General features: G+C 38.3%; 9 protein-coding genes and 1 non-coding gene across 10 annotated transcripts; 3 read left to right on the forward strand and 7 right to left on the reverse strand.

The window, feature by feature from the left end:
* Positions 1–24,090: 24,090 nt before the first annotated feature.
* Positions 24,091–25,661, reverse strand: LOC131953312 (putative uncharacterized protein DDB_G0291608). Its single transcript, XM_059316451.1, has 2 exons — positions 25,649–25,661; positions 24,091–25,007 (listed from the first exon to the last, which is right to left on the reverse strand). The coding sequence occupies exons 1-2, from the start codon at positions 25,659–25,661 to the stop codon at positions 24,091–24,093; spliced, it is 930 nt and encodes a 309-aa protein (XP_059172434.1).
* A 3,183-nt stretch (positions 25,662–28,844) lies between these two features.
* LOC131953313 (uncharacterized) lies at positions 28,845–31,301 on the forward strand. The gene is made up of 3 exons (XM_059316452.1): positions 28,845–28,891; positions 30,358–30,581; positions 30,652–31,301. Exons 1-3 carry the CDS (start codon positions 28,845–28,847, stop codon positions 31,299–31,301), a joined length of 921 nt encoding a protein of 306 aa, XP_059172435.1.
* A 24,991-nt stretch (positions 31,302–56,292) lies between these two features.
* LOC131953314 (FMRFamide receptor-like) lies at positions 56,293–57,162 on the reverse strand. Its single transcript, XM_059316453.1, has one exon. It carries the CDS (start codon positions 57,160–57,162, stop codon positions 56,293–56,295), a length of 870 nt encoding a protein of 289 aa, XP_059172436.1.
* A 3,057-nt stretch (positions 57,163–60,219) lies between these two features.
* Positions 60,220–61,197, reverse strand: LOC131953316 (FMRFamide peptide receptor frpr-18-like). Its single transcript, XM_059316454.1, has one exon. The coding sequence runs from the start codon at positions 61,195–61,197 to the stop codon at positions 60,220–60,222; it is 978 nt and encodes a 325-aa protein (XP_059172437.1).
* A 4,207-nt stretch (positions 61,198–65,404) lies between these two features.
* Positions 65,405–66,442, reverse strand: LOC131953317 (FMRFamide receptor-like). The gene has a single exon (XM_059316455.1). The coding sequence runs from the start codon at positions 66,440–66,442 to the stop codon at positions 65,405–65,407; it is 1,038 nt and encodes a 345-aa protein (XP_059172438.1).
* A 5,155-nt stretch (positions 66,443–71,597) lies between these two features.
* LOC131953318 (uncharacterized) lies at positions 71,598–72,311 on the reverse strand. The gene has a single exon (XM_059316456.1). The coding sequence runs from the start codon at positions 72,309–72,311 to the stop codon at positions 71,598–71,600; it is 714 nt and encodes a 237-aa protein (XP_059172439.1).
* Positions 72,312–81,983: 9,672 nt separating this feature from the next.
* Trnap-ugg (transfer RNA proline (anticodon UGG)) lies at positions 81,984–82,055 on the forward strand. Its single transcript has one exon. It is a non-coding gene; the product is annotated as a tRNA-Pro (tRNA).
* Positions 82,056–91,599: 9,544 nt separating this feature from the next.
* On the forward strand, positions 91,600–93,201 carry LOC131953319 (mucin-5AC-like). The gene has a single exon (XM_059316458.1). The coding sequence runs from the start codon at positions 91,600–91,602 to the stop codon at positions 93,199–93,201; it is 1,602 nt and encodes a 533-aa protein (XP_059172441.1).
* A 4,110-nt stretch (positions 93,202–97,311) lies between these two features.
* Positions 97,312–106,430, reverse strand: LOC131953320 (cadherin-like and PC-esterase domain-containing protein 1). The gene is made up of 17 exons (XM_059316459.1): positions 106,360–106,430; positions 105,966–106,137; positions 104,915–105,060; positions 104,607–104,682; positions 104,134–104,301; positions 103,888–103,992; positions 103,443–103,636; positions 102,779–102,834; positions 102,408–102,597; positions 101,876–102,059; positions 101,503–101,626; positions 100,697–100,833; positions 99,757–99,977; positions 99,369–99,461; positions 98,958–99,045; positions 98,178–98,324; positions 97,312–97,603 (listed from the first exon to the last, which is right to left on the reverse strand). The coding sequence occupies exons 1-17, from the start codon at positions 106,428–106,430 to the stop codon at positions 97,448–97,450; spliced, it is 2,328 nt and encodes a 775-aa protein (XP_059172442.1). The 3' UTR covers positions 97,312–97,447.
* Positions 106,431–114,877: 8,447 nt separating this feature from the next.
* Positions 114,878–128,023, reverse strand: LOC131953321 (uncharacterized). The gene is made up of 4 exons (XM_059316460.1): positions 127,849–128,023; positions 125,641–125,799; positions 123,241–123,666; positions 114,878–114,997 (listed from the first exon to the last, which is right to left on the reverse strand). The coding sequence occupies exons 2-4, from the start codon at positions 125,779–125,781 to the stop codon at positions 114,878–114,880; spliced, it is 687 nt and encodes a 228-aa protein (XP_059172443.1). The 5' UTR covers positions 125,782–125,799; positions 127,849–128,023.
* Positions 128,024–133,445: the final 5,422 nt, after the last annotated feature.

Consider the following 133,445-nt stretch of genomic DNA (forward strand, 5'->3'; position numbering starts at 1 on the left):
CGATAATGGCACGCTTTCTTTTTTTGTAATTGTAACCATAAGCTGTATTGTTTTTTCAAACTATTAATGTAGGCCCCCTATGTGTTTAGAAGTGACAAAATATAAAAAACACTGTGTTAAAATAGTCCATATTGCGCCGGTATAGAAATAAAATGAAATTTAAAATTGGTTCTAACTTCAATTAAACATAAAGTTATCATAAATGATAGGAATTATTTTTGTATAAAGATATTTCGGTTGAAACTGTGTTCTTTCCCCTGCAAATGTATTACGAAATCTTTCAAGGACGGCTATGAACACTAATCTGCTTTTATCAAAAGCTTTTCCATGACAAAACTGGTGTCAATATCTAGATATTAATCTCGATGTCCGAATATGTTTTGACGAACAACGGATCTAATGCCTGCTCATTATTATGACAATCACACAGGAAGGTTCGCAGTAGAATCGTGTAAACTAATTTTCAATGCCCGTTTTTTTTTTGTAACCGCTTGTCGTATTTTTGCTTGTCGTATTGTTATGATATACCATATTTCTAGAACTTTTGTTTATTGGACTTGTTTTTATGGTGCATGGTGGGGAGTCTTCCCTGTGGTTAGAACACAATTCTGCGGGAGCTAAGATAGTATGGCTATTGATCGACCACCGTATCCCTTCATACTCTTTATAGTACTCTTTCGTGCGTATTTTTCTGTCGTTTTTTATGTGCGCTTTTTTAGAAGTATACAACTAATTCTTAACATACTGATACATAAAGAATAAAATACGTATGTATTTATTTATTTGCATACAGGACTATATGTGTAAATACTAATTGTAATGTATCTATACATTCAATATATTTTTAAATTAGATCAGTTACGTTGACCCTGAGCTCCTTAAAGCAGCCTTCACAAACCTTTGCAGTCTCTCCCCCACATCCAACCCCACCACCCAACCAGCAGAAAGTTCTAGACCACTATACCATGGTTTTAGTAGACTCCAATTAAATATTTTAATTAAATCTCATATTTCGCTCATCGTTAAAAAAAATCAATAGTTCCCAGTGCATCATTACCCTCACATTCAGCGTGTTATGTTGTTTTCAATCACCTGTAGCCCGCATTGATGTCTATCTGGTTGGTTACAGTGCTACCCGCGTCGGTTATTTCTTTACATCAAAGTACTTCTCTTGTCCAAGTTTCCTTCGTTACTTTCTGTTGACGTCTGACGTATGTGCTACTTCGGACGTGACATCTCTGTTTCCGGTTTCTGGACGTTTAATATCTCATCTAATGACCCAGTAACGGATAGTTATCACCCAGTTGAACTTAACGTACGCAGCTTGTAAACTATTAGTCTTGGTAACCATAGCTACAAGCACCTTATCTATTCAGTTTGTGTTACAGATGTGTTAATATTGCCATAGAGTCCTCACGTAACCCCAACAAAATGGCCTTGTTAAAAAGGCTCCCGTTGACATATTTCTGTCATAAACGAATGTCAAGTAGAAATTTTAAAAATACTAAGTTGAAAATATTTTGTTTTTTATATTATACATATATATTATTACTAAAAATGTAAGTGTTATTCATTTTATATGCTAGTTATTTTTATTTTATTTTTATATTAGATTCCAATCGATTGAGAAAATGACAGATTTAAGTTTTAACGAAACTGTGACTCAGACTAGTGTACAAACAGGGGATGAGATTTCCTATAACCCAATGTTAATGGTCGACGCGCGGTGGAGTTATCTGTTCCTGCTCATTAACATTTCAATCCTCGGGATATCCTTCGCCCTCATCGGCGTCTTCATCAACATCGTCAACGTCATCATCTTCGCGAGGAACGGGTTCAAGGACACGGTCAACGTCTGCCTGTTTTTCCTGTCCGTGACCGACATCGGCGCCCTGGTGCCGTACTTCGTCAGCGGGGCGCTCAACAGCCCGGCGGTGTACGAGGCGGGGGTGCCCGTCATCCCCCAGGAGGTGTGTTTCCTCATCTCGGATTGGCCTCACCTGCTGTTTGCGCGCGCCACCGGCTGGATCACGGCCTTCATCATGTTCCAGCGCTGCCTCTGTCTGGTGTTTCCGCTGCAGGTCAAGGTCATGGTCACGCACGTCAGGGTCAAGGTCATCATCGCCCTCATCTACGCGGTTCACATCCTGGGGCTAATTCCGGAATACGCGACGACTCATTTAGCCTGGAGGTACGTACCGTCCTTAAACCGGACCATGCTCGGGTACACGTACTCACCCGACAGCATCCATTTCACATCAGTCACCGAGTTCTGCTACAACGTTATCTCCCCTTTCTTATCCTTCGCCATCATCATCGTCTGCGTCTGTTTCATCGTCAAGAAAATCAACGAGAAAAGTCTCTGGCGACGAACGACGACGAACCTGGACCAGACCAAAGAACTCTTCACCAGAAAAGACCGCAACGTCATCAAACTCGTCACCACCATCGCCACCATCTACATCGCCTGCAACATCCCGACCATCATCGGTTTTGTCTTCACGACAGTGGAGCCCCAGATTGGGGTAACGGGGAAATACCGGAACCTGCTCACCCTCATGTTCACCTTCATCTTCATGTGCGAGACCATCCACCCCATCACCAACGGCCTTGTGTACTACAACATGAACTCGAAGTACCGGAGAGAATTTCTGAAAATATTTAGTCGAGGTGAAACCCCAACCTCATGTCGGTGCTTCGGAACTCAATCTTGATTGGTTAAGGTACACATGATTGAATAATTCATACCTGATTGAATAAGTCAAACTTGAAAAATGTTGTGTTTACTTTATAAGTAGGTAACGTCATTTAAGAGGAAAGTTCTATTATAAAACATCATAATTAATTTTAGCTACCCTAAGACGCAGTTTTTTTACAAAACATAATTTTTTTTAAAAATTAGTTACGATTTAATTCCTGAAAATAGCTTCAATAGTTGTTTTTTTTTTACAATATAAATTGTCACTCAATTCTTGAGTTGTTTTTAAAAAAATGTTTTTTTTTTTTTACGAAAACGTTTTTTATTAACCCATATTATCCCAAGGTCTCAAATTTTTATAATTTTTTGATATGGTTTAGCTTTTGGGCACTGAATGAAGGAATGGCTATGGATTTTTTTTTAAAATCAATACTTTTTTAAATATCGATTTTTTAAAAAACGTCCCATAAATGGGACGCTAGCAACGAACGGCCCCATGTACATTTATTGAAAAATAAAATCATTTTTCACGAAATATGGCTAATCACGCGAAAATTAAACTGTGTACTGATTTTGTATTGTTAGACCAATTATTTAATTGTTTAGGACAGCTAAAAATACTGATAATGATCAATTGGGTTAGCCATACCATGGTCTAAAATGCAGAAATTATGTTTAAAAGTCTAGTTTTCTTTCAATCTAGCATTCATCAAAGTGAACAACACTTGGAAATAAGTAAAGCTGTGACTAGTACATCTAATTAGACACACATGATCACAAATATTGTTATTATTAATCGAAACTGTAATATAATTAAATATAAATAATTGATTTTTTTGGGGGGCGTACTTGAAATTTTCAGGGGTGGGGACTTAAATTTCAGGGGAAGGGTGGACATTGGTAAAAGTATGTTTTGTATATAAATTCCATTTTCTTCTGGGGTCAGAGCCCCCCCCCCCCTCCTCCGAAATGATGCCTGAAAGAAACTCTGCCCTTAGTGAATTTGCAAAAGATGTTCCGGTCCAGTCCCAGATGTCATCCAGCCATCTTCGCTTTTGTTACCCTCGCTATCCCCCCCCCCCCCCCCCACAGGCGTACATTAGGACATCAGACATCTTATTTCTAGGGCACGGATCCGTCTCTGGGGGCTTGTATTGAGTGTTCATGGCTCTCATCCATGTATGCACCTCACTATGCGAACAGCTCCCAATCTAACACCAGGAATCTCCTTAAAAAGTTAACAAAGTAAAGCTGGTATCGGTAACCTTTGGAGGGGGATATTATTGGGGCATGACAACTGTACACAGCTAATTCACATTTCTGCTATATGTAGCTTAAGCCCTCTTATATGAAGAGAGTTAACCAACCCCCATGACTGAATCATTTCACCTAAATCGTGGCCATTGTTATTATTCTGGTTTGTTATAATTTTAATATCACGCGCTAGTAAATTTACAGCAATACTAAATTAGTTTGTATTCAATGGTATTAAATACTTCAGTAAGTGTAATTCTGAAAACTTAAAAATAAAATGTAATTTTTTCAATATTTGCAATTTTCTAATACAATAATATATAAGAAAATATAGCTCAAGGTCATAATTAAATATCTATAAATACTACTTAACACCCCAAAGTCAACAGTTAACAAAGTCAACAATTGTTTCACCATAAATAACCATTTAACATAAATATTTGCATCTGTGTTTCACGCTAGTGTCCAATAAATGTGACGTTTGTGTAACAATCTGCATAAATATAGGTCAAGGTCATAATTAAATATCTATACATACTACTTAACACCCCAAATTCAGCAGATAACAAAGTCAACAATTGTTTCACCATAAATAACCATTTAACATAAACATTTGCATCTTTGTTTCTCGCTAGTGTCCAATAAATGTGACGTTTGTGTAACAATCTACAAGGGGCCATTCGTTGCTAGCGTCCCACTTATGGGACGCTTGTTGTACACTTGATATAACGAAGTAGTAAAAAAAAAATTTTATTTTTAAATTTTTATCAGATAGAAATATGGTGCTGCTACAAGTTTCAAATGTATTTTGCACTTAAAATGTTAATATTTTAGAAGATATGCATTATCCTGTGCGCATGTTTTCTTTTTTCCGCCATTTTGAAAAGTCCTGCAAATCCGGCACTATAACATTTTTCTAAATTAATTTTTTTCACAAAACACACACAAATTCAATAGTTTAGCCATTTTCAAATACAATGAAACATAATTTGTGTTTTAACTAGTATTTAATAAATTTTAGCAATTTTTTTACCAAGCGTCCCATAAGTGGGACGCTAGCAGAATATGGGTTAAGTGAGATTAAATAGATATACCGCAAACACATCTATTCTTAGGAGAGGAAATTTATCGATGAAAAAAAACATATATATTATAGCCAATATTATAGCCAATAAGCAATCACTTATTTCTTAGATATAGCACGTGCCTCAGACCTAGATGGTGTTACTAATCAAATATTCGTACCTATTTCTTTACTGTTTTTTACTGTATATTTACAAACTGTCTAGACATATTTTACTGTATATTTACAAACTGTCTAGACATATTTTACTGTATATTTACAAACTGTGTCTAGACATCTTTTACTGTATATTTACAAAATGTGTCTTGTAATGGTTTCTGTTTTTCATAACAACTACTCCAGTATGTGAGACATAATGGTACTAAATAACCGAATACTTATCTAAATACTACCTAAGTGCAGTGATTTATAAAAACCAAGTCTGAGTTCGCTTATGTATAAGTAATAAACCAAATTCACGGTAGAATGTACATTTAGGTTTAATACAATCAAATCGTACAGTATGTTTAGTTTAAGTATTAGGGAAATTGCAAAAATAATACGCAATTTGGTTTTGATCCATTTCAATAAAAACGGTAAATCTAGCGAGCTGTATAGCGATATAGTCTGTAGTTAATTAAATTATATTACACATAAAATGATATAAATGAATATTTAATTTATAATAACATCGACGTGTTTTTAACGGGGAGTTCTCGTTTCACAAGACGAAAAATTAATTAGCGCAATAAAAATAAATTTAACATTTTTGTTTAAATTTAAAATTTAAATGTGGTGTTGGGTTAGAATCAAGAAGAGATAGATAGCGAATAATGTACTGGTTCTGGGATATGACATTAATTACTTGGTTAGCTGTGCCATTACTACCTTTATACACCCCACCCGCCACATAGCAAAAGGACAGAGTAACCTCTTAGAACGAAGATCTCGTAAAAAAAAACTTGCCAATACGGGATACCGTTCGTTTAACGAAGCATCACGTTATACAGACAAACGTTAAATACACAGTAAACAAATGTATAATCGTAACACTAAAGGCACGGTGTGAGAGATTGTTAGTACCCCCCCCCCCTTACATCTACATCAACACCCATTCCTGTCTTGACCTCTAACAGATATAGTTTGACGTGTTTAAGCTACGGGCTGAAATTTTTAAAATGTTATCTCCCCTTGTTGCCCTTGTTATACACGTTCTATAATTGTGTGCATTGTAAGGGAGATAATCTAAAAGGAAAAGCTCTACTGATTTTATTTACCCTCCATATGCTAATAAGAACGAGCATCTGACACGCCTTTAGTTAAATAAATATCCAAAGGGGCAAAGATGATGTTTCCTAATTAAAACCCGGTAAAAATCTAAGCTCAATTTTAAAAACAATTTAAAATATTTTCCCTATTAATTGTTTGTCTCCCCTTGTTTATAATGTTAGAGCTACCAGATGACACGTCATAACATAGTGATGTTTTGGGAGTTTAGTAGGAGCTTAAGTAAAAGTTAGGACGATCAATTTTCATCACAAAGTAGGAGTTTAGGTGGGGGATTAAATACACAAATAAACAAACTATTTTCATCGCAAAGTGCCACCCATACGCCCAATCAGCAAGATAAAATTATGGGATAGATTTCTCTTAACACCTACAGAACCACACTATCACACGTTTCAGAAACTAATACTCTCCTCTAATTTTTCTTTGTCTTTAAAAAAATAGAAAATTAAACAACTCGAGGAGGGGGGGGGGGTGTCGGGGCAGTTAAAAATACTTTATACGTTTTGCTGGATAATTGAGTCTACGGTATATAGATACCAATTAGGTTGTGTCAGATAAAATTGCAATCTTGTAACTGAAGTATTCGGGGCACGTGTAATGCTCACGAAGTAGATGATCTAATGGTTATAAAAGCTACTGCACATTTCCCCACCCACCCCACAGACATCCTAACCCACCTCACACACTCCCCCCACCAACCTCACACTCCCCCACCAACCTCACATACATCCTAACCCACCTCACACACTCCCCCACCCACCTCACTCACAAACTCCCCCACCCACCTCACACACTCTCCACCCACCTCACACACTCCTCCACCCACCTCACACACTCACCACCCACTTCACACTCCCCCACCAACCTCACACACCCCCCACACACCTCACACTCCCCCATCAACCTCACACACCCCACCCACCTTACACACACCCCACCCTCTTCACACTCCCCCACCAACCTCACACACACCCCACCCACCTCAAACACACCCCACCCACCTCACACTCCCCCACCAACCTCACACACCCCCACCCACCTCACACTCCCCCACCAACCTCACCCACACCCCACCCACCTCACACTCCCCCACCAACCTCACACACACCCCACCCACCTCACACTCCCCCACCAACCTCACACACCCCCAACCACCTCACACTCCCCCACAACCTCACCCACACCCCACCCACCTCACACTCCCCCACCAACCTCACACACACCTCACCCACCTCACACACACCCCACCCTCTTCACACTCCCCCACCAACCTCACACACACCCCACCCACCTCACACTCCCCCACCAACCTCACACTCCCCCACCAACCTCACACACACCCCACCAACCTCACACACACCCCACCCACCTCACATACTACCCCAACCACCTCACACACTCCCCCACCCACCTCACACACTCCTTCATCCAACGGACTCAACCACCCCCACCTCCCAGAATCCTCCACCATTTCCACACGACATCCACTCTAATCCACTATCCCCTCACCCAAATATTCCTGCCACCTTCTACTACAACCACCATCCACCACACGCCATCAATCTCCCACAAACCTCACCCACACAACTACCACTTCAATTGACTCACACACAAATGCCCCATCTCTTTGAGCCATTACACCCAATCGTATATTTATGAGAGAGTCCAGTCTCCCACCCTACTCCCATGTTGTTGTTTTTTTCTAGTCCGTTTTTATTTCAAACACAATTCTTCATGCAATATAATTTTGTTTTCTTAAACTATCACTTACAATTTTTTAGTTTCAACCTTTTCAGAGTTTACTTTGGTCAATGTACTAAATATAGGATGGGGTTTAATCATTTTTAAACTATCATGAAAACTATTCGTGATTTTTTTTTTGTTAAGTTGAAACAAAATACGTATACATTCCTTCATTCTATCCTCATCAGCTATCAATAGAGTGTAACTTTAACCGTAGTGGTGTATCTTTATCTAACGATCGTCCATTAGAGTAACTAAAACAAAACAAAACTGATCTTGTATACCACGCGAAAGCTAAAATAAAACATTAATCGTTCTTGTTTACCACGCGGAAGCTAAATATAGTGTTCTGTTTAGACTAGAGGCGTGTATTGGTAAGACTTGTACAACACCGTCTGTTGACTTGCTTGTTCCAGCAATACTTTATACAGGTTTTCAGCAAGATTAAGTTTGTGCATTCTAATGTAATGTTTAAAACGAATGTCTTCATTCTTTTAAATTTAACACCGGTGTTGTGTTACAACATTTTAAACGAATATGAGACAACATCACACTGAAGTGTTTAGTTTAATAACGTGTGTTCTTTTCTTGTGATCTTGTCCTTTGTTTTTTAGATAAACCCGCCTACGTTTTGTGGAGCTTTGTCTACTCGGTGTCTAGCATTGCCTCGTTGCCTACAGAAGTTTTGTCTACTCGGTGTCTAGCATTGCCTCGTTGACTACAGAAGTTTTGTCTACTCGGTGTCTAGCATTGCCTCGTTGACTACGTGAAATTTTGTCTACTCGGTGTCTAGCATTGCCTCGTTGACTACGTGAAGTTTTGTCTACTCTGTGTCTAGCATTGCCTCGTTGACTACGTGAAGCTTTGTCTACTAGATGTCTAGCATTGCCTCGTTGACTACGTGAAGCTTTGTCTACTAGATGTCTAGCATTGGCTCGTTGCCTACATGAAGCTTTGCCTACTAGTTGTCTAGCATTGCCTCAAGTTGCCTACGTGAAGTTTAGTCTACTCTGTGTCTAGCATTGTTTCCAAAAACACTAAATATACTGTCCAATAAAGCCTATATTGTTTCCAAAACTTTCTACATTTTTTCCAAAACTTACTACGTCCAATGCTGTCTGCGTTCTGTCTAATACTGCCTACATTGTTCCCAAAACTGTTTATATGCTCTCCAATACTGCCTACGTGCTAGCTGTCCAAATCTATCTAGGCGCTGCCCAGTTTTGTTTACGTACTGTCCAATACTGCCTATGTACTGTCAAATACTGTCTCTATGCTGTCTAGAGACTCACTTCGTTCGTCCCCGAGTCGACACTAAACGGACAACGTTGGAGCAAAATTTTAAGTCAGCTTTAAAACCACTGACTGCAGTCCTCTTAGCCCCCCCCCCTCCCCCCCCCCCCAATCTTCTACTGATAACCCAAGATTCCAATGATTAGGGCCCCCTTTCCTTACAGAAATCATCGAAGAAAAATGACCGCCGATGCATTAGCCGTTCTTGTTTTAAGAGTTAATTTATTCTTTTTATTTTTCGATCACCAAAAAAAACGCGGGCAGGCAATTTGTCTTCCAAACGTCGTGCCAGCCTCCATACTTGTGTGAGTTAATTAATTAACCAGATAATTTGATTACTAGAAATTTTTTAAAGTTATTTTAATTAAACTAATACACATAACAGTTTATTTGTATAACCATACGTTAACATTTTTTAATATTGATTTTTGTTAATTAATGATGTATGTAAATAAGTGCGTTGGTTTTTATAACCACGATACCTCGTTGATGCCGGGATATTTTAACCTAGTTTTTAGCTGGGATTAAATTACCAACTTTCAATTTGTGATTAACTTTTTAACAAGCCGTCATTCTTCATCCGTCCTGTGAAAATATTTCTTCTTTAAAACTACCGTAGCTTTGGCTATTCATCTTGTGAAAACTCTCTATCGTAACAGAATACTTTACAGTCGTAAGTATAAGGAGTTGGGCCTTTTAAAATCTCCACAGTAATAGAATACTGTAAAGTCGTATAAAGAGTTGGGCCTTTTAAAATCTCTACAGTAATAGAATATTTACAGTCGTAAGTATAAGGAGTTGGGCCTTTTAAAATCTCTACAGAATACTTTACAGTCGTAATTAATAAGGAGTTGGGCCTTTTAAAATCTCTACAGTAACAGAGTACTTTAAAGTCGTATAAGGAGTTGGGCCTTTTAAAATCTCTACAGTAATAGAATACTTTAAAGTCGTATAAGGAGTTGGGCCTTTTAAAATCTCTACAGTAATAGAATACTGTAAAGTCGTATAAGGAGTTGGGCCTTTTAAAATCTCTACAGTAATAGAATACTGTAAAGTCATATAAGGAGTTGGGCCTTTTAAAATCTCTACAGTAATAGAATACTTTAAAGTCGTATAAGGAGTTGGGCCTTTTAAAATCTCTACAGTAATAGAATACTGTAAAGTCGTATAAGGAGTTGGGCCTTTTAAAATCTCTACAGTAATAGAATACTGTAAAGTCGTATAAAGAGTTGGGCCTTTTAAAATCTCTACAGTTATAGAATACTGTAAAGTCGTATAAGGAGTTGGGCCTTTTAAAAACGGTGTACGCGATTAACATGTGACAACTATATTGAATCAACAGGCACGTGATTTAAGAGAACATCTTTCTGTTTTTTCAATGATTTAAATAATCAGTTGTCAAGCAGCCAAAGTGTCAAGGACTCAATTTGGAGGAACAGCCAAAATGTCAAGGACTCAATTTGGAGGAACAGCTAAAATGTCAAGGGCTCAATTTGGAGGAACAGCTAAAATGTCAAGGACTCAATTTGGAGGAACAGCCAAAATGTCAAGGACTCAATTTGGAGGAACAGCTAAAATGTCAAGGACTCAATTTGGAGGAACAGCTAAAATGTCAAGGACTCAATTTGGAGGAACAGCCAAAATGTCAAGGACTCAATTTGGAGGAACAGCTAAAATGAAACGAGTACGATGGAATTGTGGGGGCATTACTATGCTTCAGAATGGATGTAGATAAGTGATAATAATAACGACAATGATGATAACGATTATGGTGGCGGAGATCGAAGTGATGGTAGTAATGATGATAATGATGATGACAATAGTGATGTTTTTGTATTTAATCATGGTGATGATGTTGGTGGTGGTGGTGATAATGATGATATTGATGTGATTATAGTGGTAGTGGTGGTGGTGATGATGGTGGTGGTGATGATGATGACGATTTCGATAATAATAATGATGACTTTTTAATCATAATCTGGGATCCTCATGATGCTCAGTAGAACCCCTCTACGGGATACTTGTAGCGCCCCTCTTGACAAACGTTAAACGCGGAAGATCTCAGAATACAAAAATTACTATACTAATATATATATCTATTACAGTAAGTATTATAAAATAAGAATGACACCCATAGTCACGCTGTTTAGTTTGTTAGTTACCTCAATCCTGTTTAAGTTTTTATTGTTTATTAGATCGGGATATCAAAACCATCTTTCCTGAATACCGACATTTCGACCGTAAATTAGATTACATTTTATTATCAAGCGATGTTTTCTACAATACTGTTAAAAGTGTTTTTACATTTTGGAAATCATCTTTTACGATATGAATCGCTTAGAATAATTGGAAACTAAAAAAGTTGAATAGATTAAATTAAATTTTTCAGCGAGACAATTTATTGATATTAACATAATTAGCATAGCTCTTTAATCTTGCGGGTTTAAAAATTATCCAACTCATGTGTTATTCATACAGATGGGAAAAAAACTCACTAAATTTTGGAGTTTCTTTGGTTTTGAAAGTTAATTTATGCTAATTTATTGATTGATCTTTATTTCGCAATATTTTCGAACGGACGATCTCATTTATTGAAGTCATGTGTCAGATAAATATTTTGATATACCTATCTTGGTGATGTGTATTATAAAGTTTAAAAACGGTCACAAGTTGTCGTGTCTTGTAAGCAGGTCTAAACAGGTAGGTCAAACACGCTCCAGGACCAGGGCAGTAGCAGTCGATGAGCATAAAATATGGTGACCTTTTGGTCCTACAAGTCTTTAATCTTACAAGTTGTTGGCTTGTCTTTGAACCTGCAAGTCTTTAATACTGCAAGTTGTAGGCTTGAAGTCTTTGGCTTGTCTTTGAACCTGCAAGTTGTTGGCTGCAAGTTGAAGTCATTGACCGTGCACGTCTATGGTCTTTAACCCTACAAGCCTTTCACCCTGCTTATCTATAATCCTGCATGTCTTTAACCCTATAAGTTTTTGACCTGAAACTCAGTAGCCATGTAAGATGTTGGCCTACGCCAGATATTTGTTACATTAGATGGAGGCTATTCTTCCGGGTTCCATACCACAAATACAATTGAATGTAAGATGTACAAAAAGCAACCCACCGCGAACTGAACTGTTTGGAGTTGTGACAGTGTGATAACGCTGTACGATCGCCTTTTACCCTCTCACCCACCTCCCAAACTCTCCACCCCCCCCCCCTCCCCCAATATTTCTAACTTACATTTTTATTGATTTACCCTAATAATTCCCTCATAATTCCCCCCATCCACCTTCAATTCCGGGAGAAAACAAAAAAAACATGTGTAAAGCTAATCATTAGAGTTCAGCATCACAGAATCCGTTCTTAGCTACTCTTCCGAAAAATATCTTATTAAAAAAAAATACCGATCATAAAGCTGGTGTCCCAAGGGGAATAAACTCATCTATTCTAGCAATATAAACACAACTATAAACATACCAGTAAAAACCGAATATAATAATTGCTAAATTAAAAAATAGATTTCGATAACTAGTGTTTTACAGTTATCTAAATTATACGAAAATTGTTTTCTTTTTTAACACGTTTTTATTAACTCAGCTTCGCGTGTGTTTGTTGTTAAAATTGACATCGAAAATTAACCCACTTCTGATTGCTCAATAGATCTGAAATTTGGCATGTAGGCTACTTTCGCCTAACAATTTCAGATGCAATCATAAAAACTAGCAATTAGAGACGGTAATTAGCTTAATTTAATTACGCCCCAAGGACCATAAAATTGAGGACATGATTTCTAAAGATACCGACAAGACTGGAGGCTTATAGACACAGTTACTTCGGCCCCAATCGATGTGAGCGCGCTGGCCGTGATCGTATAGTGGTTAGTACTTCGCGTTGTGGCCGCGACAACCCAGGTTCGAATCCTGGTCGCTCAAGATTTTTTTAGTCCGTGTATTTATAAACACTTAGTCAATTCATACTTAATCAAGTCATTAGATAAAGTAGAAAATAAACTATATAAAAAACTTTTTTAAAAACCACGTTTTTCATGTGTAGCAACGGACTAAAAAGGAGAAAATAAAATACTTAAAAAAAACTTTTTAAAAAACCACGTTTTTCTTGTGGACTAAAAAGTAGAAAATAACTATTTACATACATTTGATGACAAAAAACGTGGGTCGGGCAGATGGGTCGGGAAATTTGATGGTGAACGTACCCACGTTTTTTGTCATCAAATGTATGTAAATAGTTATTTTCTACTTTTTAGTCCACAAGAAAAACGTGGTTTTTTAAAAAGTTTTTTTTAAGTATTTTATTATATATCTTATTCGCTTATTTCTACCTTGAAACTCATTTTATACGTTAAGCCAACATCATCCGCAAGCGGTCTCTAACATAAAATTATCTCCCTTGGAATCTCCCGATCTCAATAGAACCTAATCAAGGACGTACTTACTTCCCTTTGAATGTCCACGCCGGTCTTACTAAGCCGGGACTAAATCATGCACTACGTATCCCGGGCCGACAACGCCGGTCACGGCTCCGCGGGACACGCAAGGGACGACGGGACGAGATCTCCTAAGTAAATAAATTTCCCCGTGGAAATAAGGCGAACACGTGACCAGACGGCGGAGGCTCGGACAATGTGCTCAGCTAAATGTGAAACCAGCACCAACGGGTGTAGTAATATCATTTCCGGTGAGCCGTTAGTAGCGGTGTGGTTAATTTAAGGGTGGGGGGTGGGGGGTCGGAGATAACGGCGGAAATGAGGGGGAAACATTCACGTCACATTCTGTTAAGAGAAGGTTGTAATTTAAAGTTAACCAGGCGAATTACGATTGGAATTATTGTGTGTGTGAAGTGGAAGGGGAGGAGGGGGGGGGGGGGGGTAATGTTGTGGTTTTCAGATGAAGTTTAATGGGAAAATATGACGGGGATGAATAGGGGAGGGGCATAGTGTGACGTAACACGGTGATAGTATCACATAATGTGACAAAACCACTGTTTCATAAGACTGTTAAGACTCGATAATTAAATCAGGCCCTATACAGTTATAGCACGTTGTGGTCGGGTGGTAGAGCACTCGACTGCTAACCCGAAAGTCTCGAGTTTGAATCCGGGGTTCATGCCAGTAGAACGCCATTTAGTCCACCCAGTTATGATTGGGTACCTAACTCATGTTAGGGAAGCAAATGAGGCTGGGCACAGTGGTGATCGCCAAATTCTTTTCACTGATGTAGTTGAGCTCTTTTTCACCTACAGGGTACTTTTTTTGGTAATCCATCTATTTGCACTGTTAAGCCCCGTACCTAAGTAACGTTACGTAAAACGTCAAAGTAAACTATCCTAAACTAACTTCTATTATTTTTTAGATATCAAATTGTATTATACATGTAAAAATAGCCAAATTAAAAACCTGCAAGGGTGTTTTTGCGACAAAACATTTACGTTTGTATAAGTTATGCAGCTAATTAAATATATTTTACTGTGCACGGCAAAAATAAAAACGAATACCCCCCCCCCCCCACCCATGTGATCAAGGCGTGATTGACAGCTGATCGTTGACGTGATCGATTCTTGTAGAGATACCCCAACTACGGCCCTCCATGGAGCCACTTTGAGCAATTAGTGCACTTGATGTGTGTGATAGCGGGAACTGGGGTTCTAATCCACGGGAGCCTAATGTAAAAATACAACACTCCTAGGGGAGAAGGACATTACCCCCCTCATAAACCCAATCATATCATTCAATGTATTCCTAACAATAGGGTAATTTGACTTAGGTTTAGTGTGAAGGGATTTTATGTAAGGAATAAGTTTTTTCTACACTTTTGCATTTCCTGAGTTTGAAATTGGATACAATGACTAGGTAAATTACGGAATGGGGTTGGGGTGGGATAAATAGAGGGGTTTGTTATATATATATATATATATATATATATATATATATATATATATATATATATATATATATATATATATATATGTAGAGTTTCTCTCGGCTTATTTCACTAAGACACAGCCAAGGTAAAATAGCATGCGCCTAACCTCAGCCTTGCAATGCCGCCATTCATCTGATTTTTATATTCAATTCCCTCAACATATCAGCTACCCTTTTATGCAATGCCCTCCTTCTTTTCCATCGAATGCCTTTTTTAAAATTAAAGTGCCCTTTCTGCAGTCGTAAAGGCATGTGTTTCCTTGACCTCTGTGTATGAAGGGATTGTGGGGTCATTTGTATGTCCAGTCGACTTTACTTTCCCTAACTTGTAAATCTCCTGTTTAATCCCTATGTAGATAGTATATGGAGCGAGGTTAGACACACGTCTATCCTCTAGGCTCTATTTAATCTCTGTGTCGGCAACATTCCAACCCAATCACTGATAGGTATACGTACTATGCCCGTCTAATATTCAAGTAGAGACCAGTACAGTTCGAATCCCATTAAGTTTTAGTCGCCCACTAAGTATTGAATCAAATAGAAACCAGTACAGTTCGACTCCCATTAAGTTTAGTCAAACACTCAGTATTGAGTTTTACCAGGAAAAATACCCTCCGTATCAAGTCTCAAATTAGCAGTGCCTTGAATGTCACGCTCCACATTAGGAAACACAAGACACCATCTCTCAAGGTCGTTTTGTAACACTACCCACGATCACGATTCAATTGGTGTCACTGTATCACATCTACGGTCGTCACGATTTCTGTCATGTGATCATTTGATCACGCCAACCGTCGTCACGATTCTGTGACCCACGGGTCAACGGTGATCATGTGACAGACTCAAGAAAACCCACGTTGACTGGACGCCACGTGTTCTCTTCTAATTAGAATCAGTCACGTGGTATAGAATGGAAAGCGTTCATTGGATAAAATCCATGACGTAACACATCATGGTGTTCAATGTGTCAACCTTTTCAAAGTCACGTGATAGTTGTTTGATCAAAAGCCAAAATTGATTAAATCCAGTTTTCACTTTGCCGAAAACTGATGTTGCCTAGATGTTTGTATTGTCGTTTAGGTGATGTTATGTTAAATTAATTGCATGGCCGCAATTTGGGAATGATGTTTTTGAAAGGGGAAAACAAATGATGTTTTGGAATGGGAGATAAGAAATGATGTTTTTTGAAAGAGTAATGACAAAAATGATGTTAATAAACATGTAATGTAAAAGAGGACAAATTCAGTTGCCATAGTACCCCCATTTCTTTTATGGTAGATGAAATAGAGTTCTATTCTGGTGTTTTCTTGATAATAAAATATATATAGTTATACTTGGGTGCTAAAAACTACGTCATCAAATCAAGTAAGTCAAGTCAAATCGTAATCTTAATCTCAATAGGGCTTGTAAGTAGGTCACAACTTCTCGTTCTCGTACTTGCCAGCTAGTAGATTTCGAGACCGTAGACTTACAAGCCCTATTTTTAATGATGAACCCCCCCCACCCCCCCCCCCCCCCATGCGCAAACCCCTTCCCACCCGCCAATTGACTGAATTAGACAGAAGACGAGATTATCATACTAATTATCTCTGTCCATTTTCTTCATTGTAAGGAAACAGACACCTAAAAAGCGCGGGAGAAAAAAAAACAACAAATAAGAACTCCCTTACTTGTGGAGGATAATTTTGTCTTTCAGTCTCAACAAAAGAAGAGAAATAACGGAACAAAGCCGATCAATACAACTCGATTTCTCTACGTTAAGTTTGATCTTGTCAGGAATAAAAACACATTGTTGTGCTGTGTGCTAATGTGGATAATAAAATAAGGGGAGGAAAAAACGAATGTAATAACAACAATAGCAATAGCTGTTTCTCAGGGGAGACCACCCGTTAAATATTGCCAGTTTTTAAACGGGATGGGCTGGCGTCCGGTGAGAAAGATATTGAATGTAAGTTTAATTCATTCGTTGAATGATTGATTGCTAATTATGTCGTGTATGAATATGTTTTCGTTTTGGGATGAGCATTCTCTTTTTTAACAGTGTATTTAGATGTGGATATGTGCTGAGTCGACCCAGCACTAATGTGTAACTAGCATTAGATACGGAGAACATCGAGGGTATTACCTACTTAGAAGGTATTGTCACGGAAAAAATAAATAAATATGTCTTGTTTGTTCTGGCGATTCTTAAGCCTCACACATTTAGATGTTTACTTTTATTTTTATCCGGGCACTAAATGCTTCGAATTTTTTACCTTCAACAGAAAAATAAAAACAATGTAGCTAAATATTTAAAAGACACAAAAAAAAAAACAATCATCATACTCTTAATTTAACACTTAAAAATCATTTAAAAAATAAGTTTCGATCTTAAGCCTATGACAGTTTAAATAACGGAAACTATAATACTAGGATTATGGGTATAAATATTACGGAAGTAGAATGTTTATAATACAAAAAATCCAAACGCAATTCCAGGAAGAAAAAAATTAATTCTTTCCATGTCTTCAGCTTTATTTACAGAGTTTCTTCCAGGCATCTCTTATGAATAAAACTTGTATGGAAAATATATACTTTTATCAGTGTCAGCACCCTCAGTGTTTCTTCCAGACTTTTTTCTCGGGGGGTGCACTTGAAATTTTCGGGGGGGGGGGGGGGGGGGGCGGTCAACAATTTTCGGGGGGGGGGGGCGGACACTGTCAAAAGTATATATTTTCTATATAAATTTCATTTCGTTCGGGGGGGGGGGGGCGGTGCCCTCCCGAAGAGATGCCTGGAAGAAACTCTGAGCCCCCCTACGAAAATATCAAGTGCCCTCCCCCGAGAAAAAAGTCTTGAAGAAACAATGTTTATCTATGAACCATAGAACTGAACCCGTAACAGAAGGGTTAAATTCTCGTAGGTTTTCTTTTTCAACACACGTTATATTTCAAACCTCAAGAAATCTCAAATTACAGGGCTTAAATGAAAATGAATTACATTTATTCAACCGACACCAGTGACCTTTTGAGGAAAATGTCGAAATGCAAAGTCACTAGGAAAGATAACCGATCTTTTATCTAATCATTCCAGTGTGAAAGTCGGTAGTAGTGGAGTTACCGCGCTTGACGGAGTTTTTTTTTTCTTTCTAACACTGGAGGCGAAAATGGCCATTGTTTCAGCCCATCGGATGTCAGAAAGTAATCTAGCTGAGTAGCGAGAGGCCTAGGGGTCTCACTTGTCAAGTGGCCGAGTCTCCCACAAAGTGAAATACCTTCCATTACACCCCAGAGCTATACTTTGGCTAAGTGACCATTTCATAAAATACATATTTGATACTTTTTTTGGGAGGGGAGTGGGGGGGGGGGGGGGGTAAGGGAGTGTTACATAGACTTTTTCAAAGAGCTTTTTTTGTAGGGGGGGGGGTACTTGGAGCTTTCGAGTTTTACAGTACCAGTTTACCTCGATTACTTGAAATCGAAGACGTTTTACGTGACCAAATAGATAACAAAAAAATTCCTTTATAGCAGTTTTCGTGTGGATTAATGAGTATAAACAGTGCCGGCGCCAGGTTATTTAGCGCCCTAGGCAAAACTTTTTCCAACCCATTTTGGCGCCCCCCTACGGATAGCCCTAGGCGACCTTCTAGTTCGCCTCATAGGTAGCGCCGACCCTGAGTATAAAGATGCATTACTTGTAAGGGCGTGAAATGGTTTTAGTAGGGATTTTCTTCGTTTAATTTATTGGTAGATATTTCATTTATATTGAGCAAATAGGAGTTAAAGTCTCGAGTTCGAAAGTCATTAGAACGTCCCTGAGTCCACCAAGCTCTGATGGGTACCTAACTCAGGGAAAGTAAAGCGGCTTGGCAAAGTGCTAAAAACACCTTCCCTTTGAATTCCTATGTCAAGAAACATATGAACTCTACTTCATCTCCTTTTTACTGACGACACAGAGATTACAAAAATCTGCCATCAGCAATAAAAACGATTTTTATTTTTCTATTTTTTACCAAGGAATTATTTATGCACTTAAAATAAATGCCTGTAGACGGTTATGTTACTAATTTATGAGCATAAAGTTGATTTCTGTTTTACAAGCATCCATTGAACTTTTTTTACCGCTGGTTGTATAACGATATCGTGTACCGTGAAGCTAATTGTAACATGATCAATATAAGATCGATATCATTGATTGCTGACAAAATTGTAATACCGTTCGCCTAACGACCGGCGTTTATTAAACGTCCTGTTCTGTGTCATTTTTTTTACTGAAATTAATGTAAAAACCCCAACGAAATGAAGGAAATTATCCAACCATGCATTTAGGGCCGTGCATTACTGTAATGTTTGACAATTAGTTTTAGGGCAGTGGTTCTTAATCTGTGTTTAATCGAACCCCAGGGGTTCGGTGTGTCAGTCCCATAGATTCAGCAGAGGTCAAGACACACCCGACTCATATGCTTCACGGGCGGATTTTGACAGTGCAGACGATAGAACTAGTAAGAAGGGTTCAGTAAATGCGCATGTGAAACTGAAGGGACTCGATACTTCATAAAAAGTTAAGAACCACTGTTTTAGGATATTTGAGTTACTTCACTGGATACAACGGCTAAAGTTCTTGATTGTTTCGATTATTTTGTCATTTAGACTTTTCTGATTGCGGTTGTATCATTTATTTATAGTGTACAAACTCTATGCAGCCTAAAAATGTGGACAAAACTACACATACATCATGAAATGTGTACCATGCATGCGCGAACAAATTTTATTTAATAAAAATACCCCCAAATCATAGCGACAGAAGAAACTGAAACTAAGTTTCCATCCACTACCTCTCGGTCCTAACCACAGTGCTGTCAGAAGTTGCATGATCCTGAGCTTCCTATGTCGATTCTCTTGTTATTATTTTTATTTTTTTAAAAGGAAGATAAGGCAGCTAAACTAAAGAGAAGAAAAATTAAAGTAAAATTTACCCTTAACTCTACTTTTCTAAACTTTACTGCCCTTTCCGCACTATCCACATATCTACAAAATAATTTTTTTTTACATACCACGTTTGCAACCAGATATTAAAAATCATTCAAGTTTCATTTAGCTATGTGTAAAATTCTATATTAGCTTTTTTTAAAAAAAAAAAGACGGCATAGACATAAAAATATATTTTGTTTCCCATTTCCTATAACATATTACATTACAAACTTAATTTTATAACATCACATGTTTTTCTCCACATGTGGCCAAGCCCACCCCTCCACCAAACATCTCAAACTCTTCTCCAATAATGGCCGTCAACAATATTTCCCGATTACCTTAAAACGAGGCTCATAGTTCACGCCCTAGTTCAAAACGAGGCTTATAGTCGGCGTACTAACTTAAAACGAGGCTCTGTGAGGGTGGGGATTTTAAGAAGGCGGTAACGAATGAATCCAATAACACACAGTTCAAGTTCAACTATAATTGTTCTTTATTAAAATGATAGATCTATATATGTTCAAGTTTCTACCTAACTGATCTACACTGTACTATTTACTTCTACTACTGACTGTTCATACCACATGCTACCTACTACTACGCACTCCCATGACCAATCCTAACACTAACTGTCCTCTACATTCTACAATCTAACACCTTCTACCTTCGCTAGCTAATCATGATCTCCTAACTATCTACATTCTCGGCCGTCTCTGCCCGCTACCTAACAACTCCTGGCCTATCGCTCTACTGCCCCACGCCTCCGTGGTCAGCTGACCGTCCCACGTGACCGGTCAGCCCTGTGCGCCCATTGGCCTCTCTAACCAACCAACTAGGCCTATAGTCTGTTTCTGCTAACTTATATCTGCTAAACATGTCTGACGTAATCTTGCGTCATCACAGGCTCATAACACTTTAAATGGGATAAATTTCGTTAAGACCCCCGCTCATCGGCCGGGCGGTAGAGACCTCGTACTGCGGCTCTTAAAACGAGGCTCATAAAGCCTTAACTTAAAACGAGGCTCATAACGCCTTAGTTTAAATCGAGGCTCATAACGCCCTAATTTAAACCGATTCTCATAACGTCCTAACTTACACCGAGCCCCATAGTTCACGCCCTAATTGAAAACACGGTTCATAACGCCCTAATTTAAAACGAGGCTCATACCGCCCTAATGTAAACGGATCCTCATAACGCCCTAACTTACACAAAACTCCATATTTTCGGCCTTAAGTTTAAATAAGGCTCATAATTTAAACCGTCCTCATAACGCCCTAATTTAAACCGTCCTCATAACGCCCTAATTTAAACCGTCCTCATAACGCCCTAACTTACACCGACCCCATAGTTCACGCCCTGATTTAAAACGAGGCTCATAACGCCCTAATTCAAACCGTCCTCATAACGCCCTAACTTACAAAGAGCCCCATAGCTCACGCCCTAACTTACAAAGAGCCCCATAGTTCACGCCTTCATATAAACCGAGCTACTTCTCCCCGCCCGTTGTTCAGCACTGCCTCCCTTTGTCAGCTGTTTTCAAAGACCTAACGAGCACTTAATAACCTTGATCACGTGCCCCGGTCCACCACTCCCGACCCCCATTAGATGAATGACAGTACAGGTCGCACGTGCTGCCCTGGCATCAGAAAGACGGTCGCGTGCCGGTAAGGAGGAAAATGTTTTATAAAACACCCGTTCCTCCCGCAAGAAATAAAACAATCAAAATTGAATTGAGGCGCCGCTAATAGGATTTGGCTAATACAGTTTTCGGTTGTTTAGTGTTTTCTTCAAGGCTACGGACAAGCATGTGAAAGTAGGGGGTTGTATGGAGCGGTGAAGTCGACTTTTTAAAATGTGAAGGTATGGAGCGAGGGTCCACTTTTTAAAATGTGAAGATAGGGGGTTGTATGGAGCGGTGGTTGACTTTTTTAACATGTGAAGGTAGGGGGTTGTATGGAGCGGTGAAGTCGACTTTTTTAAATGTTAAGGTAGGGGGTTGTATGGAGCGGTGAAGTCGACTTTTTTTAAAAAATGTGATGGTAGGGGGTTGTATGGAGCGGTGAAGTCGACTTTTTTAAATGTTAAGGTAGGGGGTTGTATGGAGCGGTGAAGTCGACTTTTTTTTTTAAAATGTGATGGTAGGGAGTTGTATGGAGCGGTCGTTGACTTTTTAAAATGTGAAGGTAGGGGGTTGTATGGAGCGGTGAAGTCGACTTTTTTAAAATGAGAAGGTAGGGGGTTGTATGGAGTGGTGAAGTCGACTTTTTAAAATTTGAAGGTAGGGTGTTGTATGGAGCGGTGGTTGACTTTTTTAAATGTGAATGTAGGGTGTTGTATGGAGCGGTGGTTGACTTTTTAAAATGTGAAGGTAGGGGGTTGTATGGAGCGGCGAAGTCGACTTTTTTAAAATGTGAAGGTAGGGTGTTGTATGGAGTGGTGAAGTCGACTTTTTAAAATGTAAAGGTAGGGGGTTGTATGGAGTGGTGAAGTCGACTTTTTAAAATGTGAAGGTAGGGAGTTGTATGGAGCGGTGGTTGACTTTTTTAAATGTGAAGGTTATATGGAGCTGTATATGTTTCACCATATCGAAGTGTACATAAACTGGATATAACATAACAATATGTGCTTTTAAAAGAAATTTTAATTTTTTGAAAAAAAAAGACATTTAAACGGTACTTACTCCGACCAATTTTAACGCAAATATAGTGATTCATTATTTATAACATAAATATGTATGTTTATTATATAAAGTTACATAATTTTAATCCTGTTTTCTACAGCTAGAAAAAGGATTAACTTTGGATTAAAGACCAAGTAAGATTGGTATTGTCAATCAAGCTGACATCCATTGCAGGCTGACACATATACTGTTTATTATGAACAAACGTGTTAACGAGACTCTACTCTTATTTCCTGTTCATCAAAACACATTTTTAAAAATTGTCTACTTTTTGATCATTTGTTTTACAAACTTTGATTTAAAGTACCTCTCATCAAAAAAATAATATTTCTTTAAATAGTGAAGTTCGTATTATAAAACTTTACAATAAGAATCCAAAGATTTAACGATGTACTTATTGTCTTTAATCACAATGTAATCTGAGCTTGCTTTAACTGGCCACAGACTTCAAAGAAATATCTTGATTTACAACTAAAGCTAACATTGTAATAGTAAGTACTTTTGTGGATATTTTTAAAGAATAATTGTCAAAGCTTTTATTTCAGTGAGGTATGGTGTCGGTACTACATTAATAACTAAACTAATAAAAAACACGAAGTAAAGAATTAAAATTAGTTATAAGTTTATACTTATATTTTAACTCTTTAGAATCTAATTTACACATTTTTTTAAATTTACAGTTGTTTTGTCTAAAAGACTCCGTTTCTCCTTGTTATTTGAAATTTAAAATAAAAGTTTAGAAACTTACCAAAAGTGAGAAAGATTATCCACACCGCTAGAACGGCCATGACGAAGGTTTCAGCGACGTCCACTGTCTGCGTGTGGTGTACAGGATGACCACTGGCCCCGCGCTTATGTCTGCTTTGCGGTGCCGCCCACCAATTGAATCCAGACGATTTTATCCGGGGGCTATTAAAATTTATCCCGTTAAAAAAAATTCCGGTGAGAAAAAAAAAATTCCGATTGATTTTACCGAAGGAGTTGCTGTTATTTGTTAAAGGTCTGAGGCAAGTTGCTAATCGCTTGTTACGGGCTTAGAAGCGAGAGTCAAATGCGGGGTCCGTGACGGGCAAACAAGGGCGAATTACTCACGGCCAACACGAGTAAAAGGGAGGCAACCCAGAGCAATCGATGTGCGGCTCGCCGGAGAGCTGGACTTGAGCCAGGTTCGTAAAAAAAGATTACGGCGAGATCGGCTGGAGGCTGGGTGGTCTGGGGGTAGAGCCGTTGACGGCTCGGCGACATGGGGGTAGAGAAAATTGAAAGCGGGGCGTCGTGGTGGTGAGGGCGTCTTGGTGGTGAGGGCGTATAGGTGGTGAGGGCGTCTTGGCGCTGAGGGTGTCTTGGTGGTGAGGGTATCTTGATGGTGAGGGTGTCTTGGTGGTGAGGGCGTCTTGGTGGTGAGGGCGTCTTGGTGGTGAGGGCGTCTTGGTGGTGAGGGCGTCTTGGTGGTGAGGGTGTCTTGGTGGTGAGGGTATCTTGATGGTGAGGGTGTCTTGGTGGTGAGGGCGTCTTGGTGGTGAGGGCGTCTTGGTGGTGAGGGCGTCTTGGTGGTGAGGGCGTCTGGGTGGTGAGGGCGTCTTGGTGGTGAGGACGTCTTGGTGGTGAGGGCTTCTGGGTGGTGAGGGCGTCTTGGTGGCGAGGGCGTTTTGGTGGTGAGGGCGTCTTGGTGGTGAGGGCTTCTGGGTGGTGAGGGCTTCTGGGTGGTTAGGGCGTCTTGGTGGTGAGGGCGTCTTGGTGGTGAGGGCGTCTTGGTTGTGAGGGCGTCTTGGTGACGAGGGCGTCGTGGTGGTGAGGGCGTGTTGGTGCTGTGGGCGTCTTGGTGGTGAGGGCGTGTTGGTGCTGTGGGCGTCCATGTGGTGACGGTGTCTTGGTGGTGAGGGCGTCTTGGTGGTGAGGGCGTCTTGGTGACGAGGGCGTCTTGGTGACGAGGGCGTCTTGGTGACGAGGGCGTCGTGGTGGTGAGGGCGTGTTGGTGCTGTGGGCGTCTTGGTGACGAGGGCGTCTTGGTGACGAGGGCGTCGTGGTGGTGAGGGCGTGTTGGTGCTGTGGGCGTCTTGGTGGTGAGGGCGTCTTGGTGACGAGGGCGTCGTGGTGACTATGGCGTTTTAATGTTAAGGGTTTCTTGACGATAAGGGCGTCTTGAGGGTAAAGGCGTCTTGGTGAAGAGGGGGTCATGGGCGTCTAATAGCAAGAGCGTCTGAGTAAGAGGGCGTTTAAAAGACATACGCGACGTGAAAATAAGGACGTTAAGAAGGTAAGGACGTTGTGAAGATATGGGCGTTAAGAAGGTAAGGACGTTGTGAAGATATGGGCGTTAAGAAGGTAAGGACGTTGTGAAGATATGGGCGTTAAGAAGGTAAGGACGTTGTGAAGATATGGGCGTTAAGAAGGTAAGGACGTTGTGAAGATATGGGCGTTAAGAAGAAAACGGCGTCATGAAGGTAAGGACGTCATGAAGATAAGGGCGTCATGAAGGTAAGGACGTCAGGAAGGTAAGGACGTCATGAAGGTAAGGACGTCATGAACTAAAGGGCGTCATGAAGATAGTGGCGTGGTGAAGAGGATGACATGTAGAAAAGGGCGTCCTAAAGAAAGGACGTCATGAAGATACGGGCTGTTGAATGTTATGGCGACACGAAAGCAGCACTACTAGACAGTAGCGCTATACACATGACAAAGCTGTTGATGCGCATCAACGATAAGAGTTTTTTAACCTCAGTTTTTTTACCAACTCACAGTATTGACGCATTGTTCGGTGTAACAATTTCATCAAGGATTAAACCTAATCCCTCTTTCTTCTTTTATTAATTAAAAAAAAAATAATTAAAATCAAATTCTTTGATGCAATACAGACAACAACAAAAATGTGGTTGTAAAAAAAAGTGTGAGGAAAAAATATTGCGAGTAGGCGGCAACCAATTTTAAATCACCAACAACTTTCTTTTATTTCACTGAAAAAAATGCACCAACGAGATCCAATATACAGTGTGATTACAATGCAGAAATGACGTAACATGTTAATGAATTATAAATACTGGTGTAGTTAATTAATGGTGCAACTGATTGAAACTCTCTGATCCTCTATCGAAAAAAACATTAATTAAAGAAATTTATGTCTTCAATTTGTTGTCTACTTGCAGGCACTTGTGTTTGTTTTACGTGATCTAACTAACCGATAAATACTAATCGATAATAGGGTACTGGAACCATTGGAGGAGAGGGGGGCGAAGATAAAAAAATAGGATATTTTCCATGACTATGTATTTTTGTTCTGTAAGCTGTTACAGATTTGGGACACCAAGTTCAAGGAGGGGTGGGGTGTTTACATCATTAAATAAATTGGATGAAGTCAAGAAATTATTGTCTAATCTTCAGGAACAAACTTGGCTAATGACGTTTTGACACTCGGTATGGAGGTTGTTGACTCAGATGTGTGTGTTGGGATATATGCGTAGTGTGTGGGGGATATGTGTAGTGTGTGGGGGATGTGTGTAGTATGTGGGGGGATGTGTGTAGTGTGTGGGTGTGTGTAGTGTGTGGGGGGATGTGTATAGTATGTGGGGGTTGTGTGTAGTGTGTGGGGGATGTGTGTAGTGTGTGGGGGATATGTGTGTAGTGTGTGGGGAATGTGTATAGTATGTGGGGGTTGTGTGTAGTGTGTGGGGGATGTGTGTAGTGTGTGGGGGATATGTGTGTAGTGTGTGGGGAATGTGTATAGTATGTGGGGGATGTGTGTAGTGTGTGGGGGATGTGTGTAGTGTGTGGGGGATATGTGTGTAGTGTGTGGGGAATGTGTATAGTATGTGGGGGGTTGTGTGTAGTGTGTGGGGGATGTGTGTAGTGTGTGTGGGATGTATGTAGTGTGTGGGTGTGTGTAGTGTGGGAGACATGTGTGTTGTGTGTGGGGGACATGTGTGTTGTGTGTGGGGGACATGTGTGTAGAGTGTTGGGGACATGTGTGTAGAGTGTGGGGGGCATGTGTGTAGTGTGTGGGGGATGTATGTAGTTAGTGGGGGGTGTAGTGTGGTGGACATGTGTGTAGAGTGTTGTGGTTTATAGATACGGTTTAGTTGTGGAGGTGTGACAATGGAAGGCAACTCGTGGGGTCTGTTTCAGATAGTCTAGATGTCGACCTCATGTCCACAAATGTCCATGTCGGTCTTATGCTCTTGTCTGCAAAATGTCCATGTCAGTTTTATGCTCTAGTCTGCAAAATATCCATGTCGGCCGTATGTCCGTGTCGTCGTATGCCTGCATCTGTGCCGATCAGATATTTAGTTCGACAATCTCTAGTTTATCCTTATATCAAATGCGACCCTTTTTTTCTTGGCTTATTATTTCTTGTACATTTTGTGTTTTTCACGATATATTTCACGATATTAGTGAAGAATACATCATCAAGTAGGAATTTTTAACATTATTTCTTCTATATTAAGTTTCATTTCCAAACTTCTTGCATTGCTAGTAAATGTCAATGCTATAAAGTCCGTGTGTTCACATCCATGTGTTCACGTCCATATGTTCACATCCATGTGTTCACGTCTATGTGTCCACACCGACCCAACCACACCCACACCCCAGCCCTATTTAAACTTTCCCACCTTCTCACCACTACCCACCCTGTACATCCCACCCCATCATACCGGTCACAAACAACATCAACTCAAATGATGATTGATATCCCAACATCACCCCTCACTGACCCCCCTTAAGCCAGCCCCCGGGTCGATATCCTATTTATCTGAAGAAATTGAATATCTAAAAACATAAACTTATATTAAGTAAATCTTGACGGAAAGGGGAGACTACCCACCTACTCCGTCAACACACCCTCCCTACAGTAACCCCCCCCCCTCCTCCCATCAACGTGTTTACCCACTTCCTGTCCGATATGTTATTCACCAGGACGCCAATCAATATAGACATCTAACCCCTGACCCCTGTTTCACGCCACTTCTCACTCAAACCCTCGTCATATCTACCCCGTCTGGTGTATGTATATGCCCATCCTACGTCCACATTTATATGTTAGCCTGGCATAAATTTCTCCATCGATTTTTACCATGACCTTTGACCCGACTTTGTATACATTATAAAAGAAAAGAAAAAGTATAAATATTATTTTGTTCAAAAAAAAAAAAAAAAAAAACGTTACCCAACTCATGTAAGTAAAAGATTACGAGCGTTGTGTTTTTGTTGGTCGAAGAATCGACTCGACTGCGCATGTCCGTAAGTTTGTATCCCAGAGGCCCAGGCGGCTTCCTGTAAAGCTGAAGACTGTTCAGATTGCGTTATTTTATTCATGAACATTCTCCTACGCTGGTCTTGTTTGGTAGACGGATTGCCAGATTTTTTTGCTTCCTTCCCGGGGTAAATGGACACGTTTGAAACAATAGAACAGGAGAATGGAATGTATGGATTGGTGATCATCATGTGACTAAATGAATATTAGGCGACTGACCAACAGGTGACTAAGTGACCATTATGTGACTAAATAACCATGATGTGACTAAGTGGCCATCAGGTTTTTTAAATTACCATACAGTGGCTAAGTTACCATAAAGTGACTAAATGACCACCAGACAACTGACCACAATGTGACTAAGTGACCATTAGATAACTAAGGGACCAGAGGGTGACTAAGTGACCATCAGTTGACTAAATTAGATGACTAAGTTACTATCAGTTGACTAAATGACCACCAGACAACTGACCGCCATGTGACTAAGTGACCATTAGATGACTAAGAGACCAGAGGGTGACTAAGTTACTATCAGTTGACTAAATGACCACCAAACAACTGATCATTAGGTGCCTAAGTGACCATCAGGTCACTAAGTTCCCTTCAGATAACTGAAGAACCATCAAGCGACAGACCATTAGGTGACTAAGTTACCATCAAGTTACCATAAACTGACTCAGTGGTCATAAAATGACTAAGTGTTCATCAGACTATAAAGAGAGCACTAGACGAGAAAAGTATTTTAAAATATGGTTAAATTAATGTGTGATCAGCAGAAATAGTTTAATAACCAATATAAATGACTAAGTTACCATCAGGAGACTAACCAATCTAAATGACCAATAAAAATGACAAGTAAAATTATCTAGACACCAGAAGGGGAAGCTAAAAGACAAAACAGCAACTATCAAGTAACCGGAAGTTTCTAAAGATGAAATTTTAAATACTTTGCTCAGGCTCAATTGTTTTGTTTGTTTGTTTGTTATTTTTGTTGTTGTTAATTTACAGCGTCAGCTTGCCTTGCTATATTAGATTTAGATCTAGTATTACAGTTTTCATCATGGGCTTGTGAGGAGTGATACAGATATTCAATAGTAATATTTCTTTCTGACAATATCAGGAAATATTTCTTTCTGGCAATAAGAGAAAATATTTCTTTCTGGCAATAACAGAAAATATTTCTTTCTGGCAATAACAGAAAATATTTCTTCCTGGCAATAACAGAAAATATTTCTTTCTGGCAATAATAGAAAATATTTCTTTCTGACAATATCAGAATGTATTTCTTTCTGGCAATAGAAGAAAATATTTCTTTCAGGCAATAGCAATTAACATCGTGGAATCAGATTTTCTTTTTTTTTCTTTTGACAAAATAAAAAACAATTTCAATTTAATCCGATATAATTCTCTTGTTTACAGTTCAACGCGTTTCTCAAAGAACTAACAACCAAAATCTGGAACTCCGAAAACTTCTATTTAGGTCTAACTGTCAACTATGATTTATTTTTATATCGCAAATCCCAAGCTTCAAAGACTCACTAGCCGAATACTAATACAGAAGTTTATCTACGTAAGGCGCAATGCTTTTGAAGGGAGTTGAAATCTATTACAAAGGGAGACAAAATGTTAAGGCAGAGTTATCCCCTTCTTTTTATTTTACTTGATCTAAATAGTAAAAACGTTCAGTATTTAAATATTAAATAAAACTCAAAGATTAGACAGTTATCCTTTTGTTTTTAATGTATTTGATCTAAAAACATGCAGAATTTAAAGACGAAACGAAACACAATGTAAATGTTTTGTAATCAATCAAACGGGAAAATATTTTATCAAGGGAGGGGAATCCTAGAATAGTTTTCGACATCATATAATATTATTTTAATCTTTTTTTTTTTTTATTTCATTTCATTCTACTTAACATTCTGTAAAACAATATCTAATAACATTGGTAAAAACGGACGCTGTTTTTTTTTATAATTTGGGTAAATATTTAAGCTTGGGAAAAAAAATGAATTGCTAAAATCAAGAAAATATTACATTTGTTTGTTTTAAGTTAGTTCAAATAGTGTGACGTAATATATTGGTACACGGGTGTGTACAATATGCTGGTTGTGTACAACCTAGATAAGCAGGTGAGGGGTCAGGTATGGAGAGTTGAAAGGTAGAACAGCAATAGTAGAGCAGGACAGGAGCAATGGAGTAGGACAGGAGCAGTGGATGAGAAGGACAGGAGGACAGGAGCAGTGGAGAAGGACAGGAGAAGGACAGGAGAAGGACAGGAGAAGGACAGGAGAAGGAAAGGAGCAGTGGATGAGAAGGACAGGAGCAGGATAGGAGCAGGAGGACAGGAGCAGTGGAGAAGGACAGGAGAAGGACAGGAGAAGGACAGGAGAAGGAAAGGAGCAGTGGATGAGAAGGACAGGAGCAGTGGATGAGAAGGACAGGAGCAGGAGAAGGACAGGAGCAGTGGAGTAGGACAGGAGCAGTGGATGAGAAGGACAGGAGGACAGGAGCAGTGGAGAAGGACAGGAGCAGTGGAGAAGGACAGGAGAAGGACAGGAGAAGGACAGGAGAAGGAAAGGAGCAGTGGATGAGAAGGACAGGAGCAGGAGGACAGGAGCAGTGGAGAAGGACAGGAGAAGGACAGGAGAAGGACAGGAGAAGGAAAGGAGAAGGAAAGGAGCAGTGAATGAGAAGGACAGGAGCAGGATAGGAGCAGGAGGACAGGAGCAGTGGAGAAGGACAGGAGAAGGACAGGAGAAGGACAGGAGAAGGAAAGGAGCAGTGGATGAGAAGGACAGGAGCAGGATAGGAGCAGGAGGACAGGAGCCGTGGAGAAGGACAGGAGAAGGACAGGAGAAGGACAGGAGAAGGAAAGGAGCAGTGGATGAGAAGGACAGGAGGACAGGAGCAGTGGAGAAGGACAGGAGCAGTGGAGGAGAAGGACAGGAGGACAGGAGCAGTGGAGAAGGACAGGAGCAGTGGAGGAGAAGGACAGGAGGACAGGAGCAGTGGAGAAGGACAGGAGCAGTGGAGGAGAAGGACAGGAGGACAGGAGCAGTGGAGAAGGACAGGAGCAGTGGAGGAGAAGGACAGGAGGACAGGAGCAGTGGAGAAGGACAGGAGCAGTGGAGGAGAAGGACATGAGCAGGATAGGAGCAGGAGAAGAACAGGAGCAGTGGAGGATAAGGACAGGAGAAGGACAGGAGCAGGATAGGAGCAGGAAAAAGACAGGAGCAGTGGAGGAGAAGGACAGTAGCAGTGGAGGACAGGAGCAGGATAGGAGCAGGAAAAAGACAGGAGCAGGATAGGAGCAGGAAAAAGACAGGAGCAGTGGAGGAGAAGGACAGTAGCAGTGGAGGACAGGAGCAGGATAGGAGCAGGAGGAAGATAGGAGCAGGAGAGGGACAGGAGCAGGAGAAGGACATGAGCAGGATAGGAGCAGGGTGGTAGCAGGAGCAGGATAGGAGCAGGAGAAGGACAGGAGCAGGATAGGAGCAGGAGAAGGACAGGAGCAGGAGAAGGACAGGATAGGAGCAGGAAAAAGACATGAGCAGGATAGGAGCAGGAGAAGGAGAGGAGCAGGATAGGAGCAGGAAAAATACAGGAGCAGGATAGGAGCAGGAGAAGGACAGGAGCAGGAGAAAGACAAATGTAGTGTTGTATTCATTTGTATTGGACCAGTTTTCTTGTACGACCAGCACAAGACAACCACAGACTTGAGCTGCCCAATTGTTGCTAGAAAACTGTTTCAGCTGAGTTTCCACATTGTGAGAAAGTTTCTGATTGTCAATCAAACACCACAGAGGGACTCCCCTACGGCTTTATGTGTCGATTATAGTTTACTGGGCCATTTTTTCGTTATATAAGATGACACGGCAACTTAACTGGGCCATTGTTTTGTTATACAAGATTATACGGCGACTTAACTTGGCGATTGTTTCGTTATATAAACTGATATAACGACTTTAATGGACAGTAACTGAGCCATAGATAAAAGATGCTTGGCCGTTTAAGCCAGCTAGTGCTCTAGTGCCAAATCTTAATATGAACCATGTTTCCGTGAGCTGACGAACACCTTGTACAGGAGCGTCTATTGTATATGTAATTGTCTTTACATTGTGAGGATACTAACACTACATGTTCCATTACCATTTGCTTAAACCTCACTGCAGCTACCATTTATATTTGTTGATTTTTTTTCGTTGTATAAACTACCGAGATAAATGGCCCGCTGAGGGAGAAACACAACGGGCGCTAGGTTAATAGTGATGTCTCTTTTCTCTTGACCGAAACCAAAACCAAAAGCACCGTCTCGACTTCAAATTGAACTGGAAACGAAAAATGTCATTGAAAACGGATTTTATCCAGAATGGGCATTTTTACCGGATTTATGCTCGATCTACACGTAGTTTGTGCACATTGATACTAAATATAGTCGTAGCCATACCCCTAAATCTTGCACCTAATCACAAACATGACAAAAGTCGCATTTAGAGTATCTTTCAGGCGACTCTACTTGGGGGTGGGGAAGCACGTATACCGTGCCCTTCAACGAAATAGAATTTATATAGAAAACATACTCTTACCAGTGTACGCCCACTCCGAAGAAAATTTTGTCCCCCCCCCCCCTTCGGCATAGTCCCCTACCCTACCCAAAGAGATGTATGAAAGAAACTGCACGCAAACAACGTTTAAGATTAGACAAATGAATAAGGAGGTAAGGACAGTGGGGTTTTTTTCTAGGGTATCGATGACGTCATTACTTTTGTGTATTTTTACTTTCTGGTATATACAAAGTATAGAGAAAGTCTTGTAATCGTTCAAAAAAATAAACCGGGAGTGATCTCCCCTAAACTTTCTCGAATATTCTTTTATAACACTACGTGGGATGGCAACTCGGGATATAGATACGATTTTTAATTACTTAATTTTTTTTTAATAGAAAGAGATGTAATATATGTCAATGAATTTTTATTTTTCTGTCTGCGCTTTTTTCTATGTGCGCATTTTTCTGTTTGTGTTTTTGCTGTTTGCGCTTTTTTCTGTGTGCGCTTTTTTCTGCTTGCGCATTTTCCTGTTTGCTTTTTTTTACTGCGTGCGCTTTTTTCAGTTTGCGCTTATTTCTAATTGCGCTTTTTTCTGTTTGCGCTTTTTTTCTGTGTGCGCTTTTTTCTGTTTGCGCTTTTTTTCTGTGTGCGCTTTTTTCTGTTGCGCATCTTTCTGGTCACCATAACAATTATTGTAGTAAAAAAAAAATCAAATACAATTACACACCTTTAAATTCTTGAATAAAACATTTACTGTGTGACAAAATATTGAGTTCAAGTCCTAGTATTTCGTCAAGTAATGAGATCAGTGCCGGCGCCAGCTTATTTAATGCCCTAGGCATAACTTATTAAAACGTCCCCTTTCACACAAATTAATTACTAAAACATATGTATAAGAAAATAATTAATTTAAAGTGACATATTAATTTATACAATTGCATACATGTTATAAGTAGACATCGAAATCAAATTTCAGTTGTCTCCTTGGTCGCAAAAGTTTGTACTAGTTCCTTCAAGTTTGCAAGCGTAATCACATTCTATTGAAATTGTTGTCCACGAGTCTACTTTCTACTTTACGACATAGCCCACTCCTCACCCCCCCCCCCCCTATAGACGCATTTGCACTATCTCATACTGTATGTCTACTAATATTAAGTATTAATCTACAACGGCTACTAATGTATTTGTTTTTTTCAACTTGATAATGCTAAAAAAAAATCTACCAAACTATTTTGTTTAGAACTTCTTCTCTATATAGTTTTTACAATAGCAAACAAAAACTTAAAGATGTATTTATAAGTAATCGGTCAACCTAAGGTGCAGGAATTTGAAATGAATGCAAGTTAAGCAACGAATTATCTCCTATTTGGTAATCCAAATACCAAAATTGCATTCAAGGGAAATAACTTTTACAAGAATAGCTAAATTAACCAAGTTTAACTTAGACATGGTTGAAAACCACAATAAAACGTTCTAACTTTCATTACATAATAATTATACAAAATCTGTCATATTAAAATGTGAACTTGTCAAAACAATATATTTTATTTATTGACTACTTAACTGTAGGTTTTGTTTGAAAGTCAAAACACGGTAGCTTTATTATAACATACTTCAAGTCAATTTTGATGACATTTTACAAATCAACAGATAAAAATTGACAAATAGTAAAAAATTTTGGATCCCTTAAATTAAGGGACACCTTTCAATAATAAACCGAGAGTAGTCTCTTCAAAACTTTCTCCAATATTCTTATATAAAACGACAGGGATTGCAACTCAGGATTTAGATATGATTTGTAATCAATCGTAACGGCACTCAAGTTATTGTGTCTACAGACACACACACACACACACATATACATAGACACACACACACATACATACAGACACACATATACATAGACACACACACAGACATACGGACAAGATTGCAAAACTGTTTTTCCGACTTCAGGAGCTGTAAAACGTCGAGATTTGCAAAAATCTCGATTATAATTTTTTTTTTTTTTTTTATTTTATTTTTTTTATTTGCACGATTACAAGACTGTTTTCTTACTTCGTAGATACGAAAAAGTAAAAATATAATTTGAAAAAAATGTACTGTTAATATATATATATATATATATATATATATATATATATATATATATATATATATATATATATATATATATATATATATATATATCGATGGTCTCGGTCGCAAACCGTCTAACTCCGAAAATGTAAATTTTACAGGAGAGACAAAAAACTGATTTTTTTCCTTCTCGATCGCTCTAATACAAATTTTTTTTAATGATATCTCCGAAGAAACTCTCTACCGACTATACTGTAGCATTTTAAAATGGGTTTTGTTGATATTTACAAAATTATAGCAGGTTTAAAAAGATAGACGGTTTGCTCGGTCTAAAATTCTCGGTGCAAACCGTCTATCTGTGCGCGCGCAGACTTAGCTGTTTTGAGCCGAGAATTTCGGTCTCAGCCGCATTCGTTCGTTTTGTCCAATGAACGTGATTTAGTTATGTTTATGTTTTTAAGTTATAATTAGGCCCCTAACACTTCATAATATTTAGATTATAGTTTTGGGCTCATATTTTAATTAATTGAGTTTATTATACATTATGGGGTCAGTTTAATTTTTAGTAGAGATGTTTTAGTATGGTTTTATCGCTATCGACAGTATTCATTATGTCTGAATTTAGCACTAGACTTGTTAACTGTTGAAGGTCATGCTTTATTTATTACATCTTTCTATTCTAACAGTTTATTTTACTAAATCTGGTGGGTGCTGGGTTTATAGAATGATAATAGTAAAAACAGAAACCTTATTGTCAGATATATTATGAATGAGACATAACACATTAATCACATTAATAATGACTTAATGTTTACTTATTTTACAAAAATGTAACACATAAAAATGTGTTTATTTTTAAAATTTATTCTTTGAATAAACGGCACATAAAGAAAAATTAAAATGGCAACATATTTTTAAAATCAGGGAAATCATCATAAAAAGGTGTGTTTATGACTTGCTTTTAGGTGCTCAAATATGACAGCTTTTATCTTTTTTTTCTGCTCTTGTACAACTTGTCAGGGGCTACAGATGAGATCATAATCTTACGACCCTAGCTTAGCAATTGCAAGCTATCTGCTAATTCACTTTGAAGTAGACAGTAGCATCAGGCTTGTACTGCAGTGCACGAATATCTGTCGCTTTGAATTCTTGATAGGTCTGACTGGTCTTTTGAGATCGGCTGGTCTCTTGTATGGTAAGGCTGGTCTTTTTGAGAGACGTTGGTGTCTAATGTCTGTTATGTGAGGCTGGTCTATTGTATGTTACGACTGATCTGTTGAGAAAGGCTGGTGTCTTGTATGGTAAGACTGGTGTGTTGAGAGAGGCTTGTCTATTGTAGGATAAGACTAATCTTTTGAGAGAGGCTGGTCTCTTGTATGGCAAGAATGGTCTGTTGAGAGAGGCTGGTATCTTGGAGGGTAAGATTAGTCAGTTGAGTGAGATTGGTCTTTTGTATATTACGACTGGTCTGCTGAGAGAGACTGGTCTCTTGTGAGTTACTGGTGCATTAATGTTACGACTGGTCTGTTGAGAGATGCTGGTGTCTTGTATGGTAAGACTGGTCTGTTCAGAGAGACTGATATGTTGAGAGGCTAGTCTGTTGAGAGACGCTGATATGTTGAGAAAGGCTGGTATGTTAAGAGAGCCTGGTCTGTTGAGAGAGGCTGGTCTGTTGAGAGATGCTGGTCTGTTGAGAGAGACTGATATGTTGAGAGAGGCTAGTCTTTTGAGAGAGGCTAATCTGTTGAGAGAGGCTGGTATGTCGAGAGGCTGGTCTGTTGAGAGAGGCTGATCTGTTGAGAGAGGCTGGTCTGTTTAGAGAGGCTGGTCTGTTGAGAGGCTGATATGTTGAGAGGCTGGTCTGTTGAGAGAGGCTGGTCTGTTATGTGGCAAGACTGGTGTGTTGAGAGAGGCTGGTATGTTGAGAGAATCTGGTCTGTTGAGAGAGGCTGGTCTGTTGAGAGAGGCTGGCGTGTTGAGAGAGGCTGGTCTGTTGAGAGAGGCTGATCTGTTAAGAGAGGCTGGTCTGTTGAGAGAGGCTGGTATGTCGAGAGGCTGGTCTGTTGAGAGAGGCTGATCTGTTTAGAGAGGCTGGTCTGTTGAGAGAGGCTGGTCTGTTGAGAGAGGCTGATCTGTTGAGAGAGGCTGGTCTGTTTAGAGAGGCTGATATGTTGAGAGGCTGATATGTTGAGAGGCTGGTCTGTTGAGAGAGGCTGGTCTGTTGAGAGAGGCTGATCTGTTAAGAGAGGCTGGTCTGTTGAGAGAGGCTGGTATGTCGAGAGGCTGGTCTGTTGAGAGAGGCTGATCTGTTTAGAGAGGCTGGTCTGTTGAGAGAGGCTGGTCTGTTGAGAGAGGCTGATCTGTTGAGAGAGGCTGGTCTGTTTAGAGAGGCTGATATGTTGAGAGGCTGATATGTTGAGAGGCTGGTCAGTATTAACTAGGTTGATAGTGTTGTCTTTTTCTCTAAATCGAAAACCAAAACCAAAATCACCACAACAACTTCAAATTTAACCGCAAACAAACAATGCCATTTAAAACGGATTTTTATCCAGAATCGGCATTTTAAATTGATTTAAGCGTAAAAAATAATAATCATTAAAAAAGTTTTACAAAAACCACGTTTTCTGATTGAACTAAAAAGTAGAAAATAAATGTTATACATCACAATAATGCAAGCGATCACTCTACTATAAGCGATGAAAAACGTGGGGCGCCGAAGTAAAAGTTATATTACTATTGATTAGATCATGGGTCTCCAAACTTTTCAGTCCGAGGGCCGCATTAACTATCAAATTTCAGTTTGGGGGCCAGTTTCTTCCAGTAATGTCTTTGATTTTTCTGGACAACGTTCCTCAACGATCACAAAAGTTTCTTCCCGTGGACAAAAAGATCTCCGCGGGCCGGATGAGAGGACCTCGCGGGACGCATCCGGCCCGCGGGCCGTAGTTTGGAGACCCCTGGATTAGATAATACTATTGACTTTTATTCGGGAGCTTGTAGAGAGTCAACAGTATTAGAAACTGTAAGAAAATCACGGCGCCCCACGTTTTTGATCGCTTATAGTAGTGATCGCTTGCATTATTGTGATGTATAACATTTATTTTCTACTTTTTAGTTCAATCAGAAAACGTGGGTTTTTTAAAACTTTTTTAATGATTATTATTTTCTACTTTTTAGTCTTTGTCTGTTTGTTTGCATTGAAATCTTGCTATCGATTTTATCTTTTCACTTTCTTTTGGGTAAACGAAGACAACTCGTAAAAAGACAACTCGTAAAAAACGAGAGACCCTTTCTTCTTCGGTCTCAATCGCAAGTGAATGATTGTCAGAGGTTAGTTGATAGCGGTTAGGACGAGGGCTGGTTACTGACTAGAACACATAGATTTGAACCCGTGTCGAGTGGGATAGCAATCGTGTGCCCAACCACTCGACCATATCGTCTCCCCCAAACTGGCCTACCTCCTGTAAGTTTAAACTCGGTTCAAACTAAATTATCTGCCCCTAAGCCTGTGGCGACGTGGGATCGTTCGCTTCACTGCGCGCGAGGTACGCGTCGCTCGTTTTTTTTCTAATGGCTCGCAGAGGAGAATTATATATATAGATTATATAGCGGTCTAAAATGCTCAATAAAATGTTTCCATTGATCAATTTAGTAATAATAACAATTGAATATTCTATGGTCATCCAAAAGAAAGCTTCCCTGAAAATTTCAGCGCGCTAGCTAACTGGGAAGTGCCAGAAATTTCGATCGCAAGATTTGATTGGAAAAACAAACAAACAAAAAAACAGAGAAAGCAAGTTAAAGAAAACGTGGGAATATACACTTAGTTTCTGCACATTGATACTAAATATAGACTTAGTCATAATTCTAAACCTAACACCTAAGATAAACCATGACGAAAGTCGCATGTAGAGTTTCTTTCAGGCGACTCCACGAGTTTGGGGTGGGGGTGAAGGTAGGGTGTTTGGGGGTCGGGCTCTGCCCACACCACCCAACCCGACACACGTCTACCGCCCACACCACCCTCCCCGAAACACGTCTACCGTCTACCGTCCCTTTCAACGAAATAGAATTTTTAGGAAAATTATACTTTTCTTATTGTCCGACCACTCCCCAGAAAATTTAAACAACCCCCCCCCCCCACTCTAAAATTTCAAGTACCCTCCTCCGAGGAGGAAAAAGTCTGAAAAAAACACTGGTCGCATGTGTATATCATACAGACTAAAGGTAGAGCCTACTTTTATAGTGTAGATTCCTTTCCTATTTTTGGCCGCTAAACCTCAATCATGGAGATAGTGTTTCTTTCAGACTTTTTTCTCCGGGAGAGGGGGGGGGGATCGGATTAAATTCTTGGGGCGGGGGGGGGGGGGCTTAGACATTCTTCCCGGGGGGGGGTGAACTTCGCCCCCCCCCCCCCCCTACCCGAAGAGCTGCATGAATTTTTAAGATTAGACTTCTTCTTCGTTCTTAATTCTAGTGTTGGAAGGGATCCCCCCCCCCCCTCCAACACAACTAAGGATACGTGTCAACTGGTTATGGGCTATTGAGGCCAAAGATTAGACAAAATTGGCTTTTTAATTTATTGTTTACTAGAGAATCAATGACGTCATATTATTGTGTGTACTTTCCCGGCTTTAGAATATTTCATACTCATATTTCATATTCCATGTGACGTCACGTTTGGTTTTTCGTATTACAATGCATGTTTTTACTCTGCGTGTTGTTTCTCTATAGTAAAAGCGTTCCCAACAGGTGGATATATAGATACACAGACAGCGAAACTATTATTATGGATAGATTAGATCTTTACCTTTAATTAAGATATTGTTTCTTAATGTCTGTGGTGTAACGACATTATTTTGGCTCTAGCTTCTTGTGCATCATTCAAAGAAAAGGACTTTACTTTGGCTATCGTTTCTTGTTCTTAATCTAGGAGATGACTTTATATTGCTTTTGGGTTGTGAATTATCAGCTGAGGTGATTAGTTGAGTAATTTTTCTACTGCGCTGGATCAAGTTGCTGCCAAGAGGTCATCAGAATCAAGCTCAATATTTTTTTGTTTCGTTTCGTTTCTTTGTTCAAGCTCGTCTCTTTTCAAACACATTTCTGCGCCCTCCTAAAAACAAAGCCCCCCCCCCCCCACACCACACACACACAAATCTATAATTGCCCATCGCGTTTGTTTGTTCCCTTGATCAGATTTGAAAGAACGCAGAAGCCTCTAGAACAACAGGCATCCTGTTTATCGTATCGATAGATCAATGAAAAATCGCACCGCCCTTAACTTAATACCGCTCGCTGACGACCAGCAAACGGACTGGTGTGTGTGTGGGGGGGGGTGTTAATTAGGACACGGGCCGTAATTGATTAGAGCGGAAACCGCGGGTTGTGGAGGGGGGGGCGTGGAGTTACAACGCCTTTGCTCACCGTTAGAGTTTGGGATTTGTCTCCAGGTTAAGATCTAAGTGGTGTTAAATGTCATGCTTTTGTTTACCTCAGTCACGGTCAGGTGTAATCAATGGTGTGAACACTGACTCACTCCTTTTGGTCAGGTGTAATCAATGCAGGGCTGGTGGAAAGACTGACTCACACCATTTGGTCAGGTGCAATCAGTGGTGGGAAGACTAACTCACACCATTTGGTCAGGTGTAATCAATGGTGGGAAGACTAACTCACACCATTTGGTCAGGTGTAATCAATGGTGGAAAGACTGACTCACACCATTTGGTCAGGTGTAATCAATGGTGGAAAGACTGACTCACACCATTTGGTCAGGTGTAATCAATGGTGGAAAGACTGACTCACACCATTTGGTCAGGTGTAATCAATGGTGGGAAGACTAACTCACACCATTTGGTCAGGTGTAATCAATGGTGGAAAGACTGACTCACACCATTTGGTCAGGTGTAATCAATGGTGGAAAGACTGACTCACACCATTTGGTCAGGTGTAATCAATGGTGGGAAGACTAACTCACACCATTTGGTCAGGTGTAATCAATGGTGGAAAGACTGACTCACACCATCGGGTCAGGTGTAATCAATGGTGGAAAGACTAACTCACACCATTTGGTCAGGTGTAATCAATGGTGGAAAGACTGACTCACACCATTTGGTCAGGTGTAATCAATGGTGGAAAGACTGACTCACACCATTTGGTCAGGTGTAATCAATGGTGGGAAGACTAACTCACACCATTTGGTCAGGTGTAATCAATGGTGGAAAGACTGACTCACACCATTTGGTCAGGTGTAATCAATGGTGGAAAGACTGACTCACACCATTTGGTCAGGTGTAATCAATGGTGGAAAGACTGACTCACACCATTTGGTCAGGTGTAATCAATGGTGGAAAGACTGACTCACACCATTTGGTCAGGTGTAATCAATGGTGGAAAGACTGACTCACACCATTTGGTCAGGTGTAATCAATGGTGGGAAGACTGACTCACACCATTTGGTCAGGTGTAATCAATGGTGGAAAGACTGACTCACACCATTTGGTAAAAAATATGGATGGGTTTAGTAATATTGTTGAAAGAACTGCAATAGTTTGTATTTATTTATTTATATTTATTTAACAATCATAGCTACATTCTACAGTATGCATTTATATGAAGCATTTGGAAAAAAAGCGATTAATACAAATTTGTTTTCGAAAGCCTGGAAAAATACTGTTTTTACAAGCTTTTATTTAACTCACTTCCTCTGTCGTCAGTCGTCAGTCGTCAGTCGTCAGTCTAGACGGAAACGCAGGAGTGAAAATTCGGACAGTTCTACTTGACCGACACGATTCACAGTTGGCATGTGGGTCAAGACATGAAGACAATGCAATCTGAAACTAAATTTGACTTAATTGGATGCCTAATTGATTTTTTATGAATTAATTAAAATTTGGACCGAATTAGTAGGCATGTCTAGCCAACCACACCACACGCGTCATCAATAGCTGCGCCATCACGACCACGTAATGGCTGCGTTCAAAAACCATTGCGCGCCTACTGAACGTGATATTCAGTAGGCGCGCAATGGTTTTTAGTCATGTAACTCTATTGTAGATAAAACATGTAAAGTACTGAAAAAAATTCATAAAAAACGTTTTAATAACAAGCTTTTATGTAATGATGCACTAAAAAGTAGAAAATAAATTATAGACTACTATTTAAATAACTATAAAGAAAAGCGTGGGTGTCTTCCTTAACATTAGTAAAGGTATCCAATAGATACTAAAGTGACCCACGCTTTTCTTTATAGTTATTTAAATAGTAGTCTATAATTTATTTTCTACTTTTTAGTGCATCATTACATAAAAGCTTGTTATTAAAACGTTTTTTATGAATTTTTTTTTATGGTTGTTTGTTTTCTTATTTTGCTTTTTTGTGTTTTTTATCCTTGTTTCTGGTGAATGAAATAACTCTTATGAAATATGCGTTTCTCAAATCTATTAATGTTGTCTTGCGATTTCATTCAAATATTATAGCACTGTGTTTTCAGCTATGTTCGCCAATCTCTCGGTATTGAATTTATCCTGAGTTGACTCAATTACTCTCTGAAAAAGACGTAGAAATCTCCGTTTAAATTGACTTCCCTCGTTCTGTTAATAATTGTGTTAACATTTGAAATACGAAACTACGATGTTTGTTTTGAATAAAATTGTTCCGATTGGCGAGCCCATTTATCTGTTATTAATCACTCGATGTTTTTTTTTGTGTGTAGTCGCATGTTGTTGATCGATTATTTTAATAACGCCCCGATATTCCACCATTATTCCGTGCCGAGGTCTCCTGGCATGTTTGAGGTATGGAGATGTAATCTAAACCACGAAACACAACTCCACCACAGCAAGCCATGTTTGAGGTATGGAGATGTAATCTAAACCACGAAACACAACTCCACCACAGCAAGCCATGTTTGAGGTATGGAGATGTAATCTAAACCACGAAACACAACACCACCACAGCAAGCCATGTTTGAGGTATGGAGATGTAATCTAAACCACGAAACACAACACCACCACAGCAAGCCATGTTTGAGGTATGGAGATGTAATCTAAACCACGAAACACAACTCCACCACAGCAAGCCATGTTTGAGGTATGGAGATGTAATCTAAACCACGAAACACAACTCCACCACAGCAAGCCATGTTTGAGGTATGGAGATGTAATCTAAACCACGAAACACAACTCCACCACAGCAAGCCATGTTTGAGGTATGGAGATGTAATCTAAACCACGAAACACAACACCACCACAGCAAGCCATGTTTGAGGTATGGAGATGTAATCTAAACCACGAAACACAACACCACCACAGCAAGCCATGTTTGAGGTATGGAGATGTAATCTAAACCACGAAACACAACACCACCACAGCAAGCCATGTTTGAGGTATGGAGATGTAATCTAAACCACGAAACACAACACCACCACAGCAAGCCATGTTTGAGGTATGGAGATGTAATCTAAACCACGAAACACAACTCCACCACAGCAAGCCATGTTTGAGGTATGGAGATGTAATCTAAACCACGAAACACAACTCCACCACAGCAAGCCATGTTTGAGGTATGGAGATGTAATCTAAACCACGAAACACAACACCACCACAGCAAGCCATGTTTGAGGTATGGAGATGTAATCTAAACCACGAAACACAACTCCACCACAGCAAGCCATGTTTGAGGTATGGAGATGTAATCTAAACCACGAAACACAACACCACCACAGCAAGCCATGTTTGAGGTATGGAGATGTAATCTAAACCACGAAACACAACACCACCACAGCAAGCCATGTTTGAGGTATGGAGATGTAATCTAAACCACGAAACACAACACCACCACAGCAAGCCATGTTTGAGGTATGGAGATGTAATCTAAACCACGAAACACAACACCACCACAGCAAGCCATGTTTGAGGTATGGAGATGTAATCTAAACCACGAAACACAACACCACCACAGCAAGCCATGTTTGAGGTATGGAGATGTAATCTAAACCACGAAACACAACTCCACCACAGCAAGCCATGTTTGAGGTATGGAGATGTAATCTAAACCACGAAACACAACTCCACCACAGCAAGCCATGTTTGAGGTATGGAGATGTAATCTAAACCACGAAACACAACTCCACCACAGCAAGCCATGTTTGAGGTATGGAGATGTAATCTAAACCACGAAACACAACTCCACCACAGCAAGCCATGTTTGAGGTATGGAGATGTAATCTAAACCACGAAACACAACTCCACCACAGCAAGCCATGTTTGAGGTATGGAGATGTAATCTAAACCACGAAACACAACTCCACCACAGCAAGCCATGTTTGAGGTATGGAGATGTAATCTAAACCACGAAACACAACTCCACCACAGCAAGCCATGTTTGAGGTATGGAGATGTAATCTAAACCACGAAACACAACACCACCACAGCAAGCCATGTTTGAGGTATGGAGATGTAATCTAAACCACGAAACACAACTCCACCACAGCAAGCCATGTTTGAGGTATGGAGATGTAATCTAAACCACGAAACACAACTCCACCACAGCAAGCCATGTTTGAGGTATGGAGATGTAATCTAAACCACGAAACACAACTCCACCACAGCAAGCCATGTTTGAGGTATGGAGATGTAATCTAAACCACGAAACACAACTCCACCACAGCAAGCCATGTTTGAGGTATGGAGATGTAATCTAAACCACGAAACACAACTCCACCACAGCAAGCCATGTTTGAGGTATGGAGATGTAATCTAAACCACGAAACACAACTCCACCACAGCAAGCCATGTTTGAGGTATGGAGATGTAATCTAAACCACGAAACACAACACCACCACAGCAAGCCATGTTTGAGGTATGGAGATGTAATCTAAACCACGAAACACAACTCCACCACAGCAAGCCATGTTTGAGGTATGGAGATGTAATCTAAACCACGAAACACAACACCACCACAGCAAGCCATGTTTGAGGTATGGAGATGTAATCTAAACCACGAAACACAACTCCACCACAGCAAGCCATGTTTGAGGTATGGAGATGTAATCTAAACCACGAAACACAACTCCACCACAGCAAGCCATGTTTGAGGTATGGAGATGTAATCTAAACCACGAAACACAACACCACCACAGCAAGCCATGTTTGAGGTATGGAGATGTAATCTAAACCACGAAACACAACACCACCACAGCAAGCCATGTTTGAGGTATGGAGATGTAATCTAAACCACGAAACACAACTCCACCACAGCAAGCCATGTTTGAGGTATGGAGATGTAATCTAAACCACGAAACACAACTCCACCACAGCAAGCCATGTTTGAGGTATGGAGATGTAATCTAAACCACGAAACACAACTCCACCACAGCAAGCCATGTTTGAGGTATGGAGATGTAATCTAAACCACGAAACACAACTCCACCACAGCAAGCCATGTTTGAGGTATGGAGATGTAATCTAAACCACGAAACACAACACCACCACAGCAAGCCATGTTTGAGGTATGGAGATGTAATCTAAACCACGAAACACAACTCCACCACAGCAAGCCATGGGCGGCTGACAATCAAGCTACGCAAGGGTGGTTTCAGAGGCGCTTCGAGGGGGAGTGTTTGGTATTAGGCGGGGTGTATTCGGGGCTTTTTATAGTATCAGGAGGGGTGTATTTGGTGCTTTTAATAAAATTAGGCGGGATGTATTCGGGGCTTTTGATAATATAAGCAAGGTCTATGCAGGGCTTTCAGTAAAATTAGGCTGGGTGTAATCGTGGTTTTTGGTAGTTTTAGGAGAGCTGTATACGGGTCTTTTTATAGTATTAGCCGGGAGGGTTCGGGTTTCTTTAGAGTATCAGGCGGGGCATTTGATAATATTAGGCATGTGTATTCGAGGCTTTTTGCTAGTATTCTAATTCTACATGACCGTTGACTCATATTCATAGCCTTTTTGAGTTGAAGAATGTTATACAAACGTCGACAAGGCGCTACATCATCGCACCGATGATGTTTTCATGTATTTCTCTTCCTGACGCCATAGTGTCGGTGTTATGACTGACATTAGTATTACTAACCTCACGAAATGCAATCTGACTACGGTTACTACGAGGCCTATAGTTATGTATAGTTATACAGCCAATGCTAGCTTAGCAAAATTAACAGCATCGAATACGGTATGCTGAATATCTAGTAAGTATCGAATAAGAATGGGTATTTTAACAAAGTCTAGCCAAAAAGAAAATGTATTTGTTTTATGTAATGTATTGAAATGAGGATGCTAATTCAAACCGTCTTTATATCCTGTCTGGCGGCGTATTATTATATTATCGGGAGATGGTATAGATTTTTATACATTTGTAAAAATATAGGTTTTTTCATGTTTTATATGCATTATGTATTATTTTATTATGAATATAATTATAAATATATTAGCAATATATATCAATTTTGAATTTTGATGTTTTTTCTAGGTTAATTTAATGTCTTTATGTAATATTTGGAGATAGTGAGTCCAAATTCTACTTAGTTTCAATTTTCGTGTTTTATTAAGGAGTTTTAAACGCATCTTATGATTCTTGATTTCTCTGTTACCTATCCATGTCGCAACACACGTAGACAAAGTGTGTGTGGTGACGCATTCAACTCCAACATACCCACAACACCACACTAATACGACGGGAGTGCCAAGCTTTTAAGCGTTTGTTGTTGTTCCGTTGCTAGGAAACAGTGGGACCGGAAGTGGTTGGTTTTGTGACTTCAGATGTGTCGACCTGTATCTAGCTTGTTAGCATGAGGCAACGTGAAAATTACTTAACCCTATAGCCCCTGATATATGTGGTTACCTTGAACACTTAATCAATGCAAGAGACACTAACTGTAAATTTTTAAAAAATCATGGTTGCCGTTTTGGGCATGATGGTCTAAAGAGTAGTTAAAGTAGAGTTTACACATTTCTGTTTCCTCGGCATGTGAAGGAATAGTGTGGTCACTTTTATATCAATCAGCCCAAAAATGTAATGCATTATAAAATTATATACAGATTTTTAAAGTAAAACTAAAACTTTCATATGACGGTAGATTCGCCGACTTTTACCTTTGTAGAAAACACTACAAAAATAGGCGTTAAAGTGTTAACAAGTCTATATACGTGAAGGCATTAGTCAAATATATATTATTAGAAATATATTACAATTTTTATTAACATATAGTTTTGAAAATCTAATTTATATATTTTTTTTATGAATGAAACCTCTGTCCCGAAACATAGTTTGACGTCACTTTCTATTATAAGTGCGCATGTCTCATCATGGCGTCTCAAATAGAAAACCGACCAATCACGTACCAGGAAGTAAATTCATCCTGACGACTCTCAATTTTCGGCCAAACGGGCCAGAGATTCCAAATGTCAACAACTGGCTTGGAGGGGATTGTGGCTAGGACCAGGACAATTAGGACACGTCAGTAACTTGATTGTCCTCTGACATTACCTTGATAGTCCCAGAATAACGTTAGCTGAGCAGGCCTTGCAGGGGCGTGGGGGTGTGGGAGGGGGGGGGGGGGCAAGATCAGGGTCGTTTTTTGAAGATTATGGTCAATGTTTAACTTGTGAAATGGAAGAAAAACACAAGGGTGTAGTATTTCTGTGGCGGACTGTAGTTTAACTATTCCCGAAAGATTTAGAAAATATAGTGAAAAAAACTTGAGTTCGATTATTCCTTAAAAGAAGGATAAAATGTATTTTTTTTAAAAACACGATCCATGTCAATAGTTCTGTAGTTAGGTACACATATGCTCTACTGGGTACTCACTAAATCCTTTAACGCAGTGTAAATTGGGCTTTTATTCTTACTTAACAGCTGGCTTAATCAATCCAAATATAAAGTAGCTTTACCTTTCGAACCTGACGGTCTATGGGGCAAGTGAGGTTGAGTTCTAATGTTTCTGTGAGGGCTGCATATGACGGGATAGTGTGGTCATCACTGAGCTCAGCCCACTTTACTTTCCCTATATGAGTCAGGTATCCATCAGAGCTGGGTGGACTCTGGGACATTTAACCCGGATTTAATCTCGAGACTTTCAGGTTAACATTCGTATGCTCTACCATTCGAACGTCGTCCCATTTATCGAAATATACATCAGGCTAGCTCTACATGGCGATTGTGTCCTTAATCTCACACCCCAATAGGCTAATTAGGTGACTTATTCAGTAGTAAATTGAAATGATTTTTCCAACGTGATTTTGTTGTTCACTAACACACATTTTATATTTTAGCTCTGTGCAGGACATTTACAACTGGCATTTAACTATTCTATACAACGGGAATTTGATCTCATTGTCCATTGACCAAATATCCAGACTCATTCTGTTCATATTGTTCGCTTGACTATATTTACACTATTGATTATTTTAATAAATATATTTTTCTGAAGTTATAATTACAAATAATGACTATATGAAATTGTAAAGGCTAATTATTTCCCCTGCGGGGAGACAACTGAACTTTACCTAACATCCCAGTCAAGGCTTATGTTGGTCTTACCACGCTTCATGGCTCTATGAAGACGCCACGTTACTGGTTGCGTGATTTTAAAAGACCCGGATGTGCTCGAGAAATAATGCAGGAATGACATTTGAGGAGAGTCAAATAGCGAAGTGGCATTGAATGACATGACGTGAGTGTTGGAGTGGCATTGAATGACATGGCCGGGAGTGTTGGAGTGGCATTGAATGACATGGCCGGGAGTGTTGGAGTGGCATTGAATGACATGGCCTGGAGTGTTGGAGTGGCATTGAATGACATGGCCGGGAGTGTTGGAGTGGCATTGAATGACATGGCCGGGAGTGTTGGAGTGGGACTCTGTGTGTGGGAGTGACGGAGGTGGGGAGTGTCCCTGTGTTAGAGTGAGGTGGGGAGTGTCCGGAACTCTAGTACCGGGATGGTGAGTATTGCGTAGTACCGGAACACTACTAGGGAGATGGTGAGCTTATAGCGTCGTAAAACTCGGGGTAGTTGTAGTGCATCAACAGGGTATGGGTAAGGTCTAAATAGTTAGGCCCACTTTCGCAAGGAGGTTTATAATATGCTATTTGGTATGTCATGCAATACTTGTGTTCATGTTTTAATACAATTGATTTTAAAATAATAATGGCTGTTAATGCTGTGTGCCCATGACGTAATGTCCAGCTGCGTTGTACTAATGTCCAGCTGCGTTGTACTAATGTCCAGCTGCGTTGTACTAATGTCCAGCTGCGTTGTACTAATGTCCCCCTGCGTTGTACTAATGTCCAGCTGCATTGTACTAATGGTCAGCTGCGTTGTACTAATGTCCACCTGCGTTGTACTAATATCCACCTGCGTTGTACTAATGTCCAGCTGCGTTGTACTAATGTCCACCTGCATTGTAGTAATGTCCAGCTGCGTTTTGGTAATGTCCAGCTGCGTTGTACTAATATCCACCTGCGTTGTACTAATGTCCAGCTGCGTTGTACTAATGTCCAGCTGCGTTGTACTAACGTCCAGCTGCGTTGTACTAATGTCCAGCTGCGTTGTACTAATGTCCAGCTTCGTTGTACTAATGTCCAGCTGCGTTGTACTAATGTCCAGCTGCGTTGTACTAATATCCACCTGCGTTGTACTAATGTCCAGCTGCGTTGTACTAATGTCCAGCTGCGTTGTACTAATGTCCAGCTGCGTTGTACTAATGTCCAGCTGCGTTGTACTAATATCCACCTGCGTTGTACTAATGTCCAGCTGCGTTGTACTAATGTCCAGCTGCGTTGTACTAATGTCCAGCTGCGTTGTACTAATGTCCAGCTGCGTTGTACTAGTGTCCAGCTGCGTTGTAGTAATGTCCACCTGCGTTGTACTAATGTCCAGGTGCGTTGTACTAATGTCCAGGTGCGTTGTACTAATGTCCAGGTGCGTTGTACTAATGTCCAGCTGCGTTGTACTAGTGTCCAGCTGCGTTGTACTAATGTCCAGCTGCGTGTCCACCTGCGTTGTGCTAATGTCCAGTTGCGTTGCACTAATGTCCAGCTGCGTTGTGCTAATGTCCACCTGCGTTGTACTAGTGTCCAGCTGCGTTGTACTAATGTCCAACTAACGGTTGACCACTCCGCGTTAGGTCAATTCTCAGAAGTCGTCAAGACATAAGCTACCAGATGCCCACAATTATTAATTCACGTGACATACCAGATTTACTAACGTTTTTTTTTACTTTCTCGTATATACGAAGTATAGAGAAAGTCTTGTAAGGCAAATACCTATCAGAGTTGGGGGGGGGAGGGCGACTTGGAGACGATCTACATACTTGAACCCAGGAATCGAACTTGAGACTTTCAGGTTAGCAGTCGTATGCTCTACTATCCAACCAGGAGACCTCATGTCGTCTTTTTACTTTCTCGTATATACGTAGTATAGAGAAAGTATTGTAATCGTGCAAAAAAAAATCGAGATTTTTACAAATCTCGACGTTTTACGCCTCACTGATACGGAAAAACATAATTTTGCAATCTTGTCCGTATGTCTGTGTGTGTGTGTCTGTGTGTGTGTCTGTCCGTGTGTAAACACGATAACTTGAGTACCGTTACAGCTAGGTTGATGAAATTTCATATATAAGTATTTTATCAAAATCGTAGATCCGTATCAACTTTTGAGCGATTTCCGATAACCGGAAGTGGTACTTTTCCTACTTTGAATTTTTTAAAAGCCTATAACTTGAGTACTATTTCAGATAGATAAATGAAATTTCATATGTAAGTAAAAGATCTAATTCTCTACCTTCTGTAAAATTTTGAGTAATTTCCGTTGACTTGAAGTAGTAATTTACGCTACTTCCGATTTCTCAAAAAACTAATGTAAATTTTAAAAGTACTAATAATATTGCGCACTATTATGCGCTTTTTTTATTTGCGTTCACTTGGTGTGCAATTAATTTGTCTACGAGATTTTATTCTATTTTTAAAACTTTAAGTATTTAAAATGGATTAAAAATCATGTCTATAGCCCGAGTTTCCATCCCCTGTTATTTTATATAAGAATATTCGAGAAAGTTTAGGGGAGATCACTCCCGGTTTATTTTATTAGGATTAGCAGTCGTTTGTTCTACCAAACAGGCTAAGTCGTACCAATAGTAGCTTTTTACTTTGTATCATTACCAAGGTGCATCTTTTGTTTTTACTTTCTCGTATATACGAAGTATAGAGAAAGTATTGTAATCGTGCACAAAAATCACTTGAAATTTTAACAATTTTCACCGTATTACACCTCAGTCCTTCATCACATCCGAAGTATAGAGGACTTATTTTAATCGGGCAAAAATTATCAATCCAGATTTATCAAAATTAAGAGGTTTTATGCGTAATCCAGTCTGAAAAACTGGGCTTTGCAATTCTGTCCGTATGTCTGTGTGTGTGTGTCTGTGTGTGTGTGTGTGTAAACACGATTACTTGAGTACCGTTACAGCTAGGTTGCTGAAATTTCATATATAAGTATTTTATCACAATCGTAGATCCGTATCAACTTTTGAGCGATTTCCGATGACCGGAAGTGGTACTTTTTCTACTTTGAATTTTTCAAAAGCCTATAACTTGAGTACTTTTTCAGATAGATAAATGAAATTTCACGTGTAAGTAAAAGATCTAATTCTCTACCTTCTGTTAAATTTTGAGTAATTTCCGTTGACCGGAAGTAGTAATTTACGCTACTTCCGATTTCTCAAAGAAACTAATGTAAATTTTAAAAGTACTAATAATATTGCGCACTATTATGCGCTTTTTTATTTGGCGTTCACTTGGTGTGCAATTAATTTGTCTACGAGATTTTATTATATTTTTAAAACTTTAAGTATTTAAAATTGATTAAAAATCATGTCTATAGCCCGAGTTCACATCCCCTGTTATTTTATATAAGAATATTCAAGAAAGTTTAGGGGAGATCACTCCCGGTTTATTATACCAGTTAATGAAATTTTTAATCCTGCCAAATCCTTTAATGTAGTCAACAGCATAAAGTCTACTGATGTTAATACACTACGATCAGTGTCTGTTTGTAGTTTCCCCTCTCTACATCCACGCTAGCACACAGCTAAATGTAACTAACACAATGCTAGAGGCTTGAGTTACGAACTTAATGAAACAGCAGTGTAACAATACCTAAGCAAGAGAAAAAAAACATTGACATCTAAAAAATAACACATCGTGTGTCAGGTTTCGCTTCTCGAATAAAAAGGAAAATTCAATTAATTTTTTTTTACTTTTATAATGAATGAGTAGATTTTTTTTTATCTTTCTTCCTGTTTACTGTGTTTGGTTAAATATAGGGTACACAGTAGAACAAGCCCCTAATAGTGTATACTGTTGAACCCGACGAATGAACCCGTTTGAAGGAATGAACCGGATTATTATGGTGATTACAAATTGCCCTCTCTGGAGTTCTTTATCGTGGTTTGTGACAACTTTCAGGTGTTGATGGAGATTATATCATACAGACCTGGTGACATTGGTGACTCAGGCACCGCTAAGTGTGACTCCAGGATTTCCGACTCATGTATGACTCCGCTACGTGTGTTTTAAACTGTCGCTATTATATTCTACACTACGTTGTCTCTCCTGAATTAGACTCATTCAGGCTTTCTATTCACTCAAGACTTGAATTTCTGTGTGATTTGTGACTTCAAGACTTTTATCTGGTATAACGAAAAATTTAGTTCAGCAAACTTCTGGCACAGAGTAAAACAACCCCCACACTAAAATATCACAATTTTAACCGTTTATTATCTTATATAGGACGGCGTGGTATAAGCGGTAGAACGCTAGGCTACTAACCCGAAAGTCTCGAGTTCGAATGTAGGTCCAAGTCAGTAGAACGTCCCTGAGTACACCCAGATTTAATGGGTACCAAACTCATGTTGAGGAAAGTAAAGGCTTCTGGGCAAAGTGCTGACCACACCTTCTTTTCAATTGCCGAGGCCATGAAAGATATAAACTCGACTACATCTGCCCAATGGATAAATACGTCTAAAACAGGTTCTTTACTTTTTACTTTATTGTCTGATTTGTTCCATGCCTCTAATTAATTCAATATGTCAGAAAGCGCCCCACATCTCTTGTTTTAATATTGTTTTTCTAGGCTGTATTTACGCTAGCGAACATCACAGTAAACCACGAGCTTTGAGCTGAATATCAAAACAATCATATTTACTCTTTATTACGCTAAAAAAATCAATACATCGCGCTCATAAATCAATCATCGTGGGAAAGACTAATCGATACAAATCTCAATTATTAAAAAAAAATCTGGCAAGCTGTAGTACACAACTTCTAGGACTTCCTGGCAACCTTCGGCTCGGCTTTACTCGACATTTCCGGTTTCCGGTGCCAGAGACGAGAGACCTACAGCGCCTTTATTCGCCAATAACCGCGCGCTAATCGCTAATGGGAGGGGGAGATAATTAATGCGGGGAGATAATTGCTAGAGGCATATAGCTTTTTTTTTTAACGTTTGGTGAATAAAATGTCTTTTCTAATGGTATTCGAATTTCGCAGCTGTTTTTAGTGATTTAGATATTCTTTAGTGAGTTGTGTGATTGATCATTTAGGGGAGGGGTTTCAGTGTGTGATCAGACGTTGGTGTAGTGTAACGTCAATTTTAACAAAATGTGTCAGGGAACAGGCCTGCGGTAATGAACACTGAATGACTCTACTTCACCTGCTCTTAAAGATAATCCCAACGCTGGTCAGACGGGCACCATAAGTCGGTTATCATTGGTTTACTTACAGATGTTTAGCGGTTCTCTTCTAATCGCTGTCCTAATCTTAACGTGAGCACCTAGCCGTAACCTTAATCCAAACACTAACAGCGAACTAAAATTAAAAAGCAGGAAGTTACATTGTACTTGAAATTGGGGAGGTTTTTACAACAGCCCAAAATACTCTTTGAAGGCTCAATACCTAGCCGTAACTATTACCTTGGCTGTCCCAACAGTCGTCACGTCTCTGAAGCAGAGTTTCTTCCAGGCATCTCTTCGGAGGGGGGCGAAACTTCGCCCCCCCCCCCCCCCCCGAAAAAATTTTACCGCCCCCCCCCCCGAACGAAATGAAATTTATATAATTTATATAGAAAATATATACTTTTAACAGTGTCCGCCCCCCCCCCCCCCCGAAGAAAGTTTACCGCCCCCCCGAAGATTTCAAGTGCCCCCCCCCCGGAGGAAAACGCCTGGAAGAAACACTGCTCTGAAGTATACGTTCAGACCAGAAAGTCCATGTAGCAGAGGAAGTAGAGTGAACCTGTTTTACTGATTACAAGAGTGATTAATTCATACAAAGGGATTGTGTGATCTGCGCGATAACCCGCTTAACTCGATTCAGGTACCCATTAACATTTTCTGGACTCATGGGATCCTACGGATTCGAACCCGTGAACATAACTCAAGGCTACGGGTTACTCATCACAATTGTGTGACTTACCACTCGACAACATGCAATACATTGCTGATGATGAACTAGCAGTGTCGTAAAGACTACATTCTTAAATAATGAACATCACTTCTAATGATGTATGTTGTACTTTTAAGAAAAGACATCCTTAAATAATCATTTTAAAAAATAGAAATTCATGCAATTGTAGAGAAGATATCTAAGCGATCACTTAACTACTACAACAAAAATCACAACTCTTGTTGTGGTTGTTGTTGTTATGATGCTGTTGTTGTTGTGACGTAAAAATAAACTACCGCTCTGAATTACCAGATTTAAAAAAGCACCACTAATTATGCTGTTGCTTGTATTTTAAAAAAACGCCATCCTAAAATCCACTTGGAACAAAAATACTAATTATATTGTTGCTTAGATGTAAAAATCACATTCTTAAAAAACTTCCCTAATTATTAATCATCTTTAATTATGCTTCTCCTATGCAATCTAAAAACCACCGCTAACAACGAAAACGCTACTAATTAAATTGTTGCCCAGATTTAAAAAAAACAGTCCAAAAACCCACCTCTAACAACAAAAACACCATTAATTATGCTGTTGCTGAGATGTAACAACCACCATCCTAAAAACCCACCTCCATCAAAAACACGACTAATTATGTCCTTGCCGTGAGACGTAAAACCTTGTTCAGTTGTTGGTTTTAATCCTCAGTGGCAATTGTACGCGTCTAACCGGCGTTATGACGTGTTTCCGGTACGGCGGTGTCTCCACTCATGCGTGAAGCGATCGATGCCGTCTGTCAGAGGCGGACAAGTTGGGGGGGGGGGGGGGCGACGGTCACGTGACGTGACAGTGGCAGACCCGCCGTTCAGTTGGACTCGCCGAGAAGCGGGCAGCAAAGATACAATAGATGTGTGTATCTGAGCACTCTAGCACTCAATGCATGTTCTAATGTTTACATGAGCGGTTCTAAATGTGTGGTGCAGACAGACACTTGTACGATTTATGTTGAGTTTTCTGTATAGGTGAGCACTCAAACACAATGCATGAACTAATTAATATTTACAAGAGTAATTCTAAAAATAGAGCTCCAATTTATGTTGGGTTGTGTGAGATTCAGAAAATTTTAAATTGTGTTGTCTAGCGTGTAGAGTGTTACATGCTCGTCTCTGAATAGTGATATGATCGGTGGATCTTATGTGTAGACTACCAAATAGACTATACAAAAATAAAAATGGTAGCTTGGAGAGGTGGGTTACGATTGCATACCAAGCCCATTGCACCACACAAATTTTAACAGTTTGATTTTCGCTTCACTCTGGAAAGACGGAATTAGTTGCGGAAAGAGTAAACTACATTTTTCACTTAATTTAGGTTTAGACATTTTCAAACTTTCAAACTATTGACAAGGGGTCGGCGTGGTCGAGTCGGTAAAAGCTCATGGTTGCTAAACCGAAAAGTCTCGAGTTCGAACCCTCGGGCAGATGAGGCTCTTCTAGGATAGACAACTCCAAAATCAAGCAACTGCTGGCTTGTAGTTTGTTCTTGGTTGGACAAAGGCTATGGAAGCAAATCCTAAAAGAAAAGCAGGCTGAAATCGGAGTCAATGGCCTCAGTGGCGCATAACCAGTTGACACGTATCCTTAATTGTGATGAAGGCGTGGTCGAGTCGGCAAAAAGCTCATGGTTGATAAATTCGAAAAAGTCTCGAGTTCAACCCTCTGGCAGATAAGGCTCGATCCCTTCCAACACTAAAAATTAAGAACGAAGAAGAAAAAACAATTGAAAACAAATTCAGATTAAAAAAACAATGTCGACATCTATCAAATTTCGCAGTACATTATTCAATTGTTAAATTTTGCAATATTTTAATTGGAGACGCATTATTCGATTCTTTTATATTAATTACGTTGTTAAACATCAATTTTAGTTTCATTATTCCAATTAGAATAAATGTTAGATTCTGTTTGGTTTGGCCAAGCTTCACTAATAGATGGTCTAATTATATTACACATAGTTGTGAGGGTTTTTAGGAAATGAAAAATAAAAACTTTGAAAAAACTATGAATGTTATATAGCCTTCATCCTACAAGGGTAAAACTGTTGCATCCATTTAGGAACGAAAAGTTGGTGGAACATGGATTTGAACTTGGAGTTCATGGTGTAGTAGACGAAAAAATTGGAACAGGAGTTGACGGCCTCCAGGATGAATGTGATGCTGTAGACGACGTAGAAGATGTTCCGGTACTTTCCCGTCAGGCTGAAGTCCGTGCTCACGTCCGTGAGGATCACGCTGATCACGGACGGCGTGACACTTATCAAGAAGATCACGGAGAGGATGGTGACCATTTTGACTGCTTTCCTGGCTTTCCCGGTGATGTGGTACTGGCCATTTGCCGTGGCGACGCTGTTGCTCTCCCGCCATCTTGCCTTGCGGCTGAGCGTCGTGGCGATGATGACGGTGCAGGCGAGGACGACGGCGAAGGAGCTGATGGCCGAGAGCGGGTTGGTGATGATGTTGGTGACCCTCGTGACGCTGAGCGCGGAGTCGGACAGGCTCAGCCCCAGCATAGTGAGGTTATGGGCGGGGTAGAACCGCCACGCCAGGCCGTGGGTGGTGTAGGTAGGCAGCACGCCGGCCAGGACCACCGCGTACAGCGTAATCAAGACGGCCTTGACCCTCCGCGGGGTGACGACGACCTTGACCTTGAGCGGGAGGGCGACGCAGAAGCAGCGCTCGAGCATGATGTAGGCGGTGAGCCAGCTGGTCAGCCGGGCGAAGATGGTGTGCGGCCAGCTGGCGGTCAAGAACTGCGCCTCCAGCCCCACGTACAGCACGGCCGGACCCCGGAAGTGGGGGTCGCTCATGACCCCCAGCCAGTATAGGGGCAGCAGGGAGCAGAGGTCAGACACGGTCAAGGCCAGCAAGCTTAAGTTCATCGTGTCCTTGAACCCTTGTTTGATGAACAAGACCAGGTTTAGAGAGTTCGTCACGATACCACAGCTCGCGATTACAAACATGATGCAGAAAGCAAAATAAATGTAATCGGCTGTGAAGGTATCGTCTAAAACCAAAATATCCGATTCCACTGAAGGTTCGTATTCGATACGTGTTAGGTTCTCAATGTTACACTGAAATATCGATTCTTCCATTCCCGGAAGAAAAATATGAATTGTGATTACTACGTTCTTTTATAGATTGTGTTGTTGTAAAGCCAGCTTGAATTAAGCTTGGAATTACGAGTTACACCGAGGTTTCATGTTTTATGAATAGTAAATAGGAAACCATTTTATAACGTATAAATAATGCTACAAATTGAAAATTGGTGTTAATTTTCTAATGTAAAAGTATTGTTAGGAATTGTAATTTACCAGCTAAATGACAATCTACTTCACCGTATTGTTTTGTTCTAGTTTTTGAAATGATAAACTAATCAGCTATCGCATGTACGTAGAGGCTCAAAGTTATACTTCATCTACATGTATAGGGTATAGTAGTAGATTTTATTTACACTAATCTCTCTTCCAGTTTATTTCCAAGATTTTTGTTTTTAAAAAAAAAAAATCATTACTTTTATCCGTGACTGAAAAGTTTAATTATGATTCACTTGCCGTTTAAGGTATATAAATATTTTTTTAATTAAACTAAAACTTAAGTAGTAACTTAAAATATGTTAATTAAAATATGCACGGAATGTCTAGAAATTTAGGCAAATATTAAGACTGAAGGATACGCTTTTCCGCTGAATAAAATGACATTTAATAACTCCAAACATTCTTCTGTCATTTTTCTGGTAACAAAATTACCAACATAGCTGAGTCATTCAAATTTTTAAACAAAGAACTCAACACGGAAGTTACCAATTTGTTTAATTTTTGGCTACAGTGTACACACATTTATCTAGCTAGTTTTAAAAACCTCGCCCAAGCAAAAAGCAAACAAATAATTACTCGGTAAGATTAAAGTAAACTTCACGATAAATCTGGCTCTAGATTTGTCCTCGACAACCTTTACTTCTAATTACTTCGTGTTTTTTCTGATTAAACAAAAACTTCGTTTAATTAAAGACAATTAGTAAATCTACTGAGTTTGTTATTTTAGTCAGCAGGAATAAAATCCATCCAGAATTCGCGCATGACTGTTTACAGGTAAACAACTTTGAAGCTGGATATTAAATTATTAAATAGAAAACATTTTGTGTAATATGTAAACAATTATGTTATCGTTGCTTTCATACGAAATGCATGCTATTTTTATAAATGACGTCATAATAATCACTTTGAGGGTATCTTTATATAATGAGCTCTCAGGGCATGTATAAGCACTAAGTTAATTGTCATTAAGGTCTACCAATTTGTTCATTACGGCATGAGTGAATAAAACAAATGCTGATACTTAACAAGTTTTTAGAAGAAAAAAAAACACGTTTTAAAGTTTTAAAATAAATAAGTATCTTTAAAAAGAAATATCCGTAAAATGTCAAAAAATTTGAAATGGAGTTGTCCTTCCCATCCTTTAAGCAACCCCGTCAGTTGAAGTACAGTTCCATGAGGCCGCGATATAAGGGGATCGTGTGGTCAGTTCTATGCCACGTGCCAATTACTTTCCTAAAGTCAATCAGATTCTCATCAGGCCTGAGTCGAATCCGGGATCCGAACTCGAAGATTTTGGGTTAGCTGTCGTGCGCTCTACCGTCCTACCACTGCGTCAATATGTCAATTGTGTTCGTAACAAGATTTCTTCTTCGGTCTTAAAAAGCAAATATTAAATAATACATTTATTATCTTATTAAAATATTTGGAATAAAAAGCAGTACATCTATTAAACTATTGTTGCCATTTATACTTAGTTTGAGTGTAAAATTAATATTGGCTCTGTTTTATCATCAATTCTTTTAGTAATTTATTAACAATAAGTTTAAGAACAAATAACATTCTCAGAGATTAAAATGTTTACTCATTTCAAATGAATCAAGTACTTTATGTGGTAACACTAGATGCTATTTTAAGACATACGACTAGATATTAGATATCCACCCATTGTGGACAATGAGATGAAGATGGAAGATTCAGAAAACAAAATATGTTTAACAAATACATGTTTTATTCAAATAATCACATACAACCACTACTATTGACCGGCGTTTCTCTTTTGTTTTCTAATTGTCGTGGTTATTTTCAAGCAGTAAATTTTCTTTAGCTGTAGTTTAACATTTAATCTGAAAACGTTGCTGTCTATTTTTTTATTAAAAAATACATATATTAAGAGCAGCCAACGCTTTAATTTTACTATTTTTAAAAAGACATCTATGTTTTATTTCTTATTTTAAGTGCATTAAAAAGTGTATAATTGTAAGGTGTTTTAATTTTAATACGTAGATCTATATAATATATTGATTTCCTGACCAGCAAAAAGTGGAAATCAATTATTCAAGTTCTCGTGAAATGTCGTGAAAGAGCGTGTCCACGAGATCATCGGAGCCACGCTTCATTAATTTATTAATTTTCTTGACTAAGAAAATAAAATGTATTTTAGTTTTTAACCATCTGTGTATCTTCACAAGCACAATAATTGACCAACGTTGTAACTTTACCAGCACAATAATTGACTATCGGTGTAAAACTTACCAGCACAATAATTTATCATCGTTGTAACTTTACAAGCACAATAATTGTCTATCGGTGTAAAACTTACCAGCACAATAATTTATCATCGTTGTAACTTTACTAGCACAATAATTGACCATCGTTGTAACTTAACCAGCACAATAATTGACCATCATTGTAACTTTACCAGCACAATAATTGATCATCGTTGTAACTTTACCACCACAATAATTGACTATCGGTGTAAAACTTAAGCAGAACTGTTTAATTAGAGTTTGCCGCATGAAAAACATTAGATTTATTACTTCCCCTAATGAAACGACGCAATGTTTAGACATCCTTATAAACGTCCTAGCCTACTGTAAATGTCATTCACTTGTCATTTACCTGTCATTTAGTACCCACCATCTGCGCCAACGTGCGCCGATATTTGGTGTTCATCGAATAGTAAACAAAGAAGTTTGACCCCGAGTTGATGGCCTCCAACAAAAACGTGACGCAGTACGTGATGAAAAACATGTTCCGGTACTTGCCGGTCAGGCTGAAATCTTCCGTGACGTCCGTGATGATCACGAGGATGATCGACGGCGTGACACTTATCAGGAAGATCACGGCCAACATAGTCACCATCTTAACGGCTTTTCTTTCTTTGCGCGTGACGCTTTTTTTATCGTCTCTTTTGCTGGTCGTCTGTTTCCGCCATTTTGTTTTTTCGTTTAACTTGCAGACGATGACCGCGGTGCAGGATAGGACGACACAGAAGGATGTAATGGCGGATAGGGGATTGGTGAAGATGTTCGAAATTTTCGTGACGTCCCACGCGTTGTCTGTCAAACGTAACCCCAGCATTGTGGTGTTGTAGTTAGGGAAGAACCTCCACGCCAGGCTGTGGGTGGCGTAGGTGGGGATCACGCCAGCCAGGACTAAAATATAAATCACGATCACGGAATACTTCGCTCGGGTTGGGGTGAAGATTAGTTTAACTTTGAGGGGCGTGGCCACACAGACGCACCTCTCCAGGGTGACGTACGCCGTGATCCAGCTAGTCAACCTGGCAAAGATTGTATGTGGCCACCCGGCTGTCAAGAAGTTGATCTCCATCCCCACATACCACACGGGTGGCCCGAAAAACTGGGGCTCGGCCACCAAACCCAGCCATATTAACGGAAGTAGGGAGCAGAGGTCACAGACAGCCAATGAGAACAGGCTGATGTTCATGGTGTCCTTGAACCCTTGCTTGATGAAGACGGCCAGGTTAATCCCGTTGGAGATAATCCCCAGACAGGCCACGGCAATCATCAGGCAGAAAGCGGTGAACACGAAATGGGCGGTCACTTCATCGTCAACGATAAAAACATCAGCAGACATTGCTAATGACTGGTCAGTATATGTGTCATTTACCTTCATTTTGTTTTCTCAGTCCTAGACACACATGGGAAACTAAAATTTGTTTTAGCACAAAAACTATGATTTCTCACATTTAAGATGGGATTTCTCTTATTTTGTTAAATATATAATTTGGTATATCTCAGTTAACACACAACTTGTGATATCCTCTGTAAAAAAAATTGTGGGGAATTCTCCCACATACTTAACATGTAAGTGTTATTTATTATTTGCTGTTTGGTTAATAAATATTAGTGGTGATTTATTCTATGTATTTAACATTTGCGTCATGATTCTTCCATTTTGTTAGCACATATGTTGTGATTTCCCATATTTAGCTAAGACCAACGTTGTGATTTCCCATATTTAGTTAAGACACAAGCTGCCATTTCCCATATTTAGTTAAGATACATGTTGTGATTTCCCATATTTAGCTAAGACAAAACTTGTGAGAACCCTTATTTGCCCATTTCTCACAAAGTTCTGTTAAACGGCATTACATCATACCTGTACTGACAGGAAACTGAATGTAATTTTTTAAACTCCTGCAGGAACTGTGTATCTTAAGACAAACTAAAAACTTGAGCACTTGAAGAAAAACAAAACAAAGTTCTAAAAAAAGTTTCACTCGGCCTATGAAAATACAATGTTTTGAAGGATAACTATATCAAGCTAGAACATTTTTTTAGATACGGAATAAAATCATAAATATTTTATTTGAAGAATAACATTTCAAAATAATCAAGGTTCTACTATGATAACTGTGTCAGTTGTACTCTAAAGTTAAACTAAAAAAAAGGAACAATTTTTGTAATAAGATATATTTTCGTGTTGTTATTCTTATGATTAAAGAAATTAAAGATAAAAGAATAGTTTAAATAATTTTTTTAAAAAAAGACGCTAATGAAATGTGCACTTAACATGAATTATGCCACAGATATCGAGCAAACTCTCTATTTTAACGCGTACAAAAAGAATGAAATCCTCGCCTCAATTATTTAACAAGATAAATAAGGGCACAAATTTTTTTCTTTAATCTTATTTTTTTCTTTAAACTTTTTTTCTTTAAACTTTTTTTTCTTTGAACTTTTTTTCCTTTAAAGTTGGAATCAATAAAGTCATCAAATAATCCCACCAATTATCTACTTAAAGACACACCCCCTGCTGTTCGTAAGTCCATTTCTCTGTTGTCAGCTGAGAAAAGGGGAGATAAATGCCGCTGACGTATTGAATTCTTCCAACTTAATTTTTTAAATTTTAAATTGCAGAAAAAAAATGTGTTTGTTTCGCTTCAGTGATGTAGTTTATTTAAATACGATAATTAGCTAATTAACCACCTTTCTTTTGATTTTATGTTTGACATAATTTTATTTCAGCTTTGTTATTTGTTAGCTTTATTATATTGCTCTAGCCATTTATAAAGTTAATCTAATTATCAAAATTTTAAAACAAAAATGATATTTGAAACAAAAGAAATTGGATCGAAATTGTTTTATTAAACACCGGAAAATATTTTATTAGAGTCAATTCGAAAATTGTTTTATTGTTACCGCTAAAAATGATAAAAGCGTAAAGTGTAGTTTTAAAACTTTTGATAAGTTTTCATTACATAACTTTGTTATAGTGTAACATACATGGAGAGTAAAATTTCAAAACTAAAATTTGAAAAAGTTTTAGAAAACAATGTACAAATTATTTTTTCAGCCAGTAAATACCACAAAAGGTTACATTAATTGTATATTATTTACTTGAAGGTAACGTTTTGTGGTAACGTTGATCATGTACAATTATTTGTAGTAAATTAGGAGATATGCAATGTAGAATAGTTATAAAAACAAATTACGTTTAAATCGTTACATATTTCGTTTTTATTCACGTAAGCTCATTATTGAGGGCTGTAACTGTATAATGTAGATACAATTTTATCTAATGTTATTACCTGGACAGTGAGATATAGCCCTTAAATATATATATATATATATATATATATATATATATATATATATATATATATATATATATGTTGACATAAATAAACGTATCGATTACCATGTGTTTGTCAGATGTAATCTCCAAACATAATACAGAATGAGGTAAACAACAAACGTATCTTAAAGGTTAAAGGTTAAACGGCCACCCGTGCCTAGCGTTTTGATGATTTAATTAACATTATCGTCGTGCATCTCGTCTTCCAGGGGTACCTGCCTTTTGGTTATGCAGACAATGTATCTGTATCCTCTAGGATATCAGCCAACTTTACATCCGTAAGTAAAGTAAACTTTCTAACTTGACGGGCAGTGGGGAACGTATAGTAAAGTTCACCTGTTTTAAGTCAAGTACCCATTAGAGTTGGGAGGGAGGACTCGGAGACTATCTACATACTTGAACCCATGAATCGAACTTGAGACTTTCAGGTTAGCAGTCGTATGCTCTACTATCTAACCAGGAGACCTCATGCCGTCTTTTTTATTTGGATTAGCAGTCGTTTGTTCTACCAACAGACTAAGTCGTTCCAATAGTAGCTTTTTACTTTATGTTCTCATCGTGGTGCATCTTTTGTTTTTTATTTGTGTGTTTACGTTTTTTAAAGCTTTAAACCTAAAAAGTGAATGACCATTTTTTTATCTAGTTATTGTTTAGAGAGCAAGTGAACGGTATTAAAAACCTACGTGAAGAATATCGATTCCATGTTTAAAATTAATGAAGCAATAAATGTAACGTTAGACATAATTATGTCGCCATTTTAGATTGACACGTCTCACGTGCGCTGTCCAGTGTTGGGCGGTACACGTGAACTCACTCTAATCATGTCCTTTACTCTCTCTATCGCTGTCCTTTACTCACTCTATCCCTCACTCTTTCTTCCCTCACGCACTCTCTGTCCTTCATTCACAATATACCTCACTCTTTCTTCCCTCACTCACTCTATCCATCACTCACCCTCCCAGTCCCTCCTTCACATTGTCTTCTATCCCTCACACAGCCTGTTCCTCACTCACTCTATTCCCTACACACTCTATCGCTGTCTCACTTTTTCTTCCCTCCCTCCCCCTTCTTCCCTTCTCTGGTCATTTCTCCCGCCCTCTCTCTCCCTCCCTCCTTCCCCTACCACACTTATCTAACTATTTTTTTTAATTTAATTTGGTTACTGCTTCCTTCCTTAACGTTTCCTTATACACGCACACCTACTTTATAATAACATCCTTGTCTCACTGCACTTATCCACATAACCTCTAATATCTTCTTAAACCTATAATTGAGGAGTCCACTTTCAAAACCTGGTAAAGAATTATTGTTATTCCTAGATTTTTAACTAACGGAAAGCAGACATTGTTAATTTAAACTCAGATTAATTTAAACGATATTAATTTAATTTTATTTACAAGGAAATTTTAACTTTTTATATAATCTCGAAAAAAGAATAAATGTTATCACATGTGCTCTATGAAATGAGCATTGGATAAAGTGCAATGGCTGGTATGTAGATAACTGTCAAGTCTTCCCCACTGTCCAGTTATTATATATACACGCAATGCCTTTCGCCTCTACGGGTCAGAGTTCACGCAACACTTGAGTTCGTTTCTATCGACCACTTGCTGGTCTGTAGATTCTGGTCTGTAGATACATGGTGCAGCCTAGATGGCGACCCCAGCAGTCTAGAAAGCTGACTGGTTAACAAACACGTTTTTTATGATGTCGGTTTCGACAAATATCCGGGCCAGTGAGTACATCGGGTGTTGTAGCTACTCACTCATTGAAGGCTGCGTGTCTGTGCGGAGTAGTTAAATATCTGTTTCCAACGTTTAGTAAGTCATTAGTTATTGAATCCTTGTGTAAACCAACTAGCAACATAGCCAGACAGGCACTAGATTGGAATCCCCAAGGAAAGAGGGAAGTGTGTAGGCTAAAACAAACTTGGAAAAGGTTAGTTGTCAGTGAAGCAGGAGAAGCTGGAATGCCATGGGCCCAACTTGGAGGAATCGCACAGAAGCGAGTAGGATGGAGAGGCGTGGTTTCGTAACTATGCTCTGCAAATGGCCGACACAAAAGATGATGGTGTTGAGTGATATTTAATAAATCATATAGTTTTCTGTACAATGTTATGTATTCGACATTAGTATTCTATGCACCAACCATAGTATAATGAGATGGACTTTATCTTCAACACAACCAATTCAGTTAAAATCAGTTACAATTTGCTGTGAGTTGCTGAAAACATCTGAAGAAAAACTGCTCGAAATTTCCCGTTTAACTTGTAGTAGATGATGAAGTTGGAGCTGGCACTTACAGCTTCCAGAGCGTAGGTCAGGCTGTAGGTCATGTAGAACAGGTGCCGGTACTTCCCGAGTGTGCTGAACTCGAAGTAGAAGGAGGAGACGAACACAATGACCACACTGGGTGCCACACTGACCAGAAAGATAGCGGAGATCAGCGTCACGACCCGAATCGCTCTTTTATCTTTGCTGGAGAAGGAATTACCGTCTACTTTCTTTTTCCCCAACGAGACTTCCGTCCGCCATTTTGACTTCCGGTTGAGCTTGACGACGATGACGCAGGTGCAGACGAAGATGACGCCGAAGGAGCAGACGGCTGAGACGGAGTTGTTCAAGACGTTGGTGACGCTGGTGATGTCGATGGCGTTGGTGGTCAGCGTCAGCCCCAGGAGCGTCGAGTTGGCCTCGGGGTAGAACTTCCACTGCAGGCTGTGCGTGGCGTACATGGGAACGATTCCAGCCAGCACCAAGACGACAATCACCACCAAGCAGGTCACTGTGGTCTGGGGCGTCACGATCATCCTAACCCTCAACGGCAGGGCGACACAAACACATCTCTCAAACATGACATACGCCGTTATCCAACCTGTTATCCGAGTAAAAAACGCATGCGGGCCGCTAGCAGTTAAAAACTGCACCTCCAACCCCACAATCGGGTACTCCGTCTTCAGAAACCTCGGGTCAGCTAAAACCCCGACGCCAATTAACGGTAGAAGAGAACATAGTTCAGATACAGTCAGCGCTAGGAGGCTGATGTTGACGGTGTCCATCAGGCCTTGTCTGATGAAGACGGTAATGTTGAGAACGTTGGTGACGACCCCCAGTGAGCAGACGGCAAATATCAGACAGAAAATGTAGAAGACGAAATCCGCAGACAGAACGGGGTCTACTAGGAACACGTCTCTGATCAGCGCCGTAGTGGTAACAGGGTCTCCAGATATAGAGGCATTCATGGTAGTAAAGCCTAAGGTAAAGTTAAACATTAACAGTGAGTTAACTTTACAAAATCTCAACTTGGGTTTCTCTGCTGGAATACAGGAATAATAAGACAACCTTGGATACTATTATGTGCTATATTTCATAGTTACCTTAAACTAGACTATATAAGAAAAATAATTTCTACGAGCCGGCCCGCGGTGTATCATACGCCGCTATTTAGTTGTTGTTTTTTCTACTTTTCAGTAATTCATAATTTGTGAATTCGACAGTACCAATGCTGCCATTGAAAATATTTGCTTTAAAACACCCACCCCCCCCCCCCCCCCACCCACACACACACGTGAAAGTAGCCTTCTCTTAGTTACCTCCTCTAAGTTTAAAATCGTTTCAAACTAAATTATCTGCCCCTAATAGCCGTCACCAATCCCAGCTCTACGAATGTAAACATTTAGAGTGAACACCGCTCACCAGACCATGTGAGGGGGGGGGGGGGGGGGTAGGGTGGTAGCAATAGAGAGGAAGAGAGGGGACTGCAAGGCGCGCTTTCAGCTTGTTTTCTAACGTCTCCCAGAAGAGAATTATATATATAGATAACGTTTGGTTGATATTTTTTTTTTCAATTTAGTCACAGTTTTCGGATAAAAAAGATAAAAACATCCGAACTTAGGTAAATAAAATCCTAGTGAAAAAAAAGGTTTTTGTTTTTTAGCTAAGGTCACCTTTTAAATACTTTCCCCATAGGAAAACTTTCCGAGCGAATATTAAAATAGCTGTTCATAAAATAAAGATAGAGTTTAAAATCTCTTACACAACTTTAAATATGTGTACTTTAAACTATTTTTAGAATTATAATACAAAGTGTATGTAAGTTTCAGTTAAAACCTGAATTTACGAGAGTATTTATGATGCTAAGAACGTGATTATCTATTTAATTACTGTATAGTTACCTAGTAAAATATAAACTAACATTTCTATTCGTCTGTCTTGTTTCTGTTGATAAGTTGTAATCGCGATACTTAGAGATAGACTACTTGACACCCTTATAAAACAAAATTTTAATATCGTATTTTATTTACGACGATACTTAACTTATAGACTACTAGACCAACATATGAATCAAATCACAAATATCGTATTTCGGGTATCATAAAATGAATATTCCCTTTCAGAAGTAGCAGTAAGATCTAAGGGAATTATTGACATCATCAAACTTTTTACATGTCTTTTTTTTGTATCACATAAATTAACTAACCTTTTTTACAAGTGCTCGACTTATAAAATATTTACCAAGAAAGTCAAATATCTTTAACCTTGTGAAAGAAAGCGTTGGGGCTATTGATATAGAATGTTATCTCTGTTAAAATGAAAACAAAACTTTTAAAAATTATATAAACCAAACTTTATTCTGTATTTAATCCCCAAGTGTAATTCACATCCATCAAAAAGATTATAATCAAATACTCTGATAAAAAAATATATACTTTAATATTTAAAATGAAAAATTAAAATCCCCATAAATATAAAAACAATATTTTAAAATTAGATTCTTGAACACAGTTATTAGAAGCACTCAAGAGAAAGCGGCGACGATTTATGTTTATCTTAAATAATTACTATGATCCCTTGTTTGCCTGTAGTCGTAGAAAGTAAAATTTGAAAGAGTTTTTATGTAAGGCAATTCTTTGTTCTGTTTGTGTAACTTTGGTCACAGCATCTATAATTTTATTTTAATGTTAGTGTTTGTGCTAGATATTTTTTGAAGCGTTTACCTAACGTTTCAAAAAGAAATTCCGAATACAGTTATTATGTATGAGTTGTCGTTCTTTCAATAATGGTGGGCAGTTGTTTTCTTTTTAATTTTATCTTGGAGATTAGTAGCTTGTTAGATTACGATCAAGTGTAGTGGTGTTTTGATCGTAAAGAATTTTTTTTAGCTTTTTAGATTGTGAATTGTTGAAGTATTGTTGTAATCGTACGGATTTGCAACAACTTTTAGAAAGCTAGCTATTGCCGTGTTTTGTTTACTAGAGTAGCTGTTCTTGTCACCAAGGAGATGTGCAGTAAGTGTGTTAGGCAGCAGGGATCGGAGATACAACATTTACCTTTATTGTTTGATAACGGCCATCGTTAGGTGCGGGTTCTATAACCATTAGACCTGTGTTATATACGGATTCTGTAACCCCTAGAATTGTATTACATCAGGGTTCTGTCCCACCCAGTGCGAGGGGTTTATTCCCCCTTTAGTATTGTACAAAGTGAGGGGTTCTGTTATATATATATATATATATATATATATATATATATATATATATATATATATATATATATATATATATATAGCTACCTCTGAGTCCACAGTCTGGATGTACGCCATGATTTCAATCATTGTGCCCGTAGCATCTCGCGGGAAAACATTAGCTAATGTTGCCTTAAATCTACATATTAAGTGACGCATTTCTCTCTCAGGAAATCTACACAAGTATAACTTATACATGTAGCTTAGTTTATGGTCAAGATTTTTTCATATAAATGTACAGTCTTAGTCTATAAGGGAAGTCACTGTGATAAATATATTCAGTGTACTTTACTTTGTTTGCTTGTGAATTCTAGACACTAGTATCTATTTTACGTGTTTTAGACACAATACACACATCTGCTTGATGAGTCGTGACACAATTGTTCCGTCTGGTAGTGTCTAGATTCCAGTGTCCTTTCTACTTAATGTGTCCGTACGCAATACACTCACGACTGCTAGATGTGTCGCGACACACGACAATTTTGTATGCTAGACACAATGGTCCTGTTTGCTAGATGTGTCTAAACACGATACAATCATGTGTGCTAATTCGATATAAATAATAAATAGCTTTAAAGTACTGAATTTAATTAATGAGCTTAAGACAGAAAAACATACCGTTTAATGAATGTGATAGTGGCAATCTTTTGTAGCTAAAGGGAGGCTATTGGCCTACACCGTTTTAACTTGCAATAGATTGATATATCCCAGCTCAGCACTATACTGAGATTCTCTATGATTCATTAAATGCATTAAAGTAATAGCACATGAATTATAAAAGAATTCTGTATAATTCACTTTATACATGTAGTTAAAACCAGGTTAAATCACGTATACAAACACAAATAAAACATTTACGAGCTTATACCTTTGAATTAGAGCACGAAAGCCAATTTAGCAATATATAAAGTGCTTAATGGAATAACAATTTCAATTCTTATCATCTAACGTCAATCATTGAATAAATTCTATATGTCTGAAAAAAAAAAAATATCAAGTCGAATTCAGTATAATGAATATGTTTGGCAGGATTTAGATCATATTTTTTTTAAGTTTTTTTAAATAAACTGTTTTCCTTCAAAAAAAAAAAAAAAAAAAGTCGAATTCAGTATATACAATTTCTTATATATATATTTTCTTTTTTGTTGTAACCCATATTACATCCTATTTTAAGTTAAATTTAGCATTTGAATCTTTCTAATGTATTATATGTATTAAGTTAAACCTTGTTTGCTAAACATATTTACTTATGTCTTCTTTTCTATATAATTATATATACATGCCACATTGTACAAATTATGTATTATATGTTTCTACTGATGTACTTGTTCCTAGGCGTCAATAAAGATTTTAAAAAATAGAAAAAAAAAAAAAAAAAAAAAAAAAAAAAATCATCTAATAAATTCTACACCGCCCCCCCCCCCCCCTCACCCACCACGCCGAGGGAAAAAAAATCCTTTGAATCATCATTTAAGTACACATTTGCATTTTCTTGTTGATTTTTATTTGTTTTTTAATTATTTTTTTTTGTATTTAGACGTTTTGTATTAGATCTATGTATAAGTAAACCATCTCAAATGAATGAAAGTAGGCTACAAGTAAGAAAGAAATATTACTATTGTAAATCTGTATCAGTCCTCACAAGCCGATGATGAAAACTGTAATACTAAAGCGAACACACAACTGACGCTGTAAATTACATGTCTGAGGCAAAAAAACAAAAAAAAAATTAACATAATATTTTAGTCTATTTCTTATGCCATTTTTCTTTCTCCAATTTATTACTATATATACAATCGATGTTAATGTTTTTGAAAATGTGTAAAACTATAAAATAAATTATTATTACCATTTTAAATGTTTAAAATAAATGTATTTAAAAAAAAAAAATCATCTAATAAAGAAAAATTTCTTATCATCTAGATTTCTCTTTACTATTCTATTTACGTAAAGCAGTAATGTAAGCATAAACTCTCGAATATGGATACAGGACGATTGTTTTAATGTTTAAACAATAATAGTCTCAAATAAAGTGAAGGAAAACTCATATTTTAGTCATTTTCAAATGTAATAAGTAACTTGTGTTTGCTTATCTAATGTGTTTTAGAGTGTTTTTGTTCTTCTAATTTAAATTTTTGTTTTCTTTTGCGAGATCAAATGTCAAAAGAAAAAATGACAATTATTTATTTTAATACCATTCATACTATCTGACGATGTTTTGTCAGTAATGATATATATATATATATATATATATATATATATATATATATATATATATATATATATATATATATATATATATATACATATATATATATATATATATATATATATATATATATACATATATATACATATATATATATATACATATATATACATATATATATATATATATATATACATATATATATATATATATATATATATATATATATATATATATATATATATATATATATATATATATATATATATATATATATATATTCCCAAATTCCCAACGGTAGGGGTAAACTTAATTTCCTCCGGCAATCTACTGGCCAGATAATCCCGTAGATTATGTGCGTACAAACACTATAATCTACTCATCTGATGTATAGATCCCCCTGTGTATATCGACGGTTTACCTAACTCATCTCTACACAATTTATATTGTTAGTCGCATCTTTTACTGTTATTGTTATGACTGACTAGATATTGTCGAGTATAAAGAATGTTATAAAATGACTGAAGAGAATCTTTCATTTTAAGTCTTTAACGCTATCGTCATTGAAAAAAATATTATCAGGTAGTATGAATGGCATTAAAATAACTGAGTTTTTTTTAATGCAAAACGGGAAGTAGAGAATGTCTATGAAGCATAGTTTCTTCTACTTGACAGATGTGACTTGGTGGCTTTGGCTGTGACCTTGAACTTCTACATTTGACCCGGCAGGTTTGACCCGACACCCAGCGTGAAGCACACGTCGGCACGTCTGCCGGAAGCGCGAGTTCATGTTGTAGTAGACCGCGATACTGAGGCTGGAGTTGACCGTCTCGAAGGTGAAGGTCACGCAGTAGAAGAGGTAGAACATGTTCCTGTGTTTGCCCGTCAGGCAAAACTCGGCGTCGACTGACGCGATGAAGTCCGTGAGAACTGAAGGCGTGACGCTCGCCAGCAACATGACGGAGATGATCGTCACCATCTTCGTCGCTCTCTTGTCTTTAGAGGTCAGGTTGTTGGGCTGACTTCCGGGCTGTTTAGCAGACGTGGACTGTCGCCATTTTGATTTTTTGTTAAGGTTTGTTATGATGATGGATGTGCATAGGAGAACAATGGTGAAAGACGCCACGGATAAAATCGGGTTGTTGATGATGTTCGGGATTGCTGTGGCGTCGAAATAATTATCAGCGTAGGCTAAACCAAGAAGAGTCGCGTTGTACTCTGGGTAGAATCTCCATTGTATGCTGCTGGTCGCATACGTGGGTATAACTGTCGCTAGTATAACAATAAACATAACAGCTAAACACACAATTGTTTTCTCCTTAGAGACGATGAGTTTGACCTTGAGAGGTAAGGCCACACACAGACACCTCTCCGCCATGATGTACGCGATGACCCACCCGTTGAATCTGGTAAACAAAGCGTGAGGCCACCCAGCGGTTAAAAACTGGACCTCTATCCCAACAAACCACACATCCGTTTTGAAGTAAGTCGGCTCGACTAAAACCACGAACCAAATTAACAGCAGCAAGGATGAGAGTTCGGACAGTGTTAGAATGAACAAGCTGATGTTGACTGTGTCGTTGAGGCCTTGTTTAAGAAAAACAGTCATATTGATGATGCTAGCCAACGCCCCGATTATGGAGATAATGAAGATAGAGATTGAAAAAATGTTCATTAAATTTTCCGTGATTGCTGAGTCAACCACCAAAGGATCGAACTCTTCCCAGTAGACTGTATCGATAACTGATTGATTGGATTGAATTTCTTGGTGAGCTAGGCTTAGAAACGACTCCAGATTCATTGCTTGTATTCGTTTAGCAGTTAGACATGTACACATGTGTTTTAACTAAATACAGTGTAAAATCTTCCTTTGTGATTCCTATATCATAACTCTAAACATAGTATTTACACTGCTTCCAATTCAGATATTTTCTATAAATATTACATACTATCGTGAATATGACAATTATTCCTTTTTCTCTACAAGCTATAAGGCGAAATATGTAAAAGAAAACGGCTCTCATTTGGTGCATTGTGCGATACCTAAACAGTCGGTATCATACGATAAAGGCTACCGCTCATCAAAATCTGAGCTTTTATTTCTGCGTGGAATCCTTTAGATAACGAAAACCTTTTGCCGTATATCGTTTGTTTTCGTATGCCTTATTGTTTGAGTAAAAATGTTAATATTTTATTTTTAAAACAGACTACGTAGTAATTAACTGATTGGCTTTGATGTGGATTTTTGCTCGCATTCCGCCACACAATTAGAGATGACGTTGGTTTCATCCCCCCGAAGCTCATTAAAAATATTGACAAACAAAACATGAGTCACCCATAGGTGTCACATACCCAGCTCGTTATGACACGGTACAGTGTATAATTAAATTGTACTGGTGTATAATTAAATTGTACTGTGGTGTTTTAATGATAGGTGTGGGTGACTCCACAAAAGCCAGGCGTTGTTTCAGATTGTTGGGTTATTTTTGTAGGGTTTTTTTTTTGCCTTTGTATAGTGCTATGTGTTTGATAGATTTAATTGCTAGGTTTATACTTCTCGACTGCAAACTGAATTACAGTTGAAAAAAACTTTGTGATTATTCTCATTAATAGTTTTCTTTGTAAGTGTGTTTGATGTCGCAAAAACAAGTGTAATTAAAAATTAAAAAAAAAACAATCGTTGGAAAATTTAATTGTTAGAATATTCAATCTTTAAAACCTTCTGACTGTTACATTGTGTTTGTGATGTCCTTTAAACATCGCATATGTGTTGTCCTCTATACATTGTCCTCTTTACATTTTGTTTCTGCTGTCCTCTAAACATTTTGTTTGTGATGTCCTCTAAAAATTGTGTTTCTTAACATTGTGTCAGTGTTGTCTTAAGTTAGATTGTGTTTGTGAAGTCCTCTCAACATTGTGTCCTCTATATATTGTCCTATATACATTGCGTTCGTGTTGTCCTCTATACATTGTGTCTGTTCTCTTAAGTCTAGACTCGGCTGTGTCTGTCTGTCCTCTGATCCACATACAGAGAACAGTTTTGTGGACCTACTCGTGTATTTTCCCACATTCATGCCCGGAACAGTTTTAGCTCTATACACTGTCGGCGGTAGATATTATCTTTACTCGATAGAAGTTATTAAACGTTATAAGCACAATGTTTTATTTAGAAAGACCATATGAATTCGAAGTGCTGAAGTCGTTTAAAATTTGATTTTTTATAAAAGAATAAACTCCGCATAATAGTACCTCGACTAAAAGACGTTATATTGTGTGAACCCCGGATTTTGTTGGGACTGAAATTCACAATAAATCGCAAACTGTAGTTTTTTTCATGTGACTTTTTTTCTTGTACATTTTTCCTGTTACTTTTCATCGTGAAGGTTCCTTAATGTTTTTTGTTTTCCTATAAAATACCTCCGTACAATCTGGCATAGCTAGCTAGTACACTGGGTGTTCACTCGTCTCAGACTCTCATTAATGTGTTGTCTCCCTTGACTACGGGACGTACTACTTTAGTCCTTGTGTTCATTGAGTGATTCCCTCACAGTCTGAACTAACCATGTGCTAAAGTTGTGATCATTGAGTGATCTCTTCACAGTCTGAACTAAACATGTACTAAAGTTGTGATCATTGAGTGATCTCTTCACAGTCTGAACTAAACAGGTACTAAAATTGTGATCATTGAGTGATCTTCTTCACAGTCTGAACTAAACATGTACTAAAGTTGTGATCATTGAGTGATCTCTTGACAGTCTGAACTAAACATTTACTGAAGTTGTGATCATTGAGTGATCGCTTCACAGTCTGAGCTACACATGTACTGAAGTTGTGATCATTGAGTGATCTATTGACAGTCTGAACTAAACATTTACTAAAGTTGTGATCATTGAGTGATCTCTTCACATCATGAACTAAACATGTACTGAAGTTGAGATAATTGAGTGATCTCTTCACAGTCTGAACTAAACATGTACTAAAGTTGTGATCATTGAGTGATCTCTTCACAGTCTGAACTAAACATGTACTATAGTTGTGATCATTGAGTGATCTCTTCACAGTCTGAACTAAACATGTACTATAGTTGTGATCATTGAATGATCTCCTCACAGTCTTAACTAAACATGTACTGAAGTTTATTAAAGAAATATGAATCAAGTCTCAGCACCAACCTAAGCCTTGTCGCTAATCCCAGCTCTAGCCCAATTAATGATATAACCACAGTTGCTACAATATAACTTACTCTAAAATACCGGAATCAAGCCAAGCCTCTATTAAATTTCAGCGTTATAACATCTAAGTATAACGATGAATCTATAATTTATCACTATATTCAGTAGAATTTAACCCGTAGACAATACAGAGTGTGAGCTAGTAACACGTTCAATATGATTTTGATAGGTTTACATACAACCTGATGTGTTCAGCAAATTGAGGGTAGCCGGTAAATTTCGTTGCCCTGTTTACTTTTTAACACACACTTGTTTTCATAGAATAGATAACATTGTCGCCTTTTCGGGGGAGGGGAGCTGTGGGCAGTAGCTGTTAATAAAATACTTTAAAAAAACTTTTAAAAAACCACGTTTTTCTTGTGGACTAAAAAGTAGAAAATAAATTTTTCTTTTGTGCTTCCTCGAGATGTGCAGATTCTTGTGATGACTGACAAAAAACGTGGGTACGTTCACCATCAAATTTCCCGACCCATCTGCCCGACCCACGTTTTTCGTCAGTCAGCACAAGAATCTGCACATCTCGAGGAAGCACAAAAGGAAATTTTATTTTCTACTTTTTAGTCCACAAGAAAAACGTGGTGTTTTAAAAAGTTTTTTTTAAGTATTTTATTTTCTCCTTTTTAGTACGTTGCTACACATGAAAAACGTGGTTTTTAAAAAAGTGTTTATAAATACACGGACTAAAAATCTTGAGCGACCAGGATTCGAACCTGGGTTGTCGCGGCCACAACGCGAAGTACTAACCACTATACGATCACGGCCAGCGCGCTCACATCGATTGGGGCCGAAGTAACTGGGTCAATAGGCCTCCAGTCTTGTCGGTATCTTTAGAAATCATGTCCTCAATTTTATGGTCCTTGGGGCGTAATTAAATTAAGCTAATTACGGTCTCTAATTGCTAGTTTTTATGATTGCATCTGAAATTGTTAGGCGAAAGTAACCTGCATGCCAAATTTCAGATCTATAGAGCAATCAGAAGTGGGCTAATTTTCGATGTTAATTTTAACAACAAACATCCAAACAAACAAACAAACGCGAAGCTGAGTTAAGAAAAACGTGTTAAAAAATGGCGTAATATTCACGAATCAATTTACCGATAACTGAGTCATCTGTTTACATGAGATACATTGTCTCCCTTGATCTACCACCCTAGTTACGCAATAACTTCCGCTTTCTTCCCCATTTGTCACCACTCGATCTAGAATTATTTCCCCTCCCTCGCTGATAAATTATGCATTCTGTATATAATACGTTTATAAATGTAGATTTAATATGTCTTCATTTGTCGATTTATTATTTTTATGGACGCTTGTATAAACCTTGAGGTAATATTCATTGTGTTATCATTTCATTGTGCTCACAGTGAAGCCTATAAAATAAAATAAAAGTGAGTTATAGATTAAAACGCTTCAGCCTAAATATTTACAGAAAATACACTTTACACTTATGGATAAAGCTGTTTAAAATAGAGAAAACTCATGTGTTTATTCTTAAAATAATAATTTACATTAGACTTTAAGCACACATTTAAGCTGAAGTAAAAAGAACAATAAATTGAGATGTGGTGTATCTAACTCTAGATGGGTTCAGAAAATATTGTTTCCTTGTGATTTTTCAACGCAATTAACACGCAGGAAGAGCCGTTTGATCGATTTAAACAACAGTAAATCTGGTGTTTTGTCTTCTTTGTTTACTTATTTTTACCACACATCAGACCATTGGTTTTTAAACTTAGATCGCAAACATATTCTAACATTAACAAAGCAAAGATCCCCATTCGGTAAACAACCCCCCACCCCTACCCTCTCACACACAGAGAGTATTTCCTAATATCGAATGGGTGAGTCTTTTGCCCACAGCCATTACTTCTATACAATCAACCACAATATCAATTAACGACGGGGCTGACCACACTCTAATTAAATCTATCTAATTAACCCACTAGCCTAAAGTCAGTGTCACATATATCAACATCCTCCCATGTTTTACCCTGTAGTGTTGTGTAGCTGAATAACTCAACGCGTGTGGAGTTGCGGGTTCGGATCCCGTCCCGTCTAGCCTTACTGTTGTGTCTGTACATGATTGTGTACCTGTAACTACATTTGACGTTAAAGCGACTCTTTATGTCAAATATTGATATGTAAGTAACAACAACCCATGCCCTGCTTCCATTCAGTCCCCTATTTCATCAACATCCTAGCCCCCCACCACCACCCACCACCACCCCCACCGCCACCCACCCACCCACCACTACTACCACCACCACCACCCACCCACCACTACCACCACCACCACCACCACCACCCACCCACCCACCACTACCACCACCACCACCCACCACTACCACCACCACCACCCCCCACCACCACCACCACCTCCACCCACCCCCCCCCATTACCACCACCACTCCCACCACCACCACCACCATCACCACCACCACCATCACCACTACCACCACCACTCCCACCACCACCACCACCATCACCACCATCACCACCACCACCATCACCTCCACCCACCCCCCCCCCCATTACCACCACCACCAACCCCACCAGATGATTCACCTCTTTTTCTACTCTCCTCATACGGCTACTCACTTTTCCATACTTTATAACCTGTTACCCACCTCCCTCCTCCTCACCCCATAACATATACTCCCGACTATATAACTTCTCCTTTCCCCCTCACAACCCCAGTCCCCAAATATTTACCCTCATCATTACCTCCCCGCTCATGTTACACCCGGTTACGTCCCTTGATGTAATGACATCATTTAGCCTGGCATACACCTCAACCATTTTGGACGAACAACCCACGTGAGTGTTCCCCGAGGGTGGGGCGGCTCACCCACAAGTGGACGGGACAATGGCTAGATGCTGCAGTCGTTGGTTTAACACTGGAACAGGACTCTGATTTTCATTCACGCGGAACTGGGTCAACTCGTCTTTCTGATTGGGTAAAGCTGGGCATCAGAGGGTTAATATCTGGGGTATGGTGGATTATAACTGCTGACACGAGGGCGGGAATGGAGGGTTAATATCTGGGGTATGGTGGATTATAACTGCTAACACGGGGGCGGGAATGGAGGGTTAATATCTGTGGTATGGTGGATTATAACTGCTGACACGATGGCGGGAATGGAGGGTTAATGAATGGGGTATGGTGTATTATAACTGCTGACACGAGGGTGGTAATGGAGGGTTAATGTCTGGGGTATGGTGGATTATAACTGCTGACACGAGGGCGGGAATGGAGGGTTAATATCTGGGGTATGGTGTATTATAACTGCTGACACGAGGGTGGTAATGGAGGGTTAATATATGGGGTATGGTGGATTATAACTGCTGACACGAGCAGAGTTTCTTCCAGGCATCTTTTCGGGGGGGCGAAGCCCCCCCCCCCCTCCAAAAATTTTTTACCGCCCCCCCCCCCCCCCCGAACGAAATGAAATTTATATAATTTATATAGAAAATATATACTTTTAACAGTTTACCGTCCCCCCCCCCCCCCCGAAGATTTTAAGTGCCCCCCCCCCCCGGAGAAAAAAGTCTGGAAGAAACACTGGACACGAGGGTGGGAATGGAGGGTTAATGTCTGGGGTATGGTGTATTATAACAGCTGACACGAGCGTGGGAATGGAGGGTTAATATCTGGGGTATGGTGTATTATAACAGCTGACACGAGCGTGGGAATGGAGGGTTAATATCTGGGGTATGGTGTATTATAACAGCTGACACGAGCGTGGGAATGGAGGGTTAATGTCTGGGGTATGGTGTATTATAACTGCTGACACGAGGGCGGGAATGGAGGCTTAATGTCTGCGGGGTTACTATAATAATAAAAGTTACTTTATGGCCTTGGCCATAACAGGCAGGGTGGTTTTATTATAACAAAAAGAATTATAAAAAATAAAATAATTTTTGTATTATTAATATTAGGGGAGAAAGAAAATTGGCAGGGTAAAATTATATTTTGTGTTGAATTAGTTAAAGAGGTGACGAAATTTGTTTTTGTAAAAGTAGGATGTCAATATTGTGTTTATTTATTATGTTGTTTATATAATGTGTTTGTCCCTAGCCCCCCTGATGTTCAATGTTGCCAGAGTTAGCATGAATTATTTGGGGTTTTCTTTCGAACATCTGTTTCTGGAGGGCTGGATGGTGGTGGTCTTTTAACGCCAAACTTTCCAGCCGCTGGTTTGCTATCCCGTTGGGCCCTGGTCACGACCCTTTGAGGTGGCTTTACTGTAGGTAATTGATTTTTACTTGAACTGATTGCTTGACTATATGACAGTTGACCTGATACCTTTGTTGCTGATATACTTTGTGAGTTTTTAATTTTCTTTAGCGGTTTCGTTATGTTTTCTGAACTAGTGTTATCTTGAAGAATATCATTTATTGTTTCGTCGACAGCCTCCAAATTTTCTTGATTCCCATCTTTTTGAGACCCTGTTACTATGGAATTTCTGATCGCTATTGTCTCCATGGCTTCGGCCTCTATGGTGGTTTCTGTTACGCTTTCGTTAACTTGCTGTGATGCTGCAGTAGTATGATGTGCTTCAGTTTGGCCATCTACTCCAAAGGCATCTTCTACCTCTCTATGCCTTGCTTCTCTAAGCATTTCATTTTGTCTTTCTCCGTCAACATCATAACTGTCCCAATGCTTTAAGAAATTTCTGTTGTTACTTAGATGCTCCCTAACTTCTTCTTTATCATTTGCATCCCAAGGCTCAATTGCCCTGTACTGTCCATCTACTAGCTGGACGCCGTCAAGAGCGCGAGTCCTCAAATGCTCACACATTTTAGGCAGGTGTCTGTCTGTGTTGCAGTGGCAACATTGCACCCTCCTCCCATTGAGGATTATAAGGACTCTGCTCTCCTTGTTGGCCTCATTTGTAAGTATAATATAGTGTGGCACACTCTCCACATCTTCTTTCTCCAGAGAGATGGTGAATTGGACCACATTTGATTGGTCTATTCTCTTAAATGTTGGTGTTGAGTCCTGACTGCTTATAGATTTCAGAATCGCCATTATATCATCGTCGCTTGTCTTGGAAGGCAGCCATTTCAGCATGCCCCTTTGCCCAGATTTATCGGCGTGGGTTATTGATATTCTCTGCACTCTGTATCTGGATGTTACCCCAGGTGGCAAATCTCTGTGAAATTCTTTTAGGTGCATTTTCTCATATAGTTCCTTTGATCTAATGGTGACATACCATTTACGCAGTGTCCCATAGTTATACAGACCTTCAAATTCAGCTGGTGATAGGCTACATAACATACATAGCTCTCTTTTTAGTTCGTCAGCTGTGAGTGTAGCTAAAGAAAAACCCTCTTCTATGAAAATCTCTAGAGTTTTTGGTGCATGTCCTGCCATGCCAAACTTAGGCAGGAATAGCCGTTTGATGTATTTTTCCGACATAGTTGTGCGTGAGGCCCATTGGGGCCAGGCAACACACACAAGAAATAAAACAGAAAAAAAAGTACTTACAATGTATAAAATGTGAAGGAAAAAAAATAACACACACAAGGTTCCAAATGGAAATACACACGAGTTTAAATAAGTAGAGATGAAATTAATCCAAAGTCACTGATTCTTTAAGCCATAATGTGTTTTACTACAGTAAAGACCTGTTTAGTAGCACATTCGTTTTGTGTTCTTTCCATAGTGTAAACATGTGGCATAACACTCTTATGGCGATCAGACCATTGAATAAATAACATTTTCCAATTATTTAGATTTGACTTTGTAAGATATCTAAACGTTTTATATTTACACTAGAACCCAATGATAACTCTATGTCCTAAGAAAGAAATAAAATAGATGACTACCACTTATACTCAACTTGCAAAATCAAATTGTTATAAATTTGACAAATTATAGTTATCATTTTATTTTTTTACAATTAAATTTCTCAGTGATTAGAAACTCATTGAACTATTGTTGTAAGTTACTTCCCTTAGCTATTATTATTTTTTTTTAAATGGATCTAGAATCTAGAACTAACTTAAATATTCATAACAATTGTCATTATTATTACGTTATAACTGTTTTTTATATCTAGATTATATATATATATATATATATATATATATATATATATATATATATATACGCATATTTATCTTCTGATTAAATTGTCTACTTGTTTGGCGAAAGAGCAAAACGTTGAGGTGAAGAGGGTACGGATTAGATTTGGCCGATCAAGGTATCAGTAAAAGTGTATATACTCACGTATAAGTATTGAACATCTCACAGCTGGAGTTTTGTTGAATGAATTATACGGATTAAGTAATTCACAGGTTTTATCTGTAACATGTGGATGCTAGTTCTATCTCAGGTATGTAGTAAAATATTCAGGTGGAATATATATTATCAAAGAGCAACGAACAAAACAGGGGTATAGAATTTAGTGCCTGGGATGAATGAAAGAAATTGAAAATTTAACCCAGAAAATATTTTAAAAAATTGTTCTAAACTCGGCATATGAAGGGTTAGTCTCGCCCAGCTCAAACGGGAACCGGGTACCCATCTCAGCTGAGTGGACTCAGAGACAGCGCCGTCGCACAAGAACATACATGTAAAGCACCTTATCATCCAGGATGGGGGAGGGTTCACTAGCTGTTAAATTATGATGGTAATAACCGATGGACTACAGATTTCCGAATGTAACACTGGCGAATCCACAATCTTACTCCCGCGGGAAATGTGGTTTGGATTCGGATTAAGGTGTGACAGATGTCTTATGGTGTGACAGATGTCTCATGCCATGAGTTAAAAAGCTATCCATTAGAAATATCCGAAGTTCGAGTAACAACGGCTCGTTGGTCTAGGGGTATGATTCTCGCTTTGGGTGCGAGAGGTCACGGGTTCAAATCCCGGACGGGCCCGTTATTTTTCTATTACATACAACTTTAAGCTCAGTGTTTCTTCCAGACTTTTTTCTCCGGGGGGGCACTTGAAATTTTCGGGGGGGCGGTAAACTTTCTTCGGGGGGGCGGACACTGTTAAAAGTATATATTTTCTATATAAATTATATAAATTTCATTCCGTTCGGGGGGGCGGTAAAAAATTTTCGGGGGGGCTTGGCCCCCCCGAAGAGATGCCTGGAAGAAACTCTGTTTAAGCTACATAATTCAGATGTTAAACGAGATGACACGCGGCGTATCATACGCCGCTATTTAGTTGTTTTATTTTCTACTTTTCAGTACTTCATAGTTAGTGAATTCTACACTACTGGCGAAAAACATTTATTCTATATATCTTGCATATTTGTTTTTAGTCTTGGTGTCACCCCCCTAAATGGTGTCACCCCATGCGGTCTGCACCCCCCCTCCCCCCCGCCCCGACTCACGATGCCTCTTCCATGTGTAATTTATTCCAACATACAGTACCACCCACATTAAACAATTTAGAGGACAAAGTACTATAACGATTTAAACAAAGGCTTACACAAGTTTTTTAAAACTTGTCATAGAATGGTACATCCTATGCCACACGTTCAAAAGTACAATAACATTTTCTTATACTAAATGGGTTTAAGCCTCATTTAGATAAAAGTACATAGATATAATATCCAACTACAAAACGATCCACCGGCCTTATAACAACACATCTCTTAAACCTCTTATAAACAAAACTGATCCAAGTCCCAAGGCCGAGCACGTTCTACCAGGTCAGGCGTTAAACTTATCTTGACAGAGGCTTACGTCGATAGATGGGTTGTGTACCCAGGTGTCAGACGGGGGCGCCCGACGGCCACATCACGGGCGCCACGCCCGTCCCCGGGGAGGGGTTGGTCAAGTCCGCTTGCACAAGTTATCATAGCTGGGAAGGGGTCGGCGTGGTCGAGTCGGTAAAGCTCATGGTTGCTAAACCGAAAAGTCTCGAGTTCAAACCCTCGGGCAGATGAGGCTCGTTAGCTGGGGACAGCTACTCTTCTACGAGAGACAACTCCAAAACTCAAACAACTGCTGCCTTGTAGTTTGTTCTTGGTTGGACAAAAGCTATGAAAGCAAATCCAAAAAGAAAAGCAGGCTGAAATCGGAGTCAATGGCCGCAATGGCGCATAACCAGTCGACACGTATACTTAATTGTGATGGAGGCGTGGTCAAGTCGCCAAAATAGCTCATTGTTGATACATTCGAAAAAGTCTCGAGTTCAAATCCTCTGGCAAATAAGGCTCGATCCCTTCCAACACTAAATAGTAAGAACGAAGAAGAAGATAACTGGGAACAAATGGACAGCCACCTACTCCATGCACAAGTTATCTTAGCTGGGACGAAATAGACAAACAGTATTTTTTTCTACGTTTTTGAGTACGTGATAGCACGATTCTATACAACCATTTGTTGCTCAGTGCCATTAGACGATGGGGCACGATCAGAAACGGTTCATGTTTGTGGAGCAGACTGGTCGAGGTGGTTACTACTTTAGATCCTATGCAAGGTTAGGCATATTGAACCTGTGTCGTGTTGAGCGATTGACTCATGTCTGTCTATACTCTAATGTTTTAATGGTGACTTTTTGTGTGCCTTTGTTTGTGTATAGCTTTTGAGTAACATTCAAATTCTAATATTGCTATTTTAGATAACCCCTTGCTTCAACACTTCTCATAATCATGTATAGCAAAGTGTCAAAATACGTTTAGCTCAGAAGCTATTTTTTAATGTTAACAAGCGAAATACACATTTTATGCCTGTAAAATCTTCCATCTACCCCATCCGTAGATATTCGTATTGGGATGTATAAAATGTAAATGTCTACACTGTACTGTAGGTAGGGTGTGAGATGTGTGTGCCAAAGTAACATAAAAAACCTTTGCCTCGATCTAGCGTTACCTGGAAATATAACGAGATAAGAGAAACATGTAGAATCTGGATTAGAACAACAGAAGAAGAAAGTTCTAAATAACGTGCTTAACACAATAGTGTAGCACGTTCAATAAAGTGAAAAATAATCCTCTTTAGACATAGCTATCCTTTAGGCAGATGAAGTAGAGTTCATGTTTCTTGAACTCGGCATATGAAGGGAATGTTTGGTCGGCACTATGCCCAGCCGCGTTTACTTTCCCTAACGTTAGTTAGGTACCCATCAGAGCTGTGTGGACTCAGGGACGTTCTACTGATTTGGACCCAGATTTGAACTCGAGCAGCCTAGCACTCTATGCTTGGGCCACTTAGCACGCCGCATACACAATGAAAATTTGTTGAGAAATAAAGATCGTATCCAACCCATATTAAAAATACATCATTCCAACAAAACTAAGAAATATTATTTTATCCTACGGAATCACAAAAATGTACGCCCCCCCCCCCCCCCACATCTTTTTTATATTCACTAGTCCGAGCCTACCCATCTATCACCCACGCGCATGACGTCATGTTTTGAGCCACACCTCAACACAACAGTAAACTTTTCTTCACTCTGTTCACTCTGTGCCTACCCTACGCCTCTCACTGACTTACCCACACACTTTTTTTTATAAAACCAGCGGGTCTCCACAACAAAATGTGACCCCCCCCCCCCCCCTTTTTTTTTTACAGCACCAGCCTTAGCCCGGGCGTGGTCTGCTGGCACTGGAGCCGTCGTCTGCGTGCCCCGTGCCAGACCTGACCCTTGAGACGATCAATAACCTACAGCCCTACACGACTGCACTACAGTTTACAGACGATCTTTTATATACACATAAAAAAAAATGCATTGAAGCCTCTCTAGCAACGATGTCCATTTTGCCCTCCCTCCCCCCATCCCCACCCCCTACCCCGCCCCAGACTGTAGATCCACAAACGTCGGTGGGAGCGCGGGGCACCGAAATTGAAAAGTCTACCAGCAGGCCGCCGGGTTAAAGATACCATCGATATATCGATAAGCTGATTGGGCTATCAATCACATTTGTCCTTCGGTAACGCGAGTCCTGAGGGGGGCGGGGGATGCAATATATGACGTCAGTTATTGATAACTTTTGGACCAATTCTAACATCAAATTAGTTTTGTTAAACGCTATTTCTTAACCCTTGTGTTTCTACTATTTTTAACCTTTCAGGTATGACGGTTTATAGGATAAGTATTGAGGTCGGTCTATGAAGGGAATGTACCGTGTGTGGTCAAGACTGCGCGGCTGTCCCTACTTCCCCCAGAATCAGGTGCAGTCGACCTCTCAATTCCTGTCCACTCTAGTATGTCCTATGTTCTTGCGTGCTGGGTTTGTTATCCCGACCAAGCCGTCTAGAATAAAGTAAAAGTTGTCAATCTAAACAGCACTAGTTCTGAACTTTTTCTGTTAGTTCCTATGTCTTAAACTAAGCTTCAATGTTAATAGTATGGGATATTTTTAAAAAAGGACAGAAATTTACATTGTGTGTGTGTGGGGGGGGGGGGCGCTAGCCAATGCGAGTGGATGCTCTAACATTGGCTTATATATATATATATATATATATATATATATATATATATATATATATATATATATATATATATATATATAATATATATATATATATATATATATATATATATATATATATATATATATATATATATATATATATATATATGCATGTATATAAAGATATAGAGAAGGGGGAGGAGGGAGCGATTGAATATAGGACGCCTGTCACATTTAAAAAGAAACAATTTTGTCTTTGATCATTTGTTTACATTCTATGTTAATTTTCTAGTGATAATTTGATTAGGCTACGATAGCAGATATGAAGAGATCTAATTAGGGGCACACCGGGCCTGGCTAATTAGCTGAGTTTAACGTCCTTTGATGATGTTCGGAATAGAAAACCCGATCATCCCGGATGTTGTTGGGGGGTGGGGTTATAACCTTGACATTCACGTACACTGTTTACACTGATAGATTGATGGCTGTGACCTTGCTCTGTTGACGAATCAGGTCGTTCACTTCAACCAACCAAATTTGCAGCTCGCTGATGAAACTGGTACTTACAAGAACGTCGAATTCGTGGCGTTGTGTTTGGTTTTTATTTGCTAGTATCTATCCCCTAACTTTAATCTTGTTCTAATTCTAACAAAATCTCTGACACTAAGCTCTAATTCTAACCCGATTACTGACCCTAAGCTTAATCCTGACCCTACCTCCTATCCTATCCCTGAACGTATACGTAGTCCTAACCCTGATGCTAACGGCAATACCGGCAGAGAAAACGCCGCACCATCTATACGGCCCGTGACAAAAGGCCCCGATCAAACGACCCGTCAAATCGGCCCCCGACTAAACGCCCAAGTCAAAAGGGTTCCGTTAAAAAGGTCCCGACTCAAACGGCTTCCGCCGTAATGACTCGCGACATATAGGCTCCCGACAAATGGGCTCCTAGCATATTGACTCCTGACAAAATTACTCCTGACAAATAGTCGTACTACTATTTTGTGTGTGGGGGGGGGGGGGGGGGGGGGGGTTATATCACTGGCCGTTTCGTCACTGTCCGTGTTGATACCGTACAAGATAAAACCATACACGATGCTTGATCTACCAGCTTGCAGGCGTCTGTGTGAAAACTTCGAATCTTTATCGGACGTTGGTGAGTATTCACAACCAGCGTCCAATGCAATGTTTAAAATGTATGTTTAGTTAGCTAAGAAAATAATAAATAGCCGGCTGGTAGATCTATACAGTCGGTTGAAGTAACGTACAAAACAACATCGTACTTAAAATACTTTTCTGCTTACAATTCAACTGTGACTTTTTCCCAGGACATAGAACAGGAAAATCTGATCAGGTAGGGTCAAAGGGACATAACCCAATCAAAGTATCCGATCATATCTTGTATGAAGCGGCAAAAAAAAAAGAAAAAAGTTTTATAATAATACGCTTCTTCTTCTTCATTCTTAACTGTATGTTTGAAGGGATTTCCTCCAACAAAAATGCGTGTCACATTGTTATGCGCCATTCCCGTTGACTCCGATTTCAGCCTGCTTTTTTTTACTTTCTCGTATATACGTAGTATAGAGAAAGTATTGTAATCGTGCAAAAAAAAAAATCGAGATTTTTACAAATCTCGACGTTTTACACCTCACTGATACGGAAAAACATAATTTTGCAATCTTGTCCGTATGTCTGTGTGTGTGTGTCTGTGTGTCTGTGTGTCTGTGTGTGTGTCCGTGTGTAAACACGATAACTTGAGTACCGTTACAGCTAGGTTGATGAAATTTCATATGTAAGTATTATATCAAAATCGTAGATCCGTATCAACTTTTGAGCGATTTCCGACAACCGGAAGTGGTACTTTTTCTACTTTGAATTTTTCAAAAGCCTATAACTTGAGTACTATTTCAGATAGATAAATGAAATTTCACATGTAAGTAAAAGATCTAATTCTCTACCTTCTGTTAAATTTTGAGTAATTTCCGTTGACCGGAAGTAGTAATTTACGCTACTTCCGATTTCTCAAAAAACTAATGTAAATTTTAAAAGTACTAATAATATTGCGCACTATTATGCGCTTTTTTATTTCGCGTTCACTTGGTGTGCAATTAATTTGTCTACGAGATTTTATTCTATTTTTAAAACTTTAAGTATTTAAAATGGATTAAAAATCATGTCTATAGCCCGAGTTCCCATCACCTGTTATTTTATATAAAAATATTCGAGAAAGTTTAGGGGAGATCACTCCCGGTTTATTTATTCTCGATTTGCTTTCATAGCCTTTTTACTTTCTCGTATATACGAAGTATAGAGAAAGTCTTGTAATCGTGCACAAAAATCACATTAAATTTGGACAGTTTTCACCGTTTTACTCCTCAGTCCTTCATCACATCCGGGATATAGAAGACTTATTTTAATCGGGCAAAAATCATAAACTCAGATATATAAAAATTTTGGCGTTTTATGCGTAATGGAAAAACTGGATTATCCAATTCTGTCCGTGTGTGTGTCCGTGTGTAAACACGATAACTTGAGTACCGTTACAGCTAGGTTGATGAAATTTCATATATAAGTATTTTATCAAAATCCTAGATCCGTATCAACATTTAAGCGATTTCCGATAACCGGAAGTGGTACTTTTTCTACTTTGAATTTTTCAAAAGCCTATAAATTGAGTTCTATTTCAGATAGATAAATGAAATTTGATATGTAAGTAGAAGATCTAAATCTCTACCTTCTGTCAAATTTTGAGTAATTTCCGTTTATCGGAAGTACTTATTTACGCTACTTCCGATTTCTTAAAAACGCATGTAAATTTATAAAGTACTAATAATATTGCGCACTATTATGCACATCTTTATTTAGCGTTCACTTGGTGTGCATTTCTTTTTTCTACGAGATTATATTCTATTTTTAAAAATTTGAGTATTTAAAATGGATTAAAAATCATGTCTAGAAGTCTATATCCCGAGTTGCCATCCCCCGTAGTGTTATATTAGAATATTCGAGAAAGTTTAGGGGAGATCACTCCCGGTTTATTTCCACTAAGAACATACTACAAGGCAGCAGTAGTTTGATTTTGGAGTTGTCTCTCCTAGATGGGTTGCTGTCCCCAGCCATTATTAAAGGGTTGTTTTTTTTTAAAAAAAAAAAAAAGGTTTATTTTATTTTCTACTTTAACTTGAACTTTTAAAAATTAAAAAATAGGAGTCGATATTCATAAGTTATAAAAGCAATTACAATTCTAATGAATCTACTATAATTTTAAATATATTTTCCTGTTAAAGAAGTTAACAACATACTCAAATAAAAAAAAAAGTGATTAAATGTTTTATAAAGCGCTGATGTAGAGTCGGTCGAACGATGAACTATTTTATTGATGGCTTCTACGAACAATTACATCTTGTAGATGGAACAAATTTTCTCGATTAATGCCAATACGCTTCCAGAAAACAAAACATGTCTTTCTGTATGATAGCAGACCGGGAAAGACGATGAAGGTGGGGGGGGGGGTCACAAATTATGGCACATTGTCACCAGGGGATTATATCTTTATGGTTTGATTGACATACGTGGCCGTGTTAGACGGCGTTGTTTAGGGGAGTCGCCTTGTTCTAGAGAAATTCTGGCAAACTTGCTAAGCTGTACAAATGTAGTACACACGTAGCTATGTTGTACAAATGTAGATATGTTGCACAAATATAGCTATGTTGTACAAAGGTAGCTGTGTTGTACAAATGTAGCTATGTTTTTCATATGTTGCTATGTTGTACAAATGTAGCTATGTTTTTCATATGTAGCTATGTTTTTCATATGTAGCTATGTTGTACATATGTAGCAATGTTGTACAAATATAGCTATGTTTTACAAAAGTAGCTATAAGGTACAAATGTAGCTGTGTTGTACAAATGTAGCTATGATGTACAAATGTAGCTACAAATGTAGCTATGTTGTACAAATATAGCTATGTTGTACAAAAGTAGCTATAATGTACAAATGTAGCTGTGTTGTACAAAAGTAGCTATAATGTACAAATGTAACTATCTCTTTCTCTCTCTCGCTCTCTCTCTCTCTCTCTCTCTCTCTCTCTCTCTCCCTTTCTGTCTCTCTCCTCTCTCTCTCCTCTCTCTCCCTCTCTCTCTCCTCTCTCTCTCCTCTCTCTCTCCTCTCTCTCTCCTCTTTCTCTACCCCTCTCTCTCTTCCTCTCTCTCTCCCCCTCTCTCTCTCAATCCCCCTCTCTCTTTCTCTCTCCCTCTCTCTCTCCCTCTCTCTCTCTCTCACTCACTCTCTCTCTCTCTCACTCCTCTCTCAGCTCGATAACTTGATTCGTATACAGCCATTGGAACCTCCCACCTATAATTACCCTGCTCTCGAAATTACTCAAACGTGACTGCTACATTTCTGCAGCCAGTGCTACCGTCTGCCTCTGACGAACCAAGTGCGATTCGCGTTCAGAACGCGCGGAAATTGTTTAATCAATGCTGCGACTTTATGATTCCTACGGCGCAGTCTCGCCCAGATGCGCGCGCATAAGAGGAAGCTATGCTATGTCATTAAATATACAGTACAACGTAGAATCAGTTCTTCAAACCGCTTTTATTGTCATTCGGTTAATCGGTAAAATAAAATGTAGTATTATTCTAGAAGCATTACTTCGTTTATTTGGTGGAATATTTTTTAATTGTAATGCATTGTTTATACACTCATAGTCATAGTTTGTCAAAGTTGTCGAAACATATTTTTATTTCTTTGAAGTAAAAATAGAAATACATGCTAGGATGAGCGAATCAATAATTTACGTCTACTGTAAAGTTCCCTTTTTTTAACCTGACGGTCTGTGGGGCAAGTGAAGCAGAGTTCACCTGTTTCTGTGACATAGGCATACGATAGGATAGTGTGGTCAGCATTATGCCCAGCCGCTTTTACTTTACCTAACTTGAGTTTGGTACCCATCAGAGCTGGGTGGACTCAGGGATTTTCTACTGATATTTAACCCGGATTCAAACTCGAGTCTTTCGGGGTAGCAATCTAGTGACTTCACTGTTGTACTACAAGAATACGATCTTTGTACAGCAATATTTCGCACCGATATTCGAGAAATGGAAATGGACAATTTCAGTCCAGTACAGTAATTATTTGACCATCCCATTCTGCTTATTTATTTAAGCAGGTTATCATAAATTGATACACATCAAATCTACCTTACTCGTAGCATGAACCTAAACACATCTTTGTTATTACACGTAATTTTATTTAAAAATCAATTTCACGAACAGATCCCTGCCTCCTTACCCCCCACCCCACCTCCCCACCCCCTTGACTGCAGGCTAAAGGATCAATGGTTTTTCTTAAGCTTCTGTCGAGACACGCCGCCGTTAAGACGTGTATTTACAAAATATCATGAAATAATTTTCGCGGGGGAAAGTTCTAGAAAATAATTGCTTGTGGAGTGATGAATCACGATAGCAAGAAGAAGAACGTAGCGTGTGTGTGTTTTTAGTGTCGTTCTACCAACAGCACGCTGTGTAGTGTTTTTGATGCTGTGTTACCATCGGCAGGTTGTGTAGTTGTTCGATTGAAGATGGCTGCTGTTTTCTTAAGATCTGGATATGTTCAGATTATCGAAATTGTGAAATAGTTTGTGGAAAAAAAAAACTTCTAGTTTTTTGCGACAATTTGTTTGATTGAAGTTTCATTAATGTGTTCGGTAATATATACAGGCATATTTAGTGAAAGATTATTTTATCAGGATGAATTATACAATGATATAACAACATAATAGCTTCATACATTTTTAGATCATTTTGGATCGATAAACCAGGACATTTTCTACACTAATATAACAACACGATTGTTTGATAAAAATGTAGATCACTTTGGATGGATAAACGCGAGTTCCTTGTTAAAATTTATTTTGTGTTCTTTGAAATCATTAGTACTTAGCTAATTTAGTACTTCGGAATATTTGCAAGCTTATCGGCAATTGGTTATCCATTTTTGAATCGACCAATGAAAGATCTGAACTGCTGTCAGGCAGGGTAGCCATGCCCGTATACGGACTTCCGGGTGCTCTGGAGTCCAGCCTGAACTCGCTGGTCGGCATTCGCTGCCCAACGTCATGGAGGGTCAGCGCTCACGGAAGTGACGTCACGGTGGTCATCCGCTGGACGCAGTGCTCGAGTCCCTTATCCGACAAGACCCTCAACTACGATATTGACCACGATCCCAAAGAACGGCTACTCGACCACGAGTTCTCGACCCTAGCAGGAAAACCTCCCCTAGCTGGAGTTGCATCCCCTCATGTTGAAACCCTAGACAGATTAACCAGCCCTTTAAACAGAGCCTACAAGACCAGCGCCAATGTTGAGTCAGATTTTCAGCCGTACAGAATGAGATATATAGAAAGCCTGTCGAAAAAAGCTAGAAGATCTCCGGTACCCATGTATATAACTTCAAACACCGGGTCAAAGAACCTCCACCAAAGCACCGCGACAAACGCGGACGTGCAAGACGTACACAGGGACTCGAAACTCAGCCCACAGCCGGACCGTTCAGCCCACAGCTCCCGTGGCAGCTGGAGTTCTCGCAGCTGTAATAGGGTGTCGGCGTTTAAAGCCTACAGCCGTAAACAACACGCTCAGAAAAGGGAATTCCCTGAAGCTGAAAATAGACTGCGTGACGTAACAAGTCAGACAGCCAATGAAAACGATCAACAAATGAAAGAGGTGTTGACGTTACTAGATGAAAAAAGTGGGCTTTTGAGCATAACTGTGGTGGATAATTCGAATCCAGGCATCGATTCACAGGCCATAAATGGACATTATCATATCGAACCTGTAGAATCGTGCTCAAGTTCAGTATCGAATCTATCACCTCCTATACTTCGACCAAAATCCGTAGACAACAGAAGCGATACTGTACCCAACCCAAGTGGCAGTGAAGTAGTCGATTACCGAACCAGTCCCAGGCGGTTATTGTGCGCTTTGTCGCCCAATGTACTCGATACTTTGCCGGTTTTGATCAACGGCAAAGCGACCTTGAACTCTTCACCTCTGACACGTAGCAAGGCGACCCCTAACGTTTCACCTACCACCAAACGGAAGGCAACGTCCAGCCCACCTCCCACCAACGGCAAGACCTCCTCCAAACCTTCACCTCTGACCTGCGTTAAGGCGACCTCCAACCCCTCATCGATGACCTATGACAAAACGACCACCAACCCCTCACCTTTGACATATGGTAAGACGACCCCTAACCCCTCACCTTCAACTAACGGCAAGGCGACCACCAACTCGTTGACCTACAGCAAAACGACCCCTAACCCTTCACCTTTGACACACGGTAAGACGACCCCTAACCCCTCACCTCGCACAAACGGAAAAGCGACCACCTCACCTTTGACCTATGACAGGGTGACCTCCAACCCCTCACCCCTCAGCATCGACGTGGCGATGGAGGAGGACGGTCAGCTGTTTGACCTGGACATGGTCTGCTCCACGGACAGCGACAGGAGCAGCCGCTGCTCCAGCTCTGACCAGACCTCGCTGTCCTGCTGGGACAGCATGGAGCACCTGGAGGACAGCCTGGACACGGCCACGCCCCCAGAGGTCAAGAGGTCACATGACTCAACCATGGTTGATCTTTAGTTGGTGGTGGTTACGTTTCTTGTTTGAATTTTTTTTCAAGCCAAAAATGTGTTTTTCAAAATTGACATTCAAATCCTGATATGTGATATTGTGCACATTTACTGTTCACATTGAATACAATTTGTCATACATTACGAAGAAAATAGTTTTAACATTTTTAATGCACTGTATAATGACAATAAAAAAACTATATAGCGGTATCAATTTACACACTGTACAAGAAAGCAATAGATATGAACACAGTATTTAAGTTAAATTTAACCTACAACCGCAATTGGACAAGTTTACATGCACTTTGATTAAAAGCAAAAAAAAAGCTTGTTTTTATTAACTTCTTTTTAGTAATTGGGTTTATTGCAAAAACATTTTTTTTTATCTGTTGTATGTACAATGAAAAATTCCAAATTTATAATAATTATTGTATTATATTAACGAACTACTATTTAGATATTTATAATTAGAAGCAATTTTAATAAAAGCAATAATTTTAATATATATATATATATATATATATATATATATATATATATATATATATATAATTTAATGTTTAAAGTACATATAATTACCTGGAAATTCGATTACTAGGCTGAAAATTCAAACATCAAGTTAATTGTGATTTTACAATAATTTTATGCAATGAAATTATTACACATTAAATGTAATGGAGACAGAGGTTGAGGCTGATATCATTATCATTTCAAGCTTTATGTCTGAAGCCAATAACATAAGTACTCTTACAATTTCTTCTTTCCTCCCGTCTTTTCACACACACCCGCGTACTCTCCTCCCCCCTTTGATTCCTGCCTATATATGCAGTTGTTTTTAAAGCTTTCCTCACTTTTGTTCTGCTTACAAATAAGAAGGTAATTGATTAAGGTGTCAGGTCATTTTTGGGGAGGTGGACCGGCTTTTTATGACGAAGCGTGACGATGTGTGACGATGAGTGACAAAGTGTGACGAGAGGAGGTAAAAATCGATTTGAAAAAACTGTGACATCGTTTATGGATGACCTCCAACATCCGCACCATAACCAATGTAACATTTCCTTACAGCGCCACATGTGGTTAAACTTAAAAATACAACAAAACACGGTTCAAGCTGTTTCTTGACTTCTTAAATCATTTTATTATAAATAAATATCCATATGAGTATTATGTAAATGCAGCATATAAAAAAATATAAATAAATATGTGGTTTTAATACTTCAGTAATTTCTGATATGTTCTGCAATAAACATTGTTTTACCTGATTTATACACACGTTAACTCTCAAAGACAGCTTAAAATGTAATTCAACTTTTATATATCTATATATATAGTCTATATATATATATAATTATATATATATATATATATATAGTCTATATATATATATATATATATATATATATATTTATATAGGTATATATAGGTATATGTATGTATGTATATATATATATATATATATATATATATATATATATATATATATATATATATATATATATATATATATAAACAATATTATATGTATTGCAATTGTCAAGATGCCTTGTCATAAATCTATTATCTTAACTGTGAGAATCCTCTGTGAAGCAATAATAATGATAACAATTAGCTCATAAAAGCTTATACGTACGTAATAAATTAATGCAAGGAAATTATTGTACACCAATGAATAGAGCAGTCAAAATAGTTAGGCTGCTTTATTACATAATTTATGACTGTGACAATGTCACTGTAAGTAGTAGTAGGTAAAGTCACCTGTCATACCTGATGGTCGATGGGGCAAGAGAAGTAGAGTTCACCTGTTTCTGTGACTTCAGCATATGAAGGGACAGTGTGTCTCTTCGTGATACTACATTATAATTTTTTAAATAAACATTTATTTAGGCAACATTAAGATTTAAAAAACTAAATCATTTTTTTATATAAATTAAATCTAAAAGTAGAATTGTGCTTAGTAAAATGTACACATCCAAAATAACACTATTCATCATTTTAACCCTATAGCCAGTATTTTTACTTACATCTGAACAAAAAACTGAAATCTAAAAATTCAAGTTTAGTCTTAGCTGAAAATATTTTTTGAGTTATAAACAGCAGCTGACTCAGAACCTCGACCATAAATATATGTCTACAATGGATGAAAATGTCATATGAAGTTTAAATAATAAATTTACCTCACTACAGCTCCCCATCGAAAGACATATTTTTTTAAATGAGCGCTATAGAGCAGGGGTCGGCAACCTGCGGCTTGCGAGCCGCATGCGGCTCTTTTGATGTCAAGATGCGGCTCTTCAGCTCCATGCACAAATATTAATAATTTTTTATATTTTATTTTTAAAACTAATAAAAGTCATATTTTTTTTGTTACAAAACTCGGTGTTGAACGTATAATGATAAATATAAACAATAAACACTCGCTATTATATTAGAATGTTTAGTTACTCCCTATTTTCAATGTACTTGTTCATCCCAAATTGAAACATTTAACTTCATGGTGGATATCACAAAGAAACTCAACGTGCTAAATGTAAAACTGCAAGGAAAAGGAAAACCAAGCATATGCCTCGCTTGAAGAAGTAGATTGTTAAAATAAAATAAAAAACTTTTTTTTTTGTTTGAAGACACGAAAGCGATAAATTATTTAATTTTGAAAAATATCAAAAAAATATCAAAAAAAAAATGCTACTATTAAAGAAGTGAATTACTTCAGCATTACAATTAACACAATGAAGGTTGGATTCACTTAAAGATTTGAGCAATTCAAAACAAATGCAAGTACTCTGACGTTCGTAGTAGAATCTCTCATCACAAAAACAAATGAGGTTAATTAACTTTGAGCTATTTGGAATTGATGCTGGCTCGCTTCAAATGCAATTGCTGGATTTGAAAACCAAACATCATTTGGAGTGGTAGGTTCACAGATCTTAAGAGCAAGTTAGGAGAGTTTGAGGTCCAGTAAAACATGCACGTTTTGCTGCACAAGTAGAGAGCGCTAAAAGAAATGCCACAAGTTGGGACACTATTATGTGACGCATGGAATATATATATATATATATATATATATATATATATATATATATATATATATATATATATATATATATGTGTGTGTGTGTGTGTGTATGTATAGAATCTACATATGTAAAATCCTAATCAAATATAATATTGAAATAAAAATGTTAGTGGCTCTTTAAAACTGGGAAATTTGTAAATTGTAACTTTTGGCTCTTCCGTCTCAAAAGGTTGCCGACCCCTGCTATAGAGTAATCAGATCTCTTAGTGGTGTAATACGTGAGATAAAATGATCGGTAGATTAGTTGCATTTTATGACATTGTTAAATAATTACGGGTTTTCATTCATCATCAGTTCACTTTTTACTTTCTCGTATATACGTAGTATAGAGAAAGTATTGTAATCGTGCAAAAAAAAAAAATCGAGATTTTTACAAATCTCGACGTTTTACACCTCACTGATACGGAAAAACATAATTTTGCAATCTTGTCCGTATGTCTGTGTGTGTGTGTGTGTCTGTCTGTCTGTCTGTCCGTGTGTAAACACGATAACTTGAGTACCGTTACAGCTAGGTTGATGAAATTTCATATATAAGTATTTTATCAAAATCGTAGATCCGTATCAACTTTTGAGCGATTTCCGATAACCGGAAGTGGTACTTTTCCTACTTTGAATTTTTCAAAAGCCTATAACTTGAGTACTATTTCAGATAGATAAATGAAATTTCACATGTAAGTAAAAGATCTAATTCTCTACCTTCTGTTAAATTTTGAGTAATTTCCGTTGACTGGAAGTAGTAATTTACGCTACTTCCGATTTCTCAAAAAACTAATGTAAATTTTTAAAGTACTAATAATATTGCGCACTATTATACGCGTTTTTATTCGGCGTTTGCTTGGTGCGCAATGTTTTTTTTATGAGATTCTATTCTATTTTTAAAAGTTTAAGTATTTAAAATGGATTAAAAATCATAACTATATCCCCAGTTACCATCCCCTGTTGTTTTATATAAGAATATTCGAGAAAGTTTAGGGGAGATCACTACCGGTTTATTTGTCTGGCTAATACGAAACAAAACTGAATTTACTGATTAAAATAAATAATATTAAATGTATCAATAATTAAAGTGTGAGTCTAAGACATAAATTGATCCATTAAAGTATAATAGCCTTCTAGAACACATTAAAACAACAGTTTCTTAAAATATCACATGTGCCATTTAGATATTAACAATCAAATTAAGTTACCCCCCTTGGTGAGGGGAGCAAATCCTATTTATAACCATCTCTGAATAAACTCTGTTTATGTCCCCTTCCACATGGTATCTCATTGTGTGATCCACTGGCATGGCTATGGTGTGACTCAGTCTGTTTTTCACTGAGATCTTTGTATCTTGAACCTTGGGGACAAATATTTTATTGTAAAAAGAATTATAAAAGTTTTATCATTCCTTCTATCCATATTTCTATTCTTTAAACCCCATTCATTTTACTATTATTTATGAGTCAACCACTATTAAGGAGAGGTGATTTAATCTATTAATATTCAGATACGTTTTTTTTAAAAATCTATTGTGCTTAATTAAACTCAATAATTATTTTTTATAATTCATAATTTCTAGGCTTAGTTGATTAGTTTTTTTTTTTTATATAGCTTAGCTATTCTAATTAAACAAATCATTAAATTTAAGCATGCTAAGTTTAACCAAAGAACTCTTTAAGAGGCAAAGGTTCATATGTGACCACTTTTATACAGGGATAGTGTTGTCAGAACTAGGCACTGGCCCTGCTGATTTTATTTTTACCCTGAATGGTCAGGTACTTATTAGGTAGGCCTATTTTGCATGTTGATATTGCTTGTGTAATTTATACTTTTTAAATATATTGGTAAAGCTTAACATTAAGTAGTTGCTATTGTTTCCCAATTTGAATTATATAAATTTTGGACTTAAAATGCTGAAAAAAAGAAGATACCTTGTGAAAATGGCAAGTACATTTGCCTTGCATGAAGTCCTTGTACCTGGCCATTGTCATGCTAAATGTGTCCACTATGGAGAAACCTTGCCTGATTGCATAAGACAGAAGCTCCTGGTTCTTTCTGGCCAGTTTTTGGTAGTCACCCTGGCAAGATAAACACACATTACATTTTTGTAGCTTTAAAACATGGACAGAACATCAAAGCTATAGATAAAAGCTAGCAGGCTAGTTGTTTTTTTATCCCTTTATGTTTCAGGTATTTTCTAAATAGTATAAAACTTGTAATGTTTGGGTTTGTTGATTACTTGATTGACTGATTATGACTAACAGATTACTTATAACTACAGCATGTTATGAGATAGTGGTTATATTATGCTATGCTTTAAGAGCCATTATGAAGTGTGATAAGACTCATAATTCACATCAAGGGACACTACTTTAACAACTACTTGGGTAAATGACAGAGCTCTCTCCCTAACATGTTTTTAAGACACTTTAGTGTGACTATAGTGTAGTTACATTCAGTATGGGGTCCTTTAGGGTAGAGAACCAGTATGTTTTGTGAGACAGAGAACTGACAAGACTAAGTGCTATGATTTAGATTTTAGTTAAGTTTAAAGTTAGGGTAATAACTAAAGCTAAGTTTATTAATTCATCAAACATTTGAATAGTCAATTCTGTGTCGTTGATTTAATAAGAAAACACCATAAATAATTAACAAGACTGAATCTTATAAATATTTCACTAAAGTTTTAGATCAAATATAAAAAAACTCACTGCAGTTAACTGGTGGAGGCCCCTTACAGGCTGATAAAACCCAGCTCCGAATCCTTTAACAATAACTTTAGCATTACCCAGGCCCTGCCTGAAGTATAAGAAAGCCAAAAGTTAAAGTTTGTCAAATAAAAAGTTTGTCTGGTCTATAACACAATAGCCATGTATTGGCCAGATCAATATTAGTCCAAGCATGTTGAACCAAGTTTTTCAAAAATAAAAAAAATAAAAATTTTAAATTGCCCTATGTTGTGTTTAACTCCCTATGTCTACAACAGCTTTTTCTTCATATCATTAAAAATGTCATTGCATTATTGCAACAATGATCATTGTCAGTAAAAACACTTTTTGCAAAAATTGAGAAGATCTCTTGATTAACAATACCAGAGTTGGACAAAATTATCTTTAGCTGACCTCTTTAAGTAGGAAATGAGAGTATCAATGTGATTGGTTGTAAGCCACTGCACTCCTCCCAAAACAAAAACTGGATCAAGATTATTTGAGGTTCTAATGTTCAGGGAAAAAATTTAAAAAAAAAACAATGTTATTGTAATAATGTATTTCATCTGTTATATTTTTAAAAAATAGATTCCACATTTTAATTTTTTATATGTTCTGTGATGATTTATTTTATTAATGACCTCTATACTTAATAAATTTAATAATTGTTAAATAATTGAATTTGATTGGTTTATTCATCTTTTTTTTCAGAACTGTTACTTTTATTTATGAATTTTTTAAAAATCTACATACTAGTGGTAATTCCCATCCTAGTTTTTTTTTATTTTTTTAAAGAGCTCACCTTTTAAGAAGTTGAGAAAGTGCTTTATCAAACAAGGGCCTTTGGTCTAGTGGTAGCCAAAACTGTGGGAAGTATGCAAATCCAAAGTCTGTCTGACCCAGGTTGAGGCTGTCGTAGACTTTGATGTTGTGTGTGATGTCCCACTGGGTCAGTGACCCGTTGACCCTTTCAATGGCGTAATGGAAGATCCCTCGGTTGGTTGAGTCACCAATATATAAAACCTAAAATGTTGTATTCACAATGGAAAGTTAGCATTTTATATAGCTTGTTTACTGGTATATTGTTGAGTCACCAATATATAAAACCTAAAATGTTGTATTCACAATGGAAAGTTAGCATTTTATATAGCTTGTTTACTGGTATATTGTTGAGTCACCAATATATAAAACCTAAAATGTTGTATTCACAATGGAAAGTTAGCATTTTATATAGCTTGTTTACTGGTATATTGTTGAGTCACCAATATATAAAACCTAAAATGTTGTATTCACAATAGAAAGTTAACATTTTATATAGCTTGTTTACTGACATATTAAGTAACATCAAGGTATAATAAACTTAAATGTACCTTGTGAGATATGTTAAGGAGGGAATATATGATAAACAGTAAAGCTACTATATAAATTTATTAATGTTAGATTAAAGAAACTTTAACAGTTCAACCATGCAACCTCACAGCTACATAAATAAAATGTTAGCATCAGCGGAAATAATTTTATTGCATGTGAAAGTTAATTAAAAACTAAAGAAAAATGTTAAGTGGGGCTTGTCATTCAATCGTCTGTTCTACAATAATTCTAAGAGTGGCTTTCTGATCTGTACAAGATGGATGTGTTCAGGGCAAGCTGTGTTGTAAGTACTTCATGCACTCTACTTATTAATTTAAGTGTTATTTTACAGTAACGAAACACCTGTATTAGTCCATCACAACGATCCCTACCCTTTTTCCAGAGAAACATTTCTGTATCTCCCTTGTTGACAGACTTCTCTCCCTGCAGCCTGCCTGGTGCCAGATAGCTTTGCTCCAGTTACAGGAGTGACTGTCATTACAGTTTTTACATGGCACCATCCATTGACCTAACGATGGACAAAAACAAGTTGGTCAAACAATTTTGACATTCTCCCATTACAGTTTTTACATGGGACCATCCATTGACCTAACAATGGTAGAAAACAAGTTGGTCAAACAATTTAGACATTCTCCTATTACAGTTTTTACATGGCACCATCCATTGACCTACCAATGGTCAAAAACAAGTTGGTCAAACAAGTTAGACATTCTCCCATTACAGCTGTCAGTAAACTAGCGCCAGTGTCAAGGAATCACCAATTATAATTTTTAAAGGAATACAAAAATTGTACTTAAGTTTTTACACTTTCTGATGTGTATGGTTTTAAAGTAATATTTTCATAAAGTAATAAGTTTCTTGACAAATGATTTTCTCTTGATCTATGCTAATAGCTTTAAATTTTTTACCTAGGCCTATTTGTGATATTTTAGGCAACTAATTTTAATTTAAAATTGTTAAATTAAAATATAGGTTATATATATATTAACAGTTCAATATATCAATCTTTAATGATTTTAAAATTTAACATGCCAAAACTGATTCTAAAAAAAAATGATGTGTTTACTATATTTAAGTTAACAAATTATTCTAATAGATAGGCCTACATAGAATTAGAAATAATGCTTATACTGTTTTTACAAAACAACGTTTGTAAATTAGTTAAATCTAATTTTACCAGAAAAATGTTGGCCTCCACAAACTGGCAACGTTGAGTGATACTTTATGAAGTGATTCCAGCTACCAAAAGCTGAAGTTTGTAGCCCACACGACTCAGTGATTGATACAGGCAGTGAACAGTCCTGCCATAAAAACACTATAACAATTTACATCATTTAATTTATCTTATTGCAATCAATTTGATACTTTAAGTTAAAACAAAAAATTTATAATAATATTTAGCAAATGTTGCAAAAATGTTAGCCAAATACATTATTTATAATTAAAATAAATTAAAAGCAATTTATTTATTGATATTAACAATATGTTTATGTAGGCTAAAAAAAAAGAATTATAAGACTTGAACAACAATTTTGCTATAATCTTATTACCTGTTGAATCTGACAAACTGGAAAAACTGAAGTACCGGAATCAATGCCGTCAACATTGTGGTCAATACTGTATCTGTGTATTTTTATTTTGTATGTGTTTACTTCATCCAAGTACATGTTATCTTTAACAATAACTCTCAGATCTATGTTGTTCTCTCCAACTCCAATACTAAAGTTATAGGAACTGTGAAAACAGTATATAATATTAAAAAAAAATTTAATCAATCTGTGTTTTTTTATTTTAAATTTTTGAGGAAAAATCTCTTATTACAACAATAGTATAATGCACAATGGAATCATTTTGCAGAAAATAATTAAATAGTGTTTAAAGTTGCACAAGAGAAAGACCACTCAGAACATGGAGGAGAGAGATGGAGGAGGAAGTGCAGGCTACTGGCAAGAGCTGGCATAAATTGAAGTGGCTCGCCCAGGACATAGTGGAAGGGCAGAGATTTGTTACTGCCATATACTTCACAAGGAGTGACAAGTATTAAGTAAAGTAAGTAAAGTTGTAAATTATTTTTGTACCAACCTATCACCATCATGTAAATCAGTGAGTCTGACAACAGCCTGACAGTGCTTAGGAATGGCTTCAATTTGGACCAGGGTAAAATCATAATCAACAAAGGCCAAGTACTCTCTTGTCAGGGGAGAGAACTCAGGGTACAGTTGAATAAATGGGTGGGTGTTGATGGCAAGTAGTTGGGTTGAAACAGCAGTATCTGAAATAATTATTTCAATTATTTCACTTATTCATTATCATGTATTGTTTTACCTGTAAATGAATGTCAAGAAAGCTCTTAAGATAAATGTTTATAAGGCCTACAATCAATATTAAATATTTAGTAAAGAGAGATAACTTTCTAAACATGATTTTGTTTAAGTTTAATCACAGTTGCTTACCATTTTGACAGGCTTGAACACTTAAATGTGGACCTATATAAGAAAACAAGTGTTGACTTTAGAAAAAAACATATTTAACAATGTGGCTGTGATTAGGTTACATGTTTAATATTGCATGCTACAACAGTCTAATAGTTTTTTAGAGATGTCAAAAACAAAATTAAATTAAGCCTTATCACTTTCATAACACTAATGATATAGTTTACATTATTTACAAAGCATTTTTTGAAAAGAGTCCCTGCACTAATTAACTATCTAACAAGTTCAAACTGAACTTGCTTCCTCTGAGTATACATTTTAGCATGAAAAAATCGCATATTTAAAAAACTTAAAAGATATAATACCTTGATGAAGTCTTGATCTTGCTGAAATAATACTGTATTGCCTGTGAAAGTAAATAAACATTTTTAGTTTGTATACATTTGTTCAGGGCAGTCTGTGATTTGTGTTCTTTATGTACTCCACGTATTATTATTAAGTATTATTTTACATTCATTATTTCAAGTAAAAAAAAAACAATTATTTAACTTAGAATAGACTAAATATATTTGTAGTAATAATTAAAGTTTATTCATATTTTAAAATTTGCTTTCATGTTTTTTTTTTACTTTTTTTTGGTTTAACATTCTAATTTAGATATCATTCAAACATATATATCACTTACGACATATCAAAGTTTTTAATATCTGTGATCAACTCTTTAAAATATTTATCAAAAATATCTGTTGGGCATAAAAAATATTTCTCCATGCTTAAAGCCACTAATTCCAGCCTTGCAAAATGTGAAGACAGGAAGTTTACATCTTGAAGTAAACTTTTTGAGGAAAAAATCTCACATGGAATGGATGAAGGATATAACTGAAATAAAAAATGTAATATCTTTCAAAGAACTTGTTTATTTGAAGTAGAGTAAAAAAGTAAAGTTCCCTTTATGAAAAAGATAGTCCATGTGCAAGTGAAGTAAAGTTCACCTATTAATTTAAACTACATTATCATTTTTTGTGAATTCATCTGATCATTTAATTTTTGGAATAAACAAAAAATGTTTGTTATAATTATAGACTGACAACTGTTTAGGGAACACATGCAAGAGTTAAAACATCTCTTACTCTTTTCCAATTTTTAGAACTCTTCTGTTCTCTTCTTGTATCCAGAAGAAAAATTAAATCTTTCTCTTTCAAGCACATAGAACCATCCAAATTACAAACTTGACCCTTGAAAAATAAACTGCATTAGTTCAGCAAGATCAAAACTTCATTTTCCTTATATCGTAATCTTTCACATTGGCAGGATGGGAACGTAAATCTGTTGGTTATAAAAATAATTCAGAAAATAGGTTTTTAATCGCGGTTTACCTTGTTATTGTCATATTGTGTAACTCCTAAAGTAAAGAGTATTGTAAAAACATCATCAGCAGTTGATACCCTTGACATCACCATAGCGGTTATGTCCTCCAGTATATTTAGCTCTAGCAGGTAATCACTCAGTGAGCTCAAGTGATCCAAATACTGACTAGGTTTTATCTGAGAACATTATAATTTTTACTTATTTAATTATTATATTAATCACAAACTGTAAGCAACAGGCATATGTGTAATATTATTATTTGTATGATTTCTTGTTAAAGAATTTACATTCTTCATTGGAAATTTATAACACAATATTCCAATTTCTTTTTTATTAATTAAAATAAATTATAAAATATGCACTAATATATTCTTCAAATTGTAATTTGTGTTCTTTCTCTAAGCTTCATTCCAAACAGAACTATTTCCCTATCTTATTAATTAACTAGATTTTTAAGATTTAGTAATTTAAATCAACTTACCTCAAAAATAAAAGGGTGAAAGGATGAATTGAAAATAAAAACAACCTCGATCATCTGAAAACATCTCTCACATGTACTGAAACAGAAAGAAAATATAACAAGTTATAAATATTAAATTGCTCACTGGTAGATTAAAAAAGTATAATTAGTACTATGGAAAATTTAGAGTAGCATTGACAAGCAACTAAAAATTGTAAGTACTAACATAGAAAGTTTAGAGTACTAGTGGTAAGCAGCTAATAAATACAAGTACAAACATGAAACATTAAAAGTACCAATGCTATGCAGCTAAAAACAAAAGTACTTACATGGAAAGTTTAGAATATTTTCCAGCCACTCTGATTGCTCTTAAAATAGCCTGCTCCACTTTTTTAAGAGTTTGGGTGGCTGCCTTTTCATTGGCTAGTTCTGAGATCAGCTGATGTAGTTCTAGCAGACAAACATTCTTCTGGTTCTGTTACAGATTGAAACATTTTATGATTACTGAAGTAAGTTTAATCTGTGTCTATTATTCAATGCATTAAGCTGATTTTTTTTTAAGCTGTTCAAAATTTAGCAGTAAATTTATACATAGTCAATATAAATAATTAAAGAGTAAAATAGAATTAATATCAAATTCCTGAACTGATTTGTTATCATTAGTTCACTAAAAAATAGTTCAACATATCTTACCATGATATTTCATATTTTCAAGATAGCTTGAATTATTTCCTGGATATATTTTAATTATTAAACCAGTGCTGGTCAGGTGGGGGTAGGGGTGAGAATGGGGGTTTACTGACCACTTAAGTTTTTATCTAGATTACTTACATCAATTCCAAATTTAAAAATTGAAGAAAGTTAAAAAACAAGTTAATAAAAAGTCTAGTGACAATTTAAGCGCAATTTCCTTAATTAATTTTTTGTGACCGTACGAAAGGATATTTTTGAAAACTTTCTTCGGCAATATTGTTCTAAATTATGACAGGAATCGATTGGTAAATGTTTCAAGTCCCTAAGTGGTCTGGTTGCCGAGATATGGGCCAAAAACTGCATTTTTTTCAGAGGTTTTTTGGCTATTCCGGGAAATCCAGGAAGGAATTCCGGGAATTTTTTTGACCCACAATCATCCTCGGAACTTGCTTAACATATTTGCTTTTGGAACTAGTCCTCGATATTGCTTCGTTGAGGAGATACGACTTAAAGCTGTGGACACACATCCATCCATCCATCCATCCAGAAATAACGAATTAATAATCACAATTGTCAGTATGGAAATTGCGCTAAAAAACATTCAGATAATTTTTTCTTAACTAAAGAATTTAAATGGGATTGAATTTGAAGTTGTTTTCTATCAAAAGTGTTGTAAAAAAAACTAACTTTACGGCTTGAAGATCCTTCTAGTCCACTCCATGCCAGTCCACCCGGATGAATGTAAACTCTAGGTGGGGAGAGTGAGGTCACAAGAACAACAACCTCCCATAGCAGTGGTGACCCAGGGGACAAGCTCAGTAGATCTTGTGGTAAGAGGATCGCCACATCGGAGCTTGCCCTAAATTGGGAAGTTTAAATGTTGATAGAAATTTGAACAGAATGAATTGTCATGAACTGAAGCAGCTAATAAAGATCACAGCAGAATTTATAAGAAAATGGTCTATTGTTAAGCATGTTTTATTTTTTATGGTACTATTAACTAAATGCTAAATTTAAATTTTTACTAAAAATTTCAGTTTGTTTTTTACATGATTATATAAAAAATGGCTATGAGAAAAACATAAATGGCATGACAAATATAGGAAAGTAAATAGAAATGGTCCCCTTTATAGCTGTCAAAAAACCTAACATTCGGGAGATTTTTTTCTGTCCATATATTTTAATTTGATCAATGATAATATCTGGAGGTCAAGAGTTAATTTGCTTTGAGTGCCGCTTGGTTTACTGTGCATATCATTGTTTATTTTTTTTAGTTATTTTTTTTTAAACTATTGGGGAATAATATGCTGAAATTATAGCATTATAATCAATGACCACAAGCAACACTTACGAGGTATTTAAAAATACAGCTGGGAAATCTTCACATGAAACAAAGTGATTAGTAGCATGATTGTCACTAGCCAGCCACAGACCACTGGTGTTTTGACATGACAGCACCTGGCGTCTGACATCACTGACAAGTTTCCTGACATCTGACGTGCATGGAAGGTCACCATCCAGCCAGGCATCTGTAACACACAGCTTCATGCATGAAGTACTCACCAACACATCATAAACACGTTAGTTTTTTTTTTTTTATCTTTGTTCAAATTTTCCTTTTTTGATGTTGGATATTAACTTCTAATTGAAATAACAGAATAAAAACGTAATAGATAATATTTAATTTAATTTTTAAAAATGCAATAAGTTCCTCAAATGTGTAGGCTTAATAGGTGAATGATTTAGTTATTTACTCAAACGTATTTAGGCTACTCTGTCTATGGAAGGTATTTTGTAAAATATTGAATAATTTATTTACCTGATTTTTTGTGAGTGTTTTTCAAACTTGTATTCACACAAAGAAGATTAGGTGACAAAAGAACATCAGTGAGTTCGGGTATAATATTTACCTGGGGAACATGAAGCAATATTTGTTTAAACTGAATGCTAATATTGATGTTTGTGCCAGGTGTTGAAATGAATAAGGGAACTAACTCAGGTTATCTTGTTTATTGTACATTACCAGAGTAGTGCCCCATCGTGACGTATTTGTCATTTTCATTTGTAAAGCGCTTTAAGATGTGAGTTTAGTTTACTGCGCTAAGACACACACATTTAAGATGTTTATAAACAAACCTTCTTTGAGTGATCTACAGTCACGACACAATTATCTGCTCTGTTTGTTGTATTCAAACACATTAGAATACTCCAGTTGTTTCCCTGTACAGACGGTTCTTGCGATGACGAACTTTCTGGTTATCGTAAAAACAAAAACATAATTTTCAAATAATGAAACAAACAAAAAAGTCATATGTGACAAATAGTACAATATACAAAATAAACTTTTATAAACCAAGTAAGATAGTTTTGTAGAAGGTTGTTTTTTTTTTATTTCCTAAATATCGAATTTCTAAACTTCTAATTGTTAAACGTGCCTGAAAGTATTTCAGTGTTGCCATTACACAAATCTTTGTAGTTAGACAGCTACTCACTGCCAATCTAATCCCCATGAATAGCCAGGAGAATTCAGCAGTGTGATCTCTAGACGAACGTTTAAACAATGTCGTCATCATGGTCACCTTTTAATAGTGTCACCACCAAACTCATCACAGTGTCACAACAGGGTCACCACCGGACTCACTATTTACCAGTGTCACCACCAGACTCATCACAGGGTCACCACCACTTTACATAAACAAGTGTCACAACCAGACTCACCACCAGACTCACCATTAACTAGTGTCACCATTGCTCTGTGTTTTTGAAACGCCGACTGTATCAAGTTAAAATGGTGACCGGCGGCTAGCAAAGAGCCCTTGACCAGTACCTGGACATCTCTACCTAAAGGCCCAACCAGCTGAGAGTCGATCTGGAAAGATAATTAATCAAGTCAAGTAAGTCTTCGATATTCGTTTTGGAGTTTCTTTCAGTTGGATTGTGGGTGCGTAATGCCCCCGTAGCACCCCCCCCCCCACACACACACACACAAATACATACATATACACCTACTCCCGGACCTCACCCCCCTCCATCGGGAGTTTCAAATGCCTCCACCCACGCCCTCGTAGAAAAATGTCTGACCGATGATGAGCCATTGTAGCAGTAAATGTTTATCTTTAAAACAAGTTAATAAAAAGTCTAGTGACAATTTAAGCGCAATTTCCTTATGTTATCCATAACAATTTTAAATCGAGATAAATCATATATTCAGCAACGGAAATAGTTTTATTTTAACGAGTAGGCCTACACGATGCTCAGTTTAAAAAAGTAGTAAATATTTATTAATTAATTTTTTGTGACCGAACGAAAGTATATTTTTGAAAACTTTCTTCGGCAATATTGTTCTAAATTATGGCAGGAATCGATTGGTAAATGTTTCAAGTCGCTAAGTGGTCTGGTTGCCGAGATATGGGAAAAAACTGCATGTTTTCGAGGTTTTTTCCGGGAAATCCAGGAAGGAATTCCGGGAATTTTTTTGGCCCACAATCATCCTCGGAACTTGCTTAACATATTTGCTTTTGGAACTAGTCCTCGATATTGCTTCGTTGAGGAGGAGATACGACTTAAAGCTGCGGACACACATCGGACACACATCCTTGACGAGTTAATAATCGCAATTGTCCCTATGGAAATAGCGCTAAAAAACTATACTATTTGGTCACAATTCAGTAACTCTCCTTTCAGTCATATTCAGTCAGCAAATATATGAGCCACGCACCCGCAAGCAAATATTTGACCCTACCCCCAACGCCAAAAAATATTTGACCCCCTCCAGTAAATATATGACCCATCTACATTCCAGCAAATATATGACCCCTTCCACCATCAGAAACATAACCCCATTCCTTTACATATAATGTAAAACTGAAACGTTTTATATAGAACTAACCATAGCAGATTCCTAACACCCCAAGTCTTCATTTCCAAGGCATTACAAAAAGCCATTTTTCAATTTGCCCCTCCACCCCACCCCAAACCCACATTCTTTAAACTATTTAGAAATTGTACGTTTTTCCACGTTTTTCTTTTCACGAAATACACATTAGATCTAGATCAATATGCCACGACTTATTTCTTGAACCCCATCTACCACCTAGTAGCCTACACCTTTAGAAAAATTTTAATTCCCATCACCAGGTGTGTGACTTTAGTTATGGACTACCTGAAAATAAGATCAAAATTAAGTGGGCCGTTTTAGATATAAAAATACACATTACAAAGCCAAATTGGTACAGTTGTCAAAGATTCATAACCGTTGGGTCATTTTAAAAACTAAATCTGTGGATTGCATAAAAAAATATATTTCCATCGCGTTTAAAAATAGAAAACAAATTAAGCATGCAGATTTTTAAATCACGCTGGCATCTGGGCCCATCATTCCATCCATCCATCTTAAATCTAATAAAAATATTTTTACCCTGCAGATAAGTTGGGGGGATTTTTTTTAAAAAACCTTCCCACCATCAGCGGAAATGATAGGCCAACTAGCGCTGTCATGCAATCTCACTACGCGTCTGCTCGCTGAATTATCTTCCCTTGGCTGTCCTACATTAAATTCATTTAATACGCATGCGCACTCCGTCACTCGGAGCCAACAAATGTTTTCCTTGTTTGCCAGATGCTAAATTTTTTATTTGCCTAATTTCCCAAAAACACCGATTTAACTTCCGACTTCCGTTATTTTGTTTATCTAAAATATACTTTTATGAAAGCGGATGAAGGAGAAATGTTACGTTTTATAGTGTTTGAAGCTGGACTTTCAAAGCGAGGTGGGAGGTCTCATTTTTCTCAGGGCGTTCTTTTAAAAAAAAATTACCACATCTGCATTTTTTAAAAAGACTTGCAAGGCCCATTTGTTTATTCTTAATGTACAAATCAGAGTTTTGAACTGTTCGGCATGTTGGTTGGTTGTGTGTACAAAATACAACTAGTCAACTGGTCATGTGTACAAAGTAAATATATATATATATATATATATATATATATATATATATATATATATATATATATATATATATATATATATATATATATATATATATGGGGAGGTAGGAAAATTTATATACCGACTCTGTTTATATTGGCGCGTGAGAATCAGTAGCTCGCTTCTTGTACTTATAAAGTGGCCTTACTTTATTTTGGGTATCAAAACAAGTCCATTTACTAACGGTAATGTAATAGAATACTTGACACGATGTATGTAAAACTCGTTTAGAACACAGATTAAGTTGTCTAAAAAGATTTTATCAATCCCCACCTACACATGGTATCTATTGCCGCGTTTCATACCTGGATCGGAAAAACCCGTAGCTCAATGTTTACAAATGGGAACATGTTTTCCCAAGCGCCCCAGCAGTCTGACCGTGTTTTAAATATTAATCGTACGCATCCCATCCAAGCAAATCAAACAAACGGTATTCGTATAGAAGCCACCTGTGATGGGGAGGTGTTTTTGGTGGTTGAGGTGATGGTCTAGCTATTGATGGTCTCAGGTGGGTTAGGTTTAAAGGTACAGTCAATAGAGACCGTAGAAAGACTATAGCCCCAATGGAGATATCCGGGTTCAGGTGTATTTGTTTGAGCAATACCAATACCTTCATATTTTTCATCTAATGAATTGAAACAGTGGTTCTTAATCTTTTTGGAGGTACCTAACCCCATCGGTTTTACATGCGCATACACCGAACCCTTCGTTAATCGTGCTACCGTCCGCACTGTCAAAATGTAATCGTGAATCATGGCGTGTGTCTTGAACTCCGCCGAAGACCTTAGAAAATATATATACTATACCAATTGTCCCCTCCCCGGAAGTTTCCATTGACCCCCACTACCTGGGAGAAAAATGTCTGAAAGAAACAATAGACTTGAGTCCGCAAGAGTAGAATCCCACTAAAATACATTAAAATTTCGTTGAAAGTTGGAGAAAACACATTGTCTGAACTGGCTTTATATCTTTTAAAACAGGGGTCTCCAAACTGCGGCCCGCGAGGTCCTCTCATCCGGCCCGCGGAGATCTATTTGTCCAAGGAAAAATCGTTTCTTGGTAATGGCTGAGGAACTTTGCCCAGAAAAATCAGAGACATGCCCGGAAGAAACTGGCCCCCGAACTGAAATTTGATAGTTAATGCGGCCCTCGGACTGAAAAGTTTGGAGACCCCTGTTTTAGAAGAAAAAAAAACTAGTCACCTAATGTCATTATCTAGACAAACTAAACGTATAAAATAAGGGAACCTTTCTGATCTTTGTTTACCTGTTCTCGCTATGTCTTGTATGTTAAGCTATCCAAACTAAATATGTCATCTCACATGTATTGTGTGTTGTTGTTGTTGTTGTTTTTTACCAAAAACCCCCTCATGTTTCTCACAAAAGTAAGTGTATTACAGTATTTCTTATTGTTCAAACTTGCTACAGCGGTTCAATATAAATCAGAACAAAAGCCCATCGGAGAACAAAGAGCCTTTTTTTATTGAATTCAAGCTAAGCCGAAAGCTAATCTAGCAAGTATTGTATCATAAATTCTAAGACTTCTATATCTAGACTCGCGCACAATAGAACAAATCTAAAATAGCCTCTCAAGAAAACGAACGATAGTATTAGAAACTAGATAAATGGCCCGTTGAGGAAGGGTACAACGGGCGCTAGGCTGATAGTGCTGTCTCTTTTCTCTAAACTAAAACCAACCCACCCCCCACACACCACCCCCACCCCACCCCCCACCCCCACACACCACCCCCACCCCCCACCACACACCACCCCCACCCCAACCCCTCACCCCCACACATCACCCCCTCCACACACCGCCCCCCCACCCCCCACCCCCCCCCCCCCCCAAAAAAAACATGTCTACCGTCCCATTCAACGAAATATAATTATATACTTTTTCCAGTGTCCGCCCCCTCCCAGAATATTCTACCCCCGCCCCCGAAAATGGCCCGTTGAGGAAGGATACACCGGGCGCTAGGTTGATAGTGCTGTCTCTTTTCTCTAAACTAAAACCAACCCACCCCCCCCCCCCCACACACACACCACCCCCCACCCCCGGACCCCACACCCACCCCACACACCACCCCCCCCCCCACCCCCACCCCACCCCCACCCCACCCCACCCCACCCCCACCCCCCAAAAAAACATGTCTACCGTCCCATTCAACGAAATATAATTATATACTTTTTCCAGTGTCCGCCCCCTCCCAGAAAATTCTACCCCCGCCCCCGAAAATTTCATGTATCCCCACCCCTCTCCGGAGAGGAAAAAGTCTGAAAGAAACACTGGTCGCATTTGTAGATCATACAAACTAAAGGAAGAATCTGGGCGGGGCTTCGCCCCTACCGGAAGAGATGCTTGAAAAAAACAACTGCACGCTAAACACTTTTTAGATTAGAAAAAGTTCCCCCCTCCGGGGAGGAATAAGTCTGAAAGAAACACTGGTGTCGCGCTTAGCCACTACCCGAAGAATTGCATTAAAGAAATTGCAAGAAAACTACTTTTTAGATTAGACACATTAATTAGGCGGTAATTTTATTATAGAGTATTGATGAAGAAATTTCTTTTGAGTTGGGGAGGGGGGGGGCTCAGACGTTCTTACGCGGGGGTGGGGCTTCGCCCCTACCCGAAGAATTGTATGAAAGAAACTCTTCACGCAAACCATTTAGATTAGACAACATTTCCTTTTTATTCAATGTTAGCGCGAAAATCAATGACGTCATATCAATGTGTGCACTATCCGGCTTGAGATTATTTTCTACTCTGTGCGCTAAATGTGTCGACGTCATACTTCGTTTTTCGAATTACTATGCATGTTTTTATTTTCCTTGTGTTTTCTCTAGAGCGTTCTTGTCAGACAGATAGATAGATAGATAGATAGATAGATAGATAGATAGATAGATAGATAGATAGATAGATAGATAGATAGATAGATAGATAGATAGATAGATAGATAGATAGATAGATAGATAGATAGATAGATAGATAGATAGATAGATAGATAGATAGATAGATAGATAGATAGATAGATAGATAGATAGATAGATAGATAGATAGATAGATAGATAGATAGATAGATAGATAGATAGATAGATAGATAGATAGATAGATAGATAGATAGATAGATAGATAGATAGATAGATAGATAGATAGATAGATAGATAGATAGATAGATAGATAGATAGATAGATAGATAGATAGATAGATAGATATATAGATAGATAGATAGATAGACAGACAGCGAAACTATTATTATAGATTTTACAGTTAATAAGGTGCGTTTCCTGATGAACTTGGTCGGCCTATATCTATAAAGCAGTGCATTTCGATGAAGAAGTAAATAAATCATCAGCAGACACAAAGATTAAATTAATTAGGTTAAAACTTGCACTTAGTGGCCATACACTTGAGAGGGCAGATGAGATTGTTTACACAGCTGTTGCTAATGGTTTTAATTCTAGTCACAAGTGTTGATCGTGTTCGTGTTATTCGTTTATCTTGCCTTCATAGTTACCCAGCAGTATAAAATTAAAGACACTTGCAGCCTTTCTTTCGCGTCATGTTTAAAAGATTGTTAATTAACCTGTTGTTTCTTTATCGGTCTTGAAGATTTTGTGTCTAGCCACACAACTTTTATATAAGCAAATATCGCTGTATATAGTTCTAGTCTTGGCATAGACAAAATGCCACCCATGCCATCGTTCATGTTGATCTGACGATGATTAAAGCGGTCTTGGTATATTATAATTATCATCACTTAATTTTTTGGATTTATTTTAAAACTATAACCACCTCTAAGACTGGGGAGTAGGCAGAGGCGTAGCGACCCTTCCCGGGGACAAACTTTCAATTTGGCGCCCCCCCCCCCCCTCGGGAACGGCCTTTTAATTTTCACCCCCCCCCCCTCCAAACTTTCAATTTGTTTTTCCAACCCATTTTGGCGCCCCCTAAGGTCGGCGCCCGGGAACATATGTACCCCCCCCCCCCGCCCCCCCCCCCCCCTACGCCTCTGTGAGTAGGTCTTCTAGACGTTCATTACACAACAAGGAAGCTTAGATGTTATTGTGAAGCCTAACATGTTCATAGGTGACGCCGGCACCTGTAACCCCCCCCCCCACCCCCACCCCTCAGTCAGCACGCGCTTTGTGTTACACTCGTTTGTCTAGAAGATAAAGGGTCAAGGCCGTGAGTTCTAGAAGATATACGGTCCATGCCGCATAGGGCATAGGCTGATAGTAAAAAAAAAAAACTCACGATAAGGGACGCAACACTTTACGTAAGAGAACACAGCAGGGGAAGCAACGCTGGTTGTAAATACAGTATCAACTTAAAACCAGGAAGTAGAGTTAATGTCCCTGTTATCCGACAGTTTCTGTGGCTATATCTTAGACTAGGTAAAACTAAAACATTATACGAAGGGATGCATTTTTGTTGTTTGACAGAACAGATTTACATTCGAGGATGAAGTTTGTTTTAACCAGGGGGATTTAAAGTCTGTTCATTAAATAAATATCTGAGAAGCGTGTGATTGTCCAATTTTTGAAAGATCTATTCTCTAAGAAGCGTGGTTTTTTTAGATGATTTAAACTTGAGTTTTATCTTACAATACCTCGATTCAACAATGGCAAAGAGAACCAATAAAGTTGGCATTGTTGGAACGTATGGCACCAGGTTTGGTGCCTTTCTCAGAAAAACTGTCAAGAAAATGGAGATAACTCAGCACATACACATGTCCCTTTTGTGGAAAGGAATCCATGAAGAGAAAAGCAGTTGGCATTTGGAAGTGCAGCAGATGCTCTAAAACGGTTGCAGGGGGTGCTTGGGTTTATTCAACTCAGAGGCGTAGCGACCCTTCCCGGCGCCCGGGGACATACTTTCAATTTGGCGCCCCCCTCGGGAGCAAATTTTCGATTTGCACCCCCCCTTCAAACTTTCGATTTGCACCCACCCCCTCGAACTTTTCATTTGCACCCCCCCCCCCCTCAAATTTTCGATTTGCACCCCCCCCCCCCTCGAACTTTTCATTTGCACCCCCACTCAAACTTTCAATTTGGCGCCCCCCCCCCTAAGGTCGGCGCCCGGGGACGTATGTCCCCCCCCCCCCTCGCTACGCCTCTGATTCAACTACAGCTGCAGCTCAAGTACGCAGTGCTATTCCTCGTCTTAGAGAAATGAAAGAAATCTAAATAAATTTTGTAAAGCACTTTAAAAAAAAAATTAACTTGAGTAGGCCTACATATTAGAGCAAACCGAGTTATGAAAATTTTCCCATAATGGGTAAGTGCATGTTTTGTGAACGTTATTAAAGTACCCTCGGAGACGACCATGTTTCAACAGGGATAAACTACATTCTAAATACAGGTTGCTGTTTTTTTTTTCAATAGATCCAAGCTTTACCACATGTATAAAAGCATCCATAAACTTAAAAACGTGCGATAAGTAAGGGACAAAAATATGTGTTTTCAATCAAAAAGGTCCAAAGTGTATTGCTGTATGCATAACTATAAAGGGATCCGTTACAAATATCTCGGAGTTATGTCCCTGTATGTGTTGAGTAACCCAAGTCCCCAGAAGAACTAGATCATGGACTACAAAATGTTTCTGGACATTTCATTTTCTTACATCAGAAATTGCACGTGTTGATGACAAAAAAAAAACATTCAAAAGCAATGACCTTGAAATAAATATTTTTTTTGAGGCTATAATTCTACTCTAGTCACATAAACCTCTCCGACTTGTATTACAAACTTTGATTAGGTCAACCACTATTTTTTATTTTATTTTTTGTGTATCCTATACTCTACTCGCCATGTGAATTTTGATTCGGGACATTTGAAAGAATTAAAATTTACCCAACGCTATTCCATGCAGTAAAAAAAAAAACTAAATTAAAACGCTATAACTGGTCATTTACTATGTTATATACAGTTAAACATCAGAACTTCTGTCTTTATTTTTATTATTGTAACGATGTGCCGTAGAAATATATAAGGCTTAGGCTCGTATTTTTTCGAAAAGTTTTTAAAAAGTTTTAATTAAAAATTTCATGAAATCCTTAGTAAAGTAAATTTAAAAAATCACAATTAAGTTTGTACAACAACCTAGCATTTTTACACAACTGCAGAATATTTTTTAATTATTTAATCCTCACGTCTAGATTATTCTCATCGATGTCATTGGTGCTTGAAGCCATTAGAACGGATGATAAGCTCATTTGTTTTATTACAATTATCTCAGAAAATGTTTGAATTATTACATGTCTCTGATCCGTGTCTAATTGCGTCACCATACAGCAATATGTACACACCACATCACGTTAGAGTCTGATGTTGCTCTTAGGTCACTATAAAGTGAGAGTCCTACAGCCTAGTCGACGGGTTGTGTGTTGGTGTGTATGCGAGTGTGTGTATGTGAAAACAATACCCTCCCACCCCACCACCCCCCCCCCCCCCCACACACACACACACTCACACTACATGCCCCAACTCCCCTACACATGTGTACATGTTTGTACACTGTAAACGTGTACGATCTCCCCCGCCCCGCTCCCATTGCCACATGCAACAAGTACACATCTGTGCTCGCGTGGTATCACGTGACAGGCATAGTATCACGTGACTATAATAACCATGTGCGGCATGCAAGTGGGGCTGTGTTGTTGTTTTCCTTGAATTGTTGACACAGAAATTTGTTTCTTTCGTTTATATTTCCCTTACATCTCAAAACAATCAATTTAACAACCCCCTATTATATGATATGGTCTTAATACATTTAAGGGCTGCGGTAAGACACAGAGTTGGGTTTTATATAACAAATAATGTATAAGTTACGGCAAACAACGTCTGGGGATTATTTCGGTTATTTTGTAACAAAAATGCAACACAAATGTTTGTTTTGGTTCTTAAACATAAGAGGATACGGGGGACGGGAATGTTGATGTTTGAGCATAGTTAATAATTCAAAATATAATTGGCGAAAAAGGAAATAATGTGTAAGGCCTTGACGTAACCTGGTTAGAAACGTAACGCAGCAAGTAATAAAAATGGTCCAACGAAAAATAGACCTTATTAGATATAAACGAGGAATATCATACAAATAAAATAAATTAAAACAAAAATCTCGACGAACTTAAGTGCAAAACTTATAAAATAAGGCGATGATTAAGTCAAAAGGTTATTTTAACATGTATTCACAATTCAAGAATTGACCATCGCATATTTATTTTAACTGCGTTTGCTGACTAGCTGCATAGTTCAAGGTTATACACCCCCAGGCTTTTGCCTAGATTAGCCAGGTTTTCTTGCAGTGGCGGGTCATATCGTAAACAAGAGGCACCAAATCTCTGGCCTCAGGGGACTGATTTAGTGGGTCGTGTCATGGCACCCACAGGTTGCTTACATCTAAACGCCTGCTCGGTCAAACGACATGTTAAGTAGTTATGGCTTTAAAATAACTGTTTAAAATTTACGGCGTGTTATTTAGTTAAATAGTCATGGCTTTAAAATAACCGCTTAACATTTATGATATATTAAATAGTTATGGCTTTAAAATAACTGTTTAAAATTTACATGTTAAATAGTTGATTAGTTGTGGTTTAAGAATAACAGTTTGAAATTTACGACATGTTAAATAGTTATGGCTTTAAAATAACAGTTTAAAATGTAACTTAAAATTACGTCGTAAGTAAATATGGCTTAAACTAAATTATTATTGCTTTAAAATGCAAAACTGAAACTATGGCTTTAAAGTATCTGTTAAGTAATTACGGCTCAAAACTGAATGTTGAATAATTGTGGCTAAGAGTTATATAAAAAAAAAGATAAAAATTACTTTACAGTGACTAAAACCTTAGTTTAAAACTAATACTTACAGCTACAAGATGATGAAGTATTGGTTAAAGGTTAAAATGACTAGTTAAATGGTATGATTGAAAACAACGTGATAGTTAACTAAAGCTTAAAACTATAGTAGAAGTCCATAGTAAATATCATTGTGTATTGGAATTATGTTTGTCTATTCTTGACGCAAAATGTGGGACAATGCGGTCATTCATTGATAATAGTTGACGAAATAAACAAAGTAAATTATTGATTTTTACTTTCTTGTATACGAAGTATAGAGGCAGTATATTGTAATCGTGCGAAAAATCGAAATTTTGTCATATCTCGACGTTTTACACCTCCCTGAGTCGGAAAAACTTAGTTTTGCATGTCTGTGTGTGTTTGTATCTGTGTGTGTGTGTGTCTGTGTGTATGTCTGAGTGGGCGTGTATTTGTATCTGTAAGTCTGTCAGTGTGTGTGTGTCTGTGTGTGTGTCTGTCTGTGTCTCTGTGTGTGTGTGTGCGTGCGTGTGTGTGGGGGGGGGGGGTGATCTTACGCTACATTTGGGGGACGGGGGGGGGTGGCTGTTACTTGACACAGGACTATTACAAAGTCATTTGTTAAACGGGAAGTATTTTTTAACGATATTTGAGTTGAGAAAATACGATAAGGTGTACAGGAAACGTCCGTTCTGGAACAAAAAAATGTAACGGATAAAATGTTGTGCCGTCCATTAAAAAAAAAATTCTTGACAGATAAAATGCTATGCCATATTTTCTAACGCTTTAAAAAAAATATTAAATGAAAAATGCGCCGTTAATTATATTGCTAAAAATTGTAACTGAAATATGTTTTTCCGTCCATTTCTGGCGATAAAGATTGTAACTTAAATATGTTTTGCAGTCAATTATAAATCGCTACAAATGTTTACTGAAATATGTTTTACCAACCATTCTATCGCTAAAAACTGTATGTTTTGCCGTCCAGACGCGCTAAAAATTGTAACTGAAATATGTTTTGCCGTCCAGACGCGCTAAAAATTGTAACTGAAATATGTTTTGCCGTCCATTAATGAGAATCTATCGCTAAAAATTGTAACTGAAATATGTTTTGCCGTCCAGACTAGCGCTAAAAATATCTTCCCTGGCAAAAAATAGTTTCCTACACAAGACCCAGATTCCCAGATAAAGGGCTGACGATGCGTAAATTGGACGGTTGTGTGGAATTGGAAGTCATACTCCCCTTTACCGGCAACTCAATAACCGGTGACTTCCGGTTTTATATTGGTTACAGCGGACATGTTTAGTGCGCATGTCTCGGTGTCCTACAGATGGACAGGTGAAAAGAGAAATATGACGTCATCCGGTGCTATAAATAGAAAAAAAAACGACGAGTATACTTTGACCTTAATTTAATAACTAAAAGACTATGGTGTATGTGTAGTAGTGTGGAGAGTCAGTGGATAAAACTTATGTCGTGTATTATCATTATAGGGAGATCTGCAAAACATAAGTAGGAATATATCCAAAAGGCGAAATCGCATGACGAAATCTTAAAAGTTAAGTCAAGTTTTCTTTTTGAACCTGTCGATCTATGGGGCAGGTAAAGTAGAGTTCAACTGATTCGGTGACCTCGGCATTTGAAGGGATAGTGTGGTCAGCGTTATGCATAGGAGCTGGGTTGACTCTACTAGACACGCTCTACTGACTAAAAACCCAAATTCGAACTCGAGACTTTTAGGGTAGCTAGACCACCCCGTATCGAAGCGAATGTTAGGTCTCTAAAAATAGTATCAGCACCGGTGGGGAGGGTAGTGTGAGATGGCATTGAAGGGGGGGGGAATATGGCACAACATAACAACCAACACTCATTTATTAATATATTTAAGAAATCGTAAATAAAAGAAAAATTATTGCACTTCTCTGCTACTAATAATAACACAAATCCAACGAAACAATAAACATTGAGTGATACAAACACTTTTAGCCTTAAAGAATTATAAGCATCTAGTTAAAGGTAAAAAAAAAAGGGGGGGGCAAGCATTGAGTACACCGACGCGTGCATGATAATAAGCGTGTTACGTAACAAATTTGTAGCTGACCTGCTTGTCAAAGATTGAGTTACATCACAAGTTTGTACCTGACCCTGCTAGTCAAAGATTGGAACCTGCGTGCCAGAGTTATTTCCCCTCGGCGGAAATCTTTCCCGGCAGGAAGCGGGAATTGAACACAGGTGTATCGGCTCACATCAAGGGCGACTACCACCAACGCCCCGAGGCCACCCCTTACCTTCATGCGAACAAATACTCGCCAGGGAGATAACTGGCGATCGGGTTACAGCTCAAGTGTTTATTGTTTTTTTTAATGGGGAAATGTGTTTATACCCCTCATGTTAGGTCAAGTTTTGTTGGGGTCAGTGTGGTAGTTTCTACTTGGGGGTTTACAGAGTTTACTTTTAAACACTGCAGTGGGAGAGCGTAACAACTGTAGGTTATCTCCCATTTGGATCTCCATTAGAACAAAATGTATTATATAGATCGGCTTCTTTAATACTAGGCATGCTTCCCAGCTTCGCTTAGGCTTTCGAAAACATTGAGAATTTGAATGCTTAATTAATTCACCCATATAAGGCGCCGGTCAGTCGAGGTCAGTTTTGACCCCCTCATCGTTGACTTTTCGGCCAACCGGCCCCCGTGTTCTGTCGCCCCAAGGCAAGATTCTGCCAAATTTGAAGCGCCTGCGGCGCCGGGAAGTGCCCTATCGGGCACCCGCCAACTTAGCTTTATAGATCATCTAGATCTGGATCTAGAATCTCTAGATCTAGATGATCTAGAACATCTAGATCTAGATCAATATCTAGATCTAGAATCTCTAGATCTAGAATCCAAATAGATAAAATCGTATTGTATACATTTTATAGCGTACATAGCTCTAAATCATATTTGAATGAAATAGTTCATTTTTTAAAATTCTAAACTCGGAAGATGACGTCATCAGTTTCGTGCTCTTGTTTTAGTGTTTTAGTGTAAACATTAAGCGACGTCATTGTTAATTGCGTTCTTGTCCCAAGTTTATACACTTTTCCGAGAGAGAGAGAGAGATGTGCGAACGTGGGGTTTTATATATTAGGATTACGTTCATTCAAAATGTTAAAAAGAATTTATTCAGTTGATATAAAAATGTCAAGGGATAAAGTAAAAAATAAAGCGGATTGGAATTCAAGATTTCTTACAATATATATATATATATATGTATATATATATATATATATATATATATATATATATATATATATATATATATATATGAGTGCGTGAGTGTGTTTCTGTGTATGTGCGCGTATGTATAATATATGGGCGCCAGTGTAAATTATAATTATTTATATATATATATATATATATATATATATATATATATATATATATATATATATATATATATATATACTGCTTAAAGACCCTCTATTCCCAGCAAGCCCTAGTTTAGCCCCCATTATCCAACAAGCGACACACTGTCTGAGTGATGTATGTCTTTAGAGTTTAGCCGGCCAGTTTTTCACCAAACTGACATGTAAACGTAGAACGTTACGCTAGGCGCCACGTTAGCTCTCAACTTGTAAGCATTTTTTTACTCCTTTGGGCATCGTTTGTCCTTAATCCAGAGCTCTTAGTCCCACGTATTTGGCCAAAGTACCTGACTTAAATATCTTAATCTTTTTTTTAATCTGCTAATCTGCTGTTAAAGACTAGTCGTTAACTATTACCATTAAACATAAGAGCGTGAGTAGCAAGTCATAAGTCATGTACCCATTGGCCTGCTTTATGTATATATATATATATATATATATATATATATATATATATATATATATATATATATATGTGTGTGTGTGTGTGTGTGTGTGTGTGTGTGTGAGGGGGTGTGTGTGCATGCGTGTGTGCGCGCGTTTAGTGTCTTTTAAGGGGTCAAGTGTCAAGGGGTCTATGGCGGGATTCTATGAATACAACTCCCCCACCCACCCAGAGTTTCTTCCAGTCATCTCTTCGGGCCGTTTGCCCCCCCCCCCCCCCCCCGAACGAAATTAAAATTATATAATTTATATAGAAAATATATACTTTTAACAGTGTCCGCTCCCCCCCCCCCAAGAACGTCTACCGCCCCCCGAAAATTTCAAGTGCCCCCCCCCCCCCCCGGAGAAAAAAGTCTGGAAGAAACACTGCACCCACCCCCACACACACACACGACCAATACACACGTCTTGTCTAAGGTTATGTCAGTCATAGACCATAAAAATTCAATTTTTTTTTTCCATTCGTTAAAGTATACTTATCAAAGACTACAAAACATTAGCCATGAACAAACATCAACCACAAATCATTCATCATACAACAATAGCCACTGAAGTCCTTAGCCAAGTGTTACATTACAATAACCTCGAGCTTAATTAGCTCTAAACTTTTTATTTTTAATAAAGCACAGACCACTTTTAATAAAGAGCCACAGATAATCATTTGTAACCCCAAGTGACGGAGAAAGGTTGGCCAGATCAAGCCATTATCTATGTTGCCAAGTGGAATTTTTTTTACCTTCTCCTAAATAAAACGCTTGTACGGTGTTTACAGCGGATGCAAACAAGGCTCTAGTATTCCAAAACAACCCAGCGACGAATTAAGTGGCTTGCCAGTTAAGCCCAGGTTGTTTAGATACGTGAGAAATCTGGCAACATTTTCAATTTTAGCTGATGTCTTCTAATTTGTTAAACTTACAATGCGTTTATGTGTTGTTTATTCAAATTTTCATTCGTTTTTCTTTTAAGTTTTTACAGAAGTAAATTATGAATTTTGTACAGCAAGCGGAAATATAAGACAGACTTCTTTTTTTTTTACAGGAAACAGACGATAAATCTAAACTACAACGATGTTGTTTTATGGCTTCCTAAATGATGTAAAAATAGCCTTGGTGGTTTTAAAATTGGAGGTTTTGAATGACACGAAAGAAATAATGTTTTGTTTTCTTTTATAACACAATCGTCGTCTTTTGATTACGGGGAGGTTTTGAATATATTTTTTAATTTTTTTAAAACAAAGGGGGCTATTGTAATCGGACAAGATAAACACACGAGTTAGCTTCGGGTTTTAAAGTTGTGTTGTTGTTTTACCTGAGTCAGCCAATCGTGTAAGGGAGGGGTCCCTGTCTGGTGAGACTGTGTAGTGTTAGGTCCTGGAAGGTTCTCAAAATATCTAGGGACGGGGTAGGGCTCAAGCCCTGGGGGTTGAGACGGTCCTGCTGATAAGGTAGGAGTGCCCGCTCCTGCAGGGTTCGAGGTGTCCGAGTTTCTCGTGTCGGGGTCAGGATGGTGTGGGTGGGCAGCGCCGATGTGAGAACCGTCACCGCCCGTGATTCTAGTAGAACTCTCTATGTTGTGAAGCCCGGAGTTGTTTAATCCAAGGTCAGGGTAGGAGGAGTTACGATGGCTAATGCGCGTGACGTCACTAATGACCTGATTGTCCCGTGTGACGTAGGGAGCCTCGTTGTCACCTAATGACCTTTGGTCGTCCAGCAATCTCTCCTCGTCACGGTTGAGCTGCTTGGGTAGGAAATACGAAAAAAAAATGTTTTACTTTTTTTAATTATATTATTTTCATTACATTTGACGAATATTTTTGGATAAACCCAGCCAAAAAGATAACCCCCGCCATCGAAAAAAAAATTATTTAAAAAGTGGATATAAAATTTATAATTTAGATTTTATTGAAAAGGGTGCAATTGAGAAATGCCATTTATAATTTGCATTTTTAAAAAATTCTGTATTTTGGTGTCTTTACCCCTAACCCCAACCCTACCACTGTTAATGAGTTGTTGTTTATGTTCGTTTAAATATTCAAATGTCTAGACACCAGTAATAGATCACAAGTGGCGGGGCTTAACTTTTTGCCCATGCAGTTGTTGTATTAGTGGCGGGGCTTAACTTTCTGCCCATCCACTTGTTGCATTAGCGGCGGGGCTTAACTTTCTGCCCATCCACTTTTTGCATTAGTGGCGGGGCTTATCTGGACAAGATCCCATTTGATGTAATGTTTATCTTTCAAACATAAACATCAAATGACTTGGTTTTCATAAATAGCATGAGATTAAATCCCTGTTAATATCTCTTAGTTTCTCAAAAACAAAACTACTTCACAGAAAAAGATGCTTCGGTAGCTCAGTCGTTAATATAATACGTTCACTTTTTTCTATTTTATTTTTTTATGTTGATGAATATTAATTAGTAAGCTTTCATTATTTTTTTAAAAATTAAAAATGGAAGATAAATTACCATTCGTCATTAGCCTAAAACAAAGTCATTATCATAAAAAGCCAAACATTTTTTTAGGCCAGAGACCTACGACCTTGTAAAAATCTGCTACAAGGAAATAGCCACTAATATACTATTGGTGATATCCGGCTGTTGTTTTTTTTAATGATTGTATGGACATATAAGGAAACAAAAATAAAGATTGCTTGTGCTTTATAATCAAATAATCAAAAATTTCACATTGATCAACAAAGATTGTTTCAATTAGCAAGGAAACATGGGCGTATTTTAAAAATTATATTCAACACTGGCAGCTATTTTAGGAACAAAAATTAGCACTGGCTTTCCGAATGTAATTGCTATTTTTAAAAAGCCATAATTTGTTTCATATTCTCTGTGAATGTTTTTAATTCAGCATTTTTTTAAATTTGAACTGAGCCTTGTAAGAGAAGCACGAAGGGGTGGGGAGGGCGGGAGAGGGATTAAAATCTGAGAAGGTACGGCTAAACACAACACCATGCTCGCGAGAAGTGCGTCTTTGTTCTGCTTTCTCGAGGAAAGCCACGGGCAGCTTAATTGCTGGCTAATGGAAAATTACTTGCAGTGGGAGGTCATGTTCCCATGACGTCATAGCCACGCCTACCTTACAAGGGAGATAAACCTCATATTGTGTTGCCCCCACCCCCCAAACAAAATTTCCCCCTTTTCTTTCACCTACACCTCACAATTCTACTGGGCTTTAACAAACCTGGTGTATTTGTTATACCAGTGTCCGATACTGGCACAATAATAGAATATTCTTTAAAAGGGGTGTTAGGTTACTGGTAGTTAACTAAATGCTGATTTGACTTGCTAATGTCAATGCTAACAATATCCCTAACCCTGTCGCCAACCCTAGTCCTACCATACGCTTAACCCTATCCCTAACCCCAACCCTAGTCCTACCATACGCTTAACCCTATCCCTAACCCCAACCCTAGTCCTACCATACGCCTAACCCTGTCGCCAACCCTAGTCCTACCATACGCTTAACCCTATCCCTAACCCCAACCCTAGTCCTACCATAAGCATAACCCTAATTTCTGACAATAAAACAATAAAACTAGACATAAGACCATAAGACTACTAACAACAACTAACTACAATTTTCGATAGAGTCTATTATAAAAAAATCGGTACACTCAAGACTCAATTTACTACAAAAAGATGTTATATTCTTTAGCAGAAAGAGCAAAACTAAAAAGAATGATAAAAACAAATTACCTCTTTGACTTCCGGTTTCGATGCAAACCAGGACAACCTGTCACCTAGGTGAAGCGAGACGAGCGTGGAAACGGTTGCTATGACAACCAGTAGCCAGACGCCGTCTCTGCGGGCTCGCCACCGGCCACACTGGGGAAACATGCCTCATTCCAGTAGAGCCTGGGGACACACAGACACAGTGGTGTTAACTCTATGGGACACACGGACACATTGGTGTTAACTTTATGGGACACACGGACACAGTGGTGTTAACATAACTCTATGGGACACACGGACACAGTGGTGTTAACTCTATGGGACACACGGACACAGTGGTGTTAACATAACTCTATGGGACACACGGACACAGTGGTGTTAACATAACTCTATGGACACACGGACACAGTGGTGTTAACTCTATGGGACACACGGACACAGTGGTGTTAACATAACTCTATGGGACACACGGACACAGTGGTGTTAACATAACTCTATGGACACACGGACACAGTGGTGGTAACTCTATGGGACACACGGACACAGTGGTGGTAACATAGTGATAGGAGACACACGGACACAGTGGGGAAACATGCCTCATTCCAGTAGAGCCTGGGGACACACGGACACAGTGGTGGTAACAAAAAAATATTGGAGACACACGAACACATTGGTGTTAACATAGCTGTATGGGACACAGACACAGTTTTGTTAACAAAGCAATAGAAGACTCAGGCACAATGGTGTTAATAAAAAAATATTCGAGACACACGGACACATTAGTATTTCACTAGAGACACAAGGACACAATGGTGTCAACAAAAGTCTAGGAGACACACAGACGTATTCAACATAAATCAACCGACACATACATTCGTTTTACGGATGCTCCAACGTATGTCCAGCATATGTGCATCTCCTACCCTCACACATACACACGCTGGCATTAGTAAAAGTATAAACCGTTGTGTCCTAAAAAAAAAAAAAAAAAACTACGAACTCTTACCCCCACTGTCCCTGTTCTGTCACATAGGTAACCTAACACGATTTATTCTCAAATAGATCTAGAATCTATGTTATATTTTCAACGTATATATTGTTAAGAAAAGTGCGTTGTTGTTGTATTTTTTTTTTTACAAAAACGTAGATAAAAGAGATTATTAAAACTAAAATAGCTCGAAATACAAAGATAAGGATGCCAGCTCTCTGCTCACGGCGTCCTACGCGTGTCGAGTGAGCAGTGCGTCCTATACATCCGGGCATCTTTAGTTGTTTTTTTTTTAATCGTTAAAGCGTTTCTACTATAAACAGAGTTGAAGCCTTTGTTCTGTAAAACAGAGTTTAAGCGTGTGTTCTCTAAAACAGAGTTTAAGCGTGTGTTTTGTAAAACAGAGTTTAACACGTTTATGTTGTAATGGTGTTTGCTCTGCTAGGCATCAAAGCTCTTAGTTTTTATTTAGAACGTCTTAATGGCGTGCACTGACAAGCTTCATTGGGCTAAATTAACGCATATATTTGTAGCACGTATCCGATAAAAATGAATGGACGTCTTAAGACTTGACGGTCCACTGGGCAGATGAAGTAGAGTTTACCTGTTCGATAAACTCGAAAGTGCACGTTATTCATTCCCCCCCCCCCCCAACTTTTGAAGGGTACCAGATAGAGCTGAGTTTGCTCATTAATGTTAACCGAATAGACGGCATTCGCGTTTACTGTCATCTGTTCCACCCCTCGACCGACGCGCAGAAAAAAATCTCGCCTGTTGTTTAATTAACACATGTGTTTGATTGTGTTTAGCATCACCTGATTACTTTCTACCCTAAGTACCTGCACCCCCCACCGTCACCCCCACCACCTGTTGCTAATTAGTTGATGGTCCGTTGCTTATTCATGACTTACGAAGTCATTAATCTATATAGTACATAGCTTGGTCAAGTAGGGTCTAAAAGACAACAGCAACAAAATCTAACAATAAAAAAGGTGTGGCCTAAATGACACCACAAACAACAAAATATAGAAAACATAATTTTATATAGACTAAATGACAACAACTACAGAAATAAACACTACAAAGCTGTGTTGTTGTGGGTTTTTTTAACAATAGTTAAAAGTTAAATTTAAAAACACGCTAAAACAAATGTTCTTATGTTAGTTTTTATATAGGGGTCTTAAAACATAATTAACCCTAAGGTCAGGAAAAATAATTTTAAAAAAATATTCAACAAAACTTACTGTGTTATAAAAAAAAAAGGAAAAACCGATTGAAATCACTACCAAGAATGAATGAAATATGCGCACCGAAAATACTCCAAAGTAAACTAAAAACCACGGTCGAGCCGACAAATTCCTGCATTAGATTTTATTTCCCCTCGACGGTAAACAGACACCGTGCAAATAGAATCCGTGTCAGTGCGTACTACGTCACGGCTCGCGCCGTCTCGTGGTCCATGAGCCCACTCCGCCATTTTTAGCGGGCTTCTCTCCGTGACGCTGGTCGACTGCGCATGACCGTGTACTGCCATCTGAGGACACGCCTACTGAAATCAAAGCGTTCAATTTCAATTTCATTTTCAATGACAAAGTCTGTAACAACTATTTGAAAAAAATTGTTGAGTAATAAAATGTTTTGGTTTTGGTGGTTTAATCGAAATTATTGTGTATTCCCGGTTAACAGGAAAACAAGTTGACTATGTGAAAGCAAATCCTAAACCTAGACTTTGTGTAAGTTAAACTCAATCCTAAACTTTACTTTGTTCCGAAACTCAAAGAACACTAACCCTATTCAATTTCTTAACTCGCTTTAATCCTCCACCTAAAGAATCCGTGAACAATGGACCGTAATTATATCGCCAACCTTACCCTTAGTAACGTCACAACACGGGGGTGGGTGGGTGGTGGTGTGACCTCAGTTACCTCACCAGGTTACATCCAACCCGTGTTTCTTTCAGGCATCTCTTCGGGGGGGGGGGGGGGTAGTACACCCCCCTCCCCTACAGAACGAAATAGGATTCAAAAATATTTACTTCTACCATTGTCCGCCCCCACTTCTCCAAAAAAGATATTTGTCTGCCCCCCCCCCCCATCCACTGGAGAAAAAAGTCTGAAAGAAACACTGCACCCGACCCAGTGACGCCACTGCTTACCCTACCCTAAACAGGACGGCGTGGTCGAATAGTAGAGCGTTCGTCTGCTAACCCGATTGTCTCGAGTTCGAATCCCAGCCTAGAGAAGTAGAACGCCCTTGAGTTGGTCTACCCAACTCTGATGGGTACATGACGCAGAAACTAACGGCGGCTGTTCCTTAACATGCCACCGTCACAGAAACAGGTTACCTCTACTTCACCTGCCCTGTGGGCTGCCAGGTCCGAAATAGAACTTTACTTAGTGACGCCACTGTTGACCCCAAACCAGATTAACCCCAAACTCCGTGGATACGAGCATCATACGACCAACGAGTCAAACCACATAAGCCCTTTACTTTTGTTTCATACCGTGTGGGATAAAGTACTTGTAATAGTCTCCCTTTTAAGTATCAGATTAAGTAGGGAACACTGCGATTATTGCTTGCAATCAGCTAACACCTTGTTCATCTCGTTAAATCTCGTTGACTTAAGACTTCAGTTAAAACTCGTTGACTTAAGACTTCAGTTAAAACTCGTTGACTTAAGACTTCAGTTAAAACTCGTTGACTTAAGACTTCAGTTAAAACTCGTTGACTTAAGGCTTCAGTTAAACCTCGTTGACTTAAGACTTCAGTTAAATCTCGTTGACTTAAGACTTCAGTTAAAACTCGTTGACTTAAGACTTCAGTTAAAACTCGTTGATTTAAGACTTCAGTTAAATCTCGTTGACTTAAGACTTCAGTTAAATCTCGTTGACTTAAGACTTCAGTTAAATCTCGTTGACTTAAGACTTCAGCTTTAGTTGCTCACCCTACACGTGCGCTAGACACACGAGCAGCGAGTTATCACATTAATTAACAAGCTCCATGTTATCCAATTAATTAACTGCAGTTTGTCTGTGTAAATTTGCCAGCTGAAGGCCAGAAAATGTCAAGTTTACCAGACGTACCAGAGCCAGCATTGACTGATAACAAGTCGCCTATGTTCTGCTCAGTGGCGTAGCCAGGATCATCTCAAGGGGGGGGGGGGGGGTTCCAATTTTTTACCCGGGGACAAACTTTCGATTTTCACCCACCCCCCTCCTCAAACTTTCGATTTGCACCCTTCTCAAACTTTCGATTGCACCCCCCCCCCCCCTTCAAACTTTCGATTTGCACCCCCCCCCCTCAAACTTTCGATTTGCACCCCTCCTCATACTTTATATATATATATATATATATATATATATATATATATATATATATATATATATATATATATATATATATATATATATATATATATATATATATATATATATATATATATATACCGAGGGGTCTATGGGGGTGTTATGACCCTTCAACCCCCCCTGCCTACGCCACTGGTACTGCTGCGCTTTTGTTATTTTTTTGTTTCATTCGTCGTAATACATACTTCTTTTCAGGTTGGTGGGTTGCATGTAAAATATGATTCTGTTCGCAGTTTTATTTTTCAAATGTTAAACAGATTACAGTATACATAATGTAATTTGTAGATATTTAAAACATTAAAAAATAACAAAAATACATTTTCTAGTGGTTATATCGGACTTGGTTTGTTGGCGAATGCGTCTTACTGAAATTGAAACAAATATAGAGACACACACTTAATACAGACACTGACAGACAGACACACGTTTGCATGTATTATTTTTTGTTCTTGTAGCGATATAATGATATAAAACATTTTTTTACATGTCGTGATTCTTTATCTGGAAGAATTTCCTTTGTGAAAGTGCTTTTTCCCCTCAAATTAAAATTGATTAGAAACCAAAGATTTATTTTCTGTATTCATCGAGTGTTTGGACGTCCGTCAATGCCACTAGCCGAGATAACGACAGGGGAGCGCATCCATTCCGGGGAGCGAAATGGGAGATAATTCTGCTCACACTTGACGTCATCGCATCCTCTACCCGTCAGCGCCCCCTGGTTTGTTTATATCTGGTTTAACGAGACGTCCCCGACGTCCAGCACGTCGACGCACGTGACGTCATTTGAATAACAAGCCAGGTATGTTTTTTTTTTTAAATGCTCGAATATTGCAAAGGTTATAACCATATCTTATGCAAATTTGGCTACGATTAGTTGAAAATTTGGCAAAACCGCATTACTAAGAGAAAAAAATACATAAAGAGCATTCAACTTTAATATACCCATTACACGAATATGCAATTTTAGATCTTCGCTTGAATACTAAACCCACAACAACGAAAAAAAAAAAAAAAAAAAAAAATACCCATCCAAAATTTTTTTAAAAATTTTATTGATTTTGCATTGCAAATATCTACATGTTTAATTAGCTACAGCTTTTTGTGTTCTTTAAAGATTTTTTTTTAAATACCCATCATGAGATAGTAGAAGTATCTAAATAACATTTAGAATAGATCTTTTTAATATTTTAAAGGGAAGTAAGTTGCTTACGTTGATCGTGTAGCTTATTTTACAAACTGAAAAGCTAAAAATAGAATAAAGGAAATAATGTAGCTGGTTATTTCGAGCATTAAAAAAACAACAACATTGGATTAAAGTTAGGTTATCACCATGACAAAAATAGAGATTGTTCTTAATAACCAAAACAAAGATAGCCGTTGACCATAAACTAAACGAATATTGTTTTTGACTCTAAACAAATTTACTGCTGGTTTTATTAATGTTTCACTACCCCATATGTACAAATGCCTGACATTAAATGTTTTGTAAAAAAATAAAAATTCTATAATGAAAATAGAGAGTACCTAAATATTCTAATAGAATAGCGACAATGTTTATGTTTATGATTATATAATTCATTACCGAGTGTTGCAGAACAACATTTTTATGAGTTTTGAAAATATAACAAAATAATTATTAAAATTTGTGAATGGAGCCGAAGAGCCGCATCTTGACATCAAAAGAACCGCATGCGGCTCGCGAGCCGCAGGTTGCCGACCCCTGAACTATGTTGATTGTATGGAAGTACAAGTCAGATAGAAGTATTACTATTATAAATCTGTATCAGTCCTCATAAGTCGAAGATGAAAACTATATTACTAAAGCGAACATGACAAGCTAAACTAACGCTGTAAATTTCATATCTAAGACAGCACATAAAAGCACTTGACCTGCTGAAGGTCGTATTCCGATGGAAATGTACAGATGACAACTGGTCTCACAATTCTCGCCATATGAAGTCATTGGTGCGTGGCGTTAACTGGACCCTGGAAGACATTCGTGCATAGATTTACGTAAAGCTGGGTAGGTCACACTGCGAGGTGAGTCAGGTGTGGGGCGCGGACATCACCCACCTTATGACGCCATTTACTGGCTGTAGTCCTACACATCTTGCGGGCAAGGTGAGTCAGGTGTGGGGCGTGGACCGGACATCACCCACCTTATGACGCCACTTACTGGCTATAGGCCTACACATCTTGCGGTCAAGGTGAGTCAGGTGTGGGGCGCGGACCGGACATCACCCACCTTATGACGCCACTTACTGGCTGTAGGCCTACACATCTTGCGGGCAAGGTGAGTCAGGTGTGGGGCGCGGACCGGACATCACCCACCTTATGACGCCACTTACTGGCTGTAGGCCTACACATCTTGCGGTCAAGGTGAGTCAGGTGTGGGGCCGGACATCACCCACCTTATGACTCCACTTACTGGCTGTAGGCCTACACATCTTGCGGGCAAGGTGAGTCAGGTGTGGGGCGCGGACCGGACATCACCCACCTTATGACTCCACTTACTGGCTGTAGGCCTACACATCTTGCGGGCAAGGTGAGTCAGGTGTGGGGCGCGGACCGGACATCACCCACTTTATGACTCCACTTACTGGCTGTAGGCCTACACATCTTGCGGGCAAGGTGAGTCAGGTGTGGGGCGCGGACCGGACATCACCCACCTTATGACTCCACTTACTGGCTGTAGGCCTACACATCTTGCGGGCAAGGTGAGTCAGGTGTGGGGCGCGGACCGGACATCACCCACCTTATGACTCCACTTACTGGCTGTAGGCCTACACATCTTGCGGGCAAGGTGAGTCAGGTGTGGGGCGCGGACCGGACATCACCCACCTTATGACTCCACTTACTGGCTGTAGGCCTACACATCTTGCGGTCAAGGTGAGTTAGGTGTGGGGCACGGACCGGACATCACCCACCTTATGACGCCACTTACTGGCTGTAGGCCTACACATCTTGCGGGCAAGGTGAGTCAGGTGTAGGGTGCTGACCGGACATCACCCACCTTATGACGCCACTTACTGGCTGTAGGCCTACACATCTTGCGCTCAAGGTGAGTCAGGTGTGGGGCGCGGACCGGACATCACCCACCTTATGACGCCACTTACTGGCTATAGGCCTACACATCTTGCGGGCAAGGTGAGTCAGGTGTGGGGTGCTGACCGGACATCACCCACCTTATGACGCCACTTACTGGCTGTAGGCCTACACATCTTGCGCTCAAGGTGAGTCAGGTGTGGGGCGCGGACCGGACATCACCCACCTTATGACGCCACTTACTGGCTGTAGGCCTACACATCTTGCGGTCAGCTGAATGTGTTCACCAGCACGCACACATGAGTAGTGTACACAAGTATGTACATATAAGCAGAGTACACACGTATGTAGGACATATGAGTAGTGAACACAAGTATATACATATGAGCAGTGAAGACAAGTATGTACATATGAGTAGAGGACAGAGGTAT

Source organism: Physella acuta, unplaced genomic scaffold, assembly GCF_028476545.2.
Source record: "Physella acuta isolate Inbredline_101_S28 unplaced genomic scaffold, ASM2847654v3 ptg000916l, whole genome shotgun sequence".
Taxonomy (NCBI): Eukaryota; Metazoa; Mollusca; class Gastropoda; family Physidae; genus Physella; species Physella acuta.

Excerpts from the sequence above, each read along its gene's own strand:
- LOC131953313 (XM_059316452.1), top strand. The coding sequence starts at position 28,845 with ATGACTAAGTGTTCATCAGACTATAAAGAGAGCACTAGACGAGAAAA. Across the intron at positions 28,892-30,357 it reads GAGAGCACTAGACGAGAAAA|GACAGGAGCAGTGGATGAGA; the intron begins GTATTTTAAAAT and ends GCAATGGAGTAG. Across the intron at positions 30,582-30,651 it reads GGATGAGAAGGACAGGAGCA|GACAGGAGGACAGGAGCAGT; the intron begins GTGGATGAGAAG and ends GTGGATGAGAAG.
- LOC131953314 (XM_059316453.1), bottom strand. The coding sequence starts at position 57,162 with ATGAACTTAAGCTTGCTGGCCTTGACCGTGTCTGACCTCTGCTCCCTG.
- LOC131953316 (XM_059316454.1), bottom strand. The coding sequence starts at position 61,197 with ATGTCTGCTGATGTTTTTATCGTTGACGATGAAGTGACCGCCCATTTC.
- LOC131953317 (XM_059316455.1), bottom strand. The coding sequence starts at position 66,442 with ATGAATGCCTCTATATCTGGAGACCCTGTTACCACTACGGCGCTGATC.
- LOC131953318 (XM_059316456.1), bottom strand. The coding sequence starts at position 72,311 with ATGGCGGAGAGGTGTCTGTGTGTGGCCTTACCTCTCAAGGTCAAACTC.
- LOC131953319 (XM_059316458.1), top strand. The coding sequence starts at position 91,600 with ATGCCCGTATACGGACTTCCGGGTGCTCTGGAGTCCAGCCTGAACTCG.
- LOC131953320 (XM_059316459.1), bottom strand. The coding sequence starts at position 106,430 with ATGTTAGGTTTTTTGACAGCTATAAAGGGGACCATTTCTATTTACTTT. Across the intron at positions 99,978-100,696 it reads AATGTTTCTCTGGAAAAAGG|GTTTTATATATTGGTGACTC; the intron begins GTAGGGATCGTT and ends ACAACATTTTAG. Across the intron at positions 99,046-99,368 it reads CTCATTTCCTACTTAAAGAG|GCAGGGCCTGGGTAATGCTA; the intron begins GTCAGCTAAAGA and ends CTTATACTTCAG.
- LOC131953321 (XM_059316460.1), bottom strand. The coding sequence starts at position 125,781 with ATGTTTCCCCAGTGTGGCCGGTGGCGAGCCCGCAGAGACGGCGTCTGG. Across the intron at positions 123,667-125,640 it reads CGAAACCGGAAGTCAAAGAG|CTCAACCGTGACGAGGAGAG; the intron begins GTAATTTGTTTT and ends CTACCCAAGCAG. Across the intron at positions 114,998-123,240 it reads TACACGATTGGCTGACTCAG|GGACATGTGTATGTGCTGAG; the intron begins GTAAAACAACAA and ends TTTCCACAAAAG.